Source organism: Lygodium microphyllum, chromosome 20 (genome assembly GCF_053477565.2).
Source record: "Lygodium microphyllum isolate KBCC chromosome 20, Lygodium_microphyllum_v1.1.10, whole genome shotgun sequence".
Lineage (NCBI taxonomy): Eukaryota > Viridiplantae > Streptophyta > Polypodiopsida > Schizaeales > Lygodiaceae > Lygodium > Lygodium microphyllum.
Window position 1 is genome coordinate 67,659,143 of NC_141154.1, and position 144,179 is coordinate 67,803,321.

Consider the following 144,179-nt stretch of genomic DNA (forward strand, 5'->3'; position numbering starts at 1 on the left):
AGATTGTTCCTGAATTGCAGAAATTCTATTCCTGAACTCCAGGGAGTCAATCACTTATAGATTGCATATAGCATTGAATACCTTAGTAGAAAATATGATAAATGCTCAAGGCACTAATAATATCATTTAAATTGTGGGAGAGAAGCTTGATAACAAAAACTTTGCTCTATGGAAGTTTATGATGCAAAACTTCTTGATTGGCAGAGGCTATTAGGATTTATGTACAGGGGTTGAAGCTGAACCCGAATTGCTTGAACAGAATCCAACATAGGAATAGTGGAGAGCTCACTGACATTGGTCAAAAAGAGCTAGTAAAGTACTGCATTGGTTTTCTTTGTGCATTTCTGATGCGATGGCTATGTAGATTACCAGTTGCCATTCCCCGAAGGATGCTTGGAATGAACTCATGAAGAATTATGGTAATGTCACGCATGTAAGGAAGATACAGCTAAAGCAATAGTTCAACAACATGTCTAGGAATGGTAGGAGCATCCAAGCATACACAATGAAAATAAAGACCATAGATGACCAACTGGCTACTGTTGGATCTTGTGTTTTAGAGGATGATATGATTGGAGTGACATTGAATAGGTTAGGATTTAAGAAGTATAAGGCATTTGATACGTCCATTTCTGTGAGAGAAAAACCCCTTGATTGGGATGAGCTACTTGCACTGTTGCTACATGAAGAAGTAAAGCTTAGCTTGAATATAGGTTCAAGCACATCTCAGGGCAGAGACACTGTCTTTTACTCTAATCAATGAGGTAGAGGTGGTAGAGCTCATGGAGCTTTTTGAGGTCGAGGAGATACTCGAAACACACATGGACAACAGAGCAACAAAATATTTGGCACAGCTCAAATACGCAAGGACATCAAGGATCTGGAGCCTTTAGAGGCAGGGGGAGATCACCTAGAGGCATAGGTGGCTCCTGGCAGTCGCATGAGCAATCTAACATGGATAAAGACTATCATTATTGCAGAAGATATGGGCATATTGCCAAGGATTTCCATAAAAAGGAAGTTCACAAAATTACATTCCACAATGAAGCTTTTGCTTCTCCCATCAATTTCAAACTGTAGCCCCACTTCTTTCACCCATCTAGATTCTGACCTCCATAGGCCTTTGACCACTACAAAATCCTAAAACTAATTTTGAGTAGACTTTTCATGGTTGCCACATAAGGCACATCAAGGAGGAGTTCCACCAATCTTAGTAAGCCTTTTGCAAGTGGGGAGCTTGTTCATTATCACTCTCCATAATACTACATTCAATCTTTTGGAAGGATTACTCTCGGTTTACTAGGCCAAATCCTTCTTATCTTTCTCTTCCATGTGCTCACTTTGTTCTAGAATATCTTCCTTCCAATATTCTTGAGCCTTGAAAATATGCTAAATATTAAAAGGTTGAAATTCCTCCCTCTTAATAACTAAAGATAATACTGTCATCAAAGGAAAGTGGGTGGGTGTGACCCTCAACTGGTCCATCCAACGGTAGGGTGGTCCCGATTAGCTGGGAGCTTTTCTAAATCTATGATGGAAATAGGAAGATGATAAATTGACCAACTAATCAACAGGTAGAACTGACTTGCATTGTTTTAGGGGGCCAAAATGGGATATTTCCTTATGGACAGGAGGGTTGACATACCATACTCCCCTTCGTCTCCCATTCTCTTTGAACCAAGTGCAATGGCAAGCTCACTTCAATTTGAGGAATCCTGTAGGAAGTGGGAACTTGAAATTTAGCTCTATTCGTCCTATAACACTTGAGAGGCCTAAGTTCATGGACTCTACATGAAGTGGGCCACTCTTCTCACTAATGGGTAAATACAGTTTGCAGTCAATCAGCTTCGAGATCAATCAGATTTTGTTTCAGCTTGCATTCTTCTATCTTTAGCCATTTCATCTCACTTGTCTCGCATACATCACACCATCTTCTTAAGCCTTTATCATGTCTCTTCTTGGCTAGCTTTGCATTAGCCCTAATTTGCATAAAGCCATGCTAGTAAGTAGAGAACATTGAGCCTCCAAGAAAACGAAGCTACACAGGTGCAATCTATGGATATATAGACGAATCAGATGACCACATCCTAGGAGATCACATGAAATTGCCAAGTTCTCCAGTATGGCTAACCATAAAAAGGATCGGAAGTACTTTTCTAACACATGCCATGTACTTGTAAAGAATGGGAAAATCACAACAATAAAGTTAATACTAGCAACTAGAAAGGAGTTAAGAATCACCAACTTACCCTCCAAAAAGAGTGTACTTTTTGAGACCATTTGAGCACGTTATCCTTAATCCTTTGAGAAAACCATTGGAATCTTGGAGTTTAGGTTAAACCTAGTCCCAACGGGCACCCCAAATATCTAAATGCCTCCAATTTTTCTATCACCTTGAAGCCATATTGGAAGATCCGCTCTCGCTCCTCATTAATTCTCGGATATAATTATTTTGTTTTGCTCCCACTTAGGAGGGATCTAAATACATTTGGAAAGTCTTGAAAAACTTCTAGAAATGCATCCAATTAGGACTTCTCAGTGGGTCTATGATGACAAAAAAAGTAAGAATGCTAAAGGGCAACCCTTGCTAGTCAATTCAACCAAATAAAAGGATTTTCACAACATGCCATTTACAATTACTTATGCAGTAGCATTAGGAAACATGGTATTGACCATTCACATGAAGCCTATCCCAAAGCCCAACTCTTCAAACCAACAGGATAATAAAGTCCTAGAATACAAGGTCATAAGCCTTGTCAAAGCCCATATTGATGATAATTGATTGCTTGCTGACCACTTGCAACTACCAAGTATATGGCTATGGTCAAGATTAATATCGCATCCTGCATATGTCCCTAAAAGACAAAACCATATTGCCTCTAATGTAACACATTCAAAAGTATACACTTAATTCTCAATGTGAAAGCCTTAGCTGCAATCTTGAATGAAATAGTAAACATGGTCAAAGGTCTCATTTGCCTAAGCTTCATTCTCTCCATACCTTTTAGGATCAATTTGATTAGGCTTAGGTTGATCTCTAGTGGGAGACTACCCTTCTTATACCATTCATTAATAACAACTATATAATCCCTACCACAATGTTCCCATATGGTCTTATAGACTTTTGTAGGTAGGCCATCAATGCCTTACGTCTTCCCATTCTTCACACTCTTAAGGGCAGATTTCACCTCATCAATCGTGAAGGGGGCATCAAGATGTTTGGCTTGTTCTTTAGAAAGGGCATGCCCAAATGCCATATTTTCAATAAGTATTTCGAGAAGAAGGCTAAAATTAGAAGTGGAAAAAAATAGCAAGGTAATTATGGTTGCACTAGCAAAAATAATGATTTTGTTATGCAACATTTTATAAATACTATAACTCCTAATGGTTCATTTAAGAATGTTGTATAGTATGTAGACTCAAGTGCCTCTAAACCACATGACTTCTCATGGAAAGTGGTTTAGAGAGATGCGTAGTCTAGAGTCTCTAGGCTATTTGGAGACATGGGACAATATAGCCCATTCCATTACTCACATTGAAAAGGTTCCCTTGAGTATGGAATATGATAAAACAAAGTACTTGGTGTTTACCGTAGCAAAGAGGAACGGAAAATGGAGTAGAAGTGTGGAAAAAATGGAAGCATTGCTAGCCGTGTCAACTCTAGTGACTTCCTAATAGATGTTCTCACATACATCACGCAAGTGGGAATTCAAACCTCTGATTTGGGCCACGAAGCTCACTTAGAATACAACCCCCAGTTCTATGATTGGCTTCTTCACAAGTAACTTCTACGCCACCATGCCAAACGCCCTTGCCCTTCTAGCCCTAAATCCTAGGAAGGATTCTTCTCAAGCTGGAAGGGAAAGGGGTGAGGTGAATCAAATCAAGCCAACCAAATCAAAATTAGTGAAACATATAAACATATATTATGAAGAACATGCAAAAAGTCAAAGGTTGAAAAGGAAAATCTATAGTGGTTCTTAATGAATTCATTCAAAAACCATAGAGTTTCTTTTTTTCAGCAATCAGCAAATTACTATGTGGAAAGTACTAATGAAAATTTTGGTTTATGACAGGAACGAAAAATGTCGCAACAAGACCGTGCCCACCGGCTTCCATTCACGGAAGAGGAGAGAGTGCAATACACCATCACCTTGGAGAGCCGCACCTACAACCAACTAAAATTTCGAACTATTTATCATATAGAAGGATTATTGGCCAAGGAAGAGGAGGCTAGGAGAGTCGTTGAAAACTGCAGCTTCACCAAGTACTTGGAAAGATTCACACAAGAACTCGACCACACAATCTGTGTGGAATTTCTCAGGTCTTACGACCCCGACAACGAATGCGGCATTGTCACAATAGGAAGGGGACAGAATACCAAGCAAGTGTTGGTTCGCTTAACCCCCGCCTTGGTGGAAAAGGCACTGGGACTAGAACCAAAAATGGAAAAGAAGCAAAAGAGAGATGTGTACGCCATGCTGGGGATGAGAAAGGAGGATGTGTTGACAAACGACGGCATCAGCATCCAAGATATCCCTGATGCAAAAACCAGATTGCATGCAAAACTAATACATACACTCTTTTCCAACCAGCGCTACAACGCATTCATGCACCAAATCAGTGTGCCGGTACTGGAGAATGCAGCGGCTCTTACCTTGCATGAAGTTGATTGGAACAGCTATGTGCGCAAAACCGCTGAAATTTGAATGATTTGAATGACGGTGTCGCCTTGAGAAAATAAAAGAGTAAAAGCACGCCATTAAATATGAAGGTGCTCTCGAATCCTTGTAAAAAGAGCGCCGGGCTCACTCTTGTGCAAATTGTATGCATTAGTGGGAACAGGATAAGTTGGAATGGTGGGAAATAGGAAAAGAGGGCCTAAGCTAATGGCTGGCCATGTAAAAAAGTGTGGATGACTGCCCAAAAGGTACGGCATGTATATAAAGTTCAAAAGTAAATGAGAAGCTCATTCTTGGGTGTGGCTAAAGCTTCTTCTTCCTCTTCTCTTGCTTCTTACCTTCATGTTTGTGCTTGAGTGAGGGATTGAGGGAGTGTGAGGGAGTGAGGGAGTGAGTGTATGAGAGTGAGGGATCGTGGAGAAGAAGCTCCCCATCTTCTCTCTTCATCTTTCCTTCCCTTCTTCTCTTCTCTTGTCTCGCACGGCTATGGAGGATGGAGCTTGACGGAGGGGGCTTGAGGTTGCTTGAACTTGCCACAAGGATCGTGGAGCTACCGCAGTGTGAGAGGGAGGAGGGAACTCGATCAAGCATCAAGGTAAGCTCACTACACCCGCAAGGTAGGCATTGCGCATCGACTATGTGAGAGGTAGCCATGGCCGCTCGGCTTGAAACGCTTGATCAATAAGCGGTGCGTAGGTCTCAAGCTAGAGCTCCGTAACTCCCCTACATTTTGGTTCCATTGTCGGGACCAACGAAATCGAGCCTTGAGTGCCACGTGCGTCAAATCAAGCATGGCAGTAGGGTTTGCAGCCTGAACCGATGCTTGAGATAGCTAGGAGAAGTAGGAGGTTTTAATCCCTAGAGCAAGTAAGTATTTTGATTTACTGTTGAATGTTAGAGTAGGACCATCTGTCTTTATTCATGTTTCTGATTTCTGTTGCAATAGATTAAGTGTAGGATAGGAAAAAGAAGGGAATAGAAGGGTTTTGCTGCTGCTGGAGACAGGGAACTTGGGACGCAGATTCAGACATCTGGCTGGAGGAGTGTACAAGATTAATCTCTGAGTCTACAGTAGATTGAGATGAGGTAATAAGGGGCCTAGGGGACCAGGGGATGCCACATTTGACACCTTGCCTTCTGAGAAGACTGTGAGCCTAAGAGCTAGGGAGAGAGCGAGAGAGAGAGAGAGAGCTGCGGGAGATCGTGAAGTGCTGACCTATCGAGCACCCCATCTCTTCGAGATATGCCAGATGTTTCCCTCTGTTGCTCGCATCTATTTGGAAGGCACGGCACAAAGAGTAGGCATTGACCTAGAGGCACCATGTGCAACTTGCGGGCCATCGTCCACGTCGTCGGACCAATGTGTCCGATTCCTAGAATAGGACTGTCCAATTTCGAGAGTCGAACAGTCGGACTCCCATAATCGGACCAGTCGAAAGAAAATTGAACCATTGGTCCGATCTGATTCTTATAATCGGGCCAGTTGAAAATCGGACCATTGGTCCAATCCGATTCTTATAATCGGACTAGCCCATCAAAGTCAGGCCACGTGTCCTAGCCCTAGACTTGAACCACTCGACCCATTGCAGTAGTCAGACCACCCCCGTCCGACTAGGGAAAGTCGAACCTGAGTAAGACTGGACCCGCCCATCTGACTCCCAGAATCGGACCGGTCCGTCCGATTCCCAGAATCAGACCAGTTCACCAGAGTTTGAATAGAAGGTTCTTTACCTGGGCCACAGTCCTGGGTACCTTGGTCACATCTCTAATCCCCGAGGGAACCCAATTTAATCTTGCAAGCTAGAGACCAGACAGGGTGACTAAAGATTCACCCCGAATAGCTAGACACCGGGTAGACCAAATGTGGAATTGGACGTGACGTTCGGCGACCAGCCAACCAACTAACCAACCCTGAAGCAGAATAGAGAATGCAGCAGGGTCTTCCTGTAAGACTTTAGATTGGCCAAAACCTGTGCCTAGAGCCACATCTGGCTACAAACATAAGCAGTAGGGTGGATTCTGCATTGGGCATTTAGTGCATCCTCACCTCACCTTTTGATTTCATCACCTAGGGTGCACTACAAGGAAAGGAAAAGCATGCTTTCACACTGAGCCTAGAAAGCACGAAGCACAAGTTGTGGATAAGATTGATGATGGTTTCCAATAACAAGGAGCTCAACAAGAAACATAATAACATCAAGGAACCCACTACTAGGAGAAGATCCCAAAGCCTAGCTGGCTACTAGAGAACCCCATCGGTAAGGCCCTAAGTGGACACGAAGATCCAAAAGGCAACAACATAGAGAATCGGACGCTGCCAGAGTTACTCAAGTTGATCGACGACCTTGTGGAGCTGGAAGTGGGAGCAATGTCAGGATCACAAGGCGGACAAAGGAGAGGACCGATTGCACTTGGGAGAATTCCTAGTCATGGTGCAGGAGTTAGTCAACGAGTATGACTTGTTGGCCAGGATGGTAGTTCAGGGTAGGCCAGTAGAGGAAGTGGTAGCAACCCTAGAAGAGGAAAGAAAGGCGATCAGAAGGGCGCTAGAGAGCACGATTGCCTGTAACCACGAGCAAAAGACTAGGAAACTCCAACAAGACGTAGATATGTACGAGGCCCGGCGCGTGCTAGCCCTGGCGGGAGCAGCAAAAGCAGGACCAAATGCGGAGAGAGAGCGGGCAGTGGAGGCTAACTTATCATTAAGTGAACTTGTAGCCAGTCGGCTCATGGAAAACACGTCCGCTGAGCAGGGTGCAGCAGCCTTAACCACAGCCTTACTCTCAGGATTCCTGTACCCTGCTCATGGAAAACACGTCCGCTGAGCAATCTAGGATCCCTGTAGTGGCAAAACAACTAGACAAGTAGGAACCTAGCAATGACCCTTATAGCTTTGTGGAGCGGTTCGAACAAGTTTGTGAAGCAAATGGCCTCACAAACCCTGGACAACACTCCCAAGCTTTTGGGCTGTGCTTAGGTGATAAGGGGAGGGTTCGGTACACTAGTCTAGATGCAGTCGAGCGCATGAACTTTGCCCATCTTAAAGATCATTTTATCAAGAGGTTCTTTGAGACAGGATACTCTGACAACCTCATCGTCCGATTGATGAATGTCAGTTAGAGGGAAAAGGAGGACATGAGAGACTACATCACACATGTACGTAGCCTCTTCAAGAGGATCCCAGCCAATGAGCGACCTAATGAGAAGGCTGTGTGTTTATAAATGGAATCCAAAGCGAGGAACTCTACAAGGCCTTGGCTAGTAACTCCACCTTACATAGAGATGTGCTAGCTAGGGTTTTTGACGAAGCAATAAGAGTGGACGATCAGCTTAGGGAGAGAAGCATGAGGAACACCGGTCAAGACGATACAGGCTAGAGGGCTTCAGAGCGGTCAATGAAGTCGGGAGAGAGAGAGAGCTCTAGCACATGGGATAAGGGAAAGGGAGTTGACCAAGGCCAGGACCTGGCTGAGGTGAGAATGGAGCTTGCACGTTTGCAAGAACGAATAAGGAAGCCTACGCGAACTCACGTGTATTGTATACACTGTGGTGGAAACCACCTCCCAGTCGAGTGTCAAGATCCTAGATCTAGGCCATGTTCGAACTGTGGTAGGTTCGGTCATGACGCATTGCACTACAGATTGCCCAGGAGGTTTCCATATGCGTAGCAGTACAATCCTCCTTACCTAGGCAACAGGCATCTAACTTCCTTGGCAAGGGAGCCCAACTAGCACTTCCAGCACCAAATGACGTGAGACCGGCCATCCCTAGGCTAGAGATGAACCCAACACGCATACCCAAACCACCAGGACCCTACGTAACCCAACCACTAAGTGATGCTCTTGTTCACTATGTGGAGGAACCTAGTGAAGAAGAAAGCTATGTAAACCCATACATCTCCTATGACGAGGAAGGCAATCCAGTCCTGATGGACTATCGACCAGTACCGGTGACGGCGCTGGGCAGAAGAAGAGGCAGAGGCTTTGGAGGACCAAGCCAGGACCCAATCTCATGTTGGACTTGCGGTCATCCATGCCATATCTCATCACGCTGCCCAAAAAGGGAACATGCAAACAAGGACAAGGCTGACCTTCGATGCACCAAATGTGGGATCACACACTTGTTTCCTAACTGCCCTAGATGAAAACCATCAGCCAATTCTGCCAACGTGCCCTCCGTGCCCTTGGGACTATTTGGGGTGGAGACCTTTGGCCGGGAGGACACACCCATCCCACTGCATGTCATGACCCAAGCACAAACAAGATGAACATGCATCTTGCTGCCTGGGCCAAGTAACCCAGATGCAGCCTCGCTAGGAAAGAAAAGCCAGAGGAGAAGGAGAAAGAGAGCAGATGCAAGGATCACCCTTAAGACTGAGGAAGCTACAACCTTAATGGCAGGAAAGGGGGTCACAGATGCCAAGGCAGAGACCTCAGCTCCCAAGATGGCAGAACTAGGTAGTGCCAAGGTAGGGGAATACCCTCACCCCAAATGGCAACTCGAGGCTATAGCCAAGGTTAAGGAGTGGGTCAAGGAGGCCCAAGAACACCTTAAAGATGTAGAACCCATACTGGAGGATCCAATGGAGGACCTTTCTGGTGCAAGCACACCCACTTTGCCATCGCGACTTAAATCGGGGACTGCGCCCACACCACGAGAGATACCACAAAGGCAAGACCAAGGAGAAGCTTGTCAACAAGCTAACCAGGACGTGTGGCCAAAGAATGGTGACCAAGGAGGAAGCCAACTACCCAGCAACCTCCTCACCACCTTACTAACCACCCCAGTGATCGTGAGCTTGGGAGATTTGCTTCGGCAGCACCCTCCATTATGGCAAGAATTGAGGCACTGGGTGGAGGGAAAGGGGGAGCATGCTGCCACTGACTTGAAAGAGTAGGACGCAGTCACGCAAATTCCAAGCCTAATGCTGCACTTCGCTCCAAGGTCACTGCACATCAACGCCTTCTGGGAAGGCACGGAGATGCATGCATTCCTACCTATTTTAGCCTTGGGGGACGCAACATGAAAAGGAATTGTAGACACCGGCACCCGGGTCAATGTCTTGAGCCACGCAGGTCTACAGGCCTAGGGAAACCCACCTGTGGAAGTGGCTAGGTTTAATGTTACATTGGCCAATGGGATGAAGGTCAGACCATTCGGGGTCTTAAAAAACTAGCCAGTTAAGGTCACAGGAGTGCAGTTTTCCATGAACTTCATTGTCATGAAGGGTGCGGACTATGACATACTACTAGGCTAGTCCTAGATGAGGAATGCGCGAGTGGTTGAAGACTGGGGAAACAACCTCATATTCTTGGGCACTAGGATGGAAGCGGTAAGGGTTGAGATGGACACCTGGAAGACTACCCCAGCCGACCTCGATGCTATCTCAACCATGCTAAAAGGTGATGCCCAAGCACGCAAGCCCTATGGGACACTGACCAAGAACATCCCCTGCCCTGAGGATGAGAGGGATTGGATGCATGTCTTGGCAACCGTTGACCTACCATTCTTAGATAAGGAAGAGCTATATAAGCAAGCTACTAAATCACCAAGCATGCCAGCAAAGGAGCCCATTGTGCCACTCTGCATGATGGCGGGAAGCTTACGGGACCCATGGAGACCGGTCTTGTTCCACACCCCCACTAACAAGCTCGAGCTTCAGGAAATCGTAGAGTACATGACCACTAAACTGAAAGGCAACAAGGTGGCTAATCTATAACCCCTAAGTGATCTCTTGGCTCGGCCTGAATGGGAATGGACCAAAGTTCACGATCTTAACCTATTATACAATTGGGCTTTAATCACCAACAAAGAGGAGATCGGAGAGGAAAACCTGGGAGATGACGACGAGCAGTCAGAGGGGCAAGATTCCGATGATGAGGGGTACGAGCACTGTTGCTCTGAGATGGACGAGAGCGAAGAGGAGTTTAACACGATAGAGTATGACACTGAAGGGAGAGCAATCGAACAGATCGAGGCACACTCTAGGCCTAAAAGGGGAAGGGCAGGCAGGAATGGAAAAGGAGTCATGTGGATGGGGTGCGATAGGACCTGGCTGGACCAAGTGGGAGCCATGGATTATGAGCGGGTAGGGGTGGCGCAATCGCTGGTAGTCCCAATACTGAAGATGGATTCACCTACTAAACTATGACCCCCGGGTGAAACTCCTTCCTCAAGCAAGGGATGTGAGTTTAACTCGGAGTCTAAAGTCAGTACAGAGAGTGATCCCGAAATACCCTAACCTTCTAAGGTCAGATGCACCAAAGGGGACTTGCCAGTCCACTTAAGGTGCAAACAGATAAAGGAGGAGGCCAGGAAGCAAACTAGAGACTCGGAAGTAGAGAGGCAAAAGAAGCCACATGACCTCCCCAAACGCTTCACGAAGTTTAAGTAGGGTGATAGAGTGGTGGTTTTGCTGGGAGCAAAGAGACAAGGGCAAGCTAGTGAACCAATTGAGGGACCTGCCAGGGTCAAGGAAGTCGACTTGGTAGGGGAAGGCAAGAAACCTCGACCTATTTCATTGCTGACGACCTGACCAAGGAGGAGGAGGCTAGACTGGTTGCTCTCCTGTGAGAGTATGTCGATGTGTTTGCCTGGTCCTTGGAGGAACTAAGAGGAGTCGATCCTAGGGTTGTGACCCATAATATTCCAATGGTCCCAGAAGTAGTGCCAACGAAGTAGCAACCTTACCCTATGAATCCCAAACATGCCCATGCAGTGAAGGAAGAGATCAATAAGCTCATGAAGGTGGGATTTATATATGAGATCGAGCACACAGATTGGGTATCACCCATAGTGATTGTTATGAAAAAGAATGGCAAGATTCGGGTGTGTATGAATTACAGGAAGGTGAATGCCGCTAGGGATAACTACCCCTTGCCATATACCGAGCACATATTGGAGAGAGTGGCAGGCAAAGAAGCTTACAATTTTTTGGATGGTTCCTCTGGCTATAATCAAGTGCAAGTGCACCCTAACGACAGGCACAAGACTACCTTCACCACGAAGTGGTGTGTATTCGCCTACATCGTTATGACCTTTGGGCTAATGAATGCACCTGCAACCTTCCAACAATTAATGTGCACGATCTTCAAGGATATGCTGCGACGTGAGCTAGAGGTGTTCGTAGATGACTTATGCATACACTCTAGTTGGACCGAACACTTAGAGAGGTTGAGAGCTGTCTTCGAACGATATCGGTTATACAAACTCTCGTTGAACCCCTTGAAGTGCCAGTTCTGGGTGAAGCACGGATGCATCCTAGGGCATGTAGTATCAAGGAACGGCATTACCACTGACTTCTCAAATGTCAGGGCCATTGCCAACCTCCCACCGCCCATCAACTACAAGGGCATCCAGTGTTTCTTAGGCCACACATGATACTACCGACGCTTTGTACTGAACTACGTGATGATTGCTAGACCATTGTACAAGCTGTTGATTGCATTTGAGTGGACTGAGGAATGCCAACACTCATATGAACAGTTAAAGAAGGCTCTCACCATTGCACCAATCTTGCGAGCCCCAGACTAGAATGTAACATTCCATGTACACATAGATGCCTCCAAGTTTGCTATCAAAGCCGTTCTATGCCAGCCTGGTGAATATAGTCTTGATTACTCTGTGAGCTTCGCCAGCAGAACAGAGATGAACTATTCCACTAGTCTTGATTACCCTGTGAGCTTCGCCAGCAGGCAGCTCACCGAAACAGAGATGAACTATTCCACTACAGAAAGGGAAGGGCTAGCCATGGTGTTTGCCGTAAAGAAATTTAGGCATTACCTGTTGGCCACACCCTTCGTCTTTTTCGTTGACCATCAAGCCTTGCTGTATCTTGTGAACAAGCCGTGTGCCACAGGTCGCATAGCAAGATGGTTACTTCTCCTATTGAAGCTTGATTTCTCAGTGATCGGGCATAAGGGAAAGCAGCATTACATGGTGGATCACATGTCCGGCATACCCACAGGGGAAGTTGCTGGTCAAGGCATACCTAACGACTTACCGAATGTGCACCTCTTTGGCCTATCTAGCAAAGGGGACTTGTTTAGAGCTGATTTGACGCCATATTGGGCCGACGATGTTGTCCAAGTGTTAGAGAACCGCCTACCTGAGAGACCTATTGAGAAAGCCAGGCTAAGGTTAAAAATCCAGCCATACCAACTGATCGTTGGCCAACTCTATAGGTTGGGGCAGGACGGGTTGTTTACGTAGATGTGTGTGTGAGCACGAGATGCACGATGTATTGAGAGAGACGCATTGTGGGATAGCTAGCAGGCACTTTAGTGGGGACACGACCGCCCGTAAGGTATTACAATCCCAACTCTGGTGGCCCACCCTATTTTGTGACGCCGCTAAATTCATCAAACACTGCAACGAGTGCTAAAGGACTAAGATGCCCATGCGCAAAGATAAGATGGAGTTAACCCCCGTAATAGCGCGGCAGCCCTTCGAAAAATGGGGCATTGACTTCATTGGATCTATCAGTCTTGTAGCTCAATACTCCCAGGCACGCTACATCCTTGTGGTAATGGATTACCTGACGAAGTGGGCGGAGGCAAGAGCTACTAGAAGGAACGACGCTAGGACCACTGCGAAGTTCCTGTGGGAACAGGTCTTTTCACGGTTTGGTTGCCCAATCAAACTAGTGAGTGATCAAGGCGCACACTTCATTAATGAAGTAATATCCCACCTGCTCTCAACCTTCCTAATCATTCATACAAGGTCCTCTCCTTACTACCCTCAAGCAAATGGCCAAGTGGATTCCACAAATAAAATCCTAGTCAACGTGCTTACTAAGGTACTATCCACATCACGGAGAGACTGGGATAATAAACTGATGGCAGCCTTGTGGGCTTATCGGACGGCTGTCAAACAAATGCCCTTTAGGCTAACCTACGGAATGGAGGCCATTCTACCTTTAGAGTTCTTTGTCCCTAGCTTAAGAATAGCAATGCAAGAGTGTTGGGAGGGAAGGGAGGCTTGGACTAACCGCTTAGTGGAGCTAGAGCATCTCATAGAGACTCGACTTTTAGCCACCCACGCTCTGATCTGTGAGAAGGCATGATGAAAGTTGTGGTTTAACAAGCATGTCAACCAGTGCAACTTTGATCAAGGGGACCTTGTCCTACTCTACTCGGTGAAAGGGCACAAACATAAAATGAAATTTCGAGGACTGGGACCTTTCCAGGTGCGTGCAATCAGCAAAATGGGCAATGTCGACGCTCGAAGGGGAAGGAATAGGCTTCTTCAATGGCAGTCGCATGAAAAAGTACTATCCTCCTTCCCATCCATTGCACGAGCCACCAATGCACGAAGCTCCTGTCAACGTCTGTGTGGCCACAATTACCGAACTAACTGATCAAGATGAAGAAGCAGTAGCACCCGCCTACCTCCGAATCATAGTCACTGCAGAACAGAAATATTCTTTTGATGCCCTGATCGACGAAGGTGCCAATCGTAATGTCTTGACACATGACCATTGGACATGCATTGGTCAGCCTAAATTACAGCCCACAAATGCGAAACATTAGCCCATTTGGGTGCAACACTTACCCTCTCTTAGGAAAATTCCAAGTGGCTGTCTCCGTCGAGTCTGAAAGTATCCAGTCATCTTTTATGTGTTACCAAACACTAAAGGGACCGGTGATAAATCACTACTAGGGTGCACTTTCAAAAAGCAGACAAACTGCAATGTGGACTACAACCTAGATCGCATCCATCTGACCATGGGCAATGTGCACATAATAACTACTTTCAGTAAGGGCCATCTTGCGCCTTCTACAATTATAGAGCCACTGATAGAGACCCCCACGACCAAGCCTAAGGAGAAGGGCATGGATATCTTACCCTGCGCTCCAACCGCCAGAAGCAAACCCACCCAAGCCATTCACATGGCCAGGGAGCCCATGCGCATATGGGTGCCAAAACGGCGAGCACCACCTCCTAGTAGACCGCAGAAGCACGCCCCTAAATGCAAAAATTATCAGTCGCAGCCTAAAAGGCAGCCCAGGCGCCATCGACATGGGCGCACCGCCATGCCACGATGGATATCGAAAGATCTCCTGTGAGCACAAGGATACTATGAGGGCAACCCCTGGATATGGATGCCTAAGGGTAGACACCCAAGAAGATCAACTGTGGCCAACCCCACTCCAGCTGGACAGGTTGGCACAGGCAAAGCAAAAGTTGCATAGAATGTCGAGCTATCAAAGGTGATGATTAAGGGCACCCAACACATTCAGTGCCCCAAACCAGATGACCTAGCACCATCTAGGTCAGAGGAGGTGCACACCTCCATGCCCGCTCGAATGGATTGCAGCACACCTCCTATGGCATGGGAGCCCGTTGCGGCTTTTCCAAATGATCTAGAGTGCAAAGTCCCATGGACGACACCCGCAAGGGAGTCACCACTTTCCAGCCCAACTGTGCCATCACCACCAGCAGGTCTTAAGCCTTCGTACGAAAGACGATCCTTCCTTTCAACGGCCAAGAATCTCACTGAGACCTCAAGGAATGACGTAGTGACATGCAACAAGGAGTTGGATGACACCTTTACTACATTCGCTAGAAGCTACGAGAGGCTTGACCTAGGACTTCTTGACGAACCCCTCGCTTCTGATGTTCACTCATTGCCATGCACTTGGGAAGACTACGAGTTCATGACCATCAAAATTTCCAAAGTTGCGGCCGAGCTAATTGCTAGTGGAGAAATCTCAAAGAAACAAGCTGTTCTCACATGACTAAACACCTCATACCGCAAACCTGCTCGCTCTACTCCTGAACGAGAACTAGAGGAGCTCACGCAGCTTGCCAGCTCTGCTTCTCCATTCTTGCAACTATGGTACACCTTACGACTCCAATGGGAGAAAAAAGGCTGCCAGATCATGACCAATGCTGAGCAAAGGAGGGCAATCAAAACAATTGAATGCGACCCTACATACATGGCACCTCTTTCATTTAGAGTTTTGGCCATTACATGCAACTTAAACTTAGATGATCAGGTATTGGTTCATCCGTACATTGACCAGTTCCTCACAGAAGAGGAGTTGCACATTGCTAGTTGCCTCAACTCAGGGGACATCTTTCATGTTGTCTTGACCTACATCACTCAAGCTTCCCTACAGCCATGCGAACTTGATCGCCATGCCCAGTTTGAGTACAACCCTAACCTTTATACCTGGCTGTTGGCCAAGTAGCTTGCCCCACACAGCCCATGCGAGCCTTCCCCCCTCCCCCGCAAATCCTGAAAAGGATCCCCGTACCACTTAGGAAAAAGGGGCAAAGAGCAAGTGACAACCAAGGGACTAACCAAGTGATATAGCAAGAAGTGTAAAGGCTAATAGTGCTCAACTAAGTTCAAATAGGAAAGAAAGCAAGGAGGAAGTAGATGTTGGTTTTGAGTTATTTGTAAAAGTTTCATCCCCTTGAATTCGCTCGGCAAACTGTCACACACATTTTTTCTTGGGGTATGCTAGGAATGAATCAAATCATAACTCTAATGTTGACTTGGGTAATGACAGACACCTACCATGGTAGGACAGGGTAGACTTCCATTTACGGAAGCGGAGCTGATGAAATATGGAATCAACATCAAGACGCGGGGATTTAGCCACTTCACATTCAAGCATACCATGAACCTGGATGAAGCCATCTCGGAGGAGCCAGCCGTAAGAGAGCTGGTGGACAAATGTAGCCTCCAAAAGTACATAGAGAAGGTCGGGAAGGCAGTAGACTACAGCATGTGCACAGATTTCTTAAGGAATTTTGATGAAGGACGAAGCTATGGCATAGTCACGATAAGGGCAAGAGATCAAGAAAGAAGGGTACAGGTGCCCCTTAACGCAGTCACTGTCGAAAGAGCCCTTGGACTTGTGCCCAAAAAAGAAAGACGCCCAAAAAGAGATGTGTACGCCATGCTAGGAGTCAGAAAAGATGTGCACACAGTCAATGGAATTAGTCTAGCTGACATTCTAGACCTGGCAACAAGGATGCAGACTAAGATGATCCATTCTCTCTTCTCCAACCACAGATACAACGCACTCATGAATAGAATCAGTGTGCCACTACTGGAAAGCATTGTGACAAGAGTCCCGGAGGAGGTGGACTGGAACGGCTTCGTCCAGAAGACTATAAAGAGTTCAGCTGCCCTTCTAGCTCCAGCCGTAGCCCCAGCCGCTGGTGGGGAATCTCCGGCCTCCACCGCACGATCCATAAGGAAGAAACCTACCATCAAAGCCTCTACGATCAGGTACGGAGGTATCCTCACAGCAATCATTGACGAGGCTATCAAGGATGCCTGTGTGGAGGGAGAGCAAGTTAAGCACCAAGGCTCACCACGTTGTGAGGAGGAAGGCTCGAGAGAAAGGATGGCTAGCGATGAAGGAGAGCCTGAAGTACCACCCACGCAAACGGCCGAGCCTTAGAAGCAAATGAAGAACGGCAAGAGCCAAAAGAAGGGAAAGAGACTGAGCAAAGCGAAGCAGGCCAAGGTGAAGAGGGCTCGAAAAGAGTCAGGTAGGTTGGAAGAACAACTATAGAAGGAGGAGGAGGAAGAACTTGAAAGAGTTAAAGAGGAGTCAAAAAAAGGCAGAGGAGGAATGGCAAAGAAGGGCGGAAGAGGAAGTCCATGAGCTAAGGATGAAGGAACTGGCTGAGTTGGCTAAGGCCCCTTGTAGGTCTATTGAAGAAACTGATGGAAGAGGAGAAATCAACCCCTATAGTCCTCACCATGAGGCCGAAGCAAGTGGCAGCACGAGGGCAGCCCCAATAATCACAGGCAAGGGGAAGTCACTATTATACCCCCTGCCTCCCTCCTTTGTGCCGGCACCAACAGACACCCCAACTGCCCCACAACCCACGCCCTCTCTGGACATGGCCCAACTGATGAGCATGGTGCAGATGCTCGTCAGTAAGGTGGTTGAGATTGTCCCAGAACCTGGAGCGAAAAGACCTGCCACTGCTGATGCTGAGTCCAGGAAAGACCCGAAACGGCAAAAACTCAAAACGTCAACCACCACAGCTCCTATCCCCATGCCACCTGGTGCAAACTACGATGCCTACATGGCCGAGCTCCTAGCGCAATTGGATAAGGCAAAGGAGGAAAAGAAGGTAGCCCTATTGGAGCTAGAAAAGGAAAGGGAAACTTCGACAGCCCTAAAGCTCGAAGTTTCAAGGCAAGAAGTTAATCGACAAAGGGAGGTCAAGGCGTTACAAGTTCAGCTGGAGGCAAAAAAGAAAGAGGCCCAGGATAATGAAAACCGCCTGAGACAGAGGCTAGAGGATGAAGAACAAAACCTGGTGGTCGAGCAGCGGAACTTAAAGTTGCTAGTGCAGCAGTATGCTGACCTAGAGCAGAGAACGGCCAGACTCGAGGGATATGGACCATTGGCAACTCAAGAAGGTGATCTGAGCGAGTGGCAGGGGACTACCATGGCAATGCTTCAGTATGAACTCGAGGAACACAATAGGCTGGAGAGGGAGATAGAGTTCCTAGCACGGGAACGGTCGGCAACCCTCGCAGTAGAAGCACAAGCACAACAACATGAGGCACAATGGCTGCAAGGTGCATTGGAAGTTGCCAAGGAAGATACAGAGGCCCTCATGGCCATGGCCTTCATGCAACGAAGACTGCACCTTGCAAAGATCCAGAGCCACAAGCAGCTTAGCGCAGGAAAGGTCAGAACTAATCACTGAGGCAAAACAGAAATTCAGTATCGCAAACCAAGCGAAAGAAATCGCCAAAGAATAGCTAGCTCGGAAGTCCAGGGAGTGGCACCAACTCTGGGCCTTAACGAACGAACAGCAACAGATGGTGAGCACACTAGCAAGTGAGCTGGAAGAAGAAAGAAGAAAGATGGATGAAAGGGCCAACACATGGGAAGTGAGCAACTTTGGAAGAATCAGGCAATTAACAGAGCGCTTGGCAGTGGCAAAGTGCGAGAGAGTGCTTGCCGAATCCAGGGCTGAAGCAGCTGATATATGCACCAACGCACAGAGGCAAGGCTTTCAAACACACCCCTTAGGGAGTGCACATCCTTCTCTTGCAGCCTGTTTGTAACTCAGTCGGGCCCGCCATTGACATAGATCTTGGAACCACGTGTTCTTTCAGTGCTTACAGAGCCCCGGTTTTGACAGTCATCGCCAACGACAAATTCCAACTGGGTAACAAAGGCCGAGCACCTTCATGAAGCTCAAAGCACGCCGGAACCTCTCCAAATCATCAAGAGTCAACACCCCATCATGTCTCTTTCACAGCACCACCTTTTTTATCGTGGTCATCTGCCCGCCAATTCCACTTAGCACCAATCCCAACTTTGCTGCTGCTCCACACCCCAATGCCATGGGACTAGCACTCCGCTAGGAGGGGGTAATGTTTACCGCAGCACAAAGAAACGGAAAATGGAGTAGAAGTGCAAAAAAAATGGAAGCCTAAAAATTTGAATGATTTGAATGACGGTGTCACCTCGAGAAAAGAAAAGAGTAAAAGCGCGCCATTAAATATGAAGGCGCTCTTGAATCCTTGTAAAAAAAGCGTCAGGCTCACTCCTGTGCAAATTGTATGCATTAGTGGGAATGGGATAAGTTGAAATGGTGGGAAATAGGAAAAGAGGGCCTAGGCTAATGGCCTAGGCTAATGGCTAACCATGTAAAAAAGTGTGGATGGCCACCCAAAAGGTAGGGCATGTATATAAAGTTCAAAAGTGAATGAGAAGCTCATTCTTGGGTGTGGCTAAAGCTTTTTCTTCCTCTTCTCTTGCTTCTTACCTTCATGCTTGTGCTTGAGTGAGGGAGTGAGTGTGTGAGAGTGAGGGATCGTGGAGAAGAAGCTCCCCATCTTCTCTCTTCATCTTTCCTTCCCTTCTTCTCTTCTCTTGTCTCGCACGGCTATGGAGGATGGAGCTTGACGGAGGGGGCTTGAGGTTGCTTGAACTTGCCACAAGGATCGTGGAGCTACCGAAGTATGAGAGGGAGGAGGGAACTCAATCGAGCATCAAGGTAAGCTCACTACACCCGCAAGGTAGGCATTGCACGTCGGCTATGTGAGAGATAGCCATGGCCGCTCGGCTTGAAATGTTTGATCAATAAGCAATCCATAGGTCTCGGGGTAGAGCTATGTAGCTCCCCTACACTTGGTTGATGTGCTGAATGTACCAAACATAACTAAGAACCTAGTTTCTACTGGTTAGGTGGTGAAATAGCGATTGCAAGTGCGATTCACATCTAATAATTGCTATGTAAAGAATCCTCGAAACAGTGGCAAGTTGATTGCAAAAGGTACGTGTGTCAACACCACAACAAATTGTTTACTATTGATGTAGATCTATGTGAAATGGATGCTACTATGTTTGCACAAGGTTTAGCACCTCAATACCAAGAAAGTATCTGAGCTCACCCAAATCCTTCATCTCAAACTTTTTCTTCAAGAAGTCCTTAACTTCAGCAATCCCATTGTCACTGTCACTTGTAATAATCAAGTCATCCACATAGATGACTATGATGATCAAACCTTTATCTCCCTTTCTTACATAAAATGAGTGATCAGCATCAAAAATACAGATTCCAATATATATAAGATACTCTCCAATCTTGTTAGACCATGCTCTAGGTGCTTGTTTCAGCCCATAGAGCGCATTCTTTAACCTGCACACATATGTGGGATGCTCTAAATCCTCATAATACCTAGTAGTTGCTCCATATACACTTCTTCTTGCAATTCACCATACAAGAAGGCATTCTTAACCTCCATTTGCTGCAAACTCCAACCTTTGGCTATTTCCAAACCAATCATGCATCTAACAATTGCTATCTTAGCAACTGGACTAAATGTCTCTTCGTAATCTATGCCATATGTTTGAGCATAGACTTTTGCAACTAGCCTAGCCTTATACCTGCTAATGGAACCATTTGCATTATTCTTGACTTTGTAAACCCACTTACAACCAATAGCTTTCTTACCCTTAGGTGAGGGTACTAAATCCCAAGTCTTATTGGCTTCTAATGCAGCCATCTCCTCATCCATTGCTACATCCCAATGAGCATGACTAGTGGCTTCCTTAAAACAAGTGGGCTCAACATCCTCATTTTCATCATATAAGCATAATGGTAAGCTGCATAACCTTCAAAACCAAATCTTTAAACAGAATATATGACCCTACTAGACCTGTGTACCACTGGATCGCTCAATGGAGCCTTTACATTACTATGAGCTCTCTGTACACCTGATGTCCTGACTGAAGGAATACCAAACTCATCATCCAAACTCTCTAAACCACTAGAATCTCCATCAAATCCCAAATGACTAGTAGATACATCATTACCATCTAGCACTTTATTCTTTTCTTTGTCTTTGCCTACAACACTTATAGATCCACCTGAAGAATGTGGGGCTACTCCTTAGTCTCCCAGACCAAGGGCTCACTGTAGGTGTAGTACCAGATAATGTTTCTGGTCCACTAATACTTCGTGATTCTTATTTTTCTTTTTGCACATATCATGATCATTATCATCATCTAATACATCACCAGCAGGTGCATACCAACTGCTCATCTCATAAAAAATAACATCCCTGCTCACTCTGAACTCACATGTGACATGGTTATAACAACGATACCCTTTCTGCTCTAAAGAGTATCCAATAAAAATACATTTTTCAGCCTTTGGATCAAGCTTCTTATGTAGCTCATCTAGCACATGAATATATGCAACACAGCCAAATACCTTCAAGTGAGACACATTGGGCTTTTTGCCAATAAAGCATTCTTCGAGAGTCATCCCATGAACTGCAATTGTGGGAATTCTGTTCATAATATAGACAGCAATATGGATAGCTTCAGATTAAAAATGTTTTGGCATATTTTTTTCAACCATTAATGCCCATGCAACTTCTACAATACACCTACTTTTTCTTTCTACAACCCCATTTTGTTGTGGGGTATACCTGTAAGTAAATTGTCTCTTTATCCCATGAGTCCTCAAGAAGCCACTAAACTCATTAGAGAGGTACTCTTCCCCTCCATTTGATCTCAAGCACTTCACTCTCAAGCCTATTTCTGTTTCAACAACTGCCTTGAAATATTTGAAGTGCTCAAATACATCACTCTTTTCCTTCATGAAATATAACCATAGCTTCCTTGAACAATCGTCAATAAATGTGACAAAGTATTTGCTACCACCAAGAGATACATTCTATGTAGGCCCCAAAGTATATATAAGATACAACATAAAGGAAAGAGGCCTACTAAGTCAAATAGTGCATAATAGACTACACTAATTGACTAGAGCTATATCTCTTGCCAGCTGTAGGTAGATGTAACAAACTAAATATAATAAGTGATAAGTTAGTGGCCATGTGAGTATCATAATGACCACCAACTTGCTAAGTGTAGACGTGCAGACCCATCTAGTCAGGTGGTCCATTGATGTCCGCACATGTTGAGCTTACCATCTCAACACCTACTACAATATATATTTTATGTCACAGTTTTTACTACTATAATAGGGTATTTTTCATAGGTTTTTGTTAGAGAAAATGGGCTGAAGTATGTCAAGCTATCCATAGAGCATTCTTAGTTATTTTTTGTTAACGTATGAAGCATAATCTTTGATTGTATTATTGTAGTAAAGAGTTTTGGATTGCATAGAGTGGTCAAGCAAAGATCTTGATAGAGTTTTATATAAGCCATCATCTTAAACATAGAGTTTGAATAGAGTAGTCAAGCAATCGTCTTGCTAGAGTTTTATCTAAGCCATCATCTTAAACATAGAGTTTGTAATCCAAGAAGAGTGGTTACGGTATACAAAGATTATTAACAAAGAGCAATACACATTGTATTTTGGGTTATTGTGTTTCTTCCATCTATCTTATTTGTTTCCTTTGAACCTTGAAGAGTTTTGTTGCTATATACATAGTCTTTATGGGGCTGAACTTTAGAGAACTAAAGATACATTGTTTCTTACCTTATTATGGGTGTGTTCTAGCTCAAAAAGCTTGCCTAGAATAGGTAAGGAAGTGGACAAGTATGAAGCTTTTGGTATCTACTATTGTAGATATTTTGTGTTGAAGTTTTTAATGTTGTAATAGAGTATTCTTCACAAGTTTTTGTTAGAGAAAATGAGTTAAAGTATGTCCGATTATCCATAAAGCATTTTGAGTTATTTTTTGTTAATGTATGAAGGAGTCTTTCATTGTATTGCTATAACAAAGAGTTTCAGATTTCATAGAATGGTCAAGCAATCATCTTGATAGAGTTTGTTTAAGCCATTATCTTATATACAAAGTTTGGTTATTTTGGGATAGTCTTGGATTACTCAATCTCTACTCTCTCATTAGAAAGTGTATCGTTCACATCCATATTAGAAATAGACTAATGTGTGGCATGTGGTATCATGAGAAACTTGGATAGGCTAAAGACTATCTCATTTTGTGTTACATTTGACTACATACCATTGAGAAAAGAGGCAGAAATATCATAGATATCATGTGAGCATACATTCGTCTCTTTTGTACATGGCAATAAAGGCTGAAAAACATATTTCCCAAAGACAACATCATGACTAATCAAGGGATGCTTGCTTTGTGGATGTTATAACTTATAACATTTGTTTTCATTACTATATCCAACAAAAATGCATTTTCCAACCTTGTAAATTGACAGCCAACTTCTTACATGGTTGCACTAGTACTAAAGCATAAGCCAAGTAACCAAAAATGTGCAAGTAAGTCACATATGGCTTTTAACCATGCTAAGTTTCATATGGAGTGATAAATTTTAATGCCTTAGTGGGACACTTGTTAAGAATATAGGCATGACATAAAGTAGCCTAAAGCTAGAAACTATGTGGCAGAGCTTGACTCTTAATCATACATATGCCATCTCTATGAGAGATCTGTTCGTCCTCTTAGCTACATCATTTTGCTATGGTATATATGGTACTATACTTCGATGTTTAATTCCATGTTCATCTAGATATGCATCAAAGGCATTTAATATATATTTTCCCCCCTCAATTAGAATGGAGAGTGCTGACTTCACATCCTAATAAAATTTGAGCCATGCTTATAAACTACTTGAAGTACAAAAACACTTTAGACTTAGCTTTCAAACCTTGTTGGCAAAATCTCATTTGTAGTAATCAATTACTCCTTAAGATCATTGAGCTTTGCCAAAAACTATCCTTGGAGTCACCTTTATCCATATGTTCACTCTCTAATTGCTTATGCAAGTAAGCAACACATGCCTCATTTCTTCCTTGATACAAACATACAAGTATATTCCAAGCAACCTTAGTTGTCTTGCATAAGCAAAAATATGGGATCATGGTATGTTTACCAAACAATATAATCAAAGCATGAGCCTCTACATCTCTGCCATCCCAATGAACCTACTTGGGAGTAGGTGATGGTATTTCTTTAGCATTAACTAGAGCAAAATTGGAATATGCATGTTGGGGGTAAAGGTGTCTTTGCCTAACCACCCGTGTATTCATTACACCAACAATACTTACACACATATACATTGCATGTGGCAAGCACACATCACTGTCACTTTATTCTTTATTCTTTCAATGACATTTGAATAAGGGAAGGCTAGTCACACATTGTGACTATTGGAGTTTCCACATATGGTATCAGTCTCTCTTGCTTTCTAGCTCCATCCGCCAAAGCTCTTGCTTCTGCTTGTGTGCTTCCACTCAAACTCTACCTTTCAACTAGTATTAGAGCCAGCCATTCAAGGAGATTCTTTACCCTTTGCTTCAGCTCAAATTGAAAGCTTCAACCCAAGGTTTCATAGTAGCCATTGTTTCTTTCTCTCAAGGTATGCATTGAGTCTTTTCTTCTTCGGCTTGTTTAAACTTGCTCCAAACTTGTTAAGGAGCTTTCCAAGGCTTGGTCCACACTTGTTAAGGAGCTTCCCAAGGCTTAGTTAAGCCTTTTTTAGTGCTTGTTGAGCTGAGAAGCACCTATTTTATCCATTTTGAGTGGATACATAACATGCCATAGAAGTCATGGATAGCTATTGGTAGCTTGATAGCACTATCGTATTTTAGCTATAACTTTTGCATACGATATCAGATTTAAGTGTTCTATAGCTAGAAACAAAGAGCGCAACAAGAGCTATAGATCTAGGCACTCATAGAGTTGATCCTTTATAATTTTTTGTTCTTTGTTTTATATAGAACATAACAGTTGTTGTTTGAATAGCAAATAATAAATTCCATAATACATGTTTGATGCTTCAAGGATGCTATTTTGGTACCTAAATGGTATGGTTATGCTTTTGGGACTAATTTAAGCTTGAAATACTTCAGGTTTTACTAGTATTTCGGTGTTGTAATAATAGGCCAGTAGGCGTTTATCAGTTAAAAGCTTATACCTAATGCTCATTGATGCTTTATGGGATACTCAATGGCATTCACTTTGGACCTGGAACTTATGTCTGTGTCAATGTTTTGTTAGTGATATTTACATGCTTTTGGGTTATGTATTGACCTTTGCTTGGTGGGTTATGCATTTGGGAGCTCTCCTCTCTTTACCCTAAGATCTTCTATGTGCATGATGTCTATGCCTACCGCATGTATGGTTACTAACACACTGTAGTTATGACAGCCTTCAATGTTGGTTGTTTCTTCGATTTGATAGCTACTTGATGATAGTTAGTGGATGGCTCATCCCTCTGGCAATTTCTCTTACTTAGGCTATGATTTTGGGGTTTTCTTTATGTCATTTATAGCAGCTTGTTTGTCTTGGATTGTGCTTTTGTCTCTTGCATTATGGTTGATGGATCGAATGATAGTGCTATATTTAACATTGAGAAGTTGGATGGCATAAATTGCAACTATTTGAAGGCATAAGGCTAGCACGTTCTAGTGCAAAATTTATAAATTAAGCCACTAAGACATGGGGGTGTAAAGCCCAAATCCTTTGATGCAAAGGATTGCCAGGCTGAATTGGATGAGTTATGTAAATCTACAATCATTTTGTCAGGTCTACTATAATGTTGTCTTTAACAAGTAGACCGCATGGGAGTTATGGAACAAGATTCACAATGTCTATGATAAGTAGAGCCATGCCTCTCACATGTATTGGTTGAAATAACTCATGGACCTTCACATGAAGGAGAGGACCTCCACATCCACATACTTGAATGAGTTTCATTCTATTTTCAACTACTTTTCTTTGTAGGGAATTGAACTTAAGGACAATCTTTCTTCCTTCTTCTTGCTGGTTATATTGCCTAAGTCATGGGAACCATTTCGTATTGCTATATGTGTAAATATGCCTACTTATGGGCTGAAATTGTAGGATGTAGAGGGTGCACTCTTGAATGAAGAGGTTAATATAAAGAATATCAATACTTCTCACACCCCTCATACTTTGACAGTGAGAGGTAATAATGGTAGGAGCAGTGATGACCATCGTGGGAGAGACTCTCATAAGTCTTGTTCTAAGTCATGTGGATAGTCTCATAGTAAGTCCCATGACCATAAGTCCGCATTGACTTGTTGGTATTGTGGGAATCAGGGTGGTATTCAGCCACAATGCCATTAAAAATGTGATAACAAATGCAAAGAAAGGGAAATGATAAAGTGTAAGAAAAGAATGATGATCACAACCTTGTCCCTAGCAAGTCTAGTGTCAAGATTGAAGAGATTAATGTCATGCAGTTTAATTTTGATGATGGCTACGTACTTGCATCTTCTTCTCTTGATGTTTCATCATCTTCTTCTCTTGATGTTTCATCATCTTCTTCTCTTGATGTTTCATAGTTGACTAAGGCCTCATCTGCCTATACTTAGTGTTGGCTACTTAATTCAGGGGCTTCATTTTATGTCACCCCTCATCACGAGAGGTTTCACTCCTATCACAGCATGATAAGATCTGTCAATTTGGGTAATGACCTGGCCTTGGATATTGTTGGTATTGGAGATGTTTAGTTGCAATTTCCTTTGGGTAGTATGTTTAATTTACATGATATACACCATGTTTTGACTTTGACCAAAAGCTTACTTTTGACTGGATAGTTGGATGATGCAAGTTATGTTGTATATTTTGGTGATTCCTCATGGAAGCTCGCATGTGGGAATCTCGTCTTGACACCAAGTGTTAAATCTGGTACTCTTTACTCCTAACTTGTATCTAGGTCCATCGACCATATTTTAGTAGTGGCTATAGTATCACATGTATCGTTATGGCATCATCACCTTGAGCACATGTCATTAAAGGAAACAAAATGCTTACTTGTTTGTAGTATCTTTCACCCCCTTGACTATAAGTATTTTGATTCTTGTGATCATTGTTTTTATGGCAGGCAAACTTCTAACTCACGTAAGGAGTTTGACATTATAGACATGGGTGAGCCTCTACTTCTTGTTCATTCTAATGTTTGTGGACATATGTCCTACAATTCATTAGGTGGTATGAAGTATTTTGTTACTTTCATTGATGATTACTTGCATATGGTGTGGACATACCCCATAAAACAAAAATCATACGTCTTGGCTACCTTTCAGTGTTGGCTTGCTTTTGTTGAGAACTAGTCTAGGTATAGGCTAAAATGCCTACAATCTAACAATGGGGGTGAGTATGTATTTAAGCCTTTGAGTAGTTTTGTGATAAGAGGGGTATTAAGTGTCAATTGATCAGCCCGTACACTCCATACGAGAATGGTATGGCTGAGCATATGAATAGGACAATTCAAGAGTGAGTTCGTAGTATGGTTTGCCAGGTAAGCTTATTGCAACACTTTTGGGCTGAGGTAATTACTACTACTATACATTTGATCAATCAATCCCCATGCATTACTATTAACTATCAAGTTGTAAAGGAGTTATGGTCTAAAAAACCTCCATCATATGCTCATTTGCATGTCTTTAGTTGTGAGGCTTTATGCCATGTTTCTAGCAAGGATAAGTGCAACGAGATGGATCCTAAGTCCATGAAATGCATATTTCTTGGTTATGGGAATGCAAGTGAGATGGGCTATCACCTATGGGATCCACAAGCTTAGCATGTTATCCATAGCCATGATGTTATTTTCCATGAGAAAAAATGCATAAACAGCTTGATTAAGTCGTTGAGGTACGCAAGGTGATATTTCAAGAGGAATCTTCTATTACTATACAACTAGCAAGACAACTTATATGCAACACAACAAATGCTCCAATGGCCTAGGACCATGATGTTAGACACAAGGTACAGACTCCACAACCTATTCTACGGCAGTCTACTAGAGATAGATGTTAGTCTGATTGATTTGCACCCTCTATGGATTATGCTATGGTGATAGATGTTGGTGAGCCTCTTACATATGATGAGGATATTTGCAGAGGTAATAGTCACTCTTGGGAGGGGGGCATATAATCAAACTATGCCTCACTTTGCAAATAAATCATATGTGGGATTTAATTCCTTTGCCTAGTGAAAAACATGCTTTGCCACGCAAGTGGGTGTACAAGTTGAAGAGTACCCCTGAATGCCCCAAGCCAACCTATAAGTTTTGATTGGTTGCTAAGGGTTTTAAGTAAGAACATGGTGTTGAATTTGATGAAGTCTTCTCTGTTGTCATCAAGATGACTACTATATGCTTGGTTTTGGCTCTGGTTGCACAACTTGATTTGGACCTCTATCAAACAGATATCAAGATAGCTTTCTTACATGGGGACTTACATGATGAGATTTTTTATGTAGCAACTTAAGGGATTTGAGGAAAAAGGCAAGGAACACCTAGTATGTAAGTTGAGAAATAGCCTTTATGGCCTTAAGCAGGCACCTAGGGGATGACACCACAAGTTTGATGCATTCATACATTCCTAGGGATATACTTGTAGTGATATGGATTCGTGTTTATACAGAAGAAGTCTTGTGATGGTAGCCTTATGATTTTGGTACTCTATATAGGTCAGCTCAAGTAGAGCTTTGAGATGAAGGACATGGGACATGCCCCACATATTCTTGGGATGCGCATCACATGTGATTGCTCCAAGGGTCTCCTTTACTTGTTTGCAAAAGGAGCACATCCAAAAGGTTCTTAAGCAATTTCATATGTAAGATGTTAAGCTTATTGGCTATTCTTTACCTTCTCATGTAAAGGTTAGCAAACTAATTGTCTGCAATCCATGATGAGCAAATGGCCATGATCCCTTATGCATCTACAATGGACAGCTGGATGTATACCATGATAGCCATTTGTCCTAACACAGTATTTGTAATAGGAGTTGTGGCGCACTATATGTCTACACCTAGCAAGGAGTATTGAAATGCCATGAAGGATATCATGAGGTACCTTAAGGGCATTGTAGACATACGGACTTTGATTATGCAGGAGGATATGCAGATAGTAGAAAGTCTACATCTGGCTATGTCTTCGCCTTTGCTGGGGTTCTTGTTTCTTAGATGTTTAGCATGTAGAAATACATGGCCCTTCCACTATATATTAGGGGTAGCCTAACTACCTATGTAGTTGATACACTGATAGTACCTACACACATGCACACTGTAAGTGGCGGATGTCCATCACTATCACTTCATTTTTTATTCTTTTAATAATATTTCAATAAGGGAAGACCAATTACACATTGTGACTATTAGAGTCCCCACATACTATGTCTCTCTCTCTTGCTCTATCTGCCATAGCTCTTGCTTTGCACTTGCCTCCACTTGTGTGCTTCCACTCGGGCTCTACCTTTCAATTGGTATCAGAGCCAACAACCATTCAAGGAGCTTCTTTATCCTTTGCTTCAACTCGGATTCAAAGCTTCAACTCAAGGTTTCATGGTCACCATTGTTTCTTTCTCTTGAGGTACGCAATGAGTCTTTCTTTCTTCTGACTTTTTCCAGCTTGCTTTGTGCTTATTGAGGAGCTTCCCAAGGAATATTTGAGCCTTGTTAAGTACTTATTGAGCTGAGAAGTAACCATTTTATCAATTTGAGTTTATATATAGCATGTTGTAGAAGTCTTGGACAGCTATGGTAGCTTGATAGCATTATCGTATTTTAGTCATAACTTTTGCATACTGTATAGATTTAGGTGTTCTATAGCTAGAAATAAGGAGCACAGCAATAGCTACAAATCCAAGCACCCATTGAGTTAATTCTATGTAGTTTTATCTCCATTTCACACAGAACAGAAGAGTTCATTTGGAAAACCATAATGCATGTTTGATACTTTGGGGATACTATTTTGGTGCCTGGATGGTATGGTTATGATTTTGGGACTAATTTGAGCTTGAAATAGCTCAGATTTCACTATCATTTCAATGTTGTAATAATAGAATGGCAAGCATTTATCATTGAAAAGCTTATGCCTAATACTCATTGGTGCTTTATGGGATACTTAGTGGATGTACTACTACTTTGGTTGTTATGTATACTTCTTGATATGTTATGGCATGCTTTTGAGTTGAGATTTGGACTTTGTTACATTCATATTGGTTGTGGTTGCATGCCTTGGTTACTTCAATGGCTTATGTAGTTAATGAGCTTGAAGAATCTATTGGATTTTATGTTCTTGGCTTATGCTTCATGTATCTTGGATACTCGGATGTCATGTACTTTATGTTTTGAGCTTACATTGCTCATTTGGAATTTGATTTTGTTCCAATGGAAATTTTGTATGCTACTTTGGATGTTATATAGAAATTTAGATTTATGTAGTTGAGCTTGAGCTTACTTTCATTGAGACTATGGGACACTTACTTCATATACATGCTCTCTTGATATGTATTGGATGCAGTTATGGTAGCTTTCAGTGTTAGTTCTTCTTGGTCTTTCTTTCTTGATTGCTCACACTTGGTTGTCGACATATTGCTTTAATTTATTACAATAGCCTATCATTTCAGTTTTATGCATTCATTTGGGGGCAATCACTTGATTATAGCTAGTGGACATCTCATCATTCTGTTTGGGGACAATCACTTGATTATAATTAGTGGAAAGCTCATCATTCTGGCAATTTCTCTTACTCAATCCTTGATTTGTTGGCTATGATTTTTAAGGATGATTTGCTAACATTTATAGCCGCCTGTTTGTCTTGGATTATGCTTTCATCCCTTGCATTATGGCTAGTGGGTCGAATGACAATGCTATCTTTAATGTTAAGAAATTAGATGGCAAAATTTCAAGCTATTAGAAAGCATAAATCTAGCACGTCCTAGTGCTAAAATTATAGATTAAGCCCTGAGACATGAGGGTTTAAATCTTAAACGCTTTAATGCATAGGATTGGGCTGAACTGGATGAGTTATGCAAATCCATGATCATTTTGTCACTCTCTAAGCATGTCTACTATAATGTTATCTCTAACAAGTAGACTGCTTAATAGTTATGGGATAAGATTTATAATGTCTATGAGAATAAGCAAAGCCTTGCCTCTCAAATGTATTGACTAAAACAATCCATGGACCTCTGTATGAAAGAGTTTAATTCTATTTTAACCTTATGTTGTCTCTTTTGGTGATTCCTCATGGAACCTTACCCGTGGGAATGTTGTCTTGGCATGAGGTGCCAAGTCAGGCACTTTTTATCCCTTACTTGTATTTGGGTCTATTGATCATGTTTTGGCAGTGGTGGCTGTAGTACCACACGTATTGTTATGGTATCCTCGCCTTCGGCACATGCCCTTAAAGTGGATGAAAATGCTTATATGTTTGTAGTATCTTCTATCCCTTGACTACAAGTGTTTTGATTCTTGTGATCATTGTCTTTATAGCAGGCAAACCCGTAATTTGCATAAGAAGTTTGGTACTACATGGATGGGTGAGCCTCTAGCTCTTGTTCATTCTGATATTTGTGGACCTATGCCCTATAAGTCTTTAGGTGGCATGAATTATTTTGTGACTTTCATCTATGATTACTCACATAAGGTCTAGGCATGCCCCATAGAGCAAAAATTGAAAGTCTTGGAAACACTTTAACATTGGCTTGCTTTTGTTGAGAACCACTTAGGGTATAGGTTGAAATGCCTAGGTTTTGACAATGGGGGAGAGTATATCCCTAAAGCCTTTGACTAGTTTTGTCATGAGAGAGGTATTAAGAGCATCAATTGACCACCCCATACATCTCACCCCAGAATGGTATGGTTGAAGGCATGAATAGGACGATACATGAGTGAGTTTAGCCATACATGCTTAACATAACACTTTTGGGCTAAGGCGATTAGTACTATAGCATATTTAATTAATGGATTCCCAAGCACTATTCATGACTATCAAGCTATAGAGGATATATGGTCTAGAACACCTTCATCATATGCTCATTTGCATGTCTTTGGTTATGAGGCTTTGAGCCATGTTTCGAAGGATAAGTGAAATACATCTTTCTTGGTTATGGGGATGCAAGTGAGATGGGCTATCACCTATGGGACCTGCATGGTCAAAATGTCATCACAACCATGAGGAGAAAATGAATAAATAGCACGAGTAGGTTGTAGAGATATGTAGAATGATATTTTAGGAGAAGCCTCTTGTTACTGTATAGCCCACTAGAGAGCTTGCAGCAATTGATGCTCCAATGGCCCATGACCATGATGTTAGATAGGAGGTAGAGGCTCTATGGATATTGTTATGGTGATAGATGCTAGTAAGGCTTTTACCTATGATGAGGCCATGCATTGAGGTGATAGTCACTCTTGGGAGAGGGCCATGTAGTCAAAGTATATTGCCTTGCAAAAAAATCATATGTGGGATTTGGTTCCTTTGCCTAATGGAAAACATGCTTTGCCATGCAAGTGGGTGTACAGGTTGAAGAGTACCCTTGGATGCCCCGACCTAGTCTATAAGGCCAGATTAGTTGCCAAGTATTTTATGTACGAGCATATCGTTGACTTCGATGAAGTCTTCTCTCTTATCGTCAAGATTACTACCCTATAGTTGGTTTTTCTTTGGTTGCACATCTCAATTTGGATCTCTATTAGATGGATGTCGAGACCGTTTTCTTACATGGGACTTGCATGATGAGATTTATATATAGTGACCTAAGGGCTTTGAGAAAAAAGGCAAGGAATACCTAGTGTGAAAGTTGAGAAAGAGACTTTATGGGCTTAAGCAAACACCTAGGGAATAGTACCACAAGCTCAATACCTTTATGCACTCACAAGGATATACATATAGTGATATGGATGTATGCTTATATACGAAGAAGGCCCATGATAAGAACCTTGTGATTTTGATATTCCATGTGGATGATATATTGATTGCTAGGATTGCTCATGATGAGCTAGATGCCTTGAAAGGTTAGTTAAAGAAGAGCTTTGAGATGAAGAACATGGGACATGCCTCACATATTCTCAGGATGGGCGTCACAAGCGATTGCTCTAAGGGGATCGTTTACTTGTCATAGAATGAGTATATCCGAAAGGTCCTTGAGCAATTTCATATGTAGGATGTTAAGCCTATTGGTTGTCCTTTACCTTCTCATATGAAGGTTAGTCATACCGATTATCTGCAATCTGATGAGTAGAAGGCCGAGATAGCCAAGATTCCTTATGCATTCGTAGTGGGCAATTTAAAGTATGCCATGATAGCCACTCATCTTGACATAGCATTTGTAGTGGGAGTTATAGCATGCTATATGGCTACACGTGGTAGGTATCATTGGGATGTCGTGAAGGGTATCATGAGGTATCTCAAGGGCACTACAAATATGTGCATATGTTATGGTGCCCAAGATATATGAGTCATGGGATACACTGACTTTGATTATGCATGACATGTAAACAATAGGAAGTCCACCTCTTGCTATATCTTCACCTTTGTTGGAGGTGTTATTTCTTTGATGTTCGAGATGCAGAAATACATGGCCCTTTCCACTACACTGATGCAGAGTATGTTGCAACTTACTATTGAAGCTTGTAAGAAGGCTCTTTGGTTATGCCATTTAGTTGCAGATCTTGGTATTATTGATATGGTCCCTACATTGCATTTGGATTCTATGAGTGCCATTCAATTGGCTAAGAATCTGCGGTCTTTCATTTTTGCAAAGACAAGCACATTGAGGTGTGCTATCACTTCTCAAAGAGATGATAGAGAACAAGTTTGTTAAGCTTGTCAAGACGAGAATCCTACTGATTTACTCACAAAAAGCCTCTCAACGGATCGTTTCCTTCCTTAGTAAGATAATGGGCATAGGATGAGATGACATCTATTCCTTATCCTGTTGTACTTTATGTATATTTGTACTTTGTTACATTTTTCTCATTCTCTCCTCACTAGGGGACACATTTATCTTTATGTGGGAGGTTGTTGGGGGTAAAGGCACCTATGCCTAATTGCTCGTGTATATTGATTACACTGATGGTATTTGCACACATGTATACTACAAGTGGTAGGTATCCATCACTATCACTTCATTCTTTATTCTTTCAGTGACTTTTAAATAAGGGAAAACTAGTCACATATTGTGATTGTTCCCATATACCATGTCTCTCTCTCTTGCTCTCTTCCTCCATTCACCATAGCTCTTACTTTTTCCTTGCTTTCACTTATGTGCTTATACTTGGGCTCTACCTTCCACTACATAGGCTAAGTATGTTGTAGCCTCTATTGAGGTTTGCAAGGAGGCTATTTGGTTAGGCCGTGGCAAACCTTGGTATTACTTATATGGTCCCTATACTAAAGAATCTGATCTTCCATGTGAAGACAAAGAATATTGAGATGCGTTACCACTTTATCAAAGAGGTCATTGAGAACAAGTCCATTGATCTTGTCAAGATCTCAATTGACTAAAATTTTACAAATCTACTCACTAAAAGTCCCTTAGTGAGCATTTTGCCTTCCTTAGGAAGTTGATGGGAGTTAGATAAGATGCATATTTCCTCATCTTGTTGTACTTTATTTACATTTGTACTTTGTCACTTTTTTCTCGTTCTCTCCTCACTAGGGGTACATTAGCGTTTAAGTGGGAGGTTGTTGGGAGCAAATGCGCTTGTGCCTAAGTGCCTATATATTCATTATACTGATAATACTCGCACACCTATACATTGTAGGTGGCCGACACCCATCACTTTCACTCTATTTTTGTTCTTTTAGCGATATTTGACTAAGGGAAGGCTGGTCCCACATTATGACTATTGGAGTTCCCACATATGGTGTCTCTCTCTCTCTTGCTCTATTTGCATAGCTCTTGCTTCTGCTTGAGCTCTACCTTTCAATACAACATCCTCAACATCACTTGCCTCTATTGTTTCTATGGTATTTATAGCTTCAAAAATGACCTAAATGGTTTTTAATTCCATGCATAAGGTTATAATGTCCCTCTGCAACCAATACATGATGTATCATATAAGCCCACAATGGATGGTGTCCTCAACAATCAACATATGGAAACATCATTGTTGCGAGCCACAACCATTGACCATACTTGATGCAAAAGTTTATTGTATAAATGAAAATATGCACAAAGCCAACATGTGCTATGTAGCATAATACAAGGGAGAGTGTAATGGCTTTTACATGTAGAATTTATTGATGTTAAAGAATTTACACAAAAGGATGAAATAGTATGTGGAATATTGACAATACTACAAATGGAAGCCAAAATAAAGATGAATAAAAAACTTGATGATATTAAGCCCTTATTGATTGACTCACAATATTTGTTAACCTATGAATGCTCATTAAATCTCGTTCTAATCTAAGAAAATCAAGCGAAGGGTGTTGATAACTCTACCTAGGACATCAAAGCCTACTCTAATACCAATTCTTAGATTTAGGGTTGCATGAATTCACATATACAACACGGAGGAGAAGCTTGAGAAACACAACTTAGAGTGTATTAAAAGATATGAATAAAGAAGTTTTACAAGACTAAGTATGCCTTAAGTGAATATGCATATATACAAGATTGGGGGGGGGAACCTCCCAAAGATGGGGAAAAGTGCCTCATCAGTCCTAAGCATGTTCATACATGTCACTATTGAAAGACAATAACATAATGTTACAACAGTATGAGCTTTTGCTCAAGGTGGGGGCTAATAGTTCCTTGCGCCCAACCCCACTTGGCTAACATAAGAAGTTTTAGGCTAACTCCCATTGTAATTCCCACATTATGAATTATGACAACATCATGAGCTTCTATGAGGGAATGATTGCATACATAGTTAGGTGTGGTTAAAGGCAGGGGGCTCCCAACCACACCTAGTTGGGTATGCAATGTCTCTAGTGTAGAAGCTCATGATGTTAAACACTGTAGGGAAAAGCAAGGGAATAGAGTTGTTTTACCACCTGGGAAGATGTTGAAAACTTCTTGTGTAACATTGTGGATTAGGTTAATATTATCACGAGCTAGTAGTCCAAGAAGGAAATTATCATGGGCAAAACTTATTGGGATTAGGCATGGGTTTTCACATGTTTTGTCTAGATAGCCTTAGACCCAGCCTTAGCAGCAGATTCATTACAGTGGAGTCGTAAGGAAACTCCGGATTTTTTTTGTGTGGTATTACATCTGTGTGAAAAGAATGGGAGCCATGGCGGAATTCCTGCAAAGCTCGCCAGTACTCTTTGATGTTCGCCAAGCGCGCATACCAAATCCGGCAGCCCTTCCGCACAGATTCAGACCTGTCACAGTCTTTCCCAAAACAACAAGGCTGAGCTGTTACGACCATTCCCTTCCTACGTGAATCGATTCATGCAGTTTCCGCTCTTCTTCGTATCTTACGCATGATGGTCCTGAATGAAGCAAAATGATTGTGTATCTTTGCAGGTCACTTGAGAATCAAGGCTGCAGATGTAGGGGCAGAGGAAGGTCCGTGTTTTTTCCCGTTTGATGCAGTGGATTAGAATCTTTTGCTACATGCAGGAGACCATTGTGACAGTTCAAAATGCAGCAAAATCGAAGGTCCCAGACACTGCTCCTGGCAAGACTGACGATAAAGGGGCTCTAAACCAACTGCTTGGGATCAAGGGAGCAGCCTTAGAGACGGTATTTGTGTGGAGTTTTTAGTTTCCGTAATAGTTGTTGCGTTGGTCATGCCATGATCAGAATCATAGCTAGTGTGCTTGTTGGGTCTTCATAGTTGTAAGGGTCCCTGTTTTGGGGTTGCGTGTCAAGATTGAGTGCATTGGTCATTACAGGATCGGAATCACAGCTAGTATGCTCGTTTGGTCTCTGTTCTAACGATCTTGTTCCCTTCCTGAACAGAACAAATGGAAAATCAGGCTTCAGCTTACAAAACCAGTTACATGGGCACCGTTAATTTGGGGAGTGGCCTGTGGTGCTGCAGCCTCTGGTTGTTTGTCCTTGTCCTCCGTTATTTCACTTAAAATGCTTACCTTGTTATTTCTTGTAGTTTAGAACTTGTAACTTGTATGTTGCTTATGCATTCTACTTCATTACAATTTATATGTCTTTAAGGACAAAACAATTATATATATCCTTACAGTCAATGAGGATGAACAACACAAGAGTTCAATAGTTCACACATAATTTAATCACACAGCCAATAAAAAAGACATAGAGATGGGCATAACAATGAATGAGTGTAGTGACTAAGGCACAACAACTAAAACGTGAGACCCTTTCTTAAGATGAAACAAGCAAAGTGTGTGAAGAAATAGCCTAATGCAAAAACTTTAATGAAAGCATATGATGAAGCATAAACTCAATAGAACAGAGGTTGGGTTAGGCTAACTCAGAGACCATGAACACATTGAGGTTTGAATGAATGATTGAATACTGAATATACAATACTCATGTAGCAAATAAACCATGCAAAAATGGAAATTGCACTTGAACTTTTGTGTCTCGAGGATCGAGGTAGAGGTGTTGAGCAAGAGAGTGTCGTACTCTTGACGGATCTTGAAACATAGTAAGGCAACCTCTGAAGATGTTTGGAAGTAGTAAATGCAAAAGTAAATGTTGGATCTAGGATAGAGGGAGCAGCAAAATGTAGTAGTAAAATGCCATAGTATAACATAACAATAAAGTGCTGCAATAAAATATTAGAGATACACAATAGTAAAACACTGCAGGAAACCGTGTACTAAAACAACAACAATAAAATAGCAGCAAGGGGCACGGGTTGTGAGGTAGAGGTTGAAAATAGGTGCTGGATGGGTAAAGAAAGTTTGGGGTAGCTTCGATTGAGAAGTCCTCGAACAGGGAGTCGAGAGCGAAGTTCTAGCACCTAAAACCTATAAAAATGAGATCAAGGCTGAATGGAGTGTATGATCCTAGGTAGAATATATTGCGATATCGGCCGATTGACCCTGTTGGTCAATATGTTTGCAAAATTATTGGAGGAAGGCTTAAACTTTAGGCATATGGTGTCTAGCTCAATCTGCTCTATGGTAAACTGGAAGTGGATCCCCACATGCTACGTTCGCGGTATAATGATCGGATTGCTTGCAAGGGCAATGGCACTTTGGTAGTTGCAGTAGACAACCACATGCCACGTTCGTGGTGTAATAATCCGATTGCCTACAAGGGCAATGGCACTTTGGTTGTTGCAGTAGACAATGGCGGGAAGAGTCCTATGGAAATTGAAGTGCTGCCACCAGTAAGCTCCTCAAATAGATAGATTCCGTGCTACCATTGAAAAGAGCCTGTACTTAGCTTTCCTGTGGAAGTTGCCACGGTCGCCTTCTTACGGTTGTTAGTAGTCGTGTGTCTTGTGTGGTCATCTCTTGCCTGTGAGCCTCAATTTAAGTTAGATGAGGACATTAGGAGCTCTGTCATTGTATTTGTTTGTCATTTTATATATTTTCGACACTTAAGATGGAGTGCAAATTAGTATCTTTCTTTTTTATGCACTTTTGGCTATTTTTTAGGGGTTTGACCATATTTAGGGTTTTGCCACTTTGGCATATAGAGGTAGCTAGCCCTCCCACTTTCATTATCCATCATTGATCCTTTGTGATCAGCCAGCCCTCCTTATTCTCTCATCCCCCTACTATCGTCTGGTGGCCACACTGATGCATAGAGTTGCGTGTTGGGGCCATGAATGTTGTTGTCTTGTACATTCAGCCATTGCACTCACGTTGTCCCTTCTCTCTCCTTTGGTCTCTCTTTGTCTCCTCTCCGTGTTTACTTTTCTCTTTCTATTGTGCGCTTTCACATGGTATCAGAGCCATGCGTGGTAGTTGGAGATCTCAAAGAGGAGCGTGCTGTCCACAACAAAACTTGCCAGGCATCATCCCCACATGTTGTAGACCTTGTGTTTGAAGCCAAACAGGGTCGGGCAGCTTGTTTCCAGCCCTTTTAGGTTGTGTTTACCAGGGCAGATTTGCATTTTGCTTCTGGGTGGCCTCCACTAGGTTGGGTGGCACCATTATTGCACTCAAGCGACATCAAACAAGTTGGGCGGCTACTTTATTGGCTGGGCGGCACCATATAGGCCTGTGTTTTTTGCAGGCAGCCCTTGGCACACTTGCGGCAGAACCAGGCCTTGCATTGCCTGCGTTATTACAGCAGGGCACCCTCCTTCAGCTGGGCGGAACATTTGCAGGCCGGGCAGTACCTATTCTTTGCTGGGCGACCTGTTTATAGGTGGACAGAATTGTTACTTTGCTGTGTTACATACTGTTTGGTCTTTTTTGACCAGGGTGGCTTCTTTTTGGTGCTGGGTGGCCCCTTTTTCAGGCCAGCAGCAGGGCAGATTTGCATTTATTGTAGGTACACCATTTCTGGGCATTGCTGGTACATTACCAGCCCTTGGATTGGCTGCAATTACAGGCTGAAGACCTGTTTTACTCTGCATTTACTGCTCCCTCTTTTTGCTTGACATTGTGCATTCCCTTCAACATCGGATACCCCATGTATACCATGCCTCCATATGTCTTCTTCTGTGTCATGGCCCAACTGACCCTGGTTATCTTGACGACACTTCTTATTGGTTGTTTTCTTTCTAGTGACAACATATTCTTTATTTTCTTGCAGGTACTTATTGAAGGACATTTATGGCCGATGTGTATGCTACGGGGGATCATGTGGTTGGGGACCCTTCAGACCACTTGCAATCCTCTCTCTTTTTCCCACTATATTCTTCAAGGCTTCGAGTTTCCGATTGGCATTAATGGCATCTGTTGAGCAGGTGCCATCTGTTGGCATTAATGGCATCTGTTGAGCAGGTGCCTGTCCTACCCTCTCTCTTTGCATTTGACAAGTTGAATAGGACGAACTTGTTAGCAGTCATGTTTGTCATGCCTTGTCATCTCCTGCCTGTGAGCCTCAGTCCGAGTCAGACGAGAACATTAGGAGCTCTGACATGTTTGTCATGTGTTATGGTGGGGGAGGCTAGTCACTCTTGACTGGCTGTCTTAGGATGTGTATTTCCTTTTGGCCTCTTTTAGTGGGCAGCCACTGGCTGCCCGGCCACTTTTTTGGTCACTAATGTGGGGCGCCCATTTTAGGGCATTTTTAGGGTTTGCGCCCATTTTAGGGTTAGGGTTAGGGTTTGTCCTTTTGCCTATTTATAGGCAGCCCCCCTCCCCACTTGATCACTTGTCTTCTTGCAGATTCCGACACTCCTCCCCTGTGGTGGTGCTGCCATCATCATCAGCCTGATCTAGTGCCCTCACTGACGCTTCGGGCTGCGTGCAGGGACTGATCAGTCCATTTCAGTGTATTCAGCATTCATTTCAGTCAGTGCAGATTTCTCTTCCTTATTTTCTGCTCTCTCTCTCTCTCTCTCTCTCTCTCTCTCCCCCCCCCGTGTTCGTATTCCCTCTTCCGCAGCGCACTCTTACAAAACCATCCTCTTTGGTTGTGCCGCACGGAGTGTCTTTTTGATGATTGTGACCTTTGGGATTTTGTTATTGTCCCTATACCCGGACATTGTGGATCCTCATGATGATGTGAGTGTGGATTCGACAGCTTTATGGGATCAATTGAATGCCAGAGCTTGCTCTTTTCTCCTTTTGAGTTGTATACATTTTGTGCTTATGCATGTGAGACAGTTGCACCACTGCAGAGGTTTGGAGGAGATTGGTATCTCTCTTCCAGATCCAGACACTTGGATATCGATTATCTCGAGTTGAAGCTACAACACCTTTTTGTTGTTAGCAGATTCTCCTACGATGAGGGATCACATCCACACCATGGAGGAGATTTGAGATGAGCTTGTATCCCTTGGTACTGACATTTCTTCAGAGGACCTAGCTGTGACACTTCTCTCACATCTTTTGTCACCAATATATGATGTGTTCTACACCAGTCTTCTCACTTCTTATAGTCAGGAGACTCTTACTTGGGAGAAGCTAGTCCCATTGGTGCTTGAGTAGGATGTTAGCAGAAGTGGTGCATCAAGTGCTGAAATAAATTGTTGAACACAAGACAGAAGAGAGGAAACAAAAGAACAAAAGAAATTGCAAAGAAAGAGAACTCAGAGATATGCTTGGGAAATGGAATCCATATATTAGACATGAGAATGACGTATATAACAGTGAGTCACTGGCTGTGTGGGCACTAGCACTGACTCCTCTCTCCAATAGGAAGACCACTTGAAGAATGATGATGACTGAATGAGAGGAGGAGGAGCCACTGAACAAATAGGCCCAAAATATGCCAAATATGGTATTTGACGCCTAATTAATCACTAAAATGACCACTATAAAATGCCTAAAATATGCTTAAAATACCTAGTAATGTCAAGTATGACCCAGACTCACACATGAGGAGCTAACTAGACTGCTAACACCCTCTCTCAGATCATGGGTGATGTGATATAATACAATGATACAATGATAACTATATACAACAAAGAGCCATTAGAGGAAAACCATGGATATCCAAGTAGTGGGTGATCTAGCCACCACCAAGGTGCCTTGGAGAGAACTTGATGTTGACGTTGAGTGTACTAGCTCCAGAAAATAGAGGAGAGTCATAACAGGTCTCAGTGTCAGTCATCAACAATGTCTCGCAGTAGTATACAAGACCATCTTGTCAAAAATATCTCTTAACATATGTGACCATGGATTCCTTGCCTTTGGCCAAGATCGCCAAAGTGTCCCCTCATGTGAGCTCAAGACTAGGAGCCAAGCATGCTCGTTGTTAAATAAAATAACTCACCATGAACTTGGATGGCAATCCCAGCTCCAGGATTTGAACATGCCAGCCTTCAGTCGATTCAGGAACGTCCCTCTTTGGTACTTGTGCACTTGTATACCTGTATAGATGAGGCACGGTTGCCCCATCTCTCCACCCCCTCACACTCCCTCTTCGGCTCCGGAGAGTTGTGAGGAAGGACCGCATCACCTGGACTAGAAAGCAGCTAAGGAAGGGGCAATCAAGCCCTTTCCACGATTTGAAGAAGTCGATCCCTTCTGCGCTGAAGACTTCTCCTTGGCTAGAGGATCGGAGTCGGAGTTTGAGGAAGATGATGCGCCCAAGGAGGCCATATCCCGTGTCTTTTTCTTCTTCCGTGAGGCTGCTAACTCCTTGCAATCCTTTCGCAAGCGACCCTTTTTACCATAGCAATAACACTGGGCCTTCGACGGCTTCTTCCTGTCACCTCTCTTTGAAGTTGTAAAGGCCTCATTGGAACTACCGCAAAGAGATGAGAGCCTCCCCTGTAAATGCAAAGATGTCTCATGCTCAAGTAACATCAAGGACATATGTGTAAAGCTCATAGGTGTAGAGGATGTCTGTGCCCTCAAAGCATTTGCCACTTCATCAAACTCTGGAGGGAGCTTGTAGAGTACTATGCCCACTAGATGTGCCTCTGGAAGGGTAGACTGCACGTGTCGAAGCTGGTCCTGTATCTATGTAACATGGAGCAAAAATGGCTGAATGGTGTCCTTGGACTCAAACTTCATCCATTGAAGCCATAAAGGGTTACAACACGCATGGGGGAAAGGTGCCTCGTCCTATAGGAGATAAGTGTCGGTAGAACTTCTTTAGAAATACATCGAAGCAATGCAGAATACACGTGTATTGTTCGAATCCCAAGTAAGCACAACTTACTCATGGTTGTCCTCATCAAAATCTTCGGGAAGAGGAAAAGGACGTTGAGGACGAGGAATAGCTCCACATACAATGTACCAAATCCGCTTCTGCACAAACCAAGCTTTCATCACAACACTCTATGTAAGATAGTCAGGTCCATGTAACTTATCATGTGTAGAAGTGCATGGAGGAGCCATCTGGAGAGGAGAAGAGAAGATAGGAGACAGAGGGTATACGAAGAAGAAATGTAGCCAAACCAACAGCAAAGACTTCACAAAATGAGAGTTCACATGTAGTATAACCAAAAATCTGATAAAAAATGAAGGCCAACTGCTGCAAAATGAAGAAAAACTAGCCAAAAACTGCCGAAAACAGCAAAAACGGCATATAGAAGCAATCATCCAGCCGCGGTTAGGGGCACAAAACCAAAAACGCAGGCTGGTGGAGCATTGAATGCAACAAATTGATGATTGCAAGCTGAAATCCAAGCGCAGACTGAAAACACAGGTTGCTGGTCTGAAAAACGTAGGCCTGATCAACAAGGGGAAGAAAAACTTGTAATCAGCAGAAAAATCGTAGCAAGAACCGAGATCTTGCAATTTGATACCATGTTAGAAGTGGTGCAGCAATGGAAGCATAGACAAGTGCTGAAATAAATTGCTGAACACAAGATAGAAGAGAAAGGAAACAAAAGAACAAAAGAACACTGCAAAAAGGAAGAGAACTCAGAGATGTGCTTGGGAAATGGAATCTATATACCAAACACGAGAATGATGCGTACAACAGTGAGTCATTGGTTGTGTGGGCATCGACACTGGCTCCTCTCTCCAATAGGAAGACGACGTGAAGAATGATGATGACTGAATGAGAGGAGGAGGAGCCATTGAATAAATAGGCCCAAAATATGCCAAATATGGCAACTGGTTGGCTAGCAATAAATGCCTAAATAATCACTAAAATGACCTCTATAAAATGCCTAAAATACCTAGTAATGTCAAGCATAGCCTAGACTCACACATGAGCTGACTAGATTGCTAACAGATGTGCGTCACAATGGGCCGGATTCTTGTGGAGCCCATATACATGGCCGTGCTCATGCGGCTATATCTTTAGGTACAAGATACGCGAAGCAAAAGAAAGGGAAGAGGAAGATGTTGGAGTCACTTCCTACTCTGATATAGCTGGGGAAGCATAGAGGATATCCCATGTGTCCTCATTGTGGGAAGACCTCGCACTGAGAAGAAGTGTTGGAGGATATACCCTCATCTTCGTTCGGGAGTGAAGGGTGGACGTACATCGGAGCCTTTGTCTACCTCTTCTTTGTCACCTAATATTACCATTGAGTTAGGGTTTCTCTACATTTATCAAGTGGAGGAGCCTTCTTCAATTTTGTCTTTTGAGCAGCCTTGCCTCATTGATAGTGGTGCATCGAGTCATACGATTCCCTGAGGTGATTTGTTGCGAGATCTCCGTTCGTCAAACGGTATCCACTGTTGGTGACATCTCTTTGGTGCCTATTAGTGGTGTTGGCACCTTGCCTCTATTGTTTGACCATCCATTGTGCTCTGTTTCTGAGACCCTACATGTTCTGAACTTGGGCTTTCCTCTTTCCTTAGTTGTTGGCCTTCCTAGTCTCAAGACCCACGCTATTTGCAACCGAGTTGGCTGTCTTTGTTGAGGATTCTCCTATAGAAGCCATTTTTTGTGATAGGTTGGCAGGAGAGGGGGCTGTCTATGCTCCATTCCCTTTCCATTGTGCAGGGCCCCCTGAGGCAGCTTTCTATTGCCACACCTATTCCTGATTATGTACCGTTATGCCATAGTTTCCATCCCATCCCCCACCATCTGCTTTGGTGGTTCCCTTGTACCTACTAGCCCTTTTAGAGGGGGATGATATTGGTGATGCGGCTATGGATTTCTTGGCCCTTTGTGTTTGTGAGGGGGACTTTCTAGGATCGTGAGGAGTTTCTTGAGGATTTTCAGTCTACTTTGGGTCTTTCTTTTATGCAGCAAGCTCTTTTCTTTGTCATTGAGCCACCATCCGCTGTTGCTTAGCTCTTGGTCCTTTTTGTTTCTATGCAGCCTAGGGCGCCTTCAATAGTTCCTTACCTTCGTCTCATAGTAGGGTTAGAGGCTTGGCTTACCCATTCCTGACTGGCATTTTTAGGAGTGATCCGTTCAAGGTCTCTTCATTTCCATTGCCCTTTGGTGGCCTTCCTTTTGATCAGATTTTTCTATGGAGAGAAGATCTTGCTCCTTGGTTGGCTTTCTTCATTAGCGGACTTCATCGGCATTGGCACTCTTCCTACCACCCTCAGATCTGTATCTCTTTTGGCCTTCTACCACATCCATACTTTGAGAGTGGGTGTTAGCAGTTGTGTGTCTTGTGTGGTTATCTCCAGCCGGTGAGCTTCAGTGTGAGTCAGATAAGGACATTGGGAGCTTTGACATTGTATTTGTTTTTGTCTTTTTAATGTCTTAGACACATTAGATGGAGGGCACATTAGTATATTTCTTTTATGTACTTTTGGCTATTTTTAAGGGGTTTGACCATATTTAAGGTTTTGCCTCTTTTTGCCTGTATATAGGCACCTTGCCCTCTCCCATTTTCATCATCCATCATCGATCCTTGGTGATCAGCTAGCCCTCCTTATTCTCTCATTCCTCTACTACCGTATGGTGCCCACACTGACACATAGAGTTGCGTGTTGGGGCTGACTGTTGCTGCCTTGTACTTTCAGCCATTCTAGTCACATTGTGCCTTGTCTCTCATTTGTTCTCTCTTTATCTCCTCTCCTTGTTCACTTTCCTCTTTCCATTGCGCTCTCTCACAATGGTTGGCCCAAGAGTTGCATGCCGTGCCCATAGTAAAGAAGTAGTTGCTATGGGAACGCTGAGTGTTAGGATCTCCTATTCAGTCAGAGTCAGTGTACTCTTGCAAACATAAAATAGAACCATAAGTTAAGCCATAAGAATAGGTACACCGCATCTCAAAATATGAAGACATGGAATCCAATGTGATATTCTAGATGTAGTGAAATACTGACTAAGGAAACTAACCAAGTAAGCTAAATTTGGCCTAGTGTGAATCAACCAAAGAAGTTTCCCTACCACAAATCTATAGGTGTGCTCGTCAAAGGGCTAATCTAGGGTATCCTTAGAAAGATGGACAATGGGATCAAGAGGCGTGGCCACAGGCCGTGTCTGATTTGTGCAATATTGGTCAACTAACTAAAGAGCATACTTCTGCTACAACACAAAAAATACTATCCCTAGATTGAACTATCTCTATCTTGAAAAAGTAGGACATAAAACTAAGGTGCCATCTCAAAAATAGAGCAAAGCTGAGCCTTAATTTTTGCTATGGCAGCAGAATCTGAGCTAGTGATAAGTAAATCATCTATATATAGCAGGATATAGTTGACTCCCTTTGAAGTAGTACAGACATATAAGTGTTGAGATTTGCAATCATATCCATGCTGCCTCTTTGAAAGAGGAGATGGACTGAGGACATGTAAGCTGCAGGAATCCCATAGGCATAGAGGGAAAGATTGTCACCTGCCCAACTCTATTTAACATTGTACTTGCCTGTCATTTTCATAGAGATGAATGCAATGTCATTGTCAGTTTGTACTTCAGTATAGTTTACTTGTCGCTTGTTCTCTGTTCTTGAGTCAAGTCTCTTGGTCTCTGTCATGTCAGTGTCTACATGAATCTAGTTTATGTCTATGAGCCACCATAGTTGCCATGCTCTAGATCCCGTGTTTTCAAGATCTTTGAAGCACTTGAAGACCCATTGAAGATTTGAAGATCTCTCAAGCATCTGGCTCCACAAGTATCTCTTGATATTATTATCTAGTGTCTCTTGGCACTTAGGCTTTATCAACACATTCAAGGTCATCTCTTATGCTGTTGAAATCTGAGAATTTTGGAGTTGATTTGTTGTTGTTTCTGCAATTCTAACATGGGCAAGGACTCTTCGATAGTTCGCTTTAAGGGGCTCGGGTTTCACACCTGGCAGATCCGTATCAAGCTTATCCTAATGAAGAAGGGTCTATGGGTTATCACAAGTGGCAAAGAAAAGAAGCCTCGTGAGGCGGATCTTGCAGTCACTTAGCAAAAGTTTGATGATAAGGCTCAGGCCATTATCAAACTGGAGCTAGACGACAGCTACATCCACCATGTGGATAACTGTGTGACCTCACATGATACATGGAAGAGACTAGACACCTTGTTTGGTGCAAAGTCTAAGTCATCAAAGTATGGTCTCTTGATTGAATTTTTCAGGCTTGACATGCAGTCCAACACACCACTTGCCACACATCTAAATTACATGGAAGGATCCAGCTTGCAGGAATCAACATTAAAATGGAAGAAGATGTTTGTATTGGTATTCTGCTTAAAAGTTTACCTCCTAAATATAATAATGTATTAACAACCTTAATCAATATATCAAACCCTAAGCTTGTTGATATCCAGGCATCACTGTTAGAGGAGGAAAAGAAGCTGAAAACTAAGAAAGAACCAAGCACCTCTAGAGATGAACAAGTGTTATATGTTGGCAATAAGTACAAAGGCAAGAAGGACCAGCTTTTCTGTGATTTTTGCAAAAGGACTGGACACACTGAGAAGTTTTGCCATGCCAAAAAGAGGTCCCAGAAGGCCTATCTTGCTGCAGTTAAAGAAGAAGAAGACCATGGAGCAAAGGAAGAAGAAGAATAAGACCAAGCCGCATAAGTCCTTCTATGCCTACTCTGATAGATTGTTTTAGCCTTGTAATGTCTAAAGCCAAAATGCTTTTATCATAAGCTTGTAAACTCCTCATGTAGCCTTGTACTACAACCTCTGTACACTTTGTGAGGCCCCTGTTACAGCCTTTGGATGTCAACCATGGTTGTGGTACCCACACTTAGCCTTTTTTGCTACAGCCTCTAGTGTTTTGCCATGTTTATGGTGTGCCCACACTTTGCAGGTGTTGCTTTCAGTAAAGCCTCTACACACTTTGTACTTCTGGTTGTGATTGAGGAGGGATGTTGAGATTTGCGATTACGTTCATGCTGCCTCTTTGTAAGAGCAGATGGGCTGGGGATATGCAGGCTGTAGGAATCCCATAGGCATAGAGGGAAAGACTGCCACCTACCCAAATCTATTTAACATTGTACTTGCTTGTCATTTTCATATGAGATGAATGCAATATCATTGTTAGTTTGTACTTTAGTATAGTGTACTTGTTGCTTGTTCTTTGTTCTTGAGTCAAGTCTCTTGGTCTCTGTCATGCCAGTGTCTACATGAATCTAGTCTATGTCTATGAGCCACCTTAGCTGCCATGCTCTTGATCGCGTGTTTTCACAATAAGTTCTTGTCATAATGGGTAGAATGGTGTCCATGAGTTCTAAGGAACTCATCCATCCTCTAAAATTAAGACTGTGGTGCTTGTTTTTAGCCCATAGAGGACTTTTTGCAAGCTAAAGTTCTTATCTTTTCGGTCAAAAGAAGAAAATCCGGAAGGTTGCTCCACATAGACTTCCTTTTTTAAATAACCATTCAAAAAGACACATCGACGTTCATCAGATAGATTGGGCAAACTGTAGTGAGTAGTGAGTGCAACCAACGAACAAAATGATGTAAAAAATGTCCTATAGGAGCAAAGGCCTCTCCATAGTTAAGACCTTGCTTTTGTCGAAACCCTTGCATCACAAGGCAAGCCTTGTACTTGTCTAAAGTTACATCAGCCCTTTAGCTTAATCCTAGAAATCCACTTTGTCCCAATCTTGTGACGCACGATCCACGAAGGTCTAAGTCTCATTTCAGTTTATACTCTTGCTCCTTTTTCATGGCTTCTCACCATTGGGGTGTTGAAGAGCCTCTTACCAACTATTTGGCTTAGAATGCGCTGTATAATTAGCTATAAACATCGATGTAAATGAAGCTTGAGGTGCAAGTTGGGTAGATCTTCAAGGGCCCTCCAGAGTGAAAATCTGGTAGAAGCACCCCGAATCTCGTATGGTCTATCGGTACTAGTGAGGTAATAGGTCTTGTAGAGAGGGCATGGAAGATGAAGAATTTATGGTGGGTCAAGAGTATGTAGTAGACCTGGCTCAGAAGACATTGACTTGGAAGGAATAATGTGAGGATAGGGCTCGCAATTTGGTATAGATGACTGCACACTCTCTCTCATCAAACACTACATCTCTACTAACGATCGCCTTGGTTGTCCAAGGATCGAATAGATGACATGTTTTGGAGGAGTGGTGACAAAAATCATCAAATCAGCTCAAGGAGTAAACTTGCCTATCTTGTCATCAGGGGTGTGCATATAGGCACGACTCCCAAAGGCTCGAAAGCGGAAAACTATAGGTTGAGAGCCAAAGAATGCCTCATATAGAGTCCTTTGAGGGACATCCATAATCGGGCACCAATTGAGGATTGTACATTGAGGTTTTAATAGTCTCAAACCAAAGGCACTTAGGGAGCTCTGTTGCAAACAACATAGAGCATACCATGTTCATAATGGTTTAATTCCCATGCTCTACAACTCCATTTTGTGAAGGGGAGTTGGTAGAGGTAAGTTGGTGTAAATACTATGCTCTTGTAGAAACTTAGATAACTCGTGAGAGGTGAATTGGCCTCCATTGTCACTCCTCATGCATCCTACTTAACAACCAATTTGGGTATGCAGAAGCAACACCCAAGCAGAAAAATATGTGAAGACATCAAACTTATGCTTGAGAAAGTACATCCACATGCAATGAGAATGATCATCCACAATTTTAAAAAAAGTATAGTGCGCCGTTCAAGGCGGCGATGGATGTTGGCCCACAAAGATCAACATGAATCAATCTAAGAGGCACCTTAGTTCTATGTATAGATTGTTGAGTGAATCGAGTATGGTGTTGCTTTCCGAGTTGACAAGCTTTACAGACATCTCGCGATAGCTTCGGACAGGAAAGGCCATCAACCATCTATTGACACGGCAACTCATAAAGAGAGTCATATCCAAGATTCCCTAAGTGAAAATACCAAAGACGCTTAGTGGCTGTAGGCTCTCATGTAGTGGCTAAAGTCTAGAAGCGGTGGGACTCAAAGTCCTCTGTTGTTGGCTTGGAAAGAAATCGTGCCATGTGGTATAGGCCTCTAGGTTGTGCCTCATCATGAGCAATCACTAAACCAATTTGAGAGTCAAAGACCTCGATTGTGGTTGCTATGAAGAAGATTGCTCGACCCAATCGGCAAAGTTGCTGAATGGATAACAAGTTCACCCCAAGTTGGAGGACAGTGCAGATCATCTAGTGTATGAAAATGTTTGTGAATCAAGGACATGTCTCATCAAATTCGACCAAGTAGTAAAGTTTGACCTGTTAAAACGAGTCTTGTCATTAAATGCATTTTTGACAGAAGATGAGCTAGAACTATGAGGTGTCGGGTGGGTGGAGTAAGATGATGGTGGGAAAGATGGTAGAGGTGAGAGTGTCTGATAAGAGTAAGAAGGAGGGGGAAGAGGTGGGTAGGTAGAAGTAGGCCGTGAGTGTCCAATGAGTGCTGATTGATGCGGAGACATTGGAACATGAATGTTTCCATAAGGTGCCTGTGTAGGTGGAGTCACTGGGACACAGTAGCCTTGTCCAAAGTAAGGCTGGGACACAACATTATGATCAGAAGATCCACTAGGCAATGCCATGAAGGCAAATTGTGGAGGCAACTGATCCACACTCGGGAGAGACTGAGTGGGATACCCAGGCTGCAATGATCCCGAAAGTGTGTATGAGGTAGGTGGAACACCACCCGGTTGAGGGAATGATAAGGTCCTAAAGGATGTGCCTATGTTTCCATAACCCCCAGTGTGATGTGTGGTGCAACATGAGGTGTCTGAAATGGAAATGTAAATGGTGTAAATGGAAGTGGTGAAGCAGCGGAATAATGTGGTGGGATGGGTAGGTTTTGAAAGTGAGATGTATGAGGTGCAAATTCTTTTTGTTCATTTTTATCATTTAAAGACTGAAAATGAAATTGTGAAGATGATGATATATCATGTAATGAAGTGAAAGGAACACCGAATTCATTCTGATTATGTGAAGTAGACGGAAAAGAAGGAAGGACAGAAGAAGAGTTACCTAGCTTTTTCTTATAATCCCCGCGACGCGTGTTAACATACAAGAATTGGTCCTCTAGAGGACCTTTTCTGTAGTCAACATACTGGACTCTTTCTTCCACATGATCTCTACCAGTATATTGCAAAACAGAAGAGGTAAAAGAAGAAGGCACAAAAGATGAATCAAAAGTATCTTGCACCGGAGAGGACGGAAGAGTCTGAAAAAATAAAACATACTTTGGATCTTGCTCTCCAAGAGGGGGGCCCATCCCTGATGGAGGTCTCGACGGCCCTACAACATCATCAGACTTACGTGCAACATTTGAAGAGTGAAATCCATGCATACCTTCATTTAGAAGCTTTTCTTAAAGGGCAATCCTTCGGTCGAGCTCCTCAATCTTCTTTTGTCGATAGGCTATGATTAGTTTATACTCCTCAGAGGTCAGCTTGCCTATCTTTTCTTCCATGTACCTCAGATGTTTCTCCCACCATATCGGAACTTTGTGGAGCAAGCTGATCGGCCCAGTCTCGTTTGGTTCTCGGCAGAGGCTGATCTGGAGACTGAATCGGTGTTGATGTGTTCGAAATCATTTGAACCTATTGTTGTTCTTGCTTCTTGCGAAGAGCTTTTAGATCAAAGGCCTAGGTTTCTCAGAGAGTATCAAGCTTTGATACCATGTAAAGAAAAATACCCTAACATAGAAACATAAACAGAAACCGTATGACAAAGCACAGATTGATAAAAAGAACACAATTAGGGTTAGGGTTAGAGTCACAGTGAATAAATGAAATGATATGACTACTAATAATGTGATGCTCATGCAACAAACACACTATGCAGTGAATGAATACTAAACGCAGTGAATGAATACTAAACCTTGAACTCCTGTATCTCTAGGATCAAGGCAGGGGTAATGAGCTGGAGAGTGTGTCGTACTCCGAACGGATCCCAAATTGCAGCAAGGTAGCCTCCGGATGTCGAACATCAGCAAACGCAGCAGTGAGAAGCTGGATTTGATGCAGACATCAGTGAGGAGAGAGAAAGACTAAAAACGGAGCCTACAGGAGAGAGAAAGACTCAAAACGCAGGCAGGACAGCCTGCAGGAGAGAGAAAGACTAAAAACGAAGCCTGCAGGAGAGAAAGATTGAAAACGGAGCGTGTAGGAGAGAAAAACTGAAAACGCAGGCAAGACAGCCTGCAGGAGAGAGAAAGACTAAAAACGTAGGTAGGACAGCTTGCAGGAGAGAGAAGGACTGCAGCGACTGTAGACAGGAGAGAGAAAACTGTCAGGGCGGCAGCTGGAGCCTGCAAACGCAGCAGTTTGCTGGTGTGGCAGGCTGTACGACAGCAGTGCAGATGAATAGCAGTCAAATCGCCAGGTAGAAACAGCAGCAATCAGTGTGCGGAGGGCTAGAAATAGGCGCCAGACTGTAGGGAACAGTAATGGACAGCAAGGGCTGAGATGACCTCTGGGACTGGGTGTGGGCAGCAAGTTGGTAACACCTAAAACTTGCAAAAACGAGATTGTAAAAGAGTGGAGGGCTGGCTGCCAATTTATAGAAAATGAGGGTTCTAGATCCTCTCCCACTTAACTTTCTCGATCTGCTCCCCGTTTTAGGGTTTTGGCTATGTTTTGGGGCTGTTTAAGTGGCTAAGTGCATTTCTTAGCACAACATCTCCATCACTGTTTTTGGTGCTGTCATCATTTTCCAAAACAATCCAGTGCCGTCACTGATGCTTTGAGCTGCATGCACAGATTGATCAGTCCATCATTGTATTCAGTATTCTTTCCGAATTCAATGTAGATTTCTCTTTCATTCTTGCTGTCTTTTCCCTTCTCCTTTTCTTTCTGTGTTCAAGTTCCTTTTCTGTTGTGCACTCTCACTAAAACATCTAGTTTTAGACCAAAATATGCCTCACAAGGAATAAAACCAGCAACGATAGATGTGGGTGACCGATTTAGGATATGAATTGTGGTGGCCATTGTTTGGGCCCATAGACACTAAGGTGCCTACCGATACTCCATCGTAGTCCGAGCCATCTCGATCATGCTCCTATTCTTCCACTCCAATATGCCATTCTCTTTAGGAGTATTGGTATTTGCATACCCCCAATGAATCCCTTGATCCGTACAAAACCGAGTTAATTCATTGGAGACAAACTCTCCACCCTTGTTTGATCTAATTGTCTTAATCTTTCGTCTTGAACGGTCCTCCTTGAAGATGAACTAATCCTTAAAGTCAGAGAAAGCTTCAAATTTCAATGCTAGAAAATGTCCATGTCATCCTGCTATTATCATCCATATTCAACGTAAGGTAAAGACTATCCTTAAGGGACTCCATCCCATAGACCCACGGAAATTTGTACAAACAAGCTCCAAGGGTTCCTTGGCCAATCTTGAAGCCTTGTTGGGAATCACACCTCTATGTTATTTACTGTGGATGCAAGATACACGACGGATGGCTCATCCCGACATTTGGCAATCCATGCACAAGCTAGTCACAAGCTGCCTTTCAAAGGCACTTGTAGTTGAGATGACCAAACCGGGCATGTCCTAGCTCAATCTAAGGCTCGAAAGTGAGACAAAAAGAAGTAAGAGCTGAAGAACTCCGCATCTTATAGCCATCATTCTCCTCATGCTCCTAGCAAAGGTCTTATCTAGTCCTTTCATCAAGAACCCGAAAGGAATCCCTATCAAACTCATATAAAAGGCCAAGTCTACAAATCTTACTCACCGAAAGTAAATGATGGCCCAATCCCGGAACATGACAAGCCTCCAATGTGTGAGCACCGCCATGCCACCCAAACTCCCCATGTAGCTTTTGATCTTGTGGGAGAGTTGCTAGCACGGGGACCTTGTGATCCATGATAGCCTAGAACTCCATGTCGATTTCAAAAGACATGGTCACCTAAATCATCGGCACAAAAATTGGTGTCCCCTTAGGCTCTGAAAGGCAGCTTGCTAGGGCTTCCTCCACTCATCCCGAACCTACTTGACACTTAGTGTTTTTATAAGAAGTTGCCATTCAGATTCACTAAATGAAAACCAAAAAATTTGAAGTTTGAAATCTGTTGTGAAAGGCTGAAAATACAACCTTTCCTTCTAAGTTTGACACTTTAGATGAAAACCACGAAATCTTACAGAAACATGCATATGACAATCTAGAACATACGGCATGCAAGAGGGATGTCCGACACCATAGGAATGTCTTCTTACGTGCCATAGGATCTAGATGGTTGGATGTAGAGAAACAAAAAATTTCACTTCATTTCTCATGCATCGTCTTTACTGACATAGCCTTGATGTCGCACTAAACCTACTCTTCACACTTGCTCTTGAATGCTAAAACATAGCCTTGATGTCGCACTAAACCTACTCTTCACATTTGCCTGCAATCGATTCACCCTTCAACACTGCTGTGATACCATGTCAAAGTGCAGCAAATGCAGAAGCATATGACCAGACTGAAAATAAGAAGTGAACGCACAGTTTGGGGGTGGAGGTGGGCAGGGTGGGGGGACTGGAGAGAGAGAGAGAGAGAGAGAGAGAGAGAGAGATGAAGATTGCAGAGAATGCATGCTGAATACTGAATGCAAATATGTACAAAGGGTTCTGTGAGAATAACCAACTGGAGATCTCTCTCAACCTGCATGAAAATTGAAGTGTGCATAACCAGGTGCAGACCAGCCTAAATAGGCTAAATAAAATAATGAAAACTGATCATGTCCGCATAACCTGCCACTAGCAAATAAACAATAAAATATCATAAATCTGCTGTGAAAAATGCAGCCTGCCACGTGACACATCTGCCCAACTTGCGCAGCCTGCCCGACCTGCCGGAAAACCTCAGCTCAAACTATTTGTGACTGCAGAGGTGACCAATCTCTAAGAACATCACAAGCTCTTCTCATCACTCATAAATAGAGCTTCTAAGGCAGCCACTGTTAGATCACTTTCCCTCCCTCACCATGATTTTCCTTGCCAAAGACCTACTCACGAACGTGCGTGATGGTGGCCACAACCTTAGGTTGGCACCTTCTAGGTTCCTTAGGTACACTACGCTATTACATCCTCAGACTAGCATAGCATGCACTTTTACTCTTAGCTCCTTAGGCTGTTGAGTTGGAGCCATAGACTACTGGTCATTTAGGCTACTTACCTTTAGGATTTTCATTCGTCTTCCACTATACACATTGATTTCCTCAATTACTCATTCATTTTCATTCTTCTATTGAATCTTATTCTTACATTTGATTTGCTTTCTTCTTTGCTTAGTGGTTTGCATATTCTTGTCTTTTCTCATCCATACATGTTGGGCTGTATATTTCAATTAAGAACGAACATGATAGGTTTGCACAGGTCTTTGCTATGCTAAAAATAGTTGTTAGTCGTTCTCTTCATGGTCTCGTCTGCCTTCGAGCATTGTTCTTCTACTATCATGAAGGCTTCATTACCCAAGAGGGATCGTCAACTGTCTATTTTGCTACAATGGTGGCTACTTCTCCCTAGCTCTCTCCACTGGGATACTCCTTCTTCATCCTTCCTCACATGGTTCTCAATACTACACAAAGACCAACATCAAGCTCCTCCTTCAACATCAATATCCATGGTTGAGAGGGGATTCCTATCCTTCATTTGGTATCTAAATGTTTCAGCATTGTCTTCTTGGCTTCAACGTTGGCATCCCTTCCCTGTTGTATCTACCCCTTTTCATCGCATGCTTTGCACATCACCTTTGTGAAAGGGCACTCAAACAAGTAAATAATTTCTCGTTTAAAGACACTGTCCAAGTGGCCCCTTGATATATAAGCATTCTCATTTGGATTGTGTAGCGTTTTTCTTTGCATCTCATTTGTCAAAAGCACCCACGAGCATCTTGCTCCCTTCAAATCCCTAGCAATCTCCACCCACAGTACTTCACTTTCATACCTTTTCTTGCTTCACCATTGACACCCTTGCCGATGGTTGAGTTGAGTACATGCTCTTTGATTTGACACTATACTAAGAGCCTATGAGCTCTTTGTTTCTAGGTTGGATGCTGTTGACCGCTCGTAAACCTTTGTTTTTTGCTATTCTAATCTTCCTCACACTACTTTGTTGAGCTAAAATAAGCATTACATGCTGAATTAGCCTCTTAAACAACCCCAAAAATGCTTAATTAATGAAAACCCTAAAATGATGCACGGTTCAAGAGAGTTTTAAAATGATGCATGGTGTGAGCCCCAAAATTTTCACCCCATTTGCAAAGGACATCTCAGCCAAAGCTGCCCCAAGATTGTCAAAAGTGGTGCAGCAATGGAAGTGTAAACAGAAGTTGTAATAAACTGCTGAAACACAAGACAAAAGAGAAAGGGAAAGAAAGAACATGATACAGATGAGAACTTAGATGTATGCTCGGGAAACGGAATCCATATATTAGACACGAGACTATCGCATACAATAGTGAGTCACTGGCTGCGTGGGCACTGGCACCGACTCCTCTCTCCACGCGAACTCTAGGGGGTGAACTAACCAATTGAGGAGGAGCCCAGAATAAATAGGCATAAATAATGCCATAAAATATGTCAGGTCGGCCAACAATAAATGCCCAATATGACCATGAAATGACACAATAAAAAATGCCTAAGTAACCTAAATAATGTGCCCAAGCCTCTACAGCTCAGACTCACACATGAGTTGACATATTTGCTAACATGGGTGATCTGATATAATACAGGTACAATGAGAATGAATCATAAACCGTACAATATAGAACCGCCAAGTAGAACCATGGATACCCAAGCAGTGGGTGATCAAGCCACCACCAAGGTGCCTCGGAGAGAACTTGATGTCGATGTCGATCATACCAGCTTTGGAAAATAGAGAAGATCATAGTAGCTCTCAATGTTTGTCAACAATGCTGTTGATGTAACATACGTGACCATCTTGTCACCAATGCCACAACACATAAATGACCATGGATCCCCTCCTTTGGCCAAACCCCCAAAGTGTCCCCTCATGTGAGCCCAGACGAAAGCCACTCGCTCTCTGTCAAAGAACCAACCCATCATGAACCTGGATGTCAATTCTAGCTCCAAGATTTATACCTGCTAGATTGCGGTTGATGCGTCAAGGATGTTCCTCTCTGGATCCTATGCATCTGTATAGAAATATAGATAAGGCACGGCTGCCCCATCTCACCACCCTCTCACGCTCTCTCTTTGGCTTTGGAGAGTCGTGAGGGATGACCTCATCACCACCACTAGAAAGCAGCTGAGGAAGGGGCCACCAAGCCCTTCCCACGATCCAAAGAAGAGGATTCCTTCCATGCCTTGGACTTTGCCTTAGTCGGAGGATCTGAGTCGAAATCTGAGGTAGATGATGACTCGTCGGAGGAGTCCGTATCCCACTTCATCTTTTGCTCCTTTTTTTTCTTAGATGCCGCTAACTCTTTGCAGTCCTTTCACACGTGGCCCTTCTTGCCACAGTGATAACACTGAGGCTTCGACTTCTTCATCTTCAAACCCCTCTCTGAAGCTGCAAGAGTCTCACCTGAACCTCCATAATGCGACAGAAGCCGCCCCTGTAGTCGCAAAGTCACCTCATGCTCAAGTAGCATGGAGGACATATGAAGAAAACTGACAGGAGTCGTAGATGTCTGCGCTCGTAAAGCATTCGCCACTCCATCAAACTCTCAAGGAAGCTTGTAGAGTGCCGTACCAACAAGATTTGCCTCTGATAGAGCAGATTGCATAGTGCGAAGTTGTTCTTGGATTTGGGTAACTCGAAGTAGGAATGGTTGGATCGTATCTTTGGTTTCAAACTTCAGTGCTGGAGTTGGCCATAGAGATTAACAACCCTCATGGTGGAAGAAGCCTCGTACATCAACTGCAACTTCGACCATATGCCTGAAGCTATCTTGCAGGAGGTGACCGCCGGTAGGACTTCTTTGGAAATACACCGAAGTAAGGCCGAATAAGCACGAGCATCATCTGAATCCCATGTAAGCACTGCTTCTTCATGGTTGTCTTTATCAAAATCAGCTGGAACAGAAGAAGGCTATTGAGGGCGTGTAAGAGCTCCGCCAACCATGTACCATAACCGCTTTTGGATAAACCAGACCTTCATCACTGCACTCCACGTGTAATAATCAAGTCCATGGAGTTTGGCATCAGGGGATGTGCATGGAGGAGCCATTTGTAGAGGATTTAGAAGAGAAGTAGAGAAGAGAAGATATTTGGAGAGGAAACACAGCCAAAATGCGAGCACAGATTGCAAATAATTAGAGTTCATATACAGTATAACCTAAAATCTTACCAAAAGAAGACGAAGAATGTTGCAAAAAATCAACAAATTAGTCAAAAAACAGTCTTAAATTCCATTTCCGTTCCCACCTTTCCGTTCCCTAGGTTCGGCATCCCTGTCACTGTCCTCGTTCCCTTTCCTATTCCCGTTCACCGTTTCATGTTTCTTTGCGTTGCAGTAATAGTGGAATGTGTATGGCTGCATAGATTGTTGGTTGATCTACAGATCTCATTGGACGGTTCTACGCCCATTTGTTTTGACAATCAGAGTGCTATTGTAGTGGCACATTCGAAGCATACGTTGAAGAGATGCTATGTAAGAGAGATTAGCTTGATGTATATTCTTACATAGAAAAATATTGCCGACATTTTCACCAAAGCACTACCTCGTGAGAAGTTTGAGGCTTTTTGAAAGTCATTGAACTTGCTATCCTTTGGTGATTGATTTTCTTGTACTTTCATCACATTGGCATTACAAGGGGTGTTAGGATTAACCAATTCGATGGGGGGTGCCCCAATGTTTTAGTTATTTAGTTTGTAGTGTGAACACAACTAAAGTAATAAGTTGTATCACTACTTTTAGAGTTAGTATTAGAGTAGTTTCTTGTACTTTCATCACATTGGCATTGCAAGGGGTGTTAGGATTTACCAATTCGATGGGGAGTGCCCCAATGTTTTAGTTATTTGGTTTGTAGTGTGAACACAACTAAAGTAATAAGTTGTATCACTACTTTTAGAGTTAGTATTAGAGTTAGTTGACTCCAATTAAGTTAGGGGTTAGGCTTGCCTTAGACCTAGGTTGTACTTTCATTCTGTTACATTGAGTTTAGTTAAACAAGTGTACTCTTACGCTAGCTTCAACTCACAATCAAGTGTTACACACTTCTGCCGTTATTCACGACTTGTGCACATGCATTAGGATAAAATCCTATAGGCTCATGAAGAGGAAGGATCGAGTTTTAGAGTTGAGTTGATCCCATAGGGCTGCATAATCTAGCATTGGTCCGACTTTTGGATTCTCCACAAGAGAGGAATAGGGTGGGTAATTAACTCCCAAAGATCAATGAATACACTCCATCTTGCAAGACCAAAGTGAATAATTTTATCCATCCAAATGATCTTCTTTGGGCAAGAAGGGAGAACCAGAACTTTCATTGATGGTGCCATCATATGCATCCTAGGGCTAGAAGGATGGGCCCCATGGGAGATATGAAGAGAGGGGGGAGGAGATGGCTGCTCCGATCTGTAGTATGCCTTGGTAAGAGAGGGTTCCCATTGAGGATGGGGTTTTGACATGTGATCTTATCGATGATCATGTAGCCTATCAAAGGGATTCACAAGTGGTGGATGCTTCCCATTGTAGACAGTTGATTGGGTTATTGATTTGGTTTATGAATACTTGGATCGATTTGTGCTTTCAATTGGTTTGCTTGTAGTTTTTATGAGTGAACTGAAGAAGGTTCATTGGTAGGTTGTGTTAGAGAGATCACAGCCAGGCAGGTTTCAGCCTGGTGCAGTCCAGTCGGACTGCATGCAGTCGGACTGCCACGTGGCAGTCCGACCCTGCAGCAGGCAGTTGGCTGCATTTAATGCAGGCTGCATTTAATGCAGCCGACTGGGCATTTCTGGCGCCCTATTTCTGGCAGATCTCGGCTATTTATACCCGACTCTTTCAGCAGTCTGACACACACTTCTCTGACGCAGATTACAGACCGGTGACGCGCAGATTCTGTCTCTGTTCACAGATTTCAGACAGCAGACAGTGCAGACTGCAGCGGACTTCGAGGTGGACAGCAGGTTGCATCGTCGAGGTGGAGACACGCAGTCCAGCGCACTGCGCCCGTGTATATCTTTGTATTCAGCATTCTTTATACAGCAGATCTTCATCGTCCACTGTCTCTTTCTCTCCCCTCAATCTCTGCGTTCTCTCTCTCTCAGTTCTACGCTTCCGCACCGCTGCACTCTGACATGGTATCAGAGCAGTGTTTGAGGGCTGACTGAGCGCAGAATCAACCTAAAGAGGAGTTTCCATCTCGACACAAATTTGCGTTTTTGTGCGTTTAAGGGCAGACAGGAGGGCTGCGCCTTGGAACAAGGCTGAAACGAGTGTGGGCGCACAGGAAAGGAGTACAGGTGGTGGATTTGCTGCTGTTTACTGCTGTTTGACGCGGAGGAAGTTTGAGTTTTCAGCCTACAAGTGCAGGTTTTGCTTTTTCATCGCCTCTGGGGGGTGAAGAAGCTTCAGGACGCGGAAGAGCCTTAGCAAGCTGAGTTTTCCCAGTCAGAGGGGGCTGCTTTTGTGTTTGTGAAGGCATTGCAGGTGAAGATGTCTACAGAGATGGACTTGGAGTTCCAGGTGATTATGGACCGGAAGGTGCCTGTCTTACCGGCTCTTCCTACAGATCAGAAGCTCGACGGCGACAACTACCGCATTTGGCGCGTCATGATGTTGGCAATTCTTGAGTCCTATGATTTGGCGGAGTTGGTATAGGAGGAGATTGACCGGCCCTCGGTAAGAGATGAGTCCAAACTCTCTTCCGATGCACGTGCGGAGTTGGCCAAGGCCCAGTCTCATTGGGACAAACTCAATGCCAGGATTCGATCCTTTCTCTTTCTATCATGCACTACAGCCGTGATCGCTCACATCGAGCACTTGACGGTGGCTCGGGAGATATGGCTGGAACTTGATCAAATGTACAATCGGATGATCCTAATGAAGAGGGTTTCTTTGGAGGTATAGATGCGGACCTTGTTCGTAAATAAGTCTTCTTCGCTATGGGAACACATTAACAAGCTAAGGCAGCTACAGATGCAGGTTCAGAATGCGGGGAAGCCGATTTCCTCCGAAGACATGGCGATCACACTATTGTCCCAGTTGCCGCCACGATTCGGTACATTTTACTCTGCCCTTATTGCTTCGGGGCGAGAGTCTACTCTTCGGTGGGAAGAGTTGGTTCCTATGGTTTTGGACCAAGAGGAACAGTTAAAGGGACATAATGCTTCCAAGTCGGAGGCGTTGACAGGTCAAGCCTCTCAGAAGAAGGGGAAGGACCAAAAGAAGAAGAAGGGGGATAACAAGTCCAAGAAGGACAAGGAGAAGGATAAGGATAAAGACTCCACATGCCATATTTGTGGAAAGACTGGCCATTGGAAGAAGGATTGCCCTGACAAAGACACGAAGGACACCAAGGATTCTGGAGCGGTGGCTGCACCCTCATCAGCTGCATTTCTTCATCTAGCTGTCATTGAGGACGCTTCACCGAATGCTTCTGATGCTGCTATGACGGCTCCCCAAGCTCGAGAGTGGATTGTTGACAGTGGTGCCTCACGGCACATGACTCCTTCATCAGATGGTGTTGCCCAGTTGCGACCCTCGCGTCGGCAGATTCTCATTGGAGACAGCTCTTCAGTTTCTGTTGCAGGTCGGGGTAAGATGCAGCTTATTCCGGATGGACGAGGTGGTACCCATACCTCAGAGGTTTTGCATGTACGTGGATTAGGGTACCATCTCCTTTCAGTTCATAAGATTTGCTCCCTTGGTCTTTTGGTGGAGTTTGACAGTTCTACGGTGTGAGTCCTTGATCGTGGATCAAGGAAGGTTCTCTCATCTGAATATGAGGAGAACGGCATTTACAAACTGAAGTCTTCCACTGCCCTCTCTACTCTTCTTCTTACCTCACAGTCACAGTCAGAATTATGGCATGCTCGGTTTGGTCACCTGAACTATGACTATCTTCGGAGGGCGTCACGTGGACAGCTTGTTCGAGGGTTGCCGGATATAGTGGTGAGCCAGCAGCCATGTGTCTCTTGCATTCGGGGGAAGCAGCATAGGGATGCCATTCCCCACACAGCTTCGCGGCGGTCTACTTCACCGATGGAGCTAGTATCTATGGATCTATGTGGCCCTATGAGGAATGAGTCCCTTCGTGGGAGCTCTTACTTCATGCTGATCGTGGATGACTATAGCAGGATGACATGGGCCTACTTTTTGGCATTAAAGTCAGAAGCTTTCTCGCACTTCAAGGATTGGCTTCTCTTTGAGGAGAACCGATCAGGCCGGAAGTTGAAGACCTTGCGATCCGACAAGGGAGGTGAATTTGTGTCTAATGAGTTTGCTCGGTTTTGTGCAGATAGAGGAATTCACCAGGAGTTTGCCAATACTAATACTCCTCAAGAAAATGGTATTCTTGAACGGAAGAACCGCAGTGTGATCGAGATGGCGCGCACCATGATGGAGCACTGACAGACCCCTCAGGTTCAGTGGGCCGAGGCTGTGGCTACTGCAGTCCACATCCTTAATCGATCCCCTACTTCGGCCGTGGAAGGGATGACTCCATTTGAGGCTTATTTTGGGACGAAGCCAGATGTTTCTTACTTTCGGGTCTTTGGCTGTGATGCCTATGTTCACATTCCCAAGGCTCACCGTGATAAATTTGAAGCGGCTTCCCGAAAACAAGTATTTGTTGGCTACAGCTCCCAGTCCCAAGGCTACCGACTGTATGATCCCGTCAAGCGAGATGTGTACACTAGCCGTGATGTGCGGTTTGTGAAGGTTCCGGCTACTTCAACGGGTGAGGAGCATCCCGTTCTTGGAGATCCAGGGGAAAGTTGGGCTCCTTCTACAGTTCCACTAGAGCCCGTGCCTTTTGATTATGATTCTGTTTCTGACACAGAGTCTACTGTTCCACCGGACAACTCTGCGGAGTTACCACCGGTGGATATTCCAGAGTCTTCTGCTGATGGAGAACGACGAGGGGAGGTTTGGCCTCCTCCTCGCTGGGCCCGTGACACACTCCGTGATTCAGGGATCGAGGGGGTTCCTGAGGAGTGGGGACCGCAGGATGGTCCGCGGCGGTCATGGAGGCACCAGGCACATTCTACGGAGCTTGTTTGCTCCAACTATTGTTTGATGACCCGTGTTATGCAGGATCGAGAGCCCACCTCCGTGAAGGAGGCTTTACAGTCCGCCCCATGGAAGAAAGCTATGGAAGCTGAGTTGGAGGCTATTGAGAGGAATGGCACTTGGTCACTCGTGCCCCGCGCCCGCAGAAGAAGGTGATTGGAGTCAAGTGGGTCTTCAAGACCAAATACCTCAGTGATGGTACTTTGGATAAGCACAAGGCTCGCCTTGTTGCTAAAGGTTTTGCACAGCGCCCAGGGATTGACTGTCATGACACTTTTGCCCCCATAGCTCGCATGGCGACCATTAGAGCTGTTCTTGCTTTGGCTGGCCATAGGAGATGGCCTGTTTATCAGTTGGATGTGAAGTCGGCCTTCTTGAATGGTGATTTGAAGGAGGAGATCTATGTTGAGCAGCCTCCTGGCTTTGGTTCTTCAGATGGGAAAGTCTACAGGTTGAAGAAGGCCTTGTATGGCCTCAAGCAGGCTCCGCGTGTATGGAACGAGAAGATTGATTCGTTCCTCCAGACTCAGTTGGGATATCGGCGGTCCAAGGCCGATCCGCAGCTTTATGTTCACACTTCCGAGGATGGTTGTGTGCTGTTTGTCTTATATGTTGATGATTTGATTGTCACAGGTGATGCTGCACAGCAGGTCCAAGAGACGAAGTCAACTTTACATTGGACGTTCGAGATGACGGATTTGGGTCTACTCCATTTCTTTTTGGGCCATGAGATTTATCAGTCTCAGAGGGGGATCTTTATCTCTCAACAGAGATATATACAGGAGCTCTTGGTGTCTTTTGAGATGGAAGATTGTCGGGCCCTCTCTACTCCTATGGATCCGAACTGGAAGGCCACTTCTCATTCAGCTTCTCCTTTGGCGGATGCGTCCCGCTATCGACAGTTGATTGGGTCCTTGATTTGGCTTCTCAACACGAGGGTTGATCTAAGTTTTGCTGTTGGGCTCTTGGCCGGGTTCATGAGTGAACCTAAGACGGTGCATTGGCAGGCTGCTCAGAGGATACTTCGGTATCTAAGGGGGACGTCTGATTTCGGGATTCATTACCCCGCAGGGACAGATGGGTCAGATCTTGTACTTGCAGGTTGGAGCGACTCGGATTGGGCCGGTGATGTGGACCACAGGCGGTCTACTACAGGTTACTGTTTTACTTTGGGTGCAGGTGTTATTTCATGGAGTAGCAAGAAGCAGCCCACGGTAGCCCTTTCGTCTACTGAGGCGGAGTATCGGGTCGCGTCTTCCACCACATGCGAGGTTGTGTGGCTTTGGAGATTATTGGAGGAGCTTGGATGCCCCTAGACTCGTCCTACATTGCTGCGATGTGACAATGAGAGTTGCATTGCCTTGGCAAGGAACCCTGTTTTTCATGCCCGGACGAAGCACATTGAGATCCAGTACCACTTCATCCGCGAAAAGCTTCTGGATGAGACCATCACTGTGGAGTATTGCAAGAGGGAGGACAATCTTGCGGATTTGTTTACGAAGGCGCTTCCTCAGGCTCTCCTTCGGCGACATTCCAGATCCCTCAGGCTTCTGCCCTGCCCAGGCTCTGAGAGGGGGTGTTAGAGAGATCACAGCCAGGCAGGTTTCAGCCTGGTGCAGTCCAGTCGGACTGCATGCAGTCGGACTGCACAGTCGGACTGCCATGTGGCAGTCTGACCCTGTAGCAGGCAGTCGGCTGCCCTATTTCTGGCAGATCTCGGCTATTTATACCCGACTCTTTCAGCAGTCTGACACACACTTCTTTGACGCAGATTACAGACCGGTGACGTGCAGATTCTGTCTCTGTTCACAGATTTCAGACAGCAGACAGTGCAGACTGCAGCGGACTTCGAGGTGGACAGCAGGTTGCATCGTCGAGGTGGAGACACGCAGTCCAGCGCACTGCGCCCGTGTATATCTTTGTATTCAGCATTCTTTATACAACAGATCTTCATCGTCCACTGTCTCTTTCTCTCCCTTCTCTCTCTGCGTTCTCTCTCTCTCAGTCCTACGCTTCCGCACCGCTGCACTCTGACAGGTTGGCCTAGGGATAATGTGGTTCCTAAGGGGAACCCGCGACATTGGCCTATTTTTATCGAGTAAGTTAGGTGGTTCTTGGCCTAGGTGTTACAAGGTTGGATAAATTTACTTTGGGTTGGTGATGTTGATCATAGACGATCAATGATAGGCTATTGCTTTCTTCTGGGTACAAGTGTGATTTCTTAGAGCAACAAGAAGCAGCCTAGAGTTGCCCTTTCATCTAGAGAGGTTGAGTACTGAGCGGCTTGTTCTACCACTTGTGAGACCATTTGGATTTGGAGGTTGTTGGAGGAGCTTGGCTGTTTATAGATAGGGGCTACTACACTTCTATGTGACAATGAGAGTTGCATAGTCTTGGCATGGAATCTTGTATTTCATGCTAGGACCAAGTACATAGAGATCTAGTATTACTACATTCATGAGAAGATCTTGGGTGGGACCGTTGATGTGGAGTATTGTAATATTGAGGACAATCTAGTAGATTTCTTCACCAAGGCACTTCCTTAGGCCATTCTTTGTCAGCAATGTAGATCCCTTAGCCTTATACCGCATCTAGGATTTGAGAGGGGGTGTTATCGTATCTTGTTTAGGAGCAAATTAGGCAATAGTTTTGGTAGTCATCAATAGTTTGGGGAGGTTTCCGATGATAGGTTGGGCTCATATGCCATGTGGCAGCCTGCATTGCTCGCAAACAATTTTAGACTATTTTATGACTTGTTTGTTGACAGCCAATTATGCAAGAGTTGACCAGTTTTTTTATTGGCCAACTTGGTCATTTTTCATTATTTTATTCAGCCTATTTAGACTGGTTTGCCCCCAGTCACATACAATTCAGTTTTTGTGCAAGTCGAGACAGATTTCCTATTGATTATGCTCACACAACCCTTTGTTTATATTTGCATTCAGTATTTGACATTCATTCAACTTTCTATACTCTCTTTCTCTCTCCCTCTTCAATTTGTGTTCACTTCTTTCTTGTAGTCTAACCATACACTTTTGTATTCATCGCACTCTGATAGATGTGAGTCTAATGAACTTGGTGTGCAAGACTAATCACCCAAATCTTTGTGTGTCTTGAAAGATATGGACTCATGCCCTTGTTGCATTAGGTTTGACCAAGTCATAAAATTTAATGTATAAATTTTGGTAGAGTGGATGAAGATGAAGGAGAGAATGTGCTATCCTTTTCATTAAGAGCATAATGCCATCTCAAGGCCTTCGGTGAAGGTGAAGCCTAAGAAGACAAAATAGCTTTTCAAAGGTAAGTTTCCCTGGCCAGTGTGAGTTGGTTATGTGTTACTAGAATGAGAAATGAACTCAATGATTTAATGAAACTTCATGAAGGTTTAAAATGAACTTTAATTCTGGTATTCATGGCCCTTGGCATAGTGCTCATTGCACAAGTAGTGAAGGATTTGACATGGGCGTGTAGTGGATAAGTGTACAAGCTATGTGGTACAAGAGTAGGGCAAAGAAACAAGGTGCAATTAGTTATTAAGCAGGCCTTGAGCTAAAGTTCGTCCAGGGAGCAGCTCACTTATGATTAATGATCAAGTTATTAATTATCCCTCAATCTAAAATGTGATCCGATTAAGGAGCAACTGGTTATTCTTTTGGAAACTTAATCTTGGCTATTTGGGGCTCTCTTTTTCTCTTTTTCTCTCTCACTTTTGGAATACTTCAAGTTTTGAGAGTTATAGTGATAAAAGGGGATGTATGCTCGTTGATTTTTTGTGATGAATAGCAAGAGGAGAGTGTTTTATAGCCAACTCAAGGTGTTGGACGATTGGAAATCAATCTCGTTCTTCTTCTTTTTCTCTCTCGGGCCATGCAAGTTTTGTTTTATAGCAAATCAGAAGTAAGGTTTGCTGTTTACAGCAGGTCAATGGCTAGGGTTTGCAGAAATCAGTCATTTTGGATGTGGAATTGCTTGTTGAAGACATTCCAACCAAAATCCTGAATTTCTGCCTTGTTTTGGGTTGCCAAATCATTGAAGATTTAGGGCGAACATCATGGAAAATGGATTTAGACATGTAGATATGATTTTCTAGCCATTGAAAGCATTAAATTCAGTATCCAATCTTAGGCCAAATGCATGTTAGAGATTAGGGCTTATGGACAGTAGGTCTACAGATCTGAATTACTTCAATTTGATGGTGAATTGAAGGTGCAGCAGGTCTACAGATCTGAATTACTTCAATTTGATAGTGAATCGAAGGTGCATTGGTTAGGGCAAAGCTCTAAGATTGTTAGACAATCAGAATTGATGCCTTATTCAGCAAATTGGATCAGTCTAGGACGGAGATTTGTGTGAATTCTTCGTTGATTCTAGTGTGGCAGCAATGAGAGACCATGGATGTACTTTTCAATGTCATGTTGGTCAACATTGGAGTGATTGCAGCTTTGTATGCTTGAAGACTCACTAGTTTGAGTGTATAATTGAGACAAATTTAAAGCTCATTGGTCAAGGTTGGTGAGATCAATTGATGATGTAGCAATTGGAGTGAATTTGGTCCATTGAAGAGCTAGGCACACGAGGAATTATAAGCAAAAAGAGTTCTAATTTGTGACAACCGTGTTGATCACACGGGCGGGTTACAACTGGTTTGTGTAAAGGCTCATTTTTAATATTAAAGAAATATTGTAAGGGGTGCTCACCTTGAGGGCGAGTTTGGTGTCGTCTACCATGCAAGAACACTCTAGCTCTCAAGTTCTTTGTGTCATTTATTTTCTTTTCTAAATTGAATAGTGTGTGCTCTGTAAGTTTATGTTCACAGCCCTATAGATCAAATCTACAAGTCGGTTTCATTATGTGTTGCTCATGTAGCTTGCACAAAACCAAGCCTCTGCAATCGCTATAGAATACTCTTTAATAGAGACTAAAATACCATGTGAAGATATGCTAGGATTTGCATTGAGAAAACTTAGAATGTATGAGCAAAAGCTCAAGCAAAAACACAAAATGCAAAAATAGGGAGAAAAAGATGAAGTTGAATAAATAAATGAATGTACACAATGCTGAAGGTTAGAGCAATGTGTCGTCCATTGGAGATGGATCTTGACTGCAACAACCACAGTTTCTAGAAATGATGTTTTGGATCTACCGAAATGGGGCAGCTGTTTTTGGCCGTTTCCATCCCTTGGAAATGGCGTTTTTGGCAGGTCCGATGATCGGCAAGGTAAAACCCTCTTTATGGCTGTGTTTTTTTGTTGTCTTCATGTTTCACCTATTTCTTGCATGTTTTGGACTGCTACACCTGCTCAAACTGCTGCAAAACTGCCCTGATTGCTGCACACCAGCTGCCGGTCACCTTGGCATTATTAAAAGCTCTCTTCTCTAAAGGCAAGTTTCAGCTATCAACATTCAGCCAGTTTTCCTGCAGATTTCAGACCTGAATTTCTGCAACTTTTAGCCAAGATATATGAATTGTTTTATCTTGCCGGCTACGAGTCATCTGTTTGTGAACATCAGCCTATTTTCCTGTAGATCTGTCACGAAAGATGTGAAATTTTGAGATGTTTTAATTTTGTTGATAACATTTGATTAAGTTATTCATCAAATGTGCAAGGTTGTTTAGCACATGTGATGTACATGGCAGTTATTTCATGGTAATAGGCCAAGGACCCTGAGGATGTGGTGGGTGTCAAATGCAAAAGTTGTGGTAAGTTATGCAGTCGGGCTTTGGGGGTTAGTTGGTGTCAGTTTTGACCCAAGGACAGTTATTTGGCCGATAAGTATTGGTGGTGGCACGAGGGACTAGCATTAATTAATTAATTAATGGTAGTCTAAGGGTCAATAGTAGTTGGGAACCACTCCAGGTTGCAAATGGCCTAGGCAATTTAATTATGGATGGGCACATTTAATTTTGGGCAAGGTCAGAAGGGCTGGAATTAATATTTAGGATTATTTAATTTTGAAAAGTAATTAAATGGTTGAATAATGCTGAAAAATGGGTTTAGAAGATTAGCACTTGGCAAAAATGCCCATGCAAATTGAGAAAACGTTTTTAGGGGCTAGGTTTCAGCCATTCAGTTATTTTACATCTCGGGAAAGAGAGAGAGGGAGTTGCTGGTCCATATTCTGTTAAGAGAATAGCAATTTGTTGTTGAAGACAGCCATTGGGGGGCCTCAATAGGGAGGGGACAGCAAGGAGTCACCTTCCAGGGGCTGGCAACAACATTGTTGATTAGGTGATAACATTTTGGAGTTGCCTGGCAATAGGTGATTGCATTAAATGCAAGTTGGAGTAGGCAACAAGTAGAATTTGGGGTTTTCTCGGAAAGAAAATCAAATCTCTCTCTTATCTTGGCTTTCTCTCACATTCTTCAACCCATTCTCAGAAGATCTCGGCATTTCTCAACCACTTTGAGCAGATCTTAGCCAAATTTGGTGGATAATAGAGAGATCTATTTTCTAAACCTTAAATTTCTATAGAAATTAGGGTTTAGCAGTCACCTTGGGACCCGTGCCAACAGGAGAAGGCATCATACATTGAAATCAGCACTTGAAATTTGTGGAATTGACAGGGATTTCAGATGCCAAGCCATCCATTGTGAATTGGGGCAACATTTGGCGAGTTGGTGGTTCCATTTGTGTAGTTGCTAGGTGAAAATCAAGGGGCAATGGGTCCAAATTACTTGCTGATTGTATGTACAACAAGGGGCTTTTGAATCAATAAAGGAGATTGTGGAATCTCAACTTGTACTCATTCCATTAGCAATTAAAGTTAAAGAAATACCGAAAGGGATGCCAGTTTTGGGACCAACCGGGTGTCTATTATCCAAGGTTTTTAAGGTAAATTGTAATTAAGTGCTTAATTAGGGAATTACCACCCTCTCCAAGAAGGAAGGCTGGTTTCATTTCAGACTTGAATTCCTACAATTTTTAACCATGACATAAGAAATTTTTAGTCTTGTCAGTCAAGTGTATAATATTTCAGTCTTCTGTGTCATTTGTTTGATGTTTAGGTAGCTTGTAGCCAAAAAATTACCATGGCTCCCCATCCTAATTGGTGCTGTGTTATTGTCATGAACTTGACTTTTTAAGTTTTGAGTCATGATTCTCGCATGACAAATGTTATGATGTTACACTTTTGATTTAGGCTTCATGTGACATATCACATGTGGGTTTTTTTGTTTCAAAATATTCTAATTTGGAAGCCCAATAATGCCAAGTAATCCATGGAGCATACAAATTACATACATATCTAAGTTTGAAAGTGGTAAATCTCTAACCAATATAACCTTTAAAGTATGAAATCCAAGTTTGGGAGCATACAAACAAATTTCTTTGTGCATATAATTATAGCTTGGTCCACAAAACGTGATCCAAGTTTTTGCAGATAATGCCTCCAACTATGCCTCTATGGGGTGGAAACTTGAGGCCAAGTTTCCATCCAATAGTATGGACATCATGTGCCACTCACTAACTAGATCTTCTTATGGAAGATGTAGGCATGTTAGAGTGTGTAAAGTGATTTGTCGATGATGCTTGCGAGATTGTTGGTCTCATCAATGGCAAGGTCTGTGTACTTGTGATTGATCTCTTGTACTCGGACTTGGAGTTCAAGAAGCTATCGAAGACACACTTTGTGGCCTTGTGGCTTTTTCTTGACCATCTCTATGACGTTGGTAACAAACTTCAAAAGATAGTTGTGGAGTGGCTCAAAGGAGAGTCCGCATTATGTCAAGTTGAAGCAAAAGACCATTCAACAGCTTTGCTTGAAGGAGGAATCTTAGTCCGGAGTGAGAGCCATTGCCATCGTGGTCACTCCTGTATACAAAGTGCTTTTTGCACGTCCGATTTGGAGGGATCTACTATCGGCCTTCTTTATTATCTCATAGTGGAGGGAATAACAGAATTTGAAGCATCAGTCATCTTGGATGGGGAGGCTTCAACATTATGATAATCACTGTGTTTTCTTATTTATCTTGATTATATTTCAAAATTCACATTATTTCTAAACTTTAAAGTGCGCTGTCCCAACCCTGGTTCTTGTCTCTTGCTTTTGGTCACTTGTATTATGGCCTAGTCCTCATCCCCATTCTCCCCTGCTCAATGTGAATATATCATGCAATGAAAGCTCAATCATACATATACTTAGAAGTCATGAGTATAGCTTTTATCATTGATTCAGATATATTACAAGAGTTTTCAACTTGAATGCTAGACAAAAGAGTAGGAAGATGCCTCTTCAAACTGGTGTTTGAAGCCACTTCCTTATGCACTATTGCAGGAAATTTTGAGTGGACAATCGAAGATGTTGCAAAGGCAGCAGTTTGTATGTTAATGTCGGGCCCTTGTTTAACTGGTTATACTCAGGTGACTATTGGCTCCATATATTTCTCTAATCTACTGCATTCAATTAATTTAGTTTACTTGAAATTTTTGTTGATTTGCAGACCATGAATGACTGGTACGATCGGGAAATTGATGCAATCAATGAACCTTATCGTCCAATCCCATCTGGTGCAATATCTGAGAGTGAGGTTAGTCAACTTCTCTATGTATGTTCAGTTGATACTTTATTTCTTCTGCCTGATGGTACTCAGTGCCATAAACTTGATAAAACAAAATCAAAATTGACATTGCTTTACGTAATATCAATAGCTCTGTTTTTGTAAAATTTTGGCATCTGAAGCAGTTGTACATGGGAAGCTCATGTGCACTATGGGAGACAATTTTTTCTCTGTACGTGGCATAGACACAAAATGTAGGGGCATTGGAATCGCCTTTTGGTCTCCATTGTTTTCTGAATATTGGTTGACCTTTAGTGAAAATGAGGATCAGCAAATCCCAATTGATCCAAAGAGAAGTGAACACACAGAAGTCTGTTCAAATACTGTACAGGTATCATAGTTGATTGGCTAACAATTTATCTGTGAGTAATATCTTGAAGATTGAGCACTAAAGCTTGGATGTATGTTATGCCTGATTGTTTCATACTAATTCTGGGCTCTCATTTTGAGTTTATGTGCTCCTGTGCACATTTATGGACGTGCAGGGAAAAGGACATGGCTGAAGTACTCATTCACCTTATATCAACATGTTGGAAAATGAGGTGACCTATGTGTACATGTATGTATATGTCATATAGACCCACGTACCCAAAAGCATGGAGAGCAGGTGTATACGGGGCATAATGTTATGACTTGCTTTGGCCTTTTATTGAAAAATGCCAAGCATGCATGGAAGTACCATGGCTAATGGATACTGTTAGCAGTTATGTCTTTTATTGTCTCTTCTTGTGTCCATCTCTTGGTTGTGAGCCTTATTTTGAGCAGGTGAGAACCTTTGGAGCTCTAGCATTAGTCATGTCCATCATCTTTTCCATCTGGACATGTCCATTTCCAACATCCTCTTGGGCAGCATTCCTCCTTCCTCTTTTAAGGTTTTGCTGCCAGTTCGCCCTTTTAGACAGCAGTCAGCTGGGTGGCACCATTGTAAAGAAATGGTATGGCAAACAAAGAAACCTGAAGTGTACAACAACATGGAGAACACAATCTGTAGAATGCTGAATGGTAATGAATGAATTGTTAGAGTGCAGTGACTGTGGACGTGTATGGTCAAGACTGAAAGACAGTGAACACTAGAGCAGATGGAGAGAGAACAGAGAGAGTAGAATGCAGAAATCTGCAGTCAATGAATGCTCAAATGAAGAAGGCAGTTTTACAAATGGGCTGTTGAAGTATCTCCTTGAGCCGGTCTCTCTCTTATCACTTGAAATACAAGTTGTGGACTCAATGGGGCTGGGCATAAATAGCAGAAAAATACCTGTAAAATGACCAGGTCAGCCAGCTAAAACTGGCCACAAACTGGGGGACAACACATAAACAATGCTGCCTAAAATCAGCGATCTGCAGTAGAACTGCCACGTGGCAGTGCCGCGTAAAGGTATCCACTCTTGGTGACTACTGAAAATGCCCAAAACTAACAAGAAATGTGTAACTGTGCCTGACAGAACTAACTATACCTATTGTGTTGGGTGTAAAGTCCCTTCGTCTCCATGTGAATAGACTTACGGGTGTGAACACACCCTTAATGTACCCTAACATATAAATACATTCTTTTATTCTTTGTGTACCATCACATCGGTACACCTATTTTTTTGCGTTCGCTCTTCCTCTAACTCTGAGATCATCTTTGCTTTTCAGCTAACGCCTTGACCCTGCATGCCATTGCGCACTCTCACCCCCTTCAAATTGGTATTAGAGCTTAAGGCTTCGTGCACTTCTTGAGACCCCCAAAAGGATACGAGTAATTGGCAGCTCACAGGCGACAGTCAAGTCGCAGGTGACACTGCAGCGTGTGCAGGCGACTTGTTGCGTGGTGACGAACAGTCCAGGGACAGTCGGGCGACCAGGCAGCAGGTTCAACGTGACGGCAGGGACGGTAGTGGACCAGTCGACAGGCGGCTGCCCGTAACAGGTGGCACAGGGCAGACGACTGGAGTTTGTGTCCAGTGTGACGACTGAGTCCAAGAAACAACCAGGCGTTGGCAGGCGACTCCGTAGCATGACGATCGGAACCATGCGCTAGTAGGCGATGACCAGGCGATGACAGCCGTCGGGGCAGGGTCAACGGACTCCCCTTTTTCGTGACTTTGTCAGTTTCATTTTAATAAAAAGAAATAATTTTTTTCTTTAATTTCAATGTTATCCCCTTCCTCTTAACAAGGGTACACCCGCTGGAGGCATAGAGCTCAGATTTGTGTAGGTTTATGCCCATAAATTTGGGGCTTTTCTAGATTGAGTGCTGCTCATGCAAGATCGAGGCGTTTGCGTCAGAAATTGCAGACATTGTGCGCGTTTGAATTGGGGATTTCGCCAAATTTACTGAAATTTTACTCATCCATGTAAAATTTCTCAACGTTGGACCCATAAAATTTGGGGCTTTTGCTGTATTGGAGAAATTTTGGTCAGCTGAGTCAGATTGGCTGACATTGGTGCACAATTGGACCCGAGAAATTTGGGGCTTTTGCAAAATTTTGTGAAATTTTACTAAATTTGCCTGTTTTATGCTTTCGGGAACATGTATTAATGCAATTAGGGCAGATTGGTCAGTGAAATTTTGGGGTTTTTACTGAAATCTATGGATTTTGGCAAAGTTAATGCGTGGAATGCACTTTGGGAATATTTTTGAAGCAATCTTGTTGTCATAAGCCGAGCGATTTGAGCATTTTTATCTCCTGCTTGTGTGATTTTGGAGAAATTGCAAAGAATTCTTGGTGTTTTGGGGTATCACAAGTTGATACGAGCACATATGTATGTAGTACACATGTTGGGCAGTTCCCATGGAGTTGATGTATCACTGATTATTCATGTTGTAGCAGTTTTAGTGATCATTTGCAGATCTGGGATTGGTGCAGATGCATTTTTGGTGATATTGCTGAAGTGGGAGTTATCTGGCAGTGATGTATGCATTTATTGTATGCTGAAATTACAGTCATACTGTTGAAAGTCATTCATTCTACTGCTGTACATGTACTTGGGACTGAATCTTGCTATTATTTGCTGAAAAAATGGGCTGAAATCAGCTGAATATTCAGCTCATTTTTGCTGTCATAAATTGCAGTAATGAATTTCTGGTGTATTGCTGAAAAATGGCTGCAAATGCTTCTAGCAGCAGTGACACAAAATCCCTCTTTGAAATCAAGAGGTTTGATGGCACTAGCTTTGACTTGTGGAAGGATAGGAAGCAAGGCATTTTGTTTCTCAAGGACTGTGAAGATGCTCTCTTGGAGACTAAGCCTGCAGTTATGGCAGATGTAGATTGGGCTAGACTTAATAAGAAGGCGATTGTATATATTAAGATGGCAGTGTCTGGCGATGTACTTACAGACATCAAGCGTCTTGATACAGGTTATGCTATATGGGAAAAGCTTAAGGACACTTATGAAAATACAACGCGTGTGAATCAAGTGCATCTTATGTGTAAACTTGTGAACATGGAGTTGGATGAGTCTAAGCCAGCATCTGAGCATTTGAGTACTTTCACAGGGGTTTTGAGTCAGTTGCAGGACTTTGGTTTGACGGATTTTGATGATAAATTGAAAGTTATTTTCTTATTGATGACTTTGCTTGACAGTTGGGAATCTTTGGTTGTGCCACTTAGCAACAACCTTGCTTTGACGGTGTTAGAGGTTCAATCCTCAATGAAGAAATCAGAAGAAAGTCTAGTGGTGAAAGCAGTGGCTCAGCTTACCATGTAAGAGGCAGGTCTGAAAAGAGGGGTAATGCAGCCAGTAAAGGTAAAAGCAGAAGCAAAAGCAAGGGCAAGCGGCAGGATGTCACATGCTATCAGTGTGGGCGTAAAGGGCATAAAAAGCCCGATTGCCGATACTTCAAGAAAAAGCAAGCAAGAAAGAAACAACCGGGTAAGAAAAAGAAAGATGATGACAGCTCTTTCTCAAAAGAAGTTGCAAAGGCAAATGTTGCATCCAATGTGGTCATTGAAGAGCTTTCTGACACCGAAGAGATACTTGTTGTAGCCTCATCTAATGATGTAGATATTATGGCAGCAACATGTGATATGCACATCACCAAAAAGGAGGTAATTGATACCTTACTATCAGCTCATGATGGGCTGTCACAATCATGGATAGTGGACAGTGGTGCTTCTTTTCATGTTACCCCTCTTTGGAGTCATTTTTCTGAATATACTGCAGGTTGCTTAGGCAAGGTTTACTTGGGTAATAACTAGGCATGTGAGATAGAGGGTGTTGGCACCATTCACTTGGCTCTTGAAAATGGCCAAGAGCTGATTTTGCAGGATGTCAGATTTGTACCTGGCATAAAGAAGAGTCTACTATTAGTTGGGCAGCTTGATACTAAAGGGTACTTTACTACATTTGGTGGTGGATCTTGGAAGGTCCATAAGGGCTCTATGCTGGTTGTTAAAGGCAACAAAAGGGGGACTTTATATTACTTGCATTGTAAAGCATTACCTGGCAAGTTCTTGGCTGTGGCTGAAGTCCATTCACAGATGGAGCTTTGGCACAAAAGACTTGGCCATATGAGCCAGAAAGGCTTCAAGTTCTCTCCTCTTTAGGGAGATTTGATGTAAAAGGATATGGTCTCGAATTTTGTAATGATTGTTTATATGGAAAACATGTGAAGTCTCCTTATTACTCTGGTGTCGTTAAGAAGTCTAATGCTCTTGACTTAGTACACTCTGATTTGTGCACTATGCCTGTTAATTCGTATGGGGGTGCACGATACCTTGTTATTTTCATTGATGATTTCAGTAGAAAGTCATGGGTGTATGTACTTAAGAGCAAAAAGGAAGTGTTGGATTCTTTTAAAAAATTTCATGCTTTTGTTAACACATAAAAAGGGCTTAAGTTGAAAGCCATAAGAACAGATAATGGGGGTGAGTATGTCTCAAAAGAATTTAACAAGTTTTGTGGGATGCATGGCGTTAAGAGGGAGTTGACAACCCCTTATAATCCTGCATCAAATAGCGTGGCTGAAAGATTTAACCGCGCACTTTGTGAGAGAGTCAGATGCATGCTGTCCATAGCTAATCTCCTGCAGCACTTTTGGGGAGAGGCTCTTAAAACTGCAGTTCATGTATACAATCGCTCTCCCAATCGTGCATTGGAAAAGGGCATTCCTAAAGAGGTTTGGTCTAGCAAACCTGCTTCATATGACCATTTGCGTGTCTTTGGCTGTGATGCCTTTGTGCATGTACTTGTAGAACAGAGGACCAAACTAGACATGAAATCCATCAAGGGCATCTTCATGGGATATAGAGATGAGGGAGAGATGGGTTATAGAGTTTGGCTTTCTCAGGGCAGGAAGATAATACGCAGCTGAGATGTAGTATTTAATGAGGCAAAGTTGCTGAAAAATGCTACACATGGTGATCTTGATAAAAAGAAGGTCAAATTTCAGCATGAACAGCCAGCCATTCAGCAGCCATTAGCTGAAAATTCTGTCCCTTTTGATGCTGAAAATGAGCAGCAACCTATTGTGCTACAGCCAGAAGATCATGGACAGCAAATAGATGCACAGGATGAAATAGGACAGCAAGAAGAACATGCTGAAAATAGATTACAGCAGCAAGAAAATGTTGAAAATCAGCCACCTGGTGATGGTGTGCACATTCCTCAGGATGTAGGTCCACTGTCTGGTAATACAAATCATTGGGTAAGACGGTCTACATGTGTCAGAAGGCAGAGCCAGAGAGGTTTCAGCCATCTTTGGATTTCATTTTGTTGATTGATGAGGGTGAGCCTCTGACATTTAAAGAGGCATAGACATGTGAAAACAAGAGAAAGTGGGAGCTTGCTATGCAAGAAGAGATGAAGGCTCTATATGCAAATAACACATGGGAGCTTGTACCTTTACCCAAGGATAGGAAAGCTATTCCTAATAAATGGGTTTACAAAGTGAAATGTATTGATGGGAAGCCCAAGTATAAGGCACGGCTGGTTGCTAAGGGCTATACACAAAAGGAAGGCATAGACTTCCAGGATGTCTTTTCACCAGTGGTGAAGATGACTACGCTCTGTGTTTTGTTTGCTCTCACTGCATCCTTGGATTTAGAGTTGGATCAGATGGATGTGAAGATTGCTTTTCTTCATGGTGACTTGGATGAAGAGCTATACATGAAACATCCAAAAGTTTTTGCTATTCCAGGAAAAGAGCATTTGGTTTGTAAGCTGAAAGGCAGCTTATATGGGCTGAAACAAGCCCCTAGACAATGGTACAGAAAATTTGATACCTTTATACTCAGCCATGGATTTAAACGCAGTCATGCAGATCATTGCTTATACACTAAAAAGGCTGATGATGATAGCCTTATTGTGCTGGTTTTATATGTGGATGACATGCTGATTGCAGGACAGCATAAGAGTACTTTGAATGCTCTTAAAAGGCAGCTGAGTTCAGCGTTCTCTATGAAAGATTTGGAGGCAGCTGAACACATTTTGGGCATGTGCATTAAAAGAGACAGAGGGCAACATTTGTTGTACATCAGCAAAGTACTTGACAGGTTTAATATGGCTGATACTAAGCCTCTTGGTGTGCCTTTACCGCCACATACAAAGCTTAGCAAAGCTAATTGCCCTAAGGATGATGCAGCTGCTAGTGCCATTAAGGGTATACCTTATGCATCAGCTTGTGGATCTTTGATGTATGCCATGGTTGCAACTCGCCCTGACATTGCTCATGCAGTGGGAGTTGTTAATAGATTTATGTCTAACCCTAGCAAGCCACATTGGGGGGCAGTGAAATGTATCTTCAGATACTTGAAAGGTACATAAGAAAAGTGTATATGCTATGGAAAGGGTACACTAGAGTTGCAGGGATTTTGTGATTCAGACATGGCAGGAGATCTTGACACTAGAAAATCTACCAGTGGGTATGTTTTTACTTTGGCTGGTGGGGCTATCTCTTGGTGTTCAAGATTGCAGAAAATTGTGGCACTGAGTACTACAGAGGCTGAATATATTTCAGCCACAGAAGCTTCTAAGGAAGCTATTTGGCTTGGCCGTCTGGTCAAGGATTTTGGTCTTTCTTCACGTACTCTAGTGCTTGGTTGTGATAGCCAAAGTGCAGTATGTCTGGCTAAGAATGCCATGTTCCATGTACGTACCAAACACATAGATGTTCGGTATCACTTTATTCAACAGGTCTTGGATGATGGTCTTGTCACACTAACTAAGGTCAAAACCCAAGGTAACCCTGTAGATGTTCTTACTAAGTCTCTTGCAAAGGCTCAGCATGAGCATTGCATTCATTTAGTGGGAGTTGGTTAGCTTAAAGGTACCACTTTGAGCCTTTAAGTGGGAGGTTGTTGGGCGTGAAGTCCCTTCGTCTCCGTGTAAATAAACTTATGAGTGTGAACACACCCTTAATGTACCCTAACATATAAATACATTCTTTTATTCTTTGTGTATCATCACATTGGTACACCTATTTTTTTGCGTTCACTCTTCCTCTAACTCCGAGCTCATCTCTGCTCTTCAGCTAATGCCTTGACCATGCATGCCATTGCGCACTCTCACCTCCTTCATACTGTAGCTTGACAATGCCAGTCTAGGGGTTGACTAAATCTCTAATACTCCTCCTTAGATCTTCAACACGGCATAAGGCTTAGGGATCTAGAGTGTTGTCGTAGAATAACTTGAGGAAGCACCTTCGTAAACAAATCTACCAAATTATTCTTTGTCTTGCAGTATAGCACATCAATAGTCTCATCCAAGATCTTCTCTCGAATGAAATAGAGGGCAATAATGGGCTGCTTTTTGCTACTCCACAAGATAAAACTTACACCCAAAGTAAAGCAATATCTTGTCGTTCACCTCCGTTGGTCAACATCTCTTGCCCAATCTAAACCATCCAGCCTATAAGAATCAAAGTTGAATCTTTAGTACTTGCTGGATAATGAATACCAAGTTTTAGGGTCCCCCTCAGGAACCGTAAAATTCTCACAGTAGCCTTTCAATGAACAAGCTTGGCTCACTCATGAACCCTATAAGCAAACCTTTTGGATAGTACAAATCAACTCCAGTATTATGGAGCTCATCAATGATCCAATCAACTGCCTATAGTGAATGGTATTCGCCGCCAATGAATCTGCATTTCTAGTTTGGATCCGTGGGGGTAGAAATAGCGTTATATCCCTATATCTCAAAGGTAGTCAAAATCAAGTATTATGGAGCACATCAATGATTCGATCAAGTGCCTATGGTGAATCGTATCCGCCGCCAGTGAATCTGCATGGGCCATAGCCTTCTAATTTGGATCCATGGGGGTAGAAATAGCGTTATACCCCTGCATCTCAAAGGTAGTTAAAACCTCTTGCACATACCGCTGTTAGGAGACCAAAATCCCCCTCGAAGTCTGCCAAATCTCATGACCTAGAAAGAAGTAGAGAATGCCCATAGCCATCATGTGGAACACCTCATGTAGTGCCTTCTTTGCCTGCTTGACCTTTTGGCACGGTCACCTGTCAAGATGAGATTATCCACATAAAGTACGAACAACACATGCCCTCTATTTGAGCTCTGAATATACAACTAGGGATTGGAAGATGAATGCTAATACCCTAACTTCCCTTGGAGGGATGAGTCTATCTTCTCATTCCAAGGTTTAAGCACATGGAGCCTGTTTGAGGCCGCAAAGGGCCTTCTTCAACTTGTACACCTCGCCATTGGACGAGAAAAGCTAGGAGGCTGCTCAACATAGATCTTCTCCTTCAAATCTCCATTAAGATAGGGAAACTTGACATCAATCTAATAAACTAGTCATCTTCTATGGGTGGCTAAGGCAAGAATGGCCCTAATGGTAGCCATCCAAGCTATAAGTGCAAAGGTGTCTTGGAAATCCACCCTTGACTGCTATGTGAAGCCCTTTGCAAGGAGCCGTGCCTTGTGCTTATCTAGAGCTCCAATTACCTTCCTATGAGCAGGCCAAGACACGTAGACAACATTGAGATGGTTAGGCAACAGAATGTTGTGGTATTCATGGCAGATGGTGAGTCAACAAATAGACCAGCCGGTGCCATAGTTGAGAGCTACTAGCCCCACATTATAGTTTGGTCTTGCATGGTTCACTGTTTAAATAATCTTCTCAAGGATATTGGTAAGCTTTCATGAATTGAGTTGACCATTACTAAAGCTGTTGAGATGGTGACCTTTGTGCTCAACCATCAATATGTTCGCCATGAATTTTCAAAGAAGACTAAAAAGGTTCTCGTGAAGTACTTTGACACTCGTTTGCTTACAACTTCTTGATACTAGGTTATTTGAGGGAGTGCAGTGATGCATTGAGATAGGTATTCATCGATGAGTTTAGGAGCTTCCCTTTGGCTTCTACTCCTACATGAATGTCATGCATAGATACAACTGAGGACACTGGATTTTGAGATGAGGTGAGGAGGATTGATGCCATGGTTCAGCCCGTCATACACTTATTGCGTCTCATAGACGTGATGTAGCCATGTATTGGCAATGTCTATGACACTATGGATAGGATGATTGAGCACCTAGAGGAGTTGGTGCAAGATGAGGATGAGTATTATGAGATCTGCACCTTGTGTGTGACACATGGGGATGCTTATGTGTCTCCTTTGCATTGAACAACATGCATGTTGGACCTAGAGTATTAGGATTGTGGGCAAGAGAGTTGTTGATGGTTGGAGGCGCATCTTGGAGCGCATGGTTCTTGATATATTGAGAAGATGCGCATAGTGAAGGATCAACTTGCACTCTACAACAATTTTTGTGGTTCATATGGTTGTGGTGATGCAAAGGTGGGTAGGTTTACTAGAGGTGGTCCTCTGGTAGGAGGGTTATGTTTATAATGGCCTTGAGCTTCAGTATGTAGCAGTTTGCATTTTGAGCCAGGCTATTAGCTCCTCTTGTTTGGAGCAATCGTGGAGCTCTTACAGCCTTATTGCATTCAAGAAAAGGAGCAGCCTTGGTGTGCAGAAGGCAAGTGATCTTGTCTTTATTAGTGCAAACTTAAGTATGCTTTGCAGTAGTGCGATTGCAAAGGCTGATCCCTTTAGTGAGTGGGATATGAAGTAGGAGGACAAGGAGCAAGGTAGGTCCCAGACTCAAGAGAGATTGAGGAGCAGCATAGGAGAGCATTGGTGATATGGTTGATGAGACTTGAGGTTCTAGAGACCTCAATACTCTCCAATAGATTCAGCCATTGGAGGCATAGGTTTCGGTGAATCTTTCTATAAATGCTAATTTACTGCAGAAATCAAGATTTGACAGCTATCTTAGAAAGTGTGCTAAAAAATCGAAGGCCTAGAGACTTGACTTTGAGTCATTGAAATTGGGGCAATTTTAGGAGATTCAAGTGGCCATTCAGCTTGTAAACATGTAGGTTTGATTTTTGCCACCCTAGGAGCACTATTGAAGGCGAATCCCAAAGCAAAGCAAGGGACAAATTGGTTTGAAGGCTTGTTGGTCATTTATGACAGCAAGGGGCACTTTGAGAGCGGACAAGATTAAAGAATCTCAATGCACTCCACCATTTGTGATAAAAGGTAAAGAAACACTACAAGAGGTGCTAGTTTCGGGGGCCATTAGGTTGTTCATTCTCTAAGATTAAAATAATCAATAATCTAGACCCTCCGATGGCTAGTTTGATTTAGAAGGGGATGTTTGAAAATATGGGTACCACATTGAATTTTCTTCATTTTGCCATCTACAAACAGATAGTTAGTCACATAATAGGCACATTTTATAGTGCTTGATCTCGAGATGTTGTGTATTTTAGTATAATTTGCCTTTGGTAGAGTTTTCATATAATAATACCGTGCATAGTCCCATGGTCGAAGCTCCATTTGCGGTTGTGGAAGGTGGCAAGAAAGTGTTTCCTATTTTGAATGTGTGTGTGTGTGTGTATGTGTGTGTGTATTTGTGTGCATGTGTGTGTACACACACACACAGAGGGCAACGAAGGAGTGCATAGAACGTCGACACACAATGAAAGGGCAAGAGAGAAGAGGAGTAAGTGCGTGCAAATGAGAAATGAAAATGAAAGTTGTATTGCCTCTACCTCAATTCCATTTTACAAGAGGTATTTATAGATTTTACAAGAGTCCGAGATGCGGACCGAGTCAACAATCCACTAACAAAGTGGGGTGAGCATCTTTGAACATGATGGGATGTTGGAGTATCTAAATAAAGTTACTCTGATAATGGTTGTAGTTACATTGTTGTCAGTGGCTATAGTGGTTAGCGGCTATAGTGAAAGATAGCTTTTATGGTGGATGTGTGTCATGAGTGCGGGAGAGTAGATCCGCAAGAACATTTTCTTTTTTTGGGACATGTTGGAACTTTATGTCAAGCTCATCAAAGAATAATGACCACCAGAGCAATCTTTTATTCCTTATTCTTGTAGAGGATTTTCTGGTGAGGTAATCGTGCACATGTTGTAAGTCGGTCCACACTGTGAAAGGGACAAATTCCACAAAATTACGAAATGCTTTGATAGTCTTGATGATGCAGAGTATCTCCCCTTGGTAGAAGGGACAACTCTTTTGTGTTGGATATTAAATGTCTGAAGCATAGCGGCAAATTTGGAGGGAATCCGGGTTACTGGAAAGTTTGTCTTATGAAGAGTGTGGTTGTGCAATATCTTCACATAGGACAGCAACCCAACCAACATTAGAGGCATCCGTATAGATGACTAAAGGAGAGCGTGAAGAAAGGTGTAGTAGTGGAAGATTTTGTACAAGGGCCTTTATTTGTTACAAGGCAATGTTGAGAAACCCTTCACCCTTCACCCGAAGTTTGGGTTTTCACGTTTATGTGTTTTGTGTTTAGGGTTTGCAGCTCCAAAAAGGGGCGCCACCGCCACCTTAGACTGATTGTGTCTATTTATAGGCCACTCTCTCATTCATTTCTTACGATTGATTCATTCAATCCGTCATCTCTTCTCTCCAGGCTCTCCACTACCCTCACACCCCTTCAGGAGGACATTGTGGTTCGTGGTTCGCGGCTGTCTTCATCATCTTTCTTGTGCTACGGCACCCTTGTTTTCTTTTATCACATTCACTCCATGATTCAAAACTTCATCATTACATTCATCAGAGTTTCTTCTCTCTTCTCTTCTCTTCTCCATGTGTACCGAGTTCGCTCCGTTTTCCTCCCCGCAAACCCTATTGTCTCGCTGGTACGTCATCTTTTGACAGACAGCTGTATGGAGAGGCTTCCAATAAACGCTATTCTTTCAGAGGAGAGAATACAGATCTTACGTGTATAAAGTAAGATTAGAAGTGGAAGAGTTGATTCAGTTTAAGCAACCTAATAATTGCTTTAACATTTTCACATTGGGTAATTTTGCTGAAAAATTCAAAATGGTTTTTAATGCATGATCCTGTAATTTCACCATACCATGATGCAGCCTTAAACCCAAAAAATCCACCTGTGTGACAAAGAGAATAGATTTAATGGGGGATAATACCATCTGTGCTTCTTGCATTGTCACCAGCATGAATTCTGTCAGATGATTTAGGTGTTCAGCAATAGTTTCGGAGATGACTAAAATATCATCAATATAAACTAGGCAAAAAGGAAACTTGGAGAACACGGAGTGTCTATCCTTGGAAGTAAGTTGGGATAGTCTTAATATCAAAAGGAAGAATAGTCCATTAATAGGGTCCTTGCGGAACACAAAATGTTGTTTTATGTCTATCTTGAGCCTTAATGGATAATTGCCTAAAACGAGATTTCAAGTCAAACTTATTGAAGATTTCGCTTTCTTAATCCTCTTAATTAATACATCCTTGAGAGGAATAGGATGTCCATGCCCAATGCGATAGTTATTCAGAGGTTTATAGTTGATCACAAACCTCTTTTTACTACGCTTTTTCTCAGAATGTTTATTTACATAGAAAGCTTGGCAAGATAGATGTGGTAGGTTCGATGAGATTTTTCTGCAAAAGCTCATAGATTTCAGCTTTGCATAGAACCAAGTCTTCTTCCTTCATACCTTTGTGGACAGCTTTGGTTGGAATCCCATTTTCCTTCAGTGGCAAGGCAATGGCATATTTTTGTTTTTTTTCTTGGAACATTAGGGGATTCTCATGCATAAAATCTTTAAACATATTTTTCATTTGTGGATGGCTTCCTAATGTTTTTACAACTCTTGTTGTAACCACTGTTCTGTTTGTTGCATCTTTTCGGGAAGAGGTACCTGAGAGATTAAGTAGATGCTCCAACCAACTTTTTCTAGTAAAGGAATTTATCTTCTTTCCTTGATAAGAACAGACAACATGATCATTCCAAAAAGCGTATGGAGTTAAATGATGGAGAATATGAGTACCTATTAGCAGGTCATAGCGCATCTGGCGCATGAGTTGGATTTCAATAGGAAGTTTAATATCTCCCAGATATAGAAAAGCTTTGATAGTTTTTAAGAGAGTAATCCTTTTAACGTTAGAGAGTCCTAATATAATAAGACTACTATCTTGTATAAGATGTGGAGAAAACAACTCATGAAGGGCTATAATTAGACTAGAGCCTATATCTAGCAATGCATCTAAAAACAATGTGAATTTACCAGAAGACCGGAGTTTCACATAAATTGTCCAGATTGGTCCACTACTTTCTAGGATGTTGAGTTTTGTGGGATGAAGAAGTCGTATGAATCTGGTTGATTGGCTTGGAGAAAGATTCATGGAGTGAAGAGGATGGCATAGATGTAGAGAGATTCCTAAGAATTTTTGTAGTTGCCTGTGCAATGTGCTTTTGAAACCAGATGGTTCTCTTGAAACAAAGTCTTCTTCCTTCATACCTTTGTAGACAACTTTGGTTGGAATCCCATTGTTCTTTAGTGGCAAGGCAATGGCAAGTTTTTTTCTTTTTTCTTGGAACATTAGGGAATTCTCATGCATAAAAGCTTTAAGCATAGATTTCATTTGTGTGATGGCTTCCTAATGTTTTTACAACTCTTGTTGTAACCACTGTTCTGTTTGTTGCATCTTTTTGGGAAGAGGTATTTGAGAGATTGAGTAGATACTCCGACTAACTTTTTCCAGTAAAGGAATTTGTCTTCTTCCCTTGGTAATAATAGACAACATGATTATTCCAAAAAGTGTATGGAGTTAAATGATGGAGAATATGAGTACCTATTAGCAGATCATAGCGCATTTGGCGCACGAGTTGGATTTCAATAGGAAGTTTAATATCTCCCAGATATAGAAAAGATTTGATAGTTTTCAAGAGAGTAATCCTTTTAACGTTAAGAGAGTCCTAATATAATAAGACTGCTATCTTGTATGAGATGTGGAGAAAACAACTCATGAAGGGCTATAATTAGACTAGAGTCTATATCTAGTAATTGATTAAAAAACAATGTGAATTTACCAAAAGATTGGAGTTTCACATAAATTGTTGAGATTGGTTCACCACCTTCTAGGATGTTGAGTTTGTGCGATGAAGAAGTTGCACGAATCTGGTTGATTGGTTTGGAGAAAGATTCATGGAGTGGAGAGGATGCATAGATGTAGAGAGATCCCTAAGAATTTTTGTAGTTGCTTGTGCAATGTGCTTTTGGAACCAAATGGTTCTCTTGAAACAAAGTCTTCTTTCTTCATATCTTTATAGACAGCTTTGGTTGGAATTCCATTGTCCTTCAGTGGCAAGGCAATGGTATATTTTTGTCTTTTTTTTTTTGGGAACATTAGGGGAATCTCATGCATAAAAGCTTTAAGCATAGTTTTCTTGCTAATGTTTTTACAACTCTTGATGTAACCACTGTTCTATTTGTTGTATCTTTTCGGCAAGAGGTACTTGAGAGATCGAGTAGATACTCCGACCAACTTTTTTCAATAAAGGAACATGCTTTCTTTTCTTGATAAGAACAGACAACATGATTATTTCAAAAAGTATATGGAGTTAAAAGGGTGGAGAATATGAATACGTATCAGCAGACCATAGCGCATATAGCGCATGTGTCGGATTTCAATAGGAAGTTTAATATCTCCAAGATATAGAAAAGCTTTGACAGTTTTGGAGAGAGTAATCCTTTTGTTGTTAGAGAGTCCTAATATAATGGGACTACTATCTTGTATGAGATGTGGAGAAAACAACTCATAAAGGGCTATAGTTAGACTAGTGTCTATATCCAACAATGCATCTAAAAACAATGTGAATTTACCAGAAGATGGAAGTTTCACACTAATTGTGGGGATTGGCACACCACCTTCTAGGATGTTGAGTTTATGTGATAAAGAAGTTGCACAAATTTGGTTGATTGGTTCCGAGAAAGATTCATGTAGTGGAGAGGACGCCATAGATATAGAGAGATCCCTAAGAATTTCTATAGTTGCCTGTGCAATTTACTTTAGAGATTGAATGATTCTCTTGAAACATTTGCATAGAGAATGCAACTACATTTGCATGGTTTGAAGTGCAACTACCATTTCATTGAGTTCACCTGTGATTTCAATAGTGGTCTTAGAGATATAATCCAAAAGTTGTTGTAGAGTTCTTGGGTTGTGCATTTGCTCCAGTTTATGGGGCATAAAGATATTTTTCTTTTTCAAGGTATCTGTACTTTAAGGTACCATGCCTAGGAAAATCATGAGGATTGGAGAAGAGTTTTGCTTTGATTCTATTTTTTTGTTTCTTTTTCTTAGAAGAGGTGGTATCTTAGTCATCAAAGGAAGATTAAAGCTTTGTTGACTCTGCTTCAAAAGATTCTTGCTTGCTTTTTCGATGTGCTTTCCTCGAATACGAAGTAGAGGGGAGACACTTATCTTTTTCTTTGGAGAAAAGGTAGAAATGATAGCATGTGTATTGAGAGTTTGTAAGTGTTTTAAAGATTCTTCATCTTCATCATCTTCGCCTTTTTCATCATCTTTTTCATCATCAATAAAAGCATAATCGGTAGAAGCTTCTTCACTCCAATAACTGAGTAACTCCAATAACTGAGTATCTGTTGAGTTTGTGCTAGACACCGATTCAGTGGAATTAAAGTGAGAATTCATAGAATAATCATTTAGTGATGAAGAATTCTCAAAGGCGGAGCCAGAGTCATATGAGTCAGAAATGAGAGATTCTTCTGTAGGAGAAGAATAAAGAGAATCAGACCAAGTTGCTTTAGAGAGATAGTAATGAAGATTGACAACTTTAGGTTTATCATCTTTTTTGGTTTGTTTTTACTCTTTTGAGGACATTTATTCACTAAATGATTGGTACTACCACAAATGTAATACTTCAAGTGTTTCTTGTGAGAATATCTTTATGTGTACTTGTTATGATGTCTTTGGTGGTTGCCATTAGAACGGGCATGCTTATGCCTTCAGTAAGAGTAATCCTATACATACTGATGAGAAAAATGTGTGACCGGCGATATCAGTGGTGAGAAGAAGAGTTAAATCTCCACCAACTAGATTGAGACCGAGAGGTATTCCATGATAAGCAGCTACATATATCATACCCAAAATCCTTGTAATATTTTGTAGTATGCTTATAGACTTGACTCGAGAACTTTTGCTGTAAAGATATCAACTTTTATTGATGGCATACTTCTTTGATAGTTTGTTCAACAGTTTGAATAATTTGGCCAACACTGTCATTAAAGTCTCTGTTTTCTTGTTGCATTTTTTGCTTATAGAAGAAAGGGATTGGTTCTAGGAAAGAATATACCAAATGCTCTTTCATTGATGCATCATGAGCACCCATACCTTCATGAAGCAAGTTTCTCATGTCAGTGAGATATTCCTTGTATTGTCTAGGATCACATAATTTTGCTTTAAAAAATGCTTCCCTAGCCTCAACAATATTATCCAATTTGTTACCAACTAATTCACCTAGCAATAACTCAAAGAACAAAGTAACTGGGTTCAGTTGTCGTGTAATGGCTAGCTTAATCTAGAGATGAATGGAACTCCATCATTGATGTAACCCTTCTACAAAACCATGACTCATAGCATTCAAAACATCTAAATAGTTGATTGTAGGCTTTTCCAGCAATTTCTGCCCAACATATGTATACATCATGTAGATAAGTAATTTTATTTCATTAGGGTTTTTTCCATCAATAGACCAAATGGGAAGTATCTTCTTTCCCAAAACCAATCCCTTTATTTTGTAAACAAAGCAAAAAATGCAACAAGAAAAAAGAGACTGGCTTTATGAAGGTATGGGTGCTCATGATGCATCAATGAAAGAGCATTTGGTATCTTTTTTCCCAAAACCAATCCCTTTCTTTTGTAAGCAAAGCAAAAAATGCAACAAGAAAAAAGAAACTTTAGTGATTGTTCGCTAGATCATTCAAACCATTGAATAGACTATCAAAGAAGTATGCCATCAATAAATTCGAGATGTGGCTAATGCTTGGAAGCTATGGAACATGGAGCCCTCACTGTTGTCGGCTCGGTAAGAAAATGGGTCATGTGGTAGGCCATTAGGTTATGTCTCATCACGAGCAATTAGTAAACTAGTTTGAGAGTCAAGGACCTCGAATGTGGTCATTGTAAAGAAAATTGCTCGCTCCAACGAGCAAAGTTGTTGAATAGATAACAAGTTCACCCCAAGTTGAGGAACATAGTATACATTGTCTAGTGAAGCTAGATCCGAAACCTTGTTAGTGGCAAAACTAACACAACCTTGAGCTTGGATCTTGATCGAGGAGTTGTTTTCTAGACAGACCCACCGGGCTATAGGGGCTCAGGTACGGAAGATGTCCTCTATAGGAGTCATGTGATGTCTAGTTCCATTGTCCATAATCCAAACAGGTATTAATGTCCTTTGTTGTGACGAGTGAGTCTTTGCGGTAAGCTCATCAGGAGGCAACTCATAGATGTGGACGAGACTTGCATTGGATGTCTTTATGGAGATGATGTGGGCCTCAACAAACTAGTTAGTTATGCCCTCTGGAGTTGACAATGTTGTCATTTGAGATGGTGACTGGTGGCAGTGTGTGTTTGATCTTTCCATTGTCCCTTGCCATCATCCTATCTCCCTTGATGGGGATTGTCCTATTGAGAGGTGGGGATCTGTGACTTGGGCTTTGGTACTGTGCCTCTTGCCTTTAATTGGCACTCGTCATCAAAATGGCCACCCTTTTGACAATGTTGAGAATACCCACTTTTCTTAGATACATTTTGCCACGCGAGTTTGAGTTGAGATTGGGAGTTTCCTTGTGATTCCCCTGCTTGTTTTTTATTTTGATTTTGATTTTATTTACCCTTGCGTTGTTGGCCCTTCTGAGAATGAGCAACAAGAGTCCCCTTTGAGGGATTATTAATATGAAATTGATTGAACAGTCGTGCATAACGTAATCACCGACACTTAAATTCATAGCATGTGGATAAATTGGACAAAGAAAGAAGTTTTGAAGCTCATGGTTAAGATTTTTTCGACGAATCCTATCCACGGCCACATAGCGGTCAGGCAAGTTTGCCCATCGCTCTGACTCTAACTCAAAATACTGAAGCCTAAGAATGAAACTCAGGCAATAAGCCTTGCATTAGCTCGACAATAGCCGAGGCATTCCTAGCCTTCCATGAGTGGATGACCTCGTATGGAACAAGTGTGGGATTGGGTTAGGGTTCAAACCCTTGCACAAGATTCCATAGGTTCTATGAGTCAATGACATGTCTCATCAAGTTCGACCAAGTTGTAAAGTTTGACCTGTTAAAACGAGTATTATCATTGAATGCATGCTTAGCGGAAGATGAGGTAGAACCATGAGGTGTCGAGAATGTGGGGTAAGATGGATGTGGAGGATAAAATGATGATGGTGGTGTGTTGGAGCTTAGTTGGATGCAGCAGAAGTTCAAGGAGTGAGCGTGAGAGTGTGGCGGTTGGTGAGAGAGTGAGAGAGAGAGTAGAGTGACAATACGATGCGATATGAGTGTACCAACAATGTGTTGGTACACAAATAATAAAATGTGTTTATACTTGGGGCACGTAAGGATACATTGACATGTACAGCTAAATAATGCCCGTGTACTTTACACGGACATTATTTAGCTCGACAATAGCAGAGGCATTCCTAGCCTTCCATTAGTGGATGACCTCATATGGAACAAGTGTGGGATTGGGTTAGGGTTCAAACCCTTGCCCAAGATTCCATAGGTTCTGTGAGTCAATGACATGTCTCATCAAGTTCGACCAAGTTGTAAAGTTTGACCTGTTAAAACGAGTATTATCATTGAATGCATGCTTAGCGGAAGATGAGGTAGAACCATGAGGTGTCGAGAATGTGGGGTAAGATGGATGTGGAGGATAAAATGATGGTGGTGGTGTGTTGGAGCTTAGCTGGATACAGCAGAAGTTCAAGGAGTGAGCGTGAGAGTGTGACTGTTGGTGAGAGAGTCAGAGAGAGAATAGAGTGAAAGTACGATGCGATATGAGTATACCAACAATGTGTTGGTACACAAAGAATAAAATGTATTTATACTTGGGGCACGTAAGGATGCATTGACATGTATAGCTAAATAATGTCCGTGTATTTTACACGGAGGTCAAATGGGCCTTTATGTCAACAACCTTTCACTTAAAGGTCCAAAGTGAACCTCTAACCAACACCCACTAGTTGTATGCAATGCTCATGCTGAGCTTTGCTTAGATTTTTAGTGAGAACATATATGCTTTGTGCGTGAATGATACATGGCATTTTTAGCCACATACACAACACTGTGGCTATCACATCCCAAAATTGCAGTACCCATAGACATGCCAAGATCCTCTCAAGTTTGCTTAACCATATAGCTTCCTTAGAAGCTTCAGTAGCTGATATGTATTCAGCTTCAGTGGTACTGAGTGCAACGATGTTCTGCAACCTGGAACACCAAGAAACAGCCCCACTAGCAACTGTGAAGACATACCTGTTGGCGGACCTACGAGTGTCCAAGTCACCTGCCATGTCTGCATCACAATAACCCTGTAAACGAAGTGCACCTTGCCCATAGCAAATAGCCTCCCAATGTGTTTTGCCAGGATCTGACATAAACCTGCTAACAACTCCCACTGCATGAGCAATGTTTGGATGAGTAGCAACCATAACATACATAAGAGAGCCACAAGCTGATGCATAAGGGACTCCCTTCATAGCATTTGCTTCCACGTCATCTTTTGGGCTGTTGGCTTTACTAAGCTTAAGATAAGGAGGTAAGGGTACCCTAAAAGGCTTAGCTTCAGCCATGTTAAATCTGTCCAATACCTTTTCAATGTACTTTTCTGAGATTAAAACAACAATTTTTGCATTCTATCTCTACGAATCCTCATGCCCAAAATATGCTTTGCATTCCCCAAATCTTTCATGGAGAAAGCTGATTTCAGCTGATTTTTGAGAGCATCCAAGCTAGTCTATCTTTTCCCAGCTAGCAACATATCATCCACATACAAAACAAGTATGATGGGGCTGCCATCTTTATCCTTTTTCATGTACAGACAATTCTTGCATAGCTGCGTATAAACCCATGAGATAGCATAAAAGTGTCAAACTTTTTGTACCATTGCCGTGGTGCTTGCTTCAGCCCATACAGGCTGCGTTTTAGTTTACACACCATCTGCTCTTTTCCAAGAACTACAAATTCCTTAGGCTATTTCATGTAGATTTCCTCATCAATGTCGCCATGCAAGAAAGCTGTTTTTACATCCATTTGATATAGCTTTAAGTCCAATACAACAGTGAGAGCAAAAAGCACACGTAGAGTGGTTATCTTCACAACATGTGAAAAGACCTCTTGGAAGTCAATTCCTTCCTTCTGCGCATACCCTTTGGCAACCAGTCTTGCCTTGTACTTGGGTTTCCCATCAACTGTCTTTACTTTGTACACCCATTTCTTTGGAAGAGGCTTCCTTCCTTTGGGCAACGACACAAGATCCCAAGTATCATTTGCATACATAGATTTAATCTCTTCTTGTATAGCTAGCTCCCACTTATTGCTGAACTCACATGACTTGGCCTCTTTGTATGTAAGAGGCTCACCCTCATCTAAAAGCATCACATAATGCAAGGAGGGGTCAAACCTATGGGGTTGCCTTCTTACGCGTGTAGACCTGCGTGCCCAATGATCAACATTTTCAGGAATTGGGTCTATATTTGGAAGAATATAATTTTCAGCATTTATTGGCTACTGTAAGCCATTTTTAGCATGCTGTTCATGCTGTGCAACACCTTCATTTTCATTACCAGTACGTGCATTTTCATAATCAGCAAGTCTATCTTATTGTCCATGACCTTCTTGTGCTCCTATTTGTTGTCCATCATCATTTGGCTCAAAATTAACCGGCTGATCATCAGTTTCAGCCTGTGGTACAACACCATGAGGCTCATTTTCTGAAGTAATAGGTGGCTGTAAACTCTGAAATTTGACATTTTTCATATCTTCATTTGAGGCTAAAGTACCTTTCAGCAAGTTTTCCTCATTAAGCACAACATTATGGTTGTGAATAATTTTCTTGGACTAAGGTAATGACACTCTGTAGTCAAATTCACCCTCATCAGCGTAGGCCATGGAAATGCCTTTGGTGGATTTTGGGTCAAGTTTGTTCCTCAGCTTATCCCTAACATGCACAAAAGCATCACAGCCAAATATGCGTAAATGGCCATATGAGGCCGATTTGCCAAACCAAACCTCCTCAGGGATGCCATTATTTAAGGACCTGTTTGGAGAGGGGTTGCAAATGTAAACTGCGGTTTTGAGTGCCTCTCCCCAAAATTTATGAGGGAGATTAGCAGTGGACAGCATGCACCGCACTCTTTCACATAAAGTCCTATTATATCTTTCAGCCACCCCATTTGAAGAAGGGCTGTAAGGGGTTGTAAGCTCCCTCTTAATTCCATGCAACTCATAAAAGGACTTGAATTCAGTTGATGTGAACTCACCCCCATTATCAGTTCTCAAGCATTTTAGTTTTCTACTTGTCTGAGTGGTCACAAATGTATGAAAAGTTTTAAAAACAGCAAACACTTCACTTTTCTTTTTCAACAGGTATACCCAAATCTTCTTGGAATAATCATCAATAAAGGAGACAAAATATGCATCACCACCCAACGATTTCATAGGCATACTACATACATCAGAATGCACTAAGTCCAAGACATTGGACTTATGAGAGGCACATGAGTAAAAGGAATTTCTTATTTGCTTTCCAAACTAACACTCATTAAAAAAGTCAAGTTTAGAGCCTTTTCCATCAGTCCTCTTCAAAGAGGTAAGGACATCAAGCCCTTTTTGGCTCATATAGCCTAATCTCTTATGCCATAACTCCAAGTGGCTGCAAATTTCAGCAACTGCAAGAAACTTGCCATTCAAGGCTTTACAGTGCAAACAATACAAAGTGCCCTTCTTAGTTCCGTTTCCAATCAGCATAGAACCCTTTTTCACTTTCCACAAACCACCAGTAAATAGTGTAGTGTAACCATGCAAGTCAAGCTGACCAGACAAGTGTACAATGCCAATCCCATCAATGTTGCAAGCATGGTTATTTTCAATATACACCTTTCCATAACTGCCTGCATTGAACATACCAAAACACTCCAAGCAAGGAGTAACATGGAAAGAGACACCAGAGTCTACAATCCAAGTCTGAGTGACACCATCATCAATTGACAAAAGTGTATCGATCACATCAGCCTTGGTAATCTGCATATCCTGCATGTGACATACAAGGGCATCATAATGCTCTGCACATAATACATCAGCCTCTGTATCTGAAAGCTTCTCTATGACCACACTAGAGGCTACATTGGCCTTTTCCTTGCCTTCGGTTGTCTCAAATGCATCTGTCTTATCCTCCTTTTTATCTCCTGCATTCTTCTTTCTCTCTTGTTCCTTCTTGTTATACTTGCAATCAGGTTTCTTGTGGCCCTTCCGACCATAGTGATAGTAAGTAATGTCACTCTTTTCCTTTCCTTTGCTCTTGCTCTTGTTTCTCTGTCCTGCATTTACATTTTTTCTTTTCAGCCTTGCCGCTTACATTATAAGCTGAGTTGTCGCCTTCCCCACTAGATATACGTCTAATTTCTTCATTTAAGATAGAATCCCTCACCCCATCATATGAGAGATTGGAGTTATTGCTAAGTGAAACCACCAAGGTCTCCCAAGAGTCAGGCAGTGTCATGATAAAAAAGATCACCCTCAACTTATCATCAAAGTTCAAATTTGCATCTTTGAACTGATTTAAAATCCCTGTAAATGCACTCAAGTGCTCAGCTGTAGGCTTTGACTCATCCAGTCACATATTCACCAACTTGTGCATTAAATACACGTGATTAACAGTTGTGGTGATCTCATAGGCAGTTTTCTTCTTCTCCCATTTTGCATAACCGGTATCTAAACCCTTAATGTCTGTCAAGATGTCACCAGTGACACCCATCTTTATGTAAGCCACAATCTTTTTATTTACTTTGGCCCAATTTAAATCAGACATTAGTGCAGGTTTATCTTCCTGTAAAGCATCCTCACAATCCTTCAGGAATAAAATGCCTTGCATACGGTCTTTCCAAAGGTCAAAGCCATGACCATCAAACCATTTGATTTCCATCAAACTCTTGATGTTTAAATTGGAAGAAGTTATAGCCATTTTATCATGAACACAAGAGTAAATACCAGCAAACACCTTAATGTTCTTTCTCAACCAGAAATAAATCTTTGCAGTTTGAACCAGTCACTACACTGGCAAAAAATGCAGAAATTTACCAAATTCTACACGAACCTCCAAAATTTCAGGTTCAAAATTGCATAAATGTCAGCCAATCTGACCCAATTGAGAAAAATTTTACCAATGCATGAAGAGCCTCAATTTTTCGGGGTACAATGTCAAGAAATTTTACTCAAAAGAGCAAAATTCCGACAAATTTGGCAAAATCCCCAATTTGATTGAGATCAACACGCACAATGTCTGCAATTTCTGACCTGAATGTCTCTACCAGGCATAGACAGGGTTAAATCTAAGAAAAGCCCTAAATTTCGAGCTCGATTTTGCACAAATTTGAGTTTTTTGCCTCCAGTGCGTGACCTCTGGTTAGAGAAAGGAGTTTCAAATATTTTTTGAAGAAAATAATGGTTTTTGCAAAGAAAAGAAAAGGAGAACCATGAAATGATGGGTCCGTTGACCCGTCAGGTCTAACAGCATGTGATCTAGCCGTGTGGCTCCTATTGATTGCCCCGTTTGTTAGTTGTGCGTTGTGTTAGCGGCCCGCTGGTCCTGTTCGTAGCGTCAGCCCCGTTGGTCACGGTTGTTGCGTCAGCCCTAACTTTGAAGAGCCCCTCGGTGTGGTGAATGAAAACACATGTGATCCTACATGAGAGGCAACATGTGATACACTTAATGGAGGTTGAAAGTATATGGCAACGGGACAAGAGGGTAGGATGGGAGGGAGATTAAATTGATTTGTGATAGATGTAGATGTGGGAAATAATGTGGGTTCCTTTTGTCCATTAAATGCATTAAATTGAGATGATGGTGATGAAGATGCACATACTTCATTTTGACCTTTGAAAACAAAATTGCTTGAAGGAAAAGAAGAAGGAGGAGTACTCACAGTTTCTTGTTTCTACTGCTTACCTAGTCTTGAGTTCATAAAGAAACATGTCTTTCTCATTACTCATAAACCAAAAATTGTTTTTCATACGTCCTTCATCATGAGAATCATCCATACCAATAGAAGGGAAATCATCATTAACAGAATTTGAAATGGTAGACATACCTGGCACCGGAGAGAATAAGTATGAAGGCAATGGAGTGTACTCTATGCTAGTTTCCACTTGTGGATGACTAGTTGTAGGTGGAGATTTTGCCCTTCTTGCATGGTCAGTAGATCGGTGCCTCGAATCTAAAGGGTGAAATTCAAACTTACCTTCTATCTGCTGTTGGGCTCTATGCATCAAAATGAGATCGTACTCAGCTGCATTGATCTCGTAAGGTCGTGGAACTCCATGGTAGTCCAATGTCTGTCCGGTCATGTTGGAAGATTGTGAAGCAAGTTGTGAGACCCACTCTGATTCATTCCTCGATGGATTTAGCTCGGATGCCAGAAGTGGTGCGGAAGTAGTATTCGAAGTCATCTGCCCTTATGTTCTTCTTGCTTCTTGTGTAGATCTTTCAGATCAAGGCCTAGGTTTCTCTTAGAGAACTCGGCTCTGATACCATGTGAAATACCCTAACATAGAATCATAAATAACACATACAAAGTAGAGATTGATAGAAGAACACAAGGTTAGGATAACTCAGAGACAATGAACACAAAGAATGAATGAACTGATATGACTATTGAATATACAATGCTCATGCGGCAAACACACTATGTAGTGAATGAATACTGTAGCTCGAACTCCTGTATCTCAAGGATCAGGGTAGGGGTAATGAGTTGGGGAGTGTGTTGTAGTTTGAATGGATCCTGAATCATATCAAGGCAGCCTCCGGATGTCGAACACCAGCAAACGCAGCCAAGACAGGTTGGATCTGATGCAGACAGTGCAGGAGAGAGAAAGATGAAAAATGCCGATGAGGAGAGAGAGAGACAAAACTTTGGCTATAGGAGAGAGAAAACAGCAAACGCAGGCTGCAGGAGAGAGAAATACTAAAATGCAAGAAAAACCAGCAGCAGCAGTCAACATGCTGAAATCAGCTATGAACAGTGTGTGATAGGCTAGAAACAGGCGCTTGACTCTTGTAGACAGCAATGGCTAGCTTGGACTGCGATGTCCTCCGCATCCGGGGTATGGGCAGCAAGGTGAAATACCCGAAATCTTCAAAAACGAGATTAAGGCTGAATGGAGGGTAGCATACCTATTTATAGAAAATTTGGGCCTTCCCAAGTGGGTTTGTGCTTATGGGATACTAATACTCTCCAAGAACACATTTCTTTTTAAATAAACAAGGTTTCTTCCTTAATTAAGCATGTTTTGGGGCTGTTTAAGTGAAGCTAATGCATTTTTAGCTCAACATCCTCTTGTTCACAACCATCTCTGATTTGTGGAATCTATTGCATTGTTAAGAAACTAAAAATGGGAACCTCAAAATTGGCATGTTTGGGTGCACGAGTCAAGAGGATCAGCAATTCTTTCCACTTATGGGTGTGTGACTATGTCAATTGTGTGCTCATGTGGATATACCCTAGAATCGCTTCCTTATTACCATGCTTTTTGTGAGTATACAGTCGGATTTACAACAGTTTACTCTCAGGTTTTCTTGTTTTCATGGTGTTACATATCTTGCATCATGGTGGAGTCCTCATCTCCACAATCATCTCTGAATTGTGTAATTCATTGCATAGTTAAGAAGTCACTCAAAGTGAAAACCTCAAAATTGACATCTCGAGTGTGTGAGTTAAAAGGATTAGCAATTTTTCCACCTATGTGTTGCACATTTTTGTGATTTTGATTATTTGGTTGCCATCTGCCAACACTTCTGAACAGCAGCCAATTGTTTGATAAAAAAAGCTGCTTAGATATTAACTTCTTTTCATGGCATTTTGTCAGGTTATCACTCAAATTTGGCTGCTGCTTCTCCTTGGGCTTGGTTTGGCATATACGTTGGATGTCTGGGTAAGCTTCTGTTTAGAGGTATATTGGAAGGTTTTGGAGCATATTCTTTGTCCAGCTGAGGAAGATCTGTGTTCTATGTTCCAGGCTGGACACACCTTTCCATCGATTCTGTGTACAGCTATTGGCGGGTCATTTTTGTCCTACATATACTCAGCCCCTCCTTTAAAGGTGGTTTCCAATGTCTCCTTAATGGGCTACTTCATATGGGGATTATATTCTTGTATTGTTGGTTGTGCACCCTACGATTTCTCTTTGCTTGCATTACGGCATGACAATGATCACATAACAGTGCAACACTCCTTTAGTTTTAGATGAGCATGCAATTTTCATGTTGCAAACAATCAATTCTGGCACCGGTGTTTTGCAGTTGAAGCAAAATGGATGGATAGGGAATTTTGCTTTGGGATCAAGCTACATCTGCCTCCCTTGGTATGCAAACTAAGGAAGTGTATCTTTGCCTGTTGTGAGCGGTCTGTTTTGTATTTAGGACTCACCCTATGTACTAGAATCTTGATACATATTTGCAACTTCCTTGGTATAAATAGGTGGGCTGGTCAATTGGAGTTTGGGACCCTTACTCCTGACGTCATGATCTTGACAGTGTTGTACAGTATTGCTGGGGTAATCTTTCTCTCTTTTCACCCATTGCCATAAGTAGATTTGCTAAAAGCCTTTGTTCAGAAAACAATGTGCTATTTTATACGAACAATTTTATCTCTTGAGAAATTATTCACCATTCCCAGCATGGAAAATTCGGTCATAAAATCAAGTGATGTAATGGCTTTGCTGCTATGGTTTTTGGTTCAGCAACAATCCAGAGTAAAGTGCACGTTTGTAGGTACAATGACGAGTGTGTACCTCTAGGTTTTTAGATAGATATATATGTGTAAGTACAAGTGCTAAGGGTGTGTTCACACCCGAGCACATTTAAAGGCACGAGGCCTTTATTCCCAACAACCTCCCACCTAAAGGCAATGTGTCTTAAGAGGAGAAAAGAATTAGCTAAGTCTAGGTATGTACAAAGCTGAAATACATATATATATCTATTCAACTCCCATAATTTGTCGGCAATGAGTAAACCGCTCTGTTGGAAGGCCCTTTGTGAGAAGGTCTGCAGGGTTATCATCTGTATGCACTTTGACAAGCTCAATGCTCTTGCTGTCAAGTATATCTCTAATGAAGTGGTACTTTACCTGTATGTGCTTTGTCTTTGCATGAAAGACAGGATTCCATACTAACATGATAGTACTCTGACTATTACAATGGGAACACGTAACTCTGTGATGTGAGGCTCTCCCACCAGACATGAAAGCCATAAAGCCTTCTTGCATGCCTCAGTGGCAGCCACATACTCTACCTTTGTAGTAGACAATGCAACACACTTTTGTAGCCTAGAGATCCAAGAGACTGTTCCTCCTGTGAAAGTAAACACATACTTAGAAGTGGACTTCTTGCAATCCGCATGACCAATATAGTCTGCATCCGTAAAGCCAACAACACATGCCTTTTGCTTTCCAAAGCAGATGCATAACTCCTTTGTGCCTTTGATTTGTGCCTTTGAGGTATCTCATAATATCTTCTACTGCATTCCGATGCTTTTTGCCAGGGGTTGCCATGTATCTGCTAACCACTCCCACTGCAAAGGCAATGCCAGGATGTGTAGCAACCATAGCATACATCAAACTGCCAACAGTTGAAGCATATGTTATCTTGGTCATTTCAGCCTTCTCATCATCAGATGTAGGGCTGTCCTTTGCATTGAGTTTCATATATGGAAGCAATGGAACCCCAATTGTTTCCTCCCCTCCATATTAAAACGCTGCAAAACCTTGGAGATGTACTCCTATTGAGATAGATAGAGTAAGCCTTTTGATCTATCTGTGAGTATTTGCATGCTAAGAATGCGATTTGCATCACCAAGATTCTTCATGTCAAAGTTGCTATGAAGACTTTACTTCAGTGAGTTCAAGGCATGAGTATCCTTGCCAACAGTCAGCATGTCATCAACGTACAAGACCAAGATAATCAGGCTGCCATCTGCTGCCTTCTTGGTGTACAAGCAGTGATCCACTTGACTTCTATGAAAGCCTTGAGACTACATGAAGTTATTTCAGCCCATACAAACTCCTTTTGAGTTTACATACCATCTTTTCTTTCCCTTTTTTCACAAACCCTTCAGGGTGTTGCATATATATGTCTTCATGTAGATCACCATGTAAGAATGCAGTGTTTACATCCATCTGTATGAGTTCCATATCTTCAACTGCAACCAAGCCCAAAATGGTTCTCAATGTAGTCATCTTGATTACAAGAGAGAAAATCTCATCAAAGTCAATTCCATGCTCATGCTTCTATCCCTTTGCAACCAATCTTACTTTGTACTTTGGTGAGGAACTAGAAGTGACCTTCATCTTGTAAATCCGTTTGCATAGAAGTGTTTTCTGTCCTTTAGGCAATTGCACCAAGTCCCAAGTGCCATTTTTCTCAAGAGATTCCATCTTTGACAACATGGCTTTATACCATTTCTTGCTGTCCTATCCGTCCATTGCTTCCGTGAAGCAAGATGGTTCACCACAGTCTGTCAACATGACATAATCTACCACATTGTTTGCACCACGAACAAATCTGTCAGGTTGTCTAGTAGCCCTAGACGATCTCCTAACCCAATGGTCATTGTTTGCTGGGCTGTTCCTGCAAATTTTCATTTTCAGCATGCTGTCCTGGCATTTCAGCCTACAAATCAGCATTAACAGCTTGCTGTCCTAGCTGTTCCTGCACATGTAGTGGCTCATTATCATGGGCACATTTTGCTGTCCAAAAGGTATTTCTTCCCGGAATACAACTCTACGGACTTCCTCAATCTTTTCGGGCTGTTTATGCATGCGATATTACTGGAAGATAATTGCTGCGTACTACTTTCCTTTTCTCGAGATCCCACAATCAATACCCCATTTCACCCATGTCACCATATCCTAGGAAAATGCATTTGCAGGACTTTGGCTCAAGTATGTTGCTTTTTTCTTTACGAATGTGTACAAAAGCCTCACAGCCAAACACTTTCAAGTGAGCATATGAAGATGGCTTGCTCGACCATGTTTCTTGGGGAACTCCCTTTCCCAAAGACCTGTTTGGTGACCGATTAATCAAGTGAACGGCTGTCATAATAGGCTCTGCCCAAAAACCATGTGGTAATGCAGCATGAGACAGCATCGTACGAACCTTATCCTGTATGGTCTGATTCATACGCTCTGCAACTCCATTTTGGGGTGGATTATGAGGGGCAGTGAGCTCCCTCTTTATCCCTTTGCTGTCACAAAATGCCTGAAAGGCCTTGGACACATATTCCCCACCATTGTCAGAGCGAAGACACTTAAGTGTCTTATTAGTCTGATTTTCAACCAATGCCAAGAATTTTTGAACTTGTCAAGTACTTCATCCTTTCTACGAATAGGATAAACTCATACCTTTCATGTAGCATCATCGACAAAGGTGACAAATTATTTATTTCCCCCTAAAGATAATCCTGGCATCTGACATACATCTGAATGTACTATCTCTAGAGGAGAAGATTTCAAAGAAAGAGACTTTTAGTGAGACTTCTGTGCATGTTTGCTATAAATACAATGATCACAATGCTCAAAATCAGCATAACAAAGACAAGGCAAGTAACCCAAACGAGAAAGCACTTTCATTCTTGTTTGACTCATGTGTCCCAACCGGCCATGCCACAAAGAGACGCTTGGCTGCTTGGACACGACAACAACATGGTCATCCACACTAGATACATGAAGTGGATACAAAGTATCACTTTTGCAACTTCTGGTAATAACCCTAGATCCCTTACAGATCTTCCATTTTCCATCACCAAAGGTGATATGAAAACCATCATTATCTAGCTACTCTGTGCTAACCAAGCTCTTCTTGAGCTGAAGTACATGCCGTACATGTTGAAGTGTAAAGACAGAGCCATGTTGAAACTGTAATTGCACACTGTCGATACTTGCAATCTCACATATATAGTTGTCCCCAAGATGGACAACACCATGTCGACCCCCTGTATAGTCAGAGAACCACTCACGATGAGGGGTGACATGAAAGGAAGCACCTGAATTGAGAATCCAGGTATGCATGTCATCATCTGTATCTGCAAGTAAAGCATGTGCACAAAAGTGTGAAGAAACAAAGAGTACGTCACTCGTACTATCACTGTCATGAGTGACTACATTCACCTCTTGAATTTTGACACTGCTCTTCTTAGGCTGACTGTCTTTCTTCTCTTCCTTGCTATCATCTGTCTTCTTGCCCTTTCCTTTCTCTTTCTTCCATTTGTAGCAGTCACGTTTAAAGTGACCCTTCTTGCCACAATGATGGCATTCAATATCTTTGCCACGTGATTTACTGCGTCCCTTGCTATCATGTTTACTCTTTTGCTGTGATCTGCCCCTAGTATGCAAAGCACTAGAAGACTTACTGGATGCATTGTTCTGCCGATTCATTTCTTCCATGAGTAGAGCACTCTCTACATCAGCATACAAAAGGATCACATTAGAATTGCTCGTAGCAGTCTTGAATGTATCCCAACTCTCTGGTAGAGTGCAAAGCAAGAAAGTAGCCTTAAATTCTTCATCAATCATGAACTTTAAGGCAACCAACTGGCTGAAAATAGAGTTAAACTCACTCAAGTGAGTAGACATTGCTGTATCCTCTTTCATACGCAAATCCATAAGCTTTTTCAGCCAGTACACTTTGCTTGTAGCACCTTTTTGTGCATACAGTTCTTCCAATCTAGTCCATATAGCATATGCAGAATCCAAATCTTCATTGTTAAACAGCAAGGCATCTGAAATTGATAGCTCGATGGTTGAGCGTGCAAGCTCATTTAACTCATCCCAATCTTCCTATTCCATATCTGCAGGCTTTACCCCTTGTGTCTTGAAACTGCAAAGTTATGTGCTTCTTCAAGCTTCTTTATGTGCATGAGATTATTGCTGTCATTGCTGCCAGCCATGATTTTCAGCCCAAATATGACAAAAAAATCAGCAAATGCAGGCCCAAAACTGCCACCCAAGTGACCAAGGTACAAACAAGTACTGACCAGCAATAAATAACCACTTAGAAGCACAGATTTCAGATCTGTAATTAAATTTTCAGAAGCACCAAACCATGTGCTACAGCATTTCACAACTGATTACAGCTGTTCCAAGGACATACACATCACATTACATGAGAAATCCCAAAATTTAGCTGCAATTTCTGTTGTACATGTACCCACGGGTATAAAATTTGACACGAACGGTCAAAAGCCCCAAAATTTTTGTGCTCGAAGTATCAACCACACGTCTACATTTTCTCTGTCATGCATAGAACATGCCAATTTTACCAAAATAGAGCAATTTCAGCAAAACCCCTAAATTTTACCAAGTGTCGATGTCCAAATTGCGTGGAATTTAACGTGCATGTACATAAACTGACAAAATGCTGCACAGATTTTGCCCAAATTGCACGGGGTCCAATGTGCATCAATGTCGAGAAATTGGGTAAAGTTCAGCCCAATTTTGCATGTGCATGAAAAGCCCCAAATGTTGGAGGCAAAATGTCACAAATTCCTGCAATTTCTGAGACAAATTTGCTTGTCCTGCATCACAATCCCCAAGTCCGGGAGAAGCCCCAAATTTTATGGGTCCAATGTTGAGAAATTTCACTCAGATGAGTAAAATTTCAATAATTTTGGCGAAATCCCCAATTCAAATGTGCACAATGTCTGCAATTTCTGACGCAGATGCCTCAATTTTGCATACACAGCACTCCATTTGGAAAAGCCCCGAATTTCTGGACCTAAACCTGCATAGATTTGCACACTGCTTGCGCGCGTGAACATCCGGAGGAGAGGAGGCAAATTCAAAGGAGATTTTGAAGAAAAGATTTTTCCCCTTTTTTTGTTTGAAAGATGTGACGGGGTCCATTGACCTTGTTCGACCGTCCCGCCACGTGCTAGGCCTGTCTCGACAACTGCTGCCCCTGTCATGCGCTGGACCTGTGTGGACTAGTCGTCGTGCTGACCATACACAGTCAGATCTTTCACAGTTTTTGTCTGATGTGACTAGAAAAGCTAATTTGTATCAAATAAATCTGGTCTTACTTGGTAAAAAGTGCTGAGGGATATGTTTGATGGGTTTGTTTCAGTAACCACTGGAGTTCGGTTACTGGTTGGTTACTGCCTTTCTAAACCTTAACTGTGATTGTTTATATATTTGATGTTCCAGCTTGGTATAGCAATTGTTAATGACTTCAAAAGCATTGAAGGTGATCGAGCTATGGGTTTGCAGGTGAAGGTCAAGGAAATTCAATTTATGTCCTCTTTCCCCTAACACATGACATTAATAACTCAAGCTCTTGTGGGTTTTAGTCATTGCCAGTTGCTTTTGGTGTTGACACTGCTAAATGGATCTGTGCGGGATGTATTGATGTAACTCAACTCTCTGTCGCAGGTTGGGACTGGATGCAATAATCTATTTTATGTCATCTATCTAAACTCACTCAACTTGTCTCACTTTGAAATTTTATGCAGGTTATCTTTTTGCCACTGGCAAACTGTACTATGGTGTTGCCCTGCTTGGGCTTGTCCTCCCACAAATTTTTTTCCAAGTGAGTTTTTCCATTTCTGCAATGTGCATGGAAATGAAGCAAGATACTTTTGCTCCTTATGCTGCATCATTGTTGTACAGCTGGGGATGGCAGATTTCAACTTTCACCGTGTCTTCTCTGATGAGTGGCTTTTTTGTTATCTTTTAGTTTCAATATTTTCTGAAGGACCCTATCAAATATGATGTTAAGTATCAGGTGCGATTTCTGTGCTTGTCCTCCTAACTTTCAGCTACATGCCTCAATATAAATTTAGCTGTAATCTGAAAGGCTTCTGGTTTTGTTCAATGAAGTGATATCATTTTTTGCTTAAATGTTCCTGTTATTTCGTTGTGACAGGGAAGTGCACAGCCTTTCCTAGTACTTGGTATCTTTGTCATAGCACTTGCCACAAGCCACTAACATGCCTCTATATAAATTTAGCTGTAATCTGAAAGGCTTCTGGTTTTGTTCAATGAAGTGATATTATTTATGCTTAAATGTGTCCGTTATTTCCTCCTGACAGGGAAGTGCACAGCCTTTCCTAGTGCTTGGTATCTTTGTTACAGCACTTGCCACAAGCCACTAATATTTCTGTCATGTAAGAAGTTTTCACTGTATCCTGCAGGTGTCTATATATATTTGGTCTTTATTGAAGTGGTTTTGATCAGTCCACATGCAACCATCTTTGTTTATGTTTTTCTCAGCTATCTGGATTTATTACAAGTTAGGATGCTGCGACAGCTGACATTCCAGATCAATTGCATATTTGTGCCAATCATGGATCTTACAGCTGGTTTTCCGGCATCAACTATCCATTCAAGCTTACTGAGGGAAGATGAAGCAGTCGATTACTGCGGAAGATAAGAGTTGTAGGTGTACATGCATGTAAAATACTTTAATGTATATGAGCCTTGGATGTGCCAATATTGAGGCCTTGAGAAATCCAAATTTTTAGATATCAATGATCTCAATCTGGTATCTTTGTAATTGGTTTGTAATTGATATGAATAACCACTGCAGACATTTCTAGCCAGTGTTTGAGAGATCACTGGAGGTCCTTGTCAGGCAGTCCTATGTATTAAGGGACTTTCTATATTTCATAAAGATCTTGCATCCGATTGGGTTTTTGATTGCTATCTGCTTGCAATTCATAGCCTCCCTGATATTCAGGTAGTACACCGTGGACACTTTTGGGAGAACACTCTGTATGAAGAGGTTGCTTTGTTGGCTTTGTTGGGTTAATAAATGAGGTTGAAGCTCTACGACAGTCATGGAAGGATTTACAATGTTTATCCTGCACATAGACAACAATTTTATGGTTCAGGTAGATGTAGGATGCTTTCTGTAGCTGCTCTTAAGCATGATCCATGGTGCTGGTTACTTTCAGAGAAGGTGTTTGAATCAAGTTTGGAAGAGCTAGCTTGGTCTATGGGATTTATGATACCTCTCCCAAATAAACAATTGTCTCTTTGAATATTTGCTGGCTGATTGAGTGAGAGGCATTCAAGCAAGTTGTGCATTGTTAGGGTTGGGGTTGATTGACCTGACAGGTGGTTGCAATTAAGCGAAGTGTCATGTTGGATGGACACTCTGAATGATCATAACTATCAACGCCATGGTTTTTATACTTATTTGCGGCAAAAGCATTCTTATGTGAACATTGTTCAACTTCAGGATCAAACAAGTGTTCAAATCTCTGATTTGTCCAAGTTGATAATATTTTACACAGGTACTGTTGTGACTTACTGAGTCCTTGAGAGTTAGTCTTTAAGTTGTGTTAAGATGTATTCTTGAGGTTGATGGCTGTACCAATACTTTGATGGCTTTTGGTAGCTCCAGCACACGATTCTACGCAAAATTGTCTTGAGGTTGTTGTTTATCACATTGGCTTTTGATGCGTTGACCTCAAAAAAGATGTGAGGTGATTTTGTTTGAAGTTATTTTTGTGAATCATTCAAAGGTGTAGGTCATGAGGAGTTGTTGGATCATGCCTTTGTCCTCTTAGTGGATTGTGCAAAGTGCACAACTTGAATCTGTTGTCTAGTTAGTTTTGTGAATCATCAAAAGGTAGAGGTCATAAGTCGTTGGATCATGCCTTTTGTCCTCTTAGTGGATTGTGGTAAGTGCACAACTTGAATCCAGTGTCTAGGAAGGGGCAGAGACTTGAATTCCCCATTCCTACTATTGTATCAGTGATGATCTATTGGTTGGATCTTCAAAGCGTTCTTTTTGTTTAAATGCAGGTTTTGTGATCTACTTGATTGTGTTCATATTCTTTGCTTACCTCGTGATACATAATAGTTATGGCTTGCCATTTGAGCGGTAGCATAGGTGGCTCGGGTTATGGCTTGCCATTTGAGCCGAAGCATTATATGATAGAAGAGGGTGGAGGTGGTCTTGAGTATCTGAATTACTTGGTATAGTTCCGTGAAGTTGGTCTTTTAGACCATGAGTTGCTACATTATGTGGCTTGAGGCCAGATGATTTTGAACAGATGTACATATCTTGGCCTGCACCTGGTTTTGTAAGGGTTTCGAGGTTTGAATTTGCAGGTACAAGATACAAGGGAAGCAATAGACTGTTTTGACACTGAATGAGGCAAACAAGAAATGCAAGAATGCACTAACTCAGTGGACTCGAACTTACCATGGAATCCATGTATCAAACCATGATATGACGAGTAAACTACATGGGCTATGGTGGATTACCAAAGTGCCTTTAGTCTGTCTCTCTCTATAGGATGTAAATGTGCAAGATATGATGGAGAGTAGAGAGCATGTACATATATATATATATATATATATATGGAATGTCATTTGAGACATTAGGTTGGCTAGAAATGGGCCACCTAGTTGCCCTCAAGTGCCCTCCCAAATGCACCTTGCAAGCCGATTAAGCACATGAAAAACTAACACCCTTTCTTTGATAATGGGTAACAAGTACAATTAAATATTAGGGCAATGGTCTCGTAGGGGCCATCCCCATGTCCCATACTATGAGTTGCTAGAAATTTGTGCTTCGTTTGAGACATTAGGTTGGCTAGAAATAGGCCACCTAGTTGCCCTCAAGTGCCCTCCCAAATGCACCTTGCAAGCCGATTAAGCACATGAAATGTGGAAAACTAACACCCTTTCTTTGATAATGGGTAACAAGTACAATTAAATATTAGGGCAATGGTCTTGTAGGGGCCATCCCCATGTCCCATACTATGAGTTGCTAGAAATTTGTGCTACTGTAGTACATCCAATAGTGATATTTAAATAAGATGGCGGATGCCTAATTAGTGGGTGATTAAGTTGCAACCAAGGTGCTAAAAAAAGACGGTTGATGTTGATTGTTCCAATTTTGATGCTTGCCACAAACTAGCTCTACGGAATGTACATAATGAGTATGGATCCCTTGTCTTCCACCAAATTGCTAAAGGGGTCTCCTTGTGTGAGAAATACACTCTATGTCTAACCCTATCATGAACTTGAAAGGCAATTCATGTCCCTTCTTTGTGTCACTTCTCTATGAAGCAATCGGTGTTGGATTGTGGAGATTGTCAACATGAGATGGTAGCCTTCGATATAATTTGAGTGTACACATGCTCCAATAACATAGGAGTCGTATGTTGAAAACTCGCTCAAATTGATGGTTTGCGAGCTTGTGAGGTGTTTAGCCTGTGGATCATGGTCTCCACCCAAATGAACTTTGGGTGGAGTTGGCTCCATCTCGCAAAGCTAGTCTTGAATTGTGGTGACCTGAAGGATGAATGAACGAATTGTCTTGGTAGACTCGAAATCAAATGCATGAAGTTGGCCATAGATGGTGACAACTTCCATAGTGAATGGCCTCCTACATAACTTGGAATTTCATCCATATCTTGAAAGATGTCCTAGAGGATGTTACCATTGAAAGGACTTTCTTTGAGATGTAATTGTTGAAGTGTTGAATATGCTGTGACATCATCAGTATCCAAAGTTGTCTTCATTGCAACCTCATGATAGAGCAAAGTCTTGAAGAATGAGAACTTGATCTCAAAACTAGGTATCATGGTTGCTTTTGCACAAACCAAACTTTAATAGCCACCTTCCAAGCCAGATAGTTAGGACCTTTGAGCTTGCCATTAGTATTGGAATATAGAGGAGCAGTTGAATGGTGAAATGAAGATAATGTATGTAAGAAAATGTGAGAGTACATGGGGTACTTCTTATGATCAATTCATGTGTTTAAAAGTTCAAGCAAATAGTTCAAAACCCATGTAAGAGATAGGATCATAAAACAAATACATGGAATAGATAGAGAAATGAAATGAACTGATATATTAATGTTTACAGAAGACCAAAATGACCTATGAGATTGAGTTACAATCATTTGGATGATGGTATGACTATATGAAAATAACAATAACTAAAAGTATAATAAACAATACAAGAAGTCTAAAAGCTATGAGCATGGAGTATAGTTGACAAACAAATTGCTCTAGCCAATACAAGCTCATGGAGGTGTAGAGAGCTTGGCTCTATAGCCTAAGTAACAATCCCTTGTATTTGCCTATGAAAGTGTTGTCAACATCTGGATTGACCATCAATTAGTATCCCTTATGTTTGTGTAGATGATTAAGGCTATGAGTGTGTTGAGACCTCGAGTTTCTCTCGCAGAGAAATTTGTAAGCTACCTCTAGGTAGGGCCTCGATATCTTGGAGCTATTGTACTCTTGAGGAGCATGTATCGAATTTGTCATATCTCAAGTAGGAAGAGGCCAAGGTACCACTGAAATCCATGGCTTTTGATAGTGGTCCAATTCCATCTTTAAATAGATAGTGGGAATGGCCACCAATCTTGTAGTATGCTCCAACTGATATATTTGGCATATGTGCTTCTCTGGTGGTATGGATTTGTATTTGCTAGTCAATCTCTAATTGGTGTGAAAGGGTACATAATTGATCAATAGCACCTATGATCCCATGTGAGGTGGGTGTCCATGTATCTTGAGCGGACAATAAATTTATCATTTGTTGTATGGAGAAGATGCTCTTTGTAGAAAGCCATCTTTGTCCCTAGTTCTTGTACTAGTCTTGACATGGTGTTTAGCTAGGTGAGATTCATCATGATAACCTTGCCAATCTCTGAGCCACTTAAGGCAAGAGATGGTGCATCAAGGAGTGATTGAAGGGGGGCAACTTATCCATGCTAAAGCCATGTGATTCAAATCGAGTTGACATTTATGCATACCAACATGAAGTATCACCCTCTTTTGTAAGTAGTTGTGCTAACCATGCCCTCTTGTGATGGAAGAGGGTAGCTTGTCCATACTAAAGCCATGTAACTCAAACTAGGCTGACATCTATGCATACCAACACGAAGTGTCACCCTCTTTGGTAAGCAATTGAGAGATGTTAAGACCCAATCATGTATATTACATCTAGGTAGATCCCATATGTTGTGTACATAGTTGATTGATTAGATGAGGGTCTCTACTACAATTGATGTGGTTGCTAGATTAGCTCTGATGATCTCATGTGGGGCTAAGGCCTTACACCTAATCATCTTGGAAATTGTGAATACAAGTAGCTTCTCCATTGACCTCCATCCATCATACATTGGAATTGATCAACTACAGTGATCCAAATTGGGCCCCCATACCTATACTCCATAGAGTAATGTGGGCATGTCTCAAAGAGCCACATCTTAGTGTGGGGTTCTTGAAATTGCACATATGAGCACATTTTCTCCAAACCACCTAGTGTTGTGTATACTTGGGTCAGTCTAGTGTTGATTGCCTCTCTCATAGAGAAAGTGGGACCTATAAATGATGCTCTTAGATATGTATAGAAAAAGAAAGAGAGAACGAGAAACCCAAAATTCAAATATGATCTGCTTCGAGGTGTAAGAAACTCTGTATGTATGGATATGAAAGCACTCTTATGGACGAGTTGTGAGTCTCTAGAGAGAAAGAAATGAGTTGTGTCTAGAGAGAGAGAGAGAGAGAGAGAGAGAGAGAGAGAGAGAGAGAGAGAGAGAGAGAGAGAGAGAGAGAGAGAGAGAGAGAGAGAGAGAGAGAGAGAGAGAGAGAGAGAGAGAGAGAGAGAGAGAGAGAGAGAGAGAGAGAGAGAGAGAGAGAGAGAGAGAGAGAGAGTTGTGCGACTCAATCGAAAGGCTAGTGGAGGCGATATACAGACATTGCTTGTGACGATCGAGGTGGAGCGAGCAATTGGAGATGATGATGTGTCCTAGTGTAGGTGGCACTGGACTATTAATGGGAAAAGGGGGTGTGTAAATAGGGGCATTATTGTAGGTTGAGAATCAAGCAAAGTCGCCGTTTGCTTCATGTCTGACTGTGTTGATGGGTGAGGGAGGGGGTTATGAAGGGGGATGCATGTGGAGAGGCAGGGGCAGTTGTTGGCATGCCACAAGAGGTGAAGGTATGAGTTTGTGTAGTACACCATGCACTCCCCCCCTTTTGGCGCGCACGCGCACGCACACACACACACAGAAAAGAAAAAAGAATATGATATTAATGCCTTGTAAGATACCTCAAAGTCGCATATGACAAAAGGAAAAATCTCAAGATTCATATATAGCGCACTTCAAGGTGCCATTGCTACAAATGAACACGAGTTACTAAAACTACAAGAGTTAGTATGTACATTAATGACCCTAAAGTAGCCTAATGCTTAGGACTTGAACTCTTCTATGATGGCTTTTCCACTTGATTAAATGCCAACTTGCTCTTTTTCTTAGTTTCTTTCATCTTGGCAATGCCACCTTGTCGTGCTTTGAGTTGTGCTTGTGTAAACTCATTTGTGATCCATAGTTTGGTTCCCTTGAAACATTTTGGTTGCTTTAGTGCTTTAGTTTTATCTTGTACATCTCCAAACTCCAAGGTCGCTTGGTTGTTCCCTTGTTTTATTACGTGCCATGGTGTCATGTATTGGGGGATAAAGGCACATGTACCTATATTACCCTATATTCACTACACACATTGTACCCACATACCTATACACTGTAGGTGGTGGGTGCGCCAAGAATACAATGTAACTGAACCAGTAGCCAGCAAAATTCAATAAGAGAAGGTTGGTCATACATTGTGATTGTCGGAGTTCCCATATCTTCTCTCTCTCTCTCTCTCTCTCTCTCTCTCTCTCTCTCTCTCTCTCTCTCTCCATCCACCATAGCTCACATGTCTCTTGCTTGTGCTTGCTCATGTCTCCACTTGGGCTTCACCCTTCAACTAGTATCAAAGCCTACCATTCGAGGAGCTTATTCATCATTCACTTCAATCTATGACAAAATCTTTAGCTTAAAGGTATTGTGCTTCTCTTTCTTCTTGGCTTGTTTTCACTTATTAAGGCTTGCTCTAGGGGTGCAAAGGGCCTTCCTCATCATTGCTTGATGCTCAATAGTGAGTAGAAGAACAAACAAAGGAGACAGCAACAACAATATGTTTTGTGCCTATTTTCCAACGCTACTTCCATATTCTACTCTAGCACTCCTCTAGCTCCTGGGCCTCTTGGCTACTTGGTTCATCACTTGTGACACCTCTTAGCATTTCTTGGTTGCATTTGGGGCCTTCATTGAAGTGAAATATCTCAGCCATTGATTGTAAGAACAATGTAGGTCAATTGTATACACTCCAAGATAGATGTAATGAGCTTCTCATTGCCTATGTGATGCCTTGGAGCTTGGCATTGATGCTTGGATGCTGTGGTAATGTATTTGAAGGGAGAAGCCTGAGTGGAAGCATGGGCAAGTAGAAGAAAGAAAGATGTGAATTATGGAAGATTGAGCAAGAGAACAAGAGAGAGAGAGACTCAAGATTTGGAAACCCCAATGGTCATGATGTGTGGCTGGCCTTTCCTTATTCAATAGTCATTGAATGAATAAAGAATAAAGTGACAGTGATGGGCAACCGCCACTTGTAGTGTACATATGTGCAGTCACAATATGCATTGTAAATAAAGGGCAGCATAGGTACATACGCCTTTACCCCTAACAACCTTCCACTTGAAGGTGAATTTGACTCTAGTGAGAAGAGAACAATGAAAAAAAAACGATAAAGTACAAATGTACATAAAGTACAACAAGATGAGGAATGGATGCCAATTCATCCTACATCCATCATCTTTTGAAGGATGGCAAAATGTTCAACTGAGAGACTTTTAGTAAGCACATTTGTAAGATTCTCATTGATTTCACAAGATCTTGATAAGCTCAACAAACTTGTCCTCTACCATCTCCTTGATCAAGTGATATCGCATCTCAACATGCTTTGTCTTCACATGGAAGAACAGATTCTTAGTCGATTGTGTAGTACTTATAGAATCCGAATGCAGTGTAGGAGTAATAGTAATACCAAGGTCTGCCACTAGACAGTCTAACCATTGGGCCTCCTTTCCAAGCCTCAGTGTTGCAATATACTCTGCTCCCACAGTAGTAGATAAGACCATGTATTTTTACACCCTGGATATCTAAGAAATAGCACCTTCATCAAAAGTGAAGATATAACCAGAGGTGGACTTCTTACTATCTACATGTCCTACATAGTTGGAGTTAGTATAACCCATAATTGTAGTATCCTAGCCACCATAGCAAATGCACATATATGCAATGCCTTTTAGGTACCTCATGATACCCTTTAGGATATCCCAATGTCACCGACCAGGTGTAGCCATATAGAATGCCACCATTTCCATTGCAAATGCTATGTCAAGGTGAGTGGCTATTATGGCATACATCAAATTGTCCAGTGTAGATGTATGAGGGATCTTAGCAATCTTGGCCTTTTCCATATTTTATTGGGGACAATCGACATGATTGACCTTCACATGGGAAGATAAAGGATAGCTAATAGGCTTAACATTCTACATACGAAATCACTCAAGCCCCTTTTGTATGTACTCCTATTGTGATAGGTAAAGGAGGCCCTTAGAGCGATTGCGCATGATGCACATACCAAGAATATTCAAGCTTGCCCTATGTCCTTTATCTCAAAGTTTTTTTTGAACGGAGTCTTCAAAGCATTTAACTTATCATGAGCTCTCCTAGCAATCAACGTTTCATTGACATAAAGTACAAAAACAATAAGGTTGCCATTACAAGTCTTCTTCTTGTAAAGACATTGATCCATATCATTCTGACTCTATCCCCATGAATGCGTGAAAGCATCAAACTTATGGTACCATCCCTTAGGTGTTTGCTTAAGGCTATAAAGGGTCTTTCTTAACTTGCACACTAGGTGTTCCCTGCCCTATTCCATAAAGCCCTTAGGCTATTGTATATAGATATCCTCATGTAAGTCCCCATGTAAAAAAACCGTTTTCACATCCATTTGATAAAGGTCTAGATCTAGCTGCACAACCAAGGCCAAAACCAATCATAGATAGTCATCTTGGCTACATGAGAAAGAATTCATCAAAGTCAATACCATGCTTTTGCTTAAAATCCTTAGCAACCAATCTGGCTGTATATGCTGTCTTGGGGCATCCAAGGGTACTCTTTAACTTGTATATCCACTTGCAGTGCAATGCATGTTTTCCACTAGGAAAGGAAACAAATTGCATATATGGTTTTTCTAGAGTGAATTAATGACTCCATGGCCCTCTCCCAAGAGTGACTATCACCTCCTGGCATGGCCTCCTCATAAGTAAGGGGTTCACCAGAACTTGTCACAATAACATAGTCCATGGAGGGCACAAACTGATCATGCTGATGTCTATCTCTTGTTGACTATCTCAAAACAGGTTCTGGGGTCTGTACATCGTGTCAAGCATTATGATCATGGGCCATTAGAACATCAATTGTAGGTTGTCGAGATGGCTATACGGTAACATGAGGCTCCTCCTAAAAGATCATCCTGTGCACCTCAACTATCTGCTCAGGTTTCTTATGGATCTTCTCCTTATGGAAAAAAACATCATGGCTATGGATGACCTTTTGAGCCACCCTCTGTAGATCTCGTAGGTGATAGCCCATCTCACTTACATCCCCATAACATAAAAAGATGTACTTCACTGACTTAGAATCCAAGTTATCATGTTTGTCCTTGGGTAGAAAGCCTCATGTCCGAAGACTCTCGGATGCATATATATGGGAGGTTTTCTAGACCATACCTCCTCTACATGTTGACAACCAATAGCAATACATGGGAGGTTTTCCGGGCCAAAAATATTGTGGTAAGCTTGCTTGATTATGCATACTACATAATCTTTCTTGAATGCTCATATTCATTTGCTTAGCAACACTATTCTGGGATGGGATGTATGGGGCAATCGATTGATGCTTAATATCCCTCTTATTACAAAACTACTAAAATACTTTAGAAACATATTCACTTCGATTATTAGACCTTAGGCATGTCAACATGTACCTAGACTGATTCTCAAGAAGGGCAAGCCAATGTTGAAAGGTAAATAATATATCCAATAGGATATGCCTAGGCCTTATGTGAATAATCATCAATGAATGAAACAAAGTATTTTGCGCCATCCAACAACTGATAGGGTATGGGATCCCATGCATCAAAGTGCACAATAGCCAAAGGCTCACCCATGCACGTAATGCCAGAATGCGTATGAGAATTGTGTGTATACCTGCCGTGAAGAGAATGGTCACAAGAATCAAAATATTGGCAATCAAGAGGTAAAAGATGCTGCAATTGGGTAAGCATTTCGATTTCCTTTAAGAACATATTCCCAATGCAACGATGCTATAAAGATACATGTGGTATGTCCACCACAACCAAAATATGGTCAAGATATCCAAATATAAATAAAGGATAGAGGCTACCAACCTTGGCACCTCGAGTAAAAACAAGATTCCCATGGATAATCTTTTAGGAGAAATCACTAAAAGATACATAATAGTATGCATCATCCAACTATCCACTCCAGCAGAGATAGAAGGCTTTTAGTCAGACCTAGTACATGATATACATTATGGAGAGTAAAATAACTATTTGAAGAAAACTATAGCTGTACTTTTCCAATGCTAATAATATCCATTGCCAAGTCATTTCCTAGTCTCATAGAACCTGTCCTACTGCGATATGATTGAAAACAATCCCTATGTAGGATAACATGAAAGAATGTCCCAAAATCAATAGCCAACATTAAGATTATATAAATGAAGCATCGATCAATTGAGAAGCATCAAGAGAGGAAGTTGCTAAGATGTATTCATCATCTGGTTCCGGTTGCAATAAATCGATCTCTTCAATCTTTACACTGGACTTACTAGGGACAATGCTACGATCATCAAAATTTTCACACTTTGTCCCCTTGCCATTCTCTTTGCGCTTATAATTGCACATGTTATGGCATTGTAGCCGAATATGAACTTTCTTCCCACAATAATGACATATTAAAGAGTCCTTACGACCATGGGACTTACTACCAGAGTATGAGACCGATATTTCTATGAGTTTCTACCACAATGGTCATTACCCTCTTGCCATCATGTTTGCCCCTAACACTTAATGCATAAGTACAAGTTGCATCTATATTTTTTCTATTTATCTCATTTGTGAGTAAAGCACCCTTATCATCCTGGATTTTGAAGCCATCCTAAGGCATATTAGGATACATCTTTGTACGAAAAGTTTCCCATGAATCAGGAGTGTCATAAGCAAGAATAAGGGAGGTAGTTTATCCTTGAACTCAATGCCCTACAAAGTCAGTTGGTTGAAAATTGAATGAGATTCATTCAAATGCATGGACACACTAGTCCCTTCCTATATATGAAGGTCCATGAGATATTTCAACCAATACATTTGTGATGTAGGACTTTTCTTGTCATAAATATTACATATTTTTTTCCGTAACTACCAAGCATTATCCTCAAGTACCACAACATTGAAATAAACTTGTTTAAACAATGATGAACTCTCCACCAATTGCGAGCTATAGATTTTCAAAGTGCAATGTTTGCTCTCCAAGACAACACTAAAAACTATAATTATAACATTTTTATAATAAATGTAGCCATATGATCAAGACCAGTGTGTGGGAAAATAATCACAAAATACTAGGCTTCCATTGCTAGAAATATTCGGGTAACAACTGGGATATATAAGAGCGACTAGTCGTGAGAATAGGGATACAATCAGTACTAAAGTCTATCATCATAAACTAAAGGGAGTCAGTAACCAATATATCGGATAGGCATAAATATGGTATATGTACAAGATCTCAATATCAAGTTCAAAAATCTGTCAAATACACGATTGACTAAGTAGAGAGAAATGAAGCTCAATACATAACTAAGAAGCATGTATACATAATTGAATCTTATTTACAGAGGTAAGTGCCAATGCCCAAAGAATGTAAATCAAATCAGCCCATTAGTAGGTGTAACTGCATTCATGAGTATCCAACCAAGAGAGCCTATACACAAGGCAAGAGTCCCATTGTCTTAGTAAACCAAGCTCAACTACGTAGAAAATACAAGGCTCTAATGCAATGTATCCAAGTAAATGAAAATACCATAGAAGCACATCCACTAATGCGTATGTGGAGTGTATAAGAGTAATGCAAGGCTCAACAAATCAAGTACATAACATTCGAGTGCCCATAAACGTCAACTAATAAATCCAAGAGTATAAAAACCCAAATAAGTCTTCAAAATCGTAATGTTAATCATTGAAGAATTGGAAGCATATAGCCAAAGCTCCAAGTCATCAAGTGTAGCTCAAAGCTAAGTAGCAATGCATTCCATAATCCTATCTAGGCTCATATATCAATGCTAAGCATCAATACATGTAAGTGGCATATGTTGAGAATCTGCCAATCACACCCTATGTATGCCCCTTTGTATGGAACAACTAGGCTAGGAAGATGCAGTTCATTCTAGGAAGAGAGACAGATCCCATAGGCACAGTGATGAAATGTGCTACCAAGCATTCCTATATAATGATGTACTTGACTATCACTTTCATATGATGATAATGCAATAGTACTTGTCTCTTTCTGTCAAGTCTCTGTGTCATTGTCAGTCCTACACAAGATTGTGTTTATGAGTTCAAGTCTCAATATTGAAACCTAATTCACTTGTGTAACAGTTGTCTTCTTTGTCAATGTCAACATGAGTAGTATCTTCATCTTCCATCCTCCATAGCTTCCGCCTTTGCCATGCTCTAGATCCCGCATTTCTCACATGGTATCAAAGCCCAGTCGGGAATGGCATAACTCCCTTATCTGCTCTCTCAGTCCCTCTTAACCTCAGGTCAGCTCAAGTCCAGCTCATGGTTCCATTTCTTACCTCTATCCTCACTGAAGCTTCCATGGCAGCCATAGCCAGCAGCACCCTGTCAGATTGAGCTGCTTATATCTCACTCCACAGGTCAAATCTCTTGGAGCTTCCTTCTGGAAAAGTATTCCCCACTCACAAAGCTTCCCTATATCACATCAGTCCAGGAGATTTGACCATCTGAAGCTCAGCATTGTGAAAATTCTCAATCTTTGCTCTGTGTCTGCCATAGCCAGACAGGACCTACCTCACTTGGAGCTTCAATAACTTCTCAACCAGGCCATCTCAACTCTTGATTTCTTCTAGGGATTATTCTTCTACTGAAGGCACGTCATCCTGGTACGAAAATCGATCACATTGCTGCGCCCTGACCCCGGCATTGCACAAATTCGTCATCGCTGTCCTGAACTGCGCCGAATCTGTTCGAGCTGTCTGCGTGCTTCATATAGTCCACGATCTTGACGATTATCATGGGGTTTGATAGCTCATGAAGTCAGCTTCCTAGGCATGTAAAAATTTTTGAAAATGATCAAGTATAGCTCCTGCAATCTGAGAAAAACCAGGCCCCTGTCTCAAAAACCCTAATTCCACCATAGCCAACATTTCTCAAGTTTTTTTTACTCAGTTTTTCTTTCTCCTGACACTCAACCCAAGCCTCTGTCACTCTAATCCATTGACCCAGCATCAAATCAAGGAGGGGAAGGACCTGAGAAGATTGAAGAACGACCGAACGATCCCGAACAAGAAGAATCAAGCTCAACATCAACACTGACATAGTGTGTTTTCACACTGTCATTAACTGTGTCTCTTGATACACTGCATTCTGCTCTTCTACTAATAAAATCTCAGAATTCTAGTGTTGATTTGCTGCTGATCTTGCAACCTCAACATGGGAAAAGACTCTCCAAATGCTCGATTCAAAGGAGTCGGATTTCACACCTGGCAAACCCGCATCAAGCTCATCTTGATGAAAAAGGGTCTCTGGGCCATCACAAATGGCAAAGAGAAGAAACCTCGGGATGCGGACCTTGCAACTACTTGGCAAAAGAACGATGACAGAGCCCAGGCCATTATCAAACTGGAGCTAGACGATAGTTATATCCACCATGTGGATAACTGTGAGACCTCACAGGATACATGGAAAAGACTTGACACCCTGTTCGGTGCACAATCTAAATCATCAAAGTATGGTCTCCTGATTGAGTTCTTCAGGCTTGAAATGAAGTCCAGCACATCACTTGCCACACATCTCAATTACATGGAAGGACTCCTAACTCAACTTGCAGGAATCAACATTAAAATGGATGAAGATGTTTGCATCGGTGTTCTACTTAAGAGTTTGCCTCCTGAATATAATAATGTATCAACAACTTTAATCAACATGCCAAATCCTGAACTTGTTGATATTCAGGCATCTCTGTTAGAAGAAGAAAAGAAACTTAAAAGCAAAGAAGAGCCCAGCACTTCAAAGGATGAACAAATGTTATATGTAAACAACACATACAAAGGTAAAAAGGAACCACTCTTCTGTGACTTCTGCAAAAGGACCGGACATACTGAGAAGTTTTGTCATGCTAGGAAGAGGTCCCAAAAGGCCTATCTTGTAGCTGTGAAAGAAGAAGAAGACCATGGACCAAAAGATGAAGATGAAGACCACCAGGATCGGAAGGACAAGATTCATCAGTCCTTCTACTCTCATAATTCTGATAGACTGTTTTAAAAGCCTTGTACTTCCTTGCCCTAATGCTTCCTGCCATAAGCTTTGTAAAACTCCTTATGTAACTTGGCATTACAGTCCCTGTACACTTTGTGAGGCCCCTGTTACAGCCTCTGGATGTTCACCATGTTTATGGTACCCACACTTAGCCTTTTCTGCGACAGCCTCTGGTGTTTTGACATGTTTGTGGTATGCCCACACTTTGCAGGTGCTGCTCTCACTAAAGCCTCTACACACTTTGTACTTTCAGGTTGTGATTGAGGAGGGGTGTTGAGAATCTGCCAATCACACCCTATGTATGCCCCTTTGTATGGAACAACTAGGCTAGGAAGATGCAGTTCATTCTAGGAAGAGAGACAGATCCCATAGGCACAGTGATGAAATGTGCTACCAAGCATTCCTGTATAATGATGTACTTGACTATCACTTTCATATGATGATAATGCAATAGTACTTGTCTCTTTCTGTCAAGTCTCTGTGTCATTGTCAGTCCTACACAAGATTGTGTTTATGAGTTCAAGTCTCAATCTTGAAACCTAATTCACTTGTGTAACAGTTGTCTTCTTTGTCAATGTCAACATGAGTAGTATCTTCATCTTTCATCCTCCATAGCTTCCGCCTTTGCCATGCTCTAGATCCTGCATTTCTCATAGCATACCCATAGAGCATGTAGACTTCAAATGCATAAAGGTTAATATTAATAGCTTGCTATCCAAACTATTATTATAGCAATGAATCCCTTCAAAATTGAGCTAAGTGAGCTCTATTCAAGCCAAATAACATCTCAAAGCATTATCATACCATTCGGGCACCAAAATAGCATCACTGAAGTACTTGCTTTCTCTAGTTGATCTTCATGGACTTGAATCACCACCAGGTGCCCTAGCATCCTCTTGTGCCTTTTTGACACTAGGTGTCTCAATAGATGTAATCCCAAGCTCCTCGTCCAAGTTTTTATCAAAACCATCTAAATCCACATCAACATGAGATAAACTTGACAATATAGTAGTCATAATAGGTGAGTCCCCAACCTTCTCCTCGCCTTTCCTTGTTGGCACACAAGCCATTATCCAAATACTTTTAGATTGGATAGGTTTCACCTTTTACTTATATATTTCTTCTCAAGTATCTTACCATGCACAATAGCAATAGATGCCCTTCTCATAATATACATAATAGTAGCAATTGCTTTAGCCCAATACTAATGAAGCAAGTCTCTTTCAGTCCATCAATGCTCGAGCCATCTCTTTAATATGTCTATTTTTCCACTTAACAATTATGTTTTGTTGTAGACTATACTTACATGTAAAGTGCCTTTGAATTTAATTTTTGTAAAAAAGTAAAAAAATTCATTGGAGAAGTTTTCTCCCCTCCATTTGACCATAGATATTTAATATGCAATTCTATCTCCTTCTCAACCAAAGCTTTAAAGCTTCTAAAGTGAGTGAACACCTCACTTTTCTCATGCATAAAACAAACCCATATTTATTTAGTACGACCATCAATGAAAGAGACATAATACTTGCAACCACTCATAGTTACAGTCTTTGGAGGACCCCGCACATTAGAATGTATCAACTCAAGTGACTTCTTGCATACATGCTTTTCATGTGGAAATGCATGCCTTGACTACTTTCCAAATTGACATCTTGCACATACCTTATGGAATCCCATCAGCTTTGAACTTTGGCAAGCCATCCACCATTTGTTTTGATTGTATATTTTTCAAATGTCAGCACACAAGATTAGATAGTTGACATTTTCACAAAGGCATTGGGTGCAAATAATCTTCAAAAGTTTCAAAGCTTACTTGGGTTGCAGAGATAGAGTTGAGCTTGAGGGGGAGTGTTGAGATGGCAAGCTCAACATGTACGGACATTGATGATGGACCGCTTGGCTAGATGGGTTCGCACATCTACACTTAGCACGTTGGTGGTCATTATGATACTCACATGGCCACTGACTTATCACTTATTGTATTTAGTTTGTTACACCTACCTACAGCTGGCAAAAGATATAGCGCCAGTCGATTAGTGTAGTCTGTTATGCACTATTTGACTTAGTAGGCCTCTTTCCTTTATGTTGTATCTTATCTATACTTTGCATACATTATATAGTGTGTGAAAGAAGAAGAAGAAATCATCAAGAAAACGTTTTGGCCTCCATGTCTCTTCTTTGTTCTTGAGTGAGCTTTCTTTTGTGTATATAGTGTGTGTTTGGCGCAACAGCTCAAGCAAGTCCCCCAACCACACGATTCTTGACAGTAGGTACCAAAAGATTTAGATCTATCCACTTTCTTATCTATTCTAAGCAAGCTTTTTGGGCTAGAAGGCACCTATAATAAGGTAAGAAACAATGTATCTTGAGTTCTCTAAAGTTTACCCTTGTAAACTTTGAGTATATAGTAGCAAAACTATCGTTGAGACTCCCCAAAATAATTTAGTTCACGCTGTTCTAGAGCTAGGCAAAAACATCCAAGTGTATGGCTTGATTTCTTCATGCTTTTACCTCTTAATTATGCTCGAGTGGGAGATTTTCAATATTCTTATCTTGCTATCCTTCCTCTTACTATCCACGCCAATGACAGTGCCAAATGGGGTTCATTTCCAACTCTCATAAAATCTTGGGAGGCATGCCCCTACTCACAACCTAATGTTGTATTTTTTATTTTTGATTTACTTATTGCACTCTATTGGCTACTATCATGTTTAATTGCCTATTTACTCCCATAAGCACTTACTTGGCCACCTACTTTGTCCTTGGGCCACTTGGATATAGTCTCCTTCATCTCTTGAATGTCTTGTCCTTTTCCATTTGATCTTTCACTTAGACATGAAGAATCTTCTTAAGAGATACATAAAATCTTCACATAAATGAGAATCCCACAGAATTTTAATATGTGGATATATAGTGCCATGACATCTAGCCCCTCTTAACCTTCACATCCTTTGGTATGTGCCACCCTTACTCTTTAGCAAGTTCAAGGTCTTCTTCATTCTCCACAAGCTCTATATCTTTCTCACTTTGATGAGACATAAAAAGATTGTTATATGTATTCTTCCATCAGGCATAGAGATGAGTTGCTTCCTACCTATCCACTATGTATGCATTACAATTGGGTGATTTACACCTTGACTATGCCAATTGGCCTATGGCAGATGAGATACATTATCTTGGCAAGATAAGACTTAACTAATCAAGTGGAAGGTAGAGTATTGAGGATGAAGTGTTGAGATATCGAGCTCCACTCGTGATATGCCAGGGTGACCGTTGTGCATTTATGTCACTGACTTGTTAGCTGCAGATGCGGTTAGTACACCACCTATGAATAATAGCTAGATGATAGCTATCCTTATCTACTCTAGTTCGTGGCTTAGTTACTATTCCACCTTAGTTAGTTGAGTTTGGTTTGAGACCCATATATAGGGTTTTTCTATTTCTCTATACTAGAGTTCTTTTTGGCTTACATAACTAAGAAGAGGAAAACTGTTTTTAGCCTCCACCTTTGTGTGTATTCCCCCATTGTGCAAGTGAGAGAGCTACAAGTGAGACTCCTTCTTTCTCTACCATAATCTTGACATGGTATCAGAGCCTGGTTCGTGGTAAGGAGCTCAAGAAAGCAAACCAAGTTCGCGGTGTTCTGGTAAGAGGACCAGTGTTGCTTTCATTTTTTGAGTTTGGGAGCAAGTCTCTGCAGGTAGCACATCCGGAAAGTGCAATAGTGCATTGTCTCAGATTGAGACGCTCTTCGCGGTGTAGCAAGAGGGTAGTATATGTTGCGGGACAAGGCTTTAGCCCTTAGTTGCCCTGTTTTTTTGATTCGAGGCCATTTTGGGGCCTGTTTGGGAGGCGGAAGTTTTCCGCACGCACTCAGAAAAAGGCCCTATTTTTTGCTGTGCGACCACTATTCTACAGATCGGTGAAAAGTTACCATAGAAATTGCATCGTATGCCTGTGTGTAGAGACATTGGGAGTTATAGAATCATCCTTCTTGCCTGTTGATGCAAAATCATCACTAGGAAGTGATTGTGTGGTCAAATACCACTTTCGTCAGTTTTGCAGATTTGCCCTTGTGAGGCTGAAGCTGTGTTTTTTGCAGTGACATAATTTTTTGCAGTGTTCTGTAATGGCGTCTAATTCTCTTTCACAGATTGTCACTGAAAAGCTTGACAAGAACAACTTCCAAGCAAGGAAGTTTAGAATGACGAATTTCCTTATGGGAAAAGGATATTGGAAATTCGTCGCAGGAAATGAAGAAGAACCAATTCTTCCTGATGTTCCCAATCAACAGCAAATGCAGGCTTTAAAGGATGGCATGAGAGAGCCAGAAAAGTTATGTACTGGTTGTCTATCAGTATTTTAGACTCTATGATTGTGCATATTCAGGATGCAAGTACGCCAAAGGAGGCATGGGATACTTTGTTAAAAATGTATAGCACAAATATGCAAGCCGAAAAAATGCAGCTCAAGCAAGAGTTGCACAATGTGCAAAGAGAAAGTATGAGCATCAATGACTACCACATGAAGGTGAAGAAGATTGTAGATACACTTACTTCCATTGGGTCGCCAGATGATGATTTAGTTTCTGTGACCTTGAATGGTCTAGAAAAGGATTATGCACAGTTTCGAACATCGATTTCCGTCCATGAAAGATTTCTTGATTTTGAGGAATTGATTGCTCTTCTAATTTCTGAGGAGCAGAGAAATGGTGGTGCATCTTCTTCAGGAGGAACTTCAAAAGAAGCTGTCTTCTACTCAAATGCTGGAAGAGGTAGAGACAGAGGTAGAGGAGGCCGATCTGGAAGCCGTGGTAGAAATCTATATATGCAGCAAACTCAAGAAAACTAGTCCTATGGAGGAGGACGTGGTAACTCTAGAGGCAGGGGGAGCCAAAGAGGTCGTGGTGGATGGCAAAGAGGCCAAAATGCAATCAACAATGTTGAATGCTACTACTGTGGTAAAATGGGTCATATGGCTAAAGAGTGTGGTATGTTGACTCAGATGCATCAAATCACATGACAGGTCATGCAGAATGGATGCAGGATGCAAGGAAAATGGAAAAACCAGGATTTGTGGAGACTGGTGATGATACTGCACATCCTATTGTGCAGATTGGAAATATTCCTTTGTCTATGCAGGATGGGAAAAAGAAATACCTGTCGGATGTGTTTCATGTCCCGAATATCACCAAGAACCTGGTTTCTGTTGGTCAAATGGTTGAGCAGGGCTTGCAGGTCAGATTTAATTCTCATGGATGTTTTGTTGAGGATATGAAAAATAAAGGTCGCTTGATAGCAAAAGGAAAGAAGAAGGGCAGAATGTTTACGTTGGATGCAGACATGCCTGAATTGAGTGCAGCAATGTTTGCACATGGGACCGGTGTAGTTGCAGATATTAATATCTGGCATAAACACATTGGTCATGTTAATGTACAGCGACTTAAATCAATGCAAGCCCAAAATATTGTTGCAGGATTGCCTAAATTCAAGGTTGCAGAAATGCATAAGGTATGTGAAGCCTGTCAATTTGGAAAACAGGCAAGGAAACCATTTCCTAGACATGTTCAAGAGAGTAAGAAGCCATTGGAATTAATCCACTCTGATGTGTGGACTACTAAAGCTGCATCTATTGGAGGCTATCATTATTTTGCCACTTTTATTGATGACTATAGCAGAAAAGTTTGGGTGTATTTTATGAAAAAGAAAAGTGAAGTGTTTGGGCATTTCAAAACTCTTAAAGCTATGGTTGAAAAAGAAACAGGCCTACAAATAAAATGCCTAAGGTCAGATGGAGGGGGAGAGTACCTCTCAAATGAGCTTGCAAGGTTCTTGCAGGAGCATGGCATAAAGCAGCAATATTCATGCAGTCATACTCCACAACAAAATGGAATTGTAGAAAGGAAAAACAGGCATATTGGAGAGGTATCTTGTGCCATGCTCAACGAAAAAGACTTGCCAGATTTTTATTGGGATGAAGTAGTTGCTATAGCAGTGTACAGAATGAATAGGACTCCCACTGCAGCAATACATGGGATGACTCCAGAGGAGAGGTATACTAGTAGGAAACCAGATATTTCTCATTTGAAGATTTTTGGTTGCATTGCCTATGTTCATGTGCCAGATGAGTTGAGATCCAAGTTGGATCCAAAAGCTGAGAAGTGCATCTTTATTGGTTACTCTCTATAGCAGAAAGGGTATAGATGCTATAACCCTTCTACTCGTAAGTTTACAGTGAGGCAGAGATGTTGTTTTTGATGAGATGAGTAGCTGGTATAAACCAGTAAATGTGATTGATGATGTAGATGCACAAAATGGTAATGCTGCACAGAATTCACAGCAGCAGTCACAAAATATTAGTGGACCTGGAGTGTCCTCTAGCAGTGGTTTACATTCTTCGCCATGGACAGGCAGATTGAGATCAGGAGAATCTCCTCAAAACAATGCAGATAGTGGTATGCAGGTTTCACGAGAAGGAAAAGAGAAGGTAGATCAGCCCATTTTTGATGTGAATGCAGGTCACTCTTGTGTGGATGGTGAATCCAGTGGCTTAGAACAGAGCATTGATGATGAGTTGGGTATTCCTTCTATTGTTACACCTGGAGCAAGGAAGACCAGGGATGTTTTGAGAGCACCTGGGAGTGAACCTACTTTGCGCAGGTCTACCAGAGCTAGGTATCCTATGGATAGGTTGAAATATGATGGATTTACAGCCATTCACTATGTCTATATGGTCAAAGTGATACATGAACCAAAACCCATTTCTTTTGAGCAAGCCATGGGAAAAGAAAAATGGGAGAAAGCCATGGATGTAGAAATGGATGCTTTGGAAGAAAATGCTACATGGAAATTGGTACCTTTGCCTAAAGATAAGAATGCAATTGGTTGTAAGTGGGTTAAGGTGAAGCACAATGCAGATGGTTCTGTGAATAGATACAAGGCAAGATTAGTAGTCAAGGGGTATGCACAAACATCTGGCATTGATTATGAAGAAACATTTAGTCTGGTTGCAAGGATGGCAACTGTAAGAGCAGTCATTGCTATGGCTGCATCAAAGGGATGGTCTTTACATCAGATGGATGTAAAGAATGCCTTCTTGCATGGTGATTTGCAAGAAGAGGTCTATATGGAGCAGCCACCAGGTTATGTGCATGCTGTTCATCCTGAGTTTATTTGCAGGTTGAAGAAAGCCTTGTATGGCTTGAAGCAAGCACCTAGAGCATGGTCTGACAAGATAGGACAATATCTTGTCACTATTGTTCAGATTTCCAAGGCAGATTTCTCACTTTATGTGAGAAAAATAGAGAAATGTATTATGCTACTTGTCATTTATGTTGATGATTTGATTATGGCAGGTGATAGTGATGAAGATATCCTTCATGTGAAAATGCTATTGAAGCAGAAGTTTGAGATGAAGGATTTGGGAGAGCTGCGTTATTTCTTGGGCATTGAGGTGATTAGATCACCAAGTGGGATACGGCTCTTGCAGAGGCAGTATGGATTGGACATGCTGTCCAAATATGGGATGATAGGCTGTAAGCCTATTTCAGTTCCTTTGGAGCAGAATGTGAAGCTGAGCACAGATGCAATTAAGCTTCTCGAAGACCCTACTATGTACAGACGCATAGTAGGAATTTTGATTTATATGACTATTATCGCCAGATTTGAGCTATGCTGTTGGATTGGTAAGTCAGTTTATGCAGGCTCCAAGGAAAGTGCATTTGGATGCAGCTAGACGCATACTCAGGAATGTGAAGTCCACATTGCAGTATGGACTATTTTATGAGACTGGGGTTCAGATATAGTTACATGGATACATTGATGCTGATTGGGCTGGTAGTATTTCTGATAGACGATTTGCCAGTGGATATGTGTTCTCTTTTAGGAGTGCTGCAGTCACTTGGAACAGCAAGAAACAGCCTACAGTTGCCTTGTCGAGCACAAAGGCTGAGTACAGGGGTGCAGCAATGGCTGTATGTGAGGTAGCTTGGTTGCATAAGCTACTTTATGATATGCATCAGCCTACAGATGGGCCAGTTGTCATTTATTGTGACAACATGAGCAGTATATGCTTGGCAAATAACCCAGTCTATCATGCTAGAACAAAGCACATTGAGGTGCATTATCACTATGTGCGGGAGAGGGTTTTACTAGGTCTTATTGATCTAGTTTATGTCAGCATAGAGGATCAGGTAGCTGACATATTCACAAAGGCATTGGGCATAGAGAAGCTGCACAAGTTTAGAGACCTGCTTGGTATGCAAGAATTGGGATTGAGCTCGAGGGGGAGTGTTGAGATATCGAGCTCCACTCGTGATATGCCAGGGTGACCGTTGTGCATTTATGTCACCGACTTGTTAGTTGCAGATGCGATTGGTACACCACCCATGAATAATAGCTAGATGACAGCTATCCTTATCTACTCTAGTTCGTGGCTCAATTAGTATATCATCTTAGTTAGTTGAGTTTGGTTTGAGACCCATATATAGGGTTTTTCTATTCCTCTGTACTAGAGTTCTTTTTGGCTTACACAACTAAGAAGAGGAAAACTGTTTTCAGCCTCCACCTTTGTGTGTATTCCCCCATTGTGCAAGTGAGAGAGCTACAAGTGAGACTCCTTCCTTCTCTCCCACAATCTTGACACAAAGACCACTAGTTTTGTATAATGTAAGTTCCTTCTTGAATAGGTTTTTTGCAAGTATGATTATGTAGGCAAAGTGGCTAGCTGTTGATATAGCCGAGTAAGACGTTGATGAAACAAGGGAGTTTCTTTCTACTCTTGGCATCAAGCTAGCCTTGACATCAGCCTATAACCTAGAGGGGAATGGAAAGAGAAAAAGAGGACGTGGCTTTGGCTAAGGCTTGCAAAGGAAAGATCAAAGAGTGGCCATGGTTGTTGTCTTATGGTCTATGGGCAAACTGAACTATGCATAGTGTGATATGCATACTGAACCATGCATAATGTGACTACTAGGTATGTGCTTGTAGAACTTATGTACGTATAGAAGCCACTAATGCCCACAAAGGCCAATTCTATTATTTGGAGTATACTACCATGGTAGGATGTGTTAAAATATTGAGAATGCATGCTATGGAGGATCACTGATGAGCAAATAGACAATCATAATGAGGCAAAAGCATTGACAAAGAAAAACAACTAATATTATCCAAGAATAATGCAAGTACAACTGAATGATAATAACTCATGGAATGAGTGTGGGGATGAGTGCCTTTTATAGGCTTATAGTAGGTGGTATTGGTAGGTGGAGAAAGGTGGAAAGTGACCATGATATTCACCAATTGTGGTTTTAATAAACCATGCATACATGACCTAGTCTAAGGCTTTATTTGTAGTTTGTTTCTTTGCCTTGTTTGTTCCAAACAAAGAGGCTATGGTGGATGTGATTGCACATTTCTCAACACTCCTCCTCAATCACAACTAGAAAAGACACTGAGTATATAGAGGCTGTTGTGAGTAGAACCTTACTAAGTGTAGACATGGAAAAAACCAACCATACAAAGCTAGAGGCTGTTACAAGGCCTCACTAAGTGTGTAAAGGCTATAGTGTGTAGAGGTTACATGAGGAGTGTAGGAGCTTATGGTGGAAACATTAGGCAAGTCTCATTTTAAACTTAAAAAAGTCTATTAGAAAATGAGCTACAAAAGAGGGAGTGGTGAGTCCTATCCTTTTGTTTTTGGGGTTCTTCTTCTCCTTCTTCTTCAATGTTGTCTTCATCTTCTTTGACTGTAGCAAGATATGCTCTTTGAGACCTTTTCTTAGCATAGCAAAATTTCTCAATATGCCCAGTTTTCTTACAAAAGTCACAGACTATGCTCTTCTTCCCTTTCACATAGAGGAGTTGTTGGATGATAAACTTAAATGCATCACTAACCATCTAGCAAACATAGCATCATTATGGTGGACTGTTGTCCACAAGAGTGTTGATTGTCCCTCTACTTGGGAAGCCTTTAAAAAGAAAATTTTGCAAAATTTCCTTCCACCTCAATTCCATGAGAAAGCTATCAAACAGTTGGATCTCCCGCAACAAAGAGATCGTGAATCCATCTCGCAATACACTGAGCGTTTTTGGAGTGCCTTACTTCAACTTCGAATGCTTGAAGATGTTCCTAAGGCGACCCACAAGTGCAAGTATATGTCCGGTTTACTTGGTCACTTTGGTAAAGCAATTCGTGGACGAGAAAAGCGGTTGCAACAATTTTTGATTAATGGTAACTTTGGTACAAAGCAATGCAATTCTAACTTTCGAAGATTCAATCAAAATCACTTTGCTCCTTCTTCATTTTGTAAACCCTGGACTTGACCTCCTCTTTTATCAACAACTGCTTATTCAAACCCTAAGCCTTCCCTCCAGCCAAATCCCAATATACCCAAATTTCCAGCCCTTACCAACAATGTCAACAAAGCAAAGCTTATGATTTGCTACAAGTGTCATCAGCCTAGACACTTAGCAGCGAGAACTATCAATCCAAGAAGCAAGTTGCTCAAATCAATCATTTGGGAGCAACTAATGACAAGGACCATGAAGATATGCCAGATTTCACTAAAGATAATGATGATATCGACAGTGCTTCAGATACTTTACTAGGTATGCTAAATCCTCATTCATTATTAACAATGAAATGTTTTGTGCATGGTCAAGAAAACATTGTTTTGCATGATGATGGAAGCACACATGATTTTATTTCTACAAAGTTGGTAAAAGAATTGAATTTATCTACTGTTCCAACTCATTATCTCATAAAGGCTGCATTCTTAGGCGTTAGATACAATGGCACACAAGAAATACATGATTTAGAGATTAAAATTGGCGATTATGTTGAGCGTAGAAATTTCTTGGTTGTGGCTTTGCAAGCTAGTGATATTATTTTAGGAATGCCTTAGCGTCACAAATATAATCTTGACATAGATTATTTCACACATTCCATGAAAATTTATCTTAACAGAAACCAAATCACATTACATGGATTGCACACATTTGATAAATTTCCACTGCTTAGTCACATATAGGCTAATCGTGCATTGAAAAAAGGTAGTAAATCATATTTAGTATGGGTGAATGAAATTGAAGCTAAGAGAAATTAGATGCATCCTAGGTATGCACAATTTCTTTCACAATTTAAAGATTGTTTTGTTGTTGATTTACCACCTACATATCCTGAAGATCATAAAATAGATTTAATCCTAGGTCCTCAATCACCATGTAAAGTGCCTTATAGACACAATCAAATTGAACAAAAAAAGATCTAAGCACAAGTTGAGGAACTGTTGAACCAAGGACTCATTAGGCCAGTAGCTCTCCTTTTGGTGCACCTGTCCTATTAGTTAAGAAGAAAAATAATACCTATAGGATGTGCATTGATTATCATGTCCAAAACAAAATCACTGTTAAGAATAGATATCTGATACCTAGGGTAGACGACCTCATGGATAAACTACAAGGGGCCACTGTTTTTACAAGATAGATCTCAAATATGGATATCATCAAGTACACTTAGATACCCCTGACATTTTTAAGACTGCATTTAGAACTCAGTTTGGTCATTATGAATTTCTTGCTATGCCTTTCGGTTTGACCAATGCACCAGCTACATTCAGTTGTATGATGAATTGTATATTTTTGAAGTATCAGAATTGTGTGATTGTTTTCTTTGATGATATTTTGGTTTTCAGTACGGATGAGAATGAGCATTGTGAACATCTATCCTTAGTTTTCAAATTGTTAAAAGAGAATCAATTGTATGCTAACCCTGACAAGAGTAAAATTTTCCAAACCTAGATTGAATACTTAGGTCATATTATTTATTATGATGGTATTCGCGTTGATCCTAAAAAGAAAGAAGCAATTTTGAATTGGCAAATCCCTAAAAATGTGCATGAGTTAGGTTCTTTCTTAGGCCTTGCTAGCTTTTATAGAAAATTTGTGAGAAATTTCATTGCTTGCATTGCCTTTGACAAGATTGTTAAAGAAAGGTGTTGTGTATCATTCGTCTGACAACCATCAAAGTCTTTTGATTTGTTGAAACATGCTTTAATACATGCACATGTCTTGCAATTACCTGATTTTAATCGACCATTCTTCCTAGCAGTCACCAATGCTAGTGGATCAGGAATAGGAGCTATTCTCATGCAAGATTAACATCCCATAGCCTATTCTAGTTGCAAACTAAAACCTTATGAGTTGAAGTATTCCAGCTATGATAAATAATTGTTAGTTGTAGTTCAAGCCTTACATCAATGGAAACACTATTTGATGGGATCCGAATTTATGATTAAAATTGACTAGCAAAGTATCAAACATCTCCTTACTCAGCCACAAATTTATGACTGTCATATTAAGTGGGCTACTTTCATTCAAAGTTTTCATCCATTTATCCAATATCAGGCAGGAAGAGAAAATGTTGTTGCCAATGCCTTGAGTAGAAGACCAAGTATCCATAATATTTCCATTCTATCTTTTGATTCCCTTTCTCATAAATTAGTTGCTAATAACTAGATTCCAATTGATTCTTTGTCTTATTTTGGCAGATTTATGTTTTATGAGAAAAGATTGTGTGTCACTGTTCAATTTAGATAATTTGTGTTGCATGAAATTCTTAATCCTCCATATCAAGGTCATAGAGGTATTAATTTCACTTTTAAGAACATTGGTTGAAGATTTTTACTGGACGCAAATGGAATTTGATGTTTCTAAATTTGTTTCTAAGTGTTTAATTTTCCAAAGAGTCAAGCGACATTATGGTAAGAAATATGGTTTGTTAATGCCTTTACCAATTCTTGACCGTCCCATGGGAACATATTTCAATGGATTTTATAACTAGTTTACCTAATACACAAGCTAATCATGACGTGATTTGGACTATAGTAGATTGATTTAGTAAACGAGAATATTTTCTACCATGCAAGAAAATATTAACTGCATCTCAAGCTGCACAATTGTTCTTGAAGACTATTTTCACTAACCGTGGTTTGCCAAAAGTTTTGCTTCTGATCGTGATTCTAGATTTTGTAATAATTTTTGGACTATTTTGCTTGCTAATTTGGTTACTAAGATTGATTTCTCATATGCATTCCATCCTGAAACCAATGGGCAAACAGAAGCTATTAATAGTACAATTTTAGATCTTTTGTGTGCATACACAATTTCAAAACCACAAACATGGGACACACATTTACATCTACTTCAATTTGCATACAATAATACACCACACATAGCTACTCATAAAGCGCCTTTTGAAATCATTTATGTACATAGATTACCTACACATGTTATATCATTATCGAATAAAGTTAAAGCTGCTAATGATATTGCCAATACGGATGCTACTTATTTTTCTCAAGTTAAAGACATGATTGCGAAAGCCCAGAAATCATACACTAAACAAGCTAATAAGAAAAGACAAGCCATAAGTTTCAATATTGGTGAAAATGCTTGATTACACATTGAAAAGAGAAGATTGCAAAGTGTTGAGAAACACCCTGTTGTTAAATTAGCACCTAGGTTTTATGGACCTTTCAAAATAATTCACAAGATCAATGACAATGCATTTAAATTAGAACTACCCAAACATTGGAAGATCCATAATACTTTTCATATCAGTTTGTTACGACCTTTTAGAGGCCAATTACCTATCCACCCTGTCTATGAAAATCCTCCTTTGTTAGAAGAAGAAACTGAAATCCTTGAACCAGAAACTATTTTAGACACTGACTTTATGACCATTAGAACTTGCCGTAGATATTCTAGATATTTGGTTAAGTTTAAAAATCATCTTGTTGAAGAGGCCCAATGGATGCATGATCGCGATCTAAGTGCTTACCCCTCACTAATCGCTCCACATTGAGCTAATAGCAATTGAGGACAATTAATATCCCACCTCGAGGATATGATGCCAGTAGGCATATTCCATAGTGGATTCCGTGATTATATTTATTTGTCGAGGCTCGTATACAAGGTGGATTCCTTGTGTGAGAAGTTAACAAGAACACCTATCCTTTTCGGGCGTCAGATTAATTTAATGTGCACATGGGTGATTTCGTAAAAATACATATTAAATTAATGGAAGTTTACAAGTTTAGAGTGCACACTCAAATTAAATTAAGGTCAGGATAAAGATCCAACCTATTTAATTATTTTGTAGTTGAAGACTGCTAGGTATTCACTTTTGTTCGGTTTTATCTAATTATTTTCTAACAATCATGAATGCTTTAGTTGATGTGTAGAGCAGACGGCAGTGGTGTTGGGTAGTACCTGGCGATAACGTGAATCCAAATGCTTAGAAGAATTACTATTTTTGATGGGCATGCGCCTTATCACTAAAGGCGTGGTGCCAATATTTATTCAAGCGTGCTTATTTATTAAAGCACTTGACAAAAAAATTATTATCTTGTATGTGCATAGGTGCTCGGTTAAATATTTCATTATTTGATATTTATATTTGGGCACAACCCAACTTTTGGATGCCCAAACACCTTATTCTATATTTGGGCAAAAGCAAAAGCATGCTATTTGTAAAGTGGGCTATTTTTTAGCTTAAAGATAAATAAATCTATAAATACATGCCTTGTGTAACGTGCCCACTCCTCAATTCGCGGGACACGTCTTAGCAGTCCATCGAGAGATATATCTAGAAGACACCGCCCGGCACTCCCAAGGAATGACACAGGTTTTGCCAACTAGGGTCTTTCGAGTCTGCCCCGCAACGGAACTTATCCAGCCGTTCCCACTAGGATCGACCTGAAGTCCGGGTTCCTAGTCAACATTGTCTAAGGTCATAGATCGATAACATTTCATGTTATCATCTTCTTTGAGGAAAGCTCTCGACTAACCGAGACCACCCTTCTGTAGGATAGACCCATTGGTCATATCCACCACGCTTCCCTCGAGGGTTGTTTTAGTTATCTAATTACCTACCACATTATGCTTGACACATAAAAGCAACTTCCTTAATTAACCCGTTAGTCACAGGTTCCTTTATGTAATTTAGGCCATAGACATGAAGACAAGATAAAACAAGATCAAACACTTCCTTAACTTATCTTTGGATTAATGTGTGTGTCTTGCCCATACAGGAGAATTAAGTGCTCCTTTCTACCTCTGCAGAAAAATCCTTCCATCTTCCGGCAATAAAGCCTGAAGGTTTATTCTTCCAAGATTCTGCCTTGTAACTAGTATCAAGACCTCGAGATCCCATCTCGAGTCACGTAGAACACTTGTGTAGGGCCCGGAGGCATTAGGATTTACGGCTAGAGCCCCCACTGGCACCCAAGCGTCCTCCTACGCCAAGTAATTCCCACGGAGAGACATCTCGTGGTGGGTTCGGTCCACATTCCTGGCACGGCTTCATAACTCCCTTGGTTAGGGTTTGGCGGTTCGCGGGGGTAGCTAGCGCCATCCTTCCTTAATTATCCCTTTAGGAAATCAATGATAGCTGAAGCAACTAGCTTAATAAAAAATACTAGGGAAAACATCCCTTTTATTTCCATGGCAATCAATCATCTCAGACCCGGCCATGCAATCATCAAACATACCCCACTTGGGTTAACATCCCAATACCACATTAACAAATAGTTGAATGCACAATCTCTTGCTTCAAGGCATCGCAATCCCATTGCATATTAATTAGAATTTTAACTGGATGTACCAAATCACTTGCTTAAGGGATTTACAACCTTTCCAAACCGCCAAGCATAACTTGGATCAACAATCCATTTAGGGTTAGGTCACCAGCTTCAATTAGGCTAGGAGCATATCCATTTGAGATAGTCCACAACAAGACTGATAAAACAATTCACAGGCAATTATACTCATTCCTAACGCACCGGATCACATGTGACTTGTGTCTATGAAAGTCTAGGGTTTTGTCTAATGATGCAAGTGTATCTCATGAACATAAATTAACATTTCATGTGTTTCTTTTAACCACGATTGCGAAACGTGAATTCTAAATGACTATTCATACACTGAACTGGTTAAAAAGCTATCATTTTATGTGAAGTAAGGCGATAACCTTATCATTTTATGTATGTAAAGCTATCATTTCATGCCTATAGCTCGTGCGAATTCCAAACTCTACCATTTCACGCATGCAACTTAGTTCAAAAGAGTAAACAAAACCCTATGCACGACATTAATCCTTTCATCTCTTCCACGAGAAATAATTCCTAAATTATTTTTTAACACTTAGAACCTAGGCTTGATTCATGTGTACTGCGTTGGTCGCTCCGCTTGCCAATCCAACATTATCGGCAGCTTGGGCTCCTACGCTTCCCGCGACTTTCTTGGGAGCCATTTGCCTCGCGGAAATTGGGCAGTCCGGACCTTAATGGTTTTCAGGTTGATAGGTTCGGGTAGAAAAAGACTGCTGGATGGGTTTCATTGCCGAGAGAGCGGTTTGGGTGACTTGTGGCGGTTACTCTCTTCTCACTTTCTCTCTCTTCTTCTTCTTCTCCTGCTCTTCTCTCCCTCCCCTTCTCTTCTTCTCCTTTTCTCTTATTTCTCTACTCCCTCTCTCTCTTCTTTTTCTCCCTTACTCTTCTTCTTCTTCTTCTTCTTCCCACTCTCTCTCCTTTAGTTCTTCTTTCCCTCTTCTCTCTCTTCCCTCTTCTCCAACTCTCTCTCTTCCTATTCTTCTTCTTCTTCACTCCTTCTCCTTCTCTCCCTCTCTTCATCTTCTCTCTCTCTTCTTCCTCATCTTCTCTCTCTTCCTTCTCTTCTCTATCTCCCTCCTTCTTTCTTTTTCCCCACTACTTTCTGTTTTTTCTACCACTCCTTCTCCTCTCCTTCTCCTCCTTTTCTTCTCCTACTTCTCTCCCTCTACTTCTCTCACCCACTCCTTCCTCTCTCCTTCTTATTCACTTCTTCTCTTTTCCTTATCTTCTCCCTCTTCTCTTCTCCTTCCCTTCCTTCTCTTCTCCTCCTCTCTCTCCCTCTTCTCCTCTTCCTTCCTCTCTTCCCCTTCTTTTCTTCCCTTCCCTTCCTTCTCTTCTCCTCCTCTTCTCTCTCTCCCTCCTTCTTACTTTCTCCCACTACTTCCTTCTTACCCTCTCCTCCTCCCTTTCTCCTCACGGCCGGTTAGGGTGGTAGGGGGGGCTTCTAAGTCCGTCGGAGGACCCAAGGAGCTGACGTCACGCCCAGGTGGGGGTGGCACCTGCACATGTGATGGAGGGGGACGGACTTCTGTAGCAACCAGGGGGGGAGGGGGGTGGAGCCCCAAGAGGAACACCAAGGAAAAGGGAATTCTCTTGCAAGAAAATCTATCTTGTAACATCAATAAGCTTTTATTTCATTCTTTTGATAATCAAAACAAAGAAAACAACAAATCTTCACGCAGCATCATAGTAGATATCTCCCACGGATTTGATAGAATCAACCATAATCTTCAACACCTTCATAGAATCCATCAATAGAACAAAGAACATATAAGAATACACCATCTTTTGAATGGAAATCAATCACATATTATTCATCTTCAATGTCTTCATAGTTCTCTCTCTCAATGTCTCATATACAGTTACACTGTTTTGATAGAATTGACTATCTCTGGCTCTCTCTCTCTCTCTCTCTCAATAGTACATCATCTCCTCACTACAATGATCTCATAATAACTCTCAATAATCCTTCTTAGGTTCTGGATGCACCTTCCAAGAGGTATGTCTGATATGAAGAGTCACCAGAGCCACTACAATGTCTCTTCACAGCTCACTACTATCACTCTTACTTCAGTCTTCTCTTCAGTCTTCAACAACTGCTTCTTCCACATGTTTTAGCTCTTTTGAACTTAGATTCATCCTTTCCAAAGGTTAGAAAAATTTTCAAAAGTCACACATATATTCTACAAAACACTTACAGAAGGTCTACAGAACAGTTACAGTACAGTACCAGAGCAGCTACAGTACAGTTATAGTACAGTACCAGAGTAGAGATAGAGGCTCTACAGAAGGTCTACAGAAGGTCATCAGAACCTCATAACTCATACTCAAACCATTCAATACTATAAAAAACTATTCAAAAGGCTTCCAAAAGATCTCAAGCTTTATCAATCATCAATCCATGCTTCATACAGAAGAAAATCAGAACAAAACAGAAGCTATACAGAGGGTATATAGAACCAATCAGAACCTCGACAGAACATCATAGAGCTTCATATCTCCACTGAGAATCATCATGAACTTCCAAAACATAATCAATATCATCCAAAACACTCTCAAACACTTCCTTTAACAACCATACACTACTCTAAATCCATAAAAAATCAATCATTTAGACCTAAAAAACAACAAAAATCAGTAAAAAATTCAATCTTTTTCCACTCTCAATATATCCCCACACTTAGAGAGGAAGCGTCCTCGCGACCTAAGGAAAAGAAGAATATAAGTTCATTAAAGAGCTCAATTTTATCTTTCGTGGATCTTTAGTAATCTCGCCAAACTGCGACCCTAACTTATCACCTGTATCTGATAGAAAAATACTAAAGGAAGACTTTCGTTATTCATTAACTCATTTGATTAATAATTTAAAAGCCATAACAAATTTGTAAAGGATATAAGAGGTTCTCTTCAGCTTTCCACCATAGGCTTTCTATCCACCATCACCATCAATAAGAGCTTCCGAACAAATTATTCTCAAGTAGCACGAACTCATCACATACAAATATTACAACACACACATAAACACTAACACAACCATCTGAATGACACTTCTAAAAAGAGATATATATAATTAAGAATCATCCAAAATACATTGGAAAGGCATCAATGAAGATGATCCCTTTTGAAGGCTTGGTGGTTTCGAAAACGATCCATGGAGAAGGATTCATCTACAAATGTCTTTGAAGGATTTTGAAAGAACTGCAGGCAGCACATCCTTTCGAGCAAAACAAGGTATCTGCTAGGTAGACATAGGGTATAAAAATACAGGACGTCCAATTGATGGGAGTCAATGTTCACATTGACATTCATACAAAGCTTTGGAATGGCCTTTTGATCATTATGGGAATGCCTATGCATGTATGCTAGATACCAAGCAAAATGAGTTATCAATCTCACTGAAGGATCTAGAGATTGTGAATATTGGTGAGCAAAATGAAGGTAGTTCTGGTATACTTGACTGGCAGTTGTTCAATCTCCTAGAATTATTGGCAAGTTTATCTAAGGTCCTGTAAGAGAATCAATCGAGCTCCATCCTCTTCTTCTAGGAATTTGTTGATCAAAACCTTCGTATTCACTAATCAACTGAGGGGGTTGAGAAATAGAAGTGGTAGGAGATAGAAGTGGAATAAGTAACAGAGGATGAAGAGATGGGTAGGCAAAATCATAAAAGGAGGAATAAGTTAAAGAAGGAGTGGCTAAAAATTTAAGGGAATCAGTTAGGAAAGGTGTTAATTGATAAACAGGAAAAGTAGAAGGTATATGGATAGATGGAGAAGGGCATGGTGGAGAAGGGGAAAATACTTTATCTTCAATAAAAGAGCAATATGTAAATATGGGAATTTGAGGAAATGATCGAGGTTGGAAACGAAGAGGTAAGATTGCTATTGAATTGGTTTGATAAAGGGAAAGATAGGTATCATAGCAATGAGCCATTTGTTGGTAATATAATAGGCTAGGAACAGAGGGACCTAAGATAGATCTTCTCTGATAGGCATAAAAAAATGTTGAATCAAATGGATGGTCTTTGGAAAGGTGAGCTAAGAGATCCACCCTTAGTTGGTTAGTGCTCTGTACATAGGTAGAAGCTGTGTTCTAACGTTGATTCAGGACCACAGAATCAAGCATTGAGTGCAAAGAATTATCAGGACAAGTAGCCACTTTTGAGGAATAACACTGGAACATGTCATCTATCCGCAACTCCAAATAGTTGACATATAAAACAGCTTGCAAAACCACATCCCCCACATACCAGGCCATATCTAGTTCATCTGGAATTAACAGATCTCCTCGTAGATATATATATGATAGCAACATGGTATCCGTTGTCACAGAATCTTCAAACACCATACGGACCACTTCTGTTAGTAACTCAGGAGACCAAGCCCCACTCCAACCATCCTTTGGAAGAGGAAGATCCATCGTCGAAAGCTTCATGTAAAAGGCCAACTTTTGCAATTGATAGTGGACAAAGAAAGAATGGTCCGGAGGAACATACTCCTGAAAGTGCTCAAATGTCGACCATAACAAATCCGTCATGGACTGCAATCTTTCCACTTTATCTTGGAACAAAGGACACAATGTGGCCTGTCTCTGGAGAACTGCCAAGTTCTGCTTTGAGAGAGAAGGAATCATAGGACACAATCTTTCCACTTTATCTTGGAACAAAGGACACAATGTGGCATGTCTCTGGAGAACTGCCAAGTTCTGCTTTGAGAGAGAAGGAAGCATAGGAACATTGGGGCTTGGAGAAACAGACCGTGACTACGTCAGTTGCTCTTGCAACTGCTTAGTTTGGGAAGTTGTGATTCCACTGTGTCATGAGCAGTCTGTAAGGCTAAGAGTTTTGCATCTAAAAGAGTCTGAAACTCTTGAGCTTCTTTGGACATCCTCTCCTTCTCCTCTGAGATTTTAGTGACCTCTGATTGAGCTTCTGTTTGGGCCTCAATCATTTGGGTTTGCTGCTCCATCTACTTAAATATATATGCAACAAGTGTGTCTTTAACAGAGGCTAATTCTGATGTTGCCTTATGCAACTGCTCTTTGGACTACATCAATTCTTCATAAAATGAAGTATACAACTGTTGAACACAAGCTGTCATCACTGAAAGTTCAATCAAACTCTGGATGTCTTTACAGAGGAATGGAATGGCATCTCCCGACACTAGACTGTTTAGTGAAGGGACTGATATGTCCAAGGAACCCTCTCTATGTGCTTTGAACAAATTGTTACATGTGAGGTAAGCAGGGAGGTCACTGCCAGAGGTAGCAGGAATCATGATTGAAGGAAGAACTGAAGGAGTTTTATCTGCCACACGCTTCAAATGCTTTCACTGAATGACCAGTGGAGGAGGAGAATCAAGATCCTCTATATCAATAGGTTCTAGCTCTTCTGAAGGTGGTGGGGGAGGTACTGGATCAGTTGGAGGAAGTGGAAGCACACCCTTCTTTAGGCCTGAGTACGTCAAGAAAGCATACAGGTAGGATCCATATGTGACATTTGTGACATTTCCTCTGGTTACTTTGACAAAATGTTGATCCATCTTTGTAAGCAGATAAGTACTCCAATCAATAGCCACTCCTTTTAACACCATCTTGGAAGCTGTAAAGAGCTCTTTGGACAAGTAATGGGATAGTGTTTTGGTAGGCATAAACCTCTCTTGGAGGAACTAGACCAACTTCCACATAGGATCAGTGATCATGGAAAAAGATACTCCTGAAGTGTTGATCACTTCCTTAACATCCAAAATTTCCTTGGTCTGCTTCTCTAACAACTTGAAAATCTCATCATTGGAGAACAATTGTCTAGCTGTAATAAAGGGCTCTCCTTTATAGGGAAGAGACAAAGCCTTCCCTAACCCTCGGGGTGTCAATGTCATGGAAGCACCATGAACCAATCTCGACTTCTTGCTATATGAGGCAAGAAACTCATCACATAAGGATGGATCATCTGGAATCAGTGGAAATGAAGCAGCCACGAAAGTCACAAGTCCTGCTTTCGCTATAGGCTCAAAAGCCAGTAGGGAAGAATAAGCCCTACTGACCAGCGAGACATACTGGATAGGAGGAGGAGCATGAGGCGCCATTCAGATGGAAAACACACACACCACAACACAGACAATCACAAAGAATGCCTGCAAGACAACTAAAGGGCTATTAAAAAAAATCAATTAAAATAAGGACACACATACACAGACGTAGCTAACCCATTTACCACCCCAAACAACCCACATCTTAGAAAGAATTTGACATGATCTCTACACATATACGATCGAAAACTTCATGCGATGCAACAAACACGCACCCAAATCCCCGTATCAGGCAAGAAAGAAAGAAAAAACTACAAACCGTACCCATAATCGTAACACATAAACAAACCATAATACCATAAAAATGTAAATCAAGATTTAACCATAACCTTGACTATCAATTTCAACTTAAAGGACTTTACGCGCCCATCCCACGAAGCGTGTTTATTAAAAAGGAAAAAAAAAGTGCAGTGAGGGGGAATTATTTTAATGAAGGGTTCATTTTAAGAAATTATTAACAATGGGTGACATTTTATTAGGTTATAAACCTTAATAAGAAAACGACGGTTTCTTCTTAAAATTTTAATTAGAGTTTATTAGGGTGAAATGGTGCTTTATCGAAACCCAGACTACGATTCCCAGACTGGGTCTCTAAATGCAAATTTATTAATTAAAAATTAATGGTGATGTGGAGCGTTTTTTTGCCAGCGTGTGCTTTTTTGTGATGGCTGGTTCATTTTTATTAACAATTAAGGTGTCTCTTAAGCGTATGTAGCACGTGCAAAGTGAATGGTTGGTTGATTTTTAAATTATTAAATTGTATGTTTAGCATGAATGCGCGTGAAAAAGGTGGGTGAATATAGTTCATTTCAGCAATTAATTGTGGTTAAGGGGATAATGAAAATAAATCTCACAAAATAAATACTTGATAGGGGTATGTATGCAATGGACTGAAGGCGCACGGAGTAGTCTCCCAAAAGCAATGAATCCAGTCAAACAAAAACAAAGACCACTGATTGAAAAAAATAAAGCACCTTAGTGTTTTTGTTTTATTTAGATTTGATTTTTATTTTTTTAAATTTAAATTTAAATTTTGTTTATCTGTGGTTTTTTTTTTTCAATTGTATTTTAGGTATATTTGTTTTGTGTATATTATTTGGTTTGATTTATTTGTTTTGTTATTTTAATGTTTTTTTGTTATGTGTTTTTTTTATAAAAATAATTAAATCAAGATATATGACACATGAATATGTTATGAAGTGTAAGAATGAATTTTTAGCCATTAGCAAGTGTCCACAATGTATGTTAATTCATCCATGATTTTCAGCTGATTTTCAGGATTTTTTATGAAGTGTAGTATTAAAATTAGGGTTTTTTGGCTTCAAAGAATATTTTTACCTTTTATGGAAACCTTTTTAATTGAGAAATTAGTAGAAAAAAGGGCAAGGAGGTTTGTAGAATTTTTTGGATTTTTTAAATTTATTTTTGTATTTTTACTAATTTTTAATGAAATTGACTCATTTTTCATGTAAATTTGGATGAATTTTCAGATTTTATTTTTTGGTAATTTTTTTAATTTTAAATAAAATTTTGGAATTTTTATGTGTTTTCTGTTTATTTATATATATTTTTAATATATTTGCGGGTTGAAAAATCAAGGCGGTACTTGGGCTGCATGTGAACAGCAAAGGATGACTGCGTGTGAACGACGGGTTTGCAATACTCCACAGCACGGACAAGTCGAAAGTGCATCCTCGCACGTGAACGCTCGCTAGCACACCCGTACTCAGCGGAAAAAGAACGGAGAAGAAAAGGCAAGAACGGGGGCTAACTGAGTAGATTAGGTGAAGTAGGTTAGCCTAGTCTAAGAGAGTTGATTAAGTTAATTTAGTTGAATAAATCAATGAAGTTAGTTAAATTAGGCTAGTTTGGTAAGTTAGGTCAAGTCAGGTCAATTAAGTCTGGTTAGTCGAGGTAGGTTAGTTTAACTAGGTCTGGTTAGTCAGGTCTAACTAGGTCAGTTAAGGTAGGGTAAGTCTGTGAAGTTTCGTCTGGTTAGTCTAGTGTAACTAGGTCAGTTAAGGTAGGGTGGAAACTAACCAGGTTTAGTGGAGGGAGTTAGTTAGGCTAACTAGGGTTAGTGGGGGGTGTGTTAACTAACCATGGTTAGTTGGGGGTGTTAACTAACTAGGGTTAGTTAGGTTATTAACTATGGTTAAGTTAATTACTAACTATGGTGAGGTTAAAAACTAACCAAAATGAGGTTAAAAATGAACTAAAGGGAGGTTAAAAACTAACTAGAAGTGACTGTGGAGGAGGAGGAGGAGGAGGAGGAGGAGGGGGGGGGGAGAAGGAGGAGGGGGAGGTTCTGGTGGTTGGTGGTGGAGGGGGAGGGGGAGGTTCTGGTGGCTGGTGGTGGAGGGGGAGGGGGAGGAGGAAGAGGAAGAGGTACTGGAGGCGGCGGCCGAGAGGAGGGGACGGCGACCGAGAGGAGGAGGAGGAGGAGGAGGGGGAGGTTTTGGTGGCTGGTGGTGGAGGGGGAGGGGGAGGAGGAAGAGGAAGAGGTACTGGAGGCGACGGCCGAGTGGAGGGGACTGCAGCGCCACGACGGAGGAGACAAAGGGCGGCAACACGGCGGATGACGGGCGGCGCTGCGGGGCAACATAGCGGACGACAGGCGGCATTGCAGGGCAACACGGCGGCAGGGGGGGAGAAGAGAAGGAGGAGGAGGAGAAGAAGGAAAAGAAAGAAGAGGAAGGGGAAGAAGAAGGAGGGAGGAAGGGAGAAGGAAGAAGGAGCAGGAGGGGAGAAGAAGGGGAGAAAGAGGAGGGGAGAAGAAGGGGAGGAAGAGGAGGCGCGCATGAACGGCAACAGGTAGGTATATATATATATGTATATATATATATATACATATATATATGTATATATATATATATATATATAGTTTTTTTCTTTTGTTTTTTTTTCTTTTTTCCTTTCTTGTTTTTTTCTTTTTCTTTTTTCCTTGGTGTTGGTTTTTTCTCTTCTTGGGTTCTTTCTTTTGGGTTTTTTTTCTTTTTTATTT

The 144,179-nt window shown here is 41.6% G+C and overlaps 1 protein-coding gene across 2 annotated transcripts; it reads left to right on the top strand.

Annotated features, from left to right (window-relative positions):
- Positions 1-36,016: 36,016 nt before the first annotated feature.
- On the top strand, positions 36,017-105,614 carry G4 (UbiA prenyltransferase family protein). 2 transcript variants are annotated; one of them, XM_087701499.1, is made up of 16 exons: positions 36,019-36,265; positions 36,375-36,416; positions 36,499-36,593; positions 36,813-36,900; positions 71,108-71,193; positions 71,274-71,360; positions 97,789-97,854; positions 97,939-98,022; positions 98,222-98,283; positions 98,400-98,475; positions 104,118-104,180; positions 104,261-104,342; positions 104,423-104,499; positions 104,647-104,694; positions 105,002-105,076; positions 105,183-105,614. In XM_087701499.1, the coding sequence occupies exons 1-15, from the start codon at positions 36,130-36,132 to the stop codon at positions 105,062-105,064; spliced, it is 1,155 nt and encodes a 384-aa protein (XP_087557625.1). In that variant the 5' UTR covers positions 36,019-36,129; the 3' UTR covers positions 105,065-105,076; positions 105,183-105,614. The 2 variants fall into 2 exon arrangements, with proteins under 2 accessions (XP_087557626.1, XP_087557625.1); XM_087701500.1 differs by lacking the exons at positions 105,002-105,076; positions 105,183-105,614 and adding an exon at positions 104,836-104,975 and having other exon boundaries at positions 36,017-36,265.
- Positions 105,615-144,179: the final 38,565 nt, after the last annotated feature.

What these genes read in the sequence shown, in the direction of transcription:
- G4 (XM_087701500.1), top strand. Translation starts at nt 36,130, where the DNA reads ATGGGAGCCATGGCGGAATTCCTGCAAAGCTCGCCAGTACTCTTTGAT. An exon ending in AGGGAGCAGCCTTAGAGACG is followed by an intron (nt 36,594 to 36,812) that starts GTATTTGTGTGG and finishes CTTCCTGAACAG; the next exon opens with AACAAATGGAAAATCAGGCT. An exon ending in CTGTGGTGCTGCAGCCTCTG is followed by an intron (nt 36,901 to 71,107) that starts GTTGTTTGTCCT and finishes GCACTATTGCAG; the next exon opens with GAAATTTTGAGTGGACAATC.